The following is a 143,046-nucleotide window of genomic DNA, read 5'->3' as shown; positions in this document are numbered from 1 at the left end:
CTTGGGAGGATTTTTTTGGTGTTTGTGGGGATTGTTTTCCTCCCTCTTTCATTTTTCATGTGCAAGTTAAATGAATGTTTCTCCAACATCATATAAACTTCTTGGGGGATCTTAAAAAGGAAAAACACTTGAAGGAAAAGAGTTCAGTAATCCTCAACATTTCATGCATGCATGAAGCTCTGGAGCATTTTCAATGGCTTTTTTTTCAACTTAAGTCTCTAAAAGTCTCTAATTGGCCTCACCCTGAGATCATTCCCATCTATGAGTCTGATGCATTTCCCTCCGTGGCACTCCTAGTTTGCTCCTTGTTTGCAGAGCCGGCTGGCTTTGAGTGATTCCCAGCATGATGAAGTTCCTCTGACGTCCTGTAAAGAAGGAACCCTCTTGCTGCTATAGATCTATTTATTGAACAATCAGGAAGATGCCTTAAAAGCCTTTATTTCCTCTGGCTGCAGCTTCCACACAAGCCAGCAGGCTCATTAAATAACCATTTCAATGATATACACTTGGGGCTGTATTTCCCCTATGCTGCCAAGCCAAAGGGATTCTAAACATGCCTTAGTTTGATGTGGCTGGAGGTTGAAATGGGGAAAAAAGAAGGCAGGGTTTCCACTGGCTGTCAGCAAAGGAAGAGAGGGTGAGTGTTCTGAGAGCTCAGCAGAGCTTGAAAAAGCTGCAGCTAAAAGAGCACTGAGGTTCATCCAGTCCTCTCACATCCCAGTGCCTTGACCAGTCCTTGGGCCCAGGCAGAAACCCGGCTTGGTCTTACAGCCTGGTGCCTCTGAGACATGGTAACACTCACTAGAAATGGGATGTCCCAGTGTCCAGGGACCAGAATAATCTTTCCTTTTCCATAACTCATGTTGCCTTAGTGAAATCATGGAGACAGCTTTTTGCAGCCAGTTCCTGGGGCCCAAACCACTTGCTGCTTCTCCTGTGCCTATATGGTGACTTCATGTGCATGGTCCTTTAGCTGCACCCTGAATTCATCCCCTCCATTCAGCAGACCCCCATGCAGATTTCCAGTCAGATCTGAGGTATGTACAGGCTGTGTTGGATTTGCTTTCTGCTGTGCAATCTGTACTCCCTTCGCATGAACATTCCAATGAGACTGGGTGACATGGTGTAGAGGATCCAGGTTGTTGTTTCTTTGTCACTCAGGATTGACTTGTGCTGACTAATGCCTAAGAAATTACATGAACTTTTTACAAAGAAAAATGTGCCATATTGATGGAATTTTCAATCTTGTTCAAATGTCAGGCAATCTGCTTGCAGAAATTAACGTTCTCATTTCTTGACTCCTCGACCTTAATAACCAATGGAAATATTGAACCAACCTTTTAAAACTGAGATTACTCATTTAAATCCAATTGGAAAACATGGTGATGGTAAGGACAAAAATGTCAAGGAAGTTGGGGGGCTGAGTTATATTTGCCAGACATATTAAGCTTTGAAATCTGCTGATTTCCGGCCAATTACAGGTTTGGAGCTGTTTGTGGAGATCAGTTGTGCTGGCCTAGATGTTACAGGATATGAGCTTTTGTATTTCCTGTGAAATGTGCCATTAGGATGGAACATGTTGTGCTCCTCTGTTTCTGGTTGCTAAGTACCCATTCTTCACAGCTGTACCTTGAGGCAGAAATTTAATAACCCTGTGATGTTTACTGTCTTTCCTACAGAGCTGCAAGATTTCTAGTAATAGGAAGGAATACGGTCAAACAGTGCTTTAACCAGTTGGATAGTGGCATATTATGGACAGGTTTTCCATCTGGAGTGGTGTGTATGTATGGATATTAACTCATGTTTGCCAGTTTAGGTGCTGTTCTAGTATTAGTGTGACCCCTTGGGAAGTGCACTTTTGTAGACAAATACTGCACTGGAAGGAAAGGGTATGACAGAGGACAAAAAGTAATTTTAAATTCAAAATGGCTGTCTTCCCTGAACTAATACCTTATACCTCTGAAGATAACTTGCCTTGAAACTTAAGACCTAGGCAAATATCAACGCTGTTATGTAGCAATATTAAAAAAAAATAAAAATCAAAACAGTCATCTCTCTGAAAGGAAAAGTCATACCATAAAATGAATACAAGAGATCCATGCTATTGGAGCTGAGGAAAGCCTAAAAGCCAGCTACAATTTATGCTCTGTTTCCTTTTACGAATTCTGTTGACCACAGCTGTGGTGTTGTGGAATTTAGAGCTTTTACGTTGATGGGGATTTGGCACATCAGAGCAGAAGGTATCTGCTCGTTGCTTGGGGAGATGTAGAGAATATCTGTGTGCTAGACAAAACAGAAGCATGTCATTTATAAGGTTTGCTGGATGAAATCTTTGTCCTGCTCAATAAGATGCTGATGACTTTGATACCTTTTCCCATCCATGGCAGGGAGGTTGGAACAAGATGATTTTTAACCCAAATCATTCTATATTTCTATGATTCAGTGATTTCCTGGCTAGACAATTATAAAGGTTTTCCTCTCCTTTGGACCTTCATGCATTGCCCTTCTGTTTCTAGTGAGCTTAGCCAAGAAGCCCACTTGCAAATCTGTTGGAAATCCAGACATATCCACATCTGGAGCTGTCCAAGCACTTTCTAGTTTGAACCTGCCTTTCCCTAGATTCTCATGTGTGAAAAAGCTGCAGTTTATTTCTCCCCTACATATTTGCAGGAACGACTCTTGCTAATCTTCCAAATAAAATTAAATTAGAGCCAGTTTGCACATTTTGATTTGCCTCAAAATCAGCATGACAAAATAGCTCCCTAAAGGAAACAAGAAGGGTTTTTGTTTTGTTTCTTAAGATGAAACAAGGGAACAAAGGACTGTCTTGCAATGCAGGGATCTGTAAAGGAAGAAGCCCACATTGCCAGAAGGAAGGAGGAAAATGCAGTGCTCCAAAGAGAGTGAGACATTTGTGCTTGATAATCTGTGCATTAAACATGACTATCTTCAAGCAGAGTCAGAAACCATGTGTGATATTTGAATTTCAATAGAGTACTCTTTCACTGTTCACCTGTGTTTTGTTTTTCCTCTAAGACTCTGTTTTCCCTCTCATCTGAAGAGTCTGGGGTTTTTTTAAGGAATGAATTCCTATTCCAGTTGTTATTGAGCACCTCAGATTTGTGGGAAACTACATAGGAGCACTGTGTTTCTTCACTTTTTGTGGATAATTAACTGGCTCAGCTATATTTGGACTTCTTTCAAACAGCAGAATTGTTTACAAGAATGGTAGATGATCAGGTATTTTCAAAGCTTAGTGGTAATGTGCATCTACTGATAGCAACTAAATTCCTAATTTCCTGGCTGGGTTTGCTCCAGCAAATTTTGCTATCCAAAGTGCGATATTGTGGTGAGCCTGCAGCTTGTCATCAGCCCTTCATGGAGAGGCTGTGTTCAATACTCAATATATTTTCTAAAAACCCAATCCTAGGGAAGGTTTAAAAAAGGCTTATCAAAGCCTTTTGCAGCGCAGTCCCGTGTCTCAGAGGAGGGGAAATTCATGGCGTCTTTCCTCTCACTGAGCAAGTCCTTAATCTTAGGAAATCTTTGCAAGAATTTATGATAAATTGAAATGGTCCCACTTTGGGTGACTTGGTGAGATATTTTATATCTCAAAATAGGTAGAGCACCTCCTTTCCTCTGAAAACAGTGTCTAAACCTTAATTGGAAATGAGATTATAATTAAGGTCATCTTTCCTTCTCCAGCAATCAAAGCAGCTTTTCAAGCCCTTTTTTAAAGTACTGTCTATAAAGCTCTTAAAAATTCATAAACACATCAAAGAGTTAAAAATAACTGCTGTTGTTTCCCTATTGCATTGGATTGAATCTCTGGACTGAATCTCTGCTCACAAGCCCTTCCCACAAACACCCCTTGCACTCTGTTAAAAACACAATCTATGCTCTACCAACATATCCTCACACCTTGCTATATACAAGCTCATCTTCATTACAGTATCTTTAACTGGAATTTGCAACGGATCTTTGAGGCTTCCCAGTGGAATCAACGACTTTTTCCTATCAAAATAAATTATTTCCCAAAAGCTTCCTTCCTTTGTTGGGAATTCAATGCCACCAAAAGTGAAACTGATTTATTAATTAATTTCTTGGTCATTTTGTTTGTAGTTTTTTCCCAAGGTGATCTCTGTTGCTTAATTTACAGAATGCAAATGGCAAGCAGGGTGGGCCTATTGTTTATTCTCTGGGTGTGTAGTCTGCAGCTGGGAAGAATGAGCAGATGTGTGGGTGCTGAGAAACTCATGCTGCCTTAGGCCACATCTGATTTTCAGCATAGGTCTGGGCCAGGGGTTAGAAACTGGGAGAAAAGGAGAAGTCATTTCAGCTGAATAACTCTTTTATCTTCTCTCTATTTACCTAACTACTGCAAAAGCCAGGCAAATCTACCTTTATAATCCTCTCTTGAGAGAGATGCAAAGAATAAAGACGGGTGTCAGGTTGTGAAGAAAAAGAGCAGTGACTTGGAACAATCCAGCAGTGTTTACCCACTCTGAACAGCAGAGATAAGAACAGAGGTGATAAAGAAACCTAAATCCCACATCAACAGCACAATATTAGAAGGGTGATTAAGATTATGGGCCTAAGGGAATGTACATTGCAATAATGAAAGTGGAGTACCTGAGTTTCAGGTTACGTAGGAAAACAGGCAGGTTGGACTGACCTGTGCAGGCACTGATGAGGCAGAGGGGCACAGGCTGATCCCATCAGTGCTGGGATGCTGTGCTGGGGTCTGGGGCTGGAGCACAGGCTTGCCTGAGGGTAGCAGGGCAGCTCTGTGACAAGCAACAAAGCAACGGCAGCAAAAGGGTGCTGCTTTGGAGCCAAGTAAGTCTGGATTTAAATTTGGATCCTTGGTTTGTCTTTTCCCCTAAATTCAATGCCACATCTGCAGAGATGTTTGCATTTAATGAACCTGTGCAAATTCCAGTGCCAATTGCTGTTTGTCAGCTTCTTGGATCCTATATATAAATGTGCACATGCTGTGCCCTGGTCAGTCCTATTTATAACTGAACACTGCTGCTTTGTACTTTGATGCTCATATATGGCAGCCAACCACAATTAACTAATTCATTAATTAACCAGAGAATTTTTATGTCTGGTGACATACTTTAGTTTTGCTGTTCAAGAAAGGAGCAACAGAAAACTGGTCAGGTTTTTAAGGAGGCTGGAGTAAAACTGTTCTGAAAATCTACTTTCCAGCATTTACTATGCCCTTGAAGGATGAATTGAGGCCAGTTGGCAGGCTTTCCTGAACAGAGATGACAAAACTGATAACATTTTATAAGCTCCCACTCCATATTTCTGTTTCTTGTGACTATTCTTAGAAAGCAGAGTTTTTATGGGTGCTAATTATACCATTAAAATGCCAACTCTTCATGTCTTCTGTAAGAAAATTGCTGTAATACACACACTCGCTAACAGTTCTTTGGATCCCAGTGATGGGCTGGTGGGTAGGTGTGACCCACAGTGAGTGAACACTTGCAGGCTGTCTAAATTGAGCAGAGCTGACTGAAGCAAAGATGATGCAAGAAGCTTGGCACACCCTCTTCCCCCTCCCCTGACTGGGCAGGCTTGAGTAAATTCTCAAGACCAAGAGAACATTCCCTGAATGCCCAGTCATGTCCTACCATGGAAAGGTTGGAGGTCTCCTGTGCTACAGAGCATCTGTACATGCTAGGGCCACAGCTTGGATGGAAATACCAGGGTTTGTGCTTTTCTCTGTTTTGGAAGGAATTATGCCAGCAAATTTCTTGTTCTTTGCACCACCTCTAAAGTCTGGTGAAAAATATCTTTCCAGCATTATCAGAAAAGTAGGATGTGCTCTCAGTTCTCAGGATTGTCCCAAATAAGTCATGATATTTGGTGTTTCTAACCTAAATGGTGTTAGGTCCTCAATTAGAGTCAACTTGTACTCACCAATTCTTCAGTCCCTGACTTAGACTTGGCTGTTAAAAACTACAGATTTTCCTGCAGACCTGTCAAGTAAAATGGCTCTTGAAAAAATGTCAGATAAATAACTTAATATGAGCCTATGAGTCTATTTTGATAGGCTTGTGACTGAAGCCTTGATTTATAGCCCTGTTTGTGATACAAACATCCCCTTCAGATCTGTTTTTTTTTCCATTTCTTGTGTAGTTGTTACTGTGCCTGCAGATGGTCTCCCTTGTTTGAGGAATGGAAACACACATGCACAAGTGCTATGTAGTGATGTAATGAGGCTGCTCAGAACAAAGCTATCACCTTCACAACCTGGAGGATGATTTGGATTGAGACGATGGACCCAGACGTCTGTGAGATCCATCTTCCAGAACAAAGAGAAGTACAGACAAGGTCTCAGGAGCAAAGAGCCTGAAGGTAAGCCCATCACTGAGTACAGAGAGGGCACAAGGCCCCCAGCAAGGGGGCAGGGAGCAGCCTGGTAATGGCAGTATCTGTGTCTCTGGAGAGCGTTTGCCTTTTCTTCCTGAAACAGTCTTGAAATCATGAAGTACAAAAAAATCACAATTTGTACTATTAAACATGTGTGCATCATGCTTACAGGTACTTCATGGCCTGATGTCTCTTCCCACATCATGCCTAGAGCAAACAGCAGGTCACAGTGGCTGGAGAGGGGTGGAGGAGGACAAGTGTGCAGCCATTTGCTGGGTCAAAGTGGGAGTCAGGCTGTCCTGTGCCTGTCTGCTGGAACAGCAGCCAGCCTACCCTCCCAAACCTGGCTCTGCTTTACATCCAGCCTTCTTTGTGGTTCCTGCTGCAGTGGCAACTGTGTCTTGTATCAGGTGCAGGACACAGCATCTGCTGTGAGAGAAACATCGAGAAAGAGCAGCGTTTTGAAACTCTGGGTTGTTAAAAACTGCTCAGCTGCAATCCAGAAAGGTGCAAAGGGACCCTGTCCTTTAGGATGAAAAGCACAAGGCAACACAAGGCACAAGGGCAGCCTGGAGAGAAGAAATATTGTATTTCATTGACGTTTCTGGGTGAGTCATTCCCCCGGTCTGACTCAGCACCGAGAGCTGCCACACTCCCCAGAAGATCTCCCAGCTCACAGCAGCCACTGCCAAGGGGCAGAGCCCCTGCTGGGTCTGCAGGGCACCCTGGTGGCTCCGAGTGGTGGCTTGGCCAAGCAGCTGTGCCTGGGAGCGTGGGGCAGTGGCTCTGACCCTGACCTCCTTCTGCACCGAGCGCTTGGCAAAGTCTCGCTGACATCTGCCCAAAGCTCGGCTTTTCTAGAGTTTACTTGAAAAGCTTAACAGCAAAATGCCCAAATGAGGCAGGAAAACCTTTCTGTGGTGTGTAAATGTATTGCTGCTCATTCCAAGTGCTGATCTAGATCTTTCCCGTTTGCTGGGAGAGGCTGTCTGCAAACTTCTGCCCATCTCCCGAGCAGCAGGAGCGGCTCCAGCTCTTCGGCTCTGCCGTTGCCATGGCTTTGCCCCAGTGTAAATGAGATCACAGACTGGCTACCTGCCACTGCATATGGGTTTTTGTGAGAACTGAATTATGCTTGTCATTGTTTGCTTGGGTGTTTTTTCCCCAGCAAGCCTAAGAGTAGCACTGCTCAGATAATCCTCACCTTGAGGAAGAGGTGGCGTTGATGTTTCCTTTAAAAGGGAAAACGAAAGGAGCTAAAATGAATTAGAGAACCAAACAGTCCCTAAATGTGGACACCGTGTCTCAGGGTATATTTTCAGTGGTTTTGTCTTCAGTGACATGTCTAATAACTTTTGTTAGCACTTGGCTGAACAGAGGGCTGGGAGGCACAAGATCCAAAATCAGCTCTACAGATCTGCCACCAGTAGTCTGGATAGATGGGGAAAGTGGTTGAATGTTTTGATGCTGATGCTTCCCTTAAAAAAAACCAAAAACCAAAAAAACCCACAAACAACAAAAAAAGCCCTGTATGTAATTTTTCTATTTTGACTCTTTAGATGGTATTGATGAGGCCCTGATATGGCTCTGCAAGAGCCTTCTAGCAGGAACATCTTGGGCAAAAATCTGTCTGATATCTAAAGTGCTAAGGGTATGAGTGGAGGTAGGTAAAGGAGGTGTAGGCACAGTTGGAAGAGACATATTTGATGTGCAAAGAAATTTTTCTTTTCTGTTATCCTCCTGACATAGGTGGATGGGAATGTTTTTTTTTAAAAGGACTTTTTCTTTCCTTTTTTTTTTGTATAGCACGTATATACTGAATGCAGTACATATATATGCACAACATTCAGAACTTGTATGCTATGAACTAAACCATTGAACTGTCTGAACAAAAACAACTCCTTTTAAAATGTTGCAATGTGTTCTGAAAAAGTTAAAATTCAAACATATTCCTAAGTGTGGCACCTCAAGAATTCTTTATGTGAGGACGTGCCTTCCTGTAAGAGAGCTATTTTTTATTTTCACCATCCTTTTATGGAGGTCTAAATTATCTTGAGTTATTCAATAAAACCCACAAAATTGCTCTTTACACAATTACTCAGAGAGAGTGTTCCATTATGTGACAGTCACACAGCCACATAATATCCATTTCATCATAACTTTCTGCTGCTTTTTCCCACTAAGTGTCTGAGAAAGTAAGATAAGTTCAAAATATTCCAGTACTCGTGCTGGCCTGGGTGCTGCTGATGCCAAGGGAGAAGGTCTGGGCATTTCTGCATGGTCCAGAGAGGTCTATTTATTAGGATAAATAATGAGGATGTGCCTCACTGCCCTGACCAGGATTCTCTGATCTAACTTGCTTTCATAATTTCAGAGCATCTGATTTTCTTTCTATCCTGACCACTGACTTTGTGATGAGTGGTTTTTCCAGCATTCTCATATGAAAAGGTGAGGATGGTGATAATGCCAAGCATTTGGGACAGACTAAGGACTTGGTGGATTTTGAGGAACACTTACAGGTGTGAGCTTGAGGGACTCGGGTTTGTAGCCTAGACCTTATGGGTCCTGTAATTCTTGGATCAGGCTCTTTGGTGTCTCTATGTCTCAGTTTCCAGCCTACAAAAGGAAGAAATTGCAGTGGGGTGCTGCGAGTATAAATGTTGAAAATCATTAAGCACTCAAATTCTGTGGTAATGGAGGCTCTATAACAAGGATGGGCAGAGAGCAAGAAAGTTTTTTACATGGTTCAATTTAGTTTTTGGAATCTAACGAGATGGAGCCAAGTCCTTAAAGGTAAAACTCAGAAGTTTCACTGATTTGTTGAGAATCAGCCCGGTTGAAAATTTTGCAGATGTTTCTATGATTAGAGCTTCCTAGACATGAGAAGAAGACTTTTCATGTGTGAACATGTACACAGTGCACCAGTTGTGAGAGAATTTCAGAGCTGGTCTCCTCGTCCTGGATTCCTACTGTGCCTGGTCAATAAGGGCTCAGAGATTTATTAAGTCTTAAAAAGCCCACAGGAAGGAAAAAAAGGTTGAATGTGTATCTGCCTCTGAAAAAAATGGTATCTTATGATACATCAAAGTTTTCTTAATGGAAAATTATGTTTTTACTTTCTGTGTTTGCAGGCTGAATGCTTTTCAGCCTAAGATCCATTAAAGTGTGTGTTATGCTGATCTGGCTGAATGAATAGTTTAATGATAAACAGTCAAACATGGCAAGAAAATATGAAAAGGTGCAGGTCCCCCAGCAGGGCTCTTTGAAGTCAGACTCACTTTTGAAGTGCTGTTAAGGTTTTACTCTCACCTTCAGAAAGCCTCCTGGCTGGCAAGGAAGATTTTCTCTCTGAGAGCTGCTGGCAGCCTGGCAGGTGGGTGAGGGGGGGATCTGCTCTTCCCTACCTGCATCCATGATGTTTGCTTTCTGATTCTTTTCTGCTACTCAGGTTCCCCTGGAATCCCTGTTAAACTGTTTATTTGGTACTCAGGCTGTGGGGAAAGTGTGAACCACATGCATGGAAGCTGTAGGTTGCTGTGACTTTTTCTCACACTACTAAAGGAAATTCAGTGCTTGAACCCAGTTGTGAAAGCTAATTTGGCTTGATAATTTTGGCAGAAAAGAATGTGTTAAGAGAGCCAAGGTCATCCCGCCTTGTGATGAAGAAGTGTGTGAGGTCTGAAGAGGCAGTGGGGGATCTCTCCTGTCTTGCATGGTGACTTTCAGCCATCTGCTTGTGAGAGTTTGTCCTCTGCAGTGCTGCAACAGGGCACGGGCAAGAGGAATGGGAATGGAGAAAAACTCACCTTGTTCTCCTTGCCCTGAGAAGATACAGCTCCTCACAGCTGCAAACTGGGGCAGAAATGCCAGTGCTGATACCCTGGGGACCTGTAAACTTAGAGAACTTAATAGTGATGGAAATGGAAAAAACAACATAAAAGGAAAAGTTAGAACTCATAGAAGAGAAAATTATTTTCTCCTGAAAATTTACATGCAAAGCAGGAATTATTCCTTATTTGAACCAAAAATATGAGGAACGAAGTTGTAATGTGTTTTGCTTTTATCAGAACAGAAAATATTTCCAAACGCACCTATAAAGAATGACACTTTTATTTATTTATTTATGTTTCTTGGAAGAAAAAAAAGGCAAAACATTTTTGGGAGGCTGTGATCAGAATAAAGCACTAAGGGTAGGCTTTATGCTGGATCACATTTCCAGGTTTTTCCGTTCTGTAGCTAGGCCAGGTGTTTGGGCTTTTCCTGCCTGCAGAAAAGCAGCTCTCTGCTGTCTGTGCCCTGTGCTGCCCTTGCCTGACTCCCTGCACTGCCACACGTGGCTCTGCAGAGCTCCTTTCCTCTCCAGGAACAAAGGTCTGCTGGGGTTCCCTGCTCCACAAGGACCCAGAGGGGAAGCCAGGCTTGAAGGCAGCTCCTCTTTCTTGAATTACTTGCACCTGAATGGAGCTACCTGAGCATGTGCCAGTTCCTGGGAATTAGGCACTGCCCAGCCTTGGCACCTTACCCTTATTGTTTAGGTGGTGCCTGTTCCTTAGGAACAATGTTCACTTTTGGCTTTGTGTTGAGAGTGTTCCAAGTCTTGAAACTTTCTCTCTTTGATGGTGAAGGATATGTTACAGTTAGCTTTTAGTAAGTTTGATTTTTTTCCATGAACTTTTTATGTGTTATTACTCATAGCAGTGTGAGAATACTTGCATGTATAATTAAAGCCATTTGGCTCCTTTATTTAATTCAATAAGCATTCATCTAAGAATTAAGAATTTTGTCTCTGTATTTGAGAAACTGGCTTCATAAATAGCAGCCTTTGATATAATCATGTTTTCATATGTCTTCAAGATCAAACATATCAAATAAATCATGTAAGTCTGTATCTTGTTCCCCAATTGGCTGTTGAATGAATGTGCTTAATCTAAGCCCTCTCAGGGCCAGAGTTTTGGTCAGAGGCATAAACAAATGCTTTCTCATCTAAGAGCAGAAATGTTTGTCACTGGATAAAAGTTAGAAAATATTAAAATGTGAAACCAAACCAGCAAACAAAAACAGAAAAATGTTTTCCTGTATATGTAATTAGAGTTCTGCAGATCCTGGAACCCATCAAGATAAAAGTATTTGCTCCCACTGCATAGGACAGGCAGGACAAATCGGTTTTTCCCTATTCCCTGCAAGGCAGGCTTGTGAATTCAGGTCAGCTGCCTTGTGTTAATTGTGTCCTGTGCTGACAGGTGAGCAGGGGAAAGGGGTTTGGAGGTGCAGACCTCCTGGGCTCTCCCCAGAGATGATTGCCCCACAGGCAGCAGAGCAGATAATGAAAATCCTGGCAGGGAGGATTGAAGTGAGAGCGGTGCAGGTTTACCAGTGAGTCACGGTGTAATGCTGGGAGCAGCAGGGTGTTTGCCAGGATGAGTCAGAGAGTGGAAGAGGAAAGGTACAGGTTCCTGAGGCTGGAAGGGGTGGTTAGTGCCTGTCTCAGTACCTGGGACATGTCCTTGTGCTGGCTGTCCAGAGAGGAGGCAGCTGGGGAAGCTTTGCTTAGGGCACCTGGCCTCCAAGGTGGCTGGACAGCAGCAGGCTCCACAGCAGGAGTGGTGTCACTGGCTCTAGCTTGACCTGGACCTGGGCTGAGATGTTCCCCCTTGGTGAGATGTCACCACTTCAGACTTTGCAGCATGGGGAGAGCTGACTTGCTCCTGTCTGCAGAGCCAAAGTCAGCAGCTACTTCCCTGAAAGAAGAGGAAAATTCAGAGCAACATGCTGCATGCTTTATCTGCCTGCCAAAATAAAACTGTTGGGAACAGAAAGGCACAAGCTGGAGGAAGGATGATACAGAAGCAATAACAATGCTGTCTCTGATCCTTCACCACTTCTTTCACAGCCTGGATGCTGACTGATTAGGAATTTGAAGTGCTAGCTTTTCTTGCCCACGTTTCTCTTTGCTGTCTCTCCTGTGGTTGTACAGGGCTGAGGTGTTGCCCCTTGTCTCATGCAGCTCTGATTTTCTCTTTACAGCATGCCTTTCATCATAGAGGCACATACTGATTTTTGTAGCCAGTAAAAGAAATAGAAATCAAGTCAACATGCAGCAGAAATGTGTGTCAGGAAGAACCCTAGAACACCTCAGATCCCAGTACTCCCCAGAGGCTCAGATACACCAGAGACCATTGCCTGCTGGCCACTGAGGACCACCAATGATTGTGCAGGATGGGACAGGATTTTCTTTTCCATGGAGTTCTCAGAGCTGTTTTCAGTGCCCTGAGCTGCTCTACGTGTTCCACCTCAGCAGAGTGACTCCTGGGCCAGTACTGAGGTGCTCCAGCTCTCATCCCCTCCCCACTTTCCTCTGGGTTCCTCTTGTCAGCCCCTGTACCCGTGGCCACAAACATCAGAAATCATCTTTGTCACTCCAGTGGGTGCAGACTGTTTCCCTTGGCAGAGCTGGGTTCATAAACCAGGCCAAGGGAACTTAATCAAAGGTGATTTTGAAGTGGTCTCAAACAGATTCCCAATGCAGACATTTGCCTCCTGACACGCTCCCTGATCCTGCTGGAAAGGAAAGCTGGGGAGACAGGGCTGAGGTGGCACACAGAGGGTCCAGGGCTGCCTCATCAATGTCTCTGGCTGGAGCTGCTGCTGCTCTCCCTCCCTGTTGCTAAGGAAGGTTTCTATGGCAAAGGCCCACCAAGAAAGTGAGAATTAGAGAGAGTTAATGCTCAAAAAGGATGAGCTTGGTTTTATGGGCAGCTGGCTTCTACAGGGGAAATAATCTGCTGGAAAGGAAGAGCGGCTGTCTGGGGTGCTGTGCAGAGCAGGAGGTGCAGCTGGTGTGTTTGTCAGTTTGGCTCCTTTTAATGGTGGTAGCTTGTGGTAAATGCAAACTGTCAAATGAAATGCTGCTTGTGAGATATTCTCATTGCAGGAGTGTTCTGGTAGGATGACAAGCTGCAAGCTTCAGCCACACTTCAAAAACCTTTGCTGTCCTATAGGTGTGTCCCCATCAGCTGGAGCAGAGGCAAAAAGGACTTGAATCCCCTGAGTAAAAATGCTCCAGTCAAAGAGGAACTCTGACTGCACACAAAACATCAAAAAATCTTGGCATCCCTAAGGCTTGCCAATACCTCAGAGCATCTTCCTAGGTGGCCTGGAATAGTCCCAGAGTGGTGCTGGTGTGTCTTCTGTGTGTGCTGCAGAAGGATTATGTCTCATCCCTTGTCCTCTGGGGTGTCAGTGGTACCACCAGGGGTGCCACTGGGCACTGAGCCTGGTGTTTGGAGCACTGACTGCCAGGAGAGGCAGGTCACTGGGAAAAGGTTACAGAGAACAAAAGGACACTTGTCCTTGTCAGTGGTGGCATCACATTCACCAGGGGTTTGGTCCATCTGAGGCTGGACCTCTCTGCTGCAATGGTGACTCAGAGCAAGGACACGATGCTGATTGACAGATGGGGACATGTGCAGTGGCTGCGTGGGCCAGCAGGAGAGCAGCCTTGGTGCAGGAGGATCCTGCAGTGCTGCAGCCAGAGCTGCAAGTGAGGTCAGGGCCCAGGGAGCGGGGTGAGCCCCAGCAGTGTCAGCGTGCTGCACAGAGGGCCAGCAGAATGTCTGCTTATCAGATGTTATGGAAAATTAGCAGATCTGGGTTCAGAAACAGGGCTTCATCCAGCTGGATGGCCCTGTAGCTAGCCTTGTGTAAATGGACCATCACTTATGGTTGCTCACTGAAGTGGGGCTTCTGAGATTGAGGATTGCTTCTTGACAGAAGCAATGTGAAATCTCATGAAGTATGTGAAATCTCATGCTACTGAACACACTTTTCCTTCTTCAGCTATTTCTCAAGCTTTCAATTTGCTGGGGGAAAAAGGTATTATAAAATGGTATCTGCTATGTCCTGTGGCTGCTCTGATTGCCTGTAGCCTGCCTGCCCTTCCAGACGGCTCAGGATAAGCTGCCAGAAGTTCCTTTCTTTGGGTGGTACTGCTCTGATACTCTTTCCTTCTGCAAGCCTATGGATGGTGCTGCTAATTCACTGAAGACATTAACCTGGCCAGAGCCTGTCCCACTCCTTGCTCATGGAGGCAGAGTAAGAAGATTAAACTCTTGAGGTTAAATGAATGACCTGGCAGCTCTGCTCAGCATTGCTATCTTGCTCTGTGGTGAATAGATGGTGGCTGGCCTTTATGCAGCTGATTAGAAGAAAGTGATTAGAGAAAAAGCCTGCATTAAGGCCAGCTGCTATTTTTGGTCTGTGTGATGAGAGAAATACCAGCTTGGCCACTGTCCACCTCTCCCCAGCTGGAGGATTGGAGGGAGGCAGGGGCAAGCAGAGCCACAGTGGTTTTCCCACCCACCCCCAGGTTCTCTGTGATCAGAAATATCGCTGTGGCTGAGCCCCTGGTCCTGCTGCACTGTGCTGCTGTCCCTGCCCTGTGGTGCCAGGCTGCACATTTGGGTTTGGAAGCCTTGAATCCCTCTGGTGCTCTCAGCACCATCCTGCAGAGCCCACTCAGCCCCACATTGTGTGCTGGGGAAGCATCTCCTTGTCCCAGCTCTCTCTGGGCTGTGAGGGTTGCACTGCAGTGAGCAGTGGCTGGAGGCTGTCCCTGCCAGGGAGCCTCCATCCCCCTGAGCTCACAGGGGACAGGGGCTGGACCAGCACAAACCTGGCCAAAAGGAGGCACCTGCCTCTGCTCTTACTGAAATTTAGGGACAGATGTGCTGTAACTTTAACATTGGCTTTAGCAATGTAAGGGTTGCTTGCACTTTAACTTGAAAGCTAAATACACTTCAAAGCTAAACTGACTTTAGCACTCTTGCTGCTCAGAGGCTTTCTTTCACACACCTCTTGCACTGCTGCAGAAATAACCACACATTCATGAGCATGGTCTCAGGGACACAGACCAAGGGCGTCTTCTGTGCTGTGGGGTCAGGAAAGAGATGTCACACTCATCTCACATTGCCTCAAAGTTACCTTGCTACAAGAAAAATAAATCCTTGTAGAGGAAGTAATTTTCGTAAAGTTGCAAAAGACTTCCTTAAAGCGTGAATCCTACTGACTCCTCATGCTCTTTGATGCTCAGACTTGGAAAGCTTAACTCAAATTGAAGTGGAAAGCTTGTTGGCGGGAAGCACTTTGCAGTGTGTTGGTTTTAAGAGGTGCAATAAACCACTCTAATGGTGTGCCAATCCTCCAAACTGTTCCATGGTATGAGGACAGATACTGCATCCATGATCTAGGCTCTAATCTTTCTGACATCTTACCCAGACATGCTTACCACAACTAAGAGTTACGATTTTTTAATAGGCATTATTCTTAATTTGAAGCTGTAGCTTAAAGACATTACAGCCTGCTGCCAGAGCTGTGATGTATAATCTGCAGAGGTTTACCCCCCCATTAGATATTACTGCACAAGTGACTTAAACCTCCTCCCTCAGTTAAACAATTCTCTAAATGTCATCACTGTTTACAGTATTAGCAGAGCACTCAGCAACGATGATCTGTGCTCTGACAGCCTGGGAGCCCCTACAAGCAGCAGCAGATTTACACTTTGCTGAAAACTGGCTCATTATCTGCAGCAGCAAAACTCCTCTCATAAATAGTCTGGTGTGCTCAAGCTGCAAATGGAGTTTGTGCAGACTGTAATGAAATCCACTTCCTGAGCGCTCTCCCAGGTGTTTGAGCTCTGATTTGTTCTCCTTCCACACGGTGAGTGCTGCAGGGCCCAGGGGCAGCCAGGGGCACTGGTGTGTGCTGCAGTGGGATGGGCTCGAGGCCACTGGGTACAGCAGGAGTGTCACAGAGAAAAGGGCTCAGGGGTGCCACAGCAAAGCAGGGCCACTGGCCCTCTCCTTAATGGGTCTGCAGCAAACTGGGTGCTCCAGGACCTCCCAGCAGCTTGCTTTCAGCTGTTATGGCCAGGCTGCATTTCTAACTGGGTTTCTCCTAATCCTGACTGGCTTCAACTGGGATATGCCATGCTACAACATGTCCACACACAAACACGAGGTTGGTAACTGCTAAAGCTGCTATTCTCATTAAATTCTTGTTCAGATTTCACTATGTCCTTCTCTGGATGTCCATTCAGAGCACTGAGTTCTTTGGTCTGATTATCTATTAGATGAAACAGTTTTTCCTTCCATCAGCTCTGTGTTTGCTGTTTTTCATGTCATTGATTGCTCGTGTGCTCTGAGATGGGAAGGACAGGACCTCCTGATCTGCCTTCTCTGTTCTTCCTGACCTGCTGTGCTTCAAGTTTGTTCTTTCTCTTCTGTTGTTTGTCTTCCTGAGCTGGAAAAAAAAAGCAAGCAGCAGAAAATGCAAGAGGGGGAAGATCACTGCTGTTTACAAGAAGAGCTAAAGCCTGTCTAACATCAGCCACAGAGGGGTTTCCTGTGTAACTGAGGTAAGCACAATTTGTTTGGGAGGGTTTTTTTCCTTGAGATCCATTACTTCTGGTTAGACTTGGCCTCTTCCAGTCTTCAAATGCTGAAACACCCTCCAGTCCCTTCTGTCGTGGTGCTTGGGGATCTGCTGCCATGCCTTGTCCTGCAGGACAAAGAGGTGGCAGAAAGCACTGTAGGAGCAGCCCAAGATGTGCTGCAGAGGCAGGGATGTGTGGGGCAGTGGGGGGTGACAAGCCCTGTCTCCTGCCCTTCCTCCAAATGCCCACCAGACTCTCTGTTGGTGTTCCTCCCGCTCTGGTGCCAGGGACAATGCTTGGCTCCTGCTGTGTTGGTCAGTGCTCCTGCTGAGGGGTTTGTGTGTGGAGGAGAAGACACAGGTCCCAGCAATCGTGCCTGGCTGCCACAGGCAGGCCCAGAAGCTCTCAGAGAGCCCCAGGGTGGGAAACCTTTCATCCAAGCAATTCGGAGAGGCATGAGTGGCCTAAAAGACAGAGAGAAGTGAGAAATGCCTCTGTCTTTCCATTAACACCATGCAACACTCCCTGGTGGTTGCACAGCTCGGGTGCATCACAAATGAAGCTCCCTTTGGCTGGGGTGCAGGGCTGGGGAGAGCTGTGACCCCGAGCCCACCTCCCTGAAACAAAGCAGTGCTGCGCTGTGAATGACTGCAAATTTTTCCTTGTCCTTTTTTCCCGTGTGCTTGTGAGTGTATAGCACCAGAACCTTACAGCAGCTCTCATCCATTTACCAGCAAGGAGCTGCTGATAAAACCAGAATCCACGGAGCAACACTGGATATTTATGGAGAAGGGCTGGCCCTTGGCTCCATTGTTTGTAGCACAATGCTTTACATTCAACAAGGAAGGCACAAACCAGTTACAGTTCAGCTAATCTTACTGATCTTGTTTTAATTAATCCCTTTCAATGGGAGTTCATTTCTATTGGCACAATCAGCCTGGCAAAGGCAGATACTCCTGCAGGAAGAAATCACCCCAGAAAAATCACTCTTGAGATCAAGCCTGGGAGACATGAGACAAACAAGCAAACCAGATATACAGAGATAACAAAATAGGAAATTGAAGAACAGTTTATGCTGCTGTCTCTCCTAAGTTGACTGAGTTGTTTTGCATGTGTGACTAATGTTGCAGAGGCAGCTGGTGCTGCCAACAAGAGCCAGCATCTCATCAGGACTGATGCAGCACCAGCCTGGCTCTGCACATGCTGGAAAACAGCAGGAGATGGAGATGGCTGCTGGGAGCCTCTGAAGTGACCACAGAGGCTGGGTGCTTCCAGCTCTGTTCTTTCCAGTGAGCCTCCTTTGGGCTGTACCTCCTGCCTGGAGCTGCTCCTGGGACTGTGTTCTCTGATCAACTCCCACTGGGCAGATGTAAGTGTCCTGCAACAGCTACTAAAAACTTCAGCAATGTTTCTATTTTAAATATAGGAACATAACAAAATCCTTTCTAGGTTACTGGAAAGGGTTTGTAACTTAATGCCCAGTTACAGCAGATTTTAACACAAGGTTTAAAAGCTTAGAAACAGCATTAGAGAAAGGAGAGAGCTTTAGAGCTTTGCCTTAGGGATGGGACATATTTCATAGACATGGTCTCTAAAGACCCATACAAAGTCTGGGAGACATCTACTGATGGCACTGGTGGACTCCCACTGAGCTCAGAGCAGTCAGGTTTTTGCCATTAATTTCTCTGTAGGCATTAACAGAGCACAGCTAGCAATGTGATAATGGACTCTGCTACAGCTCTGCAAAAAGTGAAACCAGAGTGTAGTAAAATTTAATATTTCTCAATAACAGCAAATACTCTGAATTGTGAAGATGCTATAGATATTGCAGAAACATTTGGTAACTAATTGGCCAGAGTACTTGTGAATACTTTTAGCATTTCCTCTGCTAGAAATGGAACTGAAAAGGCCAAGGCTGATGCAGTTATAATCCCATTTCTGTATTTACTGTGTTATATGACCTCAGGCAAGAGCTGATCAACAAATTCCTGACTGTGTGTGCATTGCAGAGCATCTTCTCTCTCTCAGCCTGCACCTCTCAGACATCTCCTGGGGTCAGTGTGGGCTGCAGCACTGTGTTCAGGCAGACCAGCAACGGGCCTGTGTGCCTTCTGGACTGCTGTGGACCCTTGGCAGCAGCCCCCAGACTCCCAGATGCCATTTCCTGATTGCCAGCACAGGCAGACAGGTGCTGGTGGGATGCTGAAATGGGGAGCAGCACTGAGGGTCCCAAGATGTGAGTGAGAAGAGCTTTCACTCCTGGGGGACGTGGGGGAGTGTGGCTGGAAAAGCTGGCTTGGCAATGCAGAAAGCTCACCCCATGGGTTTGGGTTCATATTGGGTGTGGCAAAGAAATCAGAAGTGGAAAAACCTCCAGAAATTTCTGGAAAGCCTGCAGCTATTTGTCTTTAAAAGTAACAGAGCTTGTGTCCTCTTTGCTGGCTCATGTTTGCTGCACTGCAAACTTGGCATTCTCAAGGCAGGTGAGGAACATGGGGACCAGTAACTGGAGCAGCCTGACAGAGCAGGAACAGATGTAAAACTTCCCAGGTCAGGGCAGCCCTGGCAAACTTGACACCACACTGCTGGGTGCCCTGCTGCAGTGAGAGGGGATTCAGCTCTGGGCCTGCAGGAGCTGATGAAAAGCACCCAGGAAAGGGTGAACCCACCTGAAGGGATGAACACACCTAAGGGGTGAACTCACCTAAAGGGTGAACTCACCTAAAGTGGCCATGGGAAAGAGCAGAGAAGGGGAGGGTTGTGTTCCCCTTTGGTGGACCCAAAGCTCCAGCTGGATTCTCCTCTCCTGAGCATGCAGGAGATGTTTCACCAGAAAGTCCCTTGGGAATTGATTCATCTGACAGATACATGCACAAACACACACAGAGCTCCTGCAAGGGCTGTAACACCAGGTTAGACTCAAGAACATTCTTTGCAGATGCAGTAACTGACTCTGTGATTCATTTATCTCGTGACTCTGTGTTAGCATCAGAGCTGCAGCAATTTCAGATTTAAGGAAGATCCACCCTGTAAGTAAAAGAATAATTTACATTGAAGTAGCTAATTGGCACCTCAACACTTTAATATATCCACTTACAATTGCATTTGGTGTTAGAGAGTATTATGTGAGGTAGCTAATGACACTGTCTTCCTTCCCCTTTGAGCTTTTTGCAATGGGCAGAAAACCATCTGCAATAAGAGGCTGGTCTCTGTAAATGACTTGCTAAATTGAACTGGATTCTCAAAATTAACTTTAAAAGTCAGTTGAACTGCTCTCCCAGCACTGCAAAAGCTGAAAATTATATCAAATTCTAAATTACATGTGAAGAAAGCAAACTGGCTAGTTCTGGGGACCAGAACTATGGCTTTTATATGCTATTATCAGTAATGGCCCCTGACAGACTTCTCTTGAATAACAATACTTCCATGGGTGGGAGGATACCTTATTCTTGATACAGGATATTTTACATTAGGCTGTAGTTGTGTCTCAACATATTTATATGATATGTAATTCTCCACTAATTCTCTTGCCAGAAGGAATGCAGAAAGCCTCTTACAGATGATATTGGCCACAGAAATGCTGAAAAGAAGATCCTATTTTCTGCTTTCTAGCTTAAGAGAGGAGAATGATATTTTCTTTCCTTGAAACAAGATTTTTTATGCTGAAAAATGAAAGTCTCCTTTGAGTAAAGCAGTCTGCAGATTCCTGAACAGGTAAAAACCCCTAGAAGCTAAACAGAAAGGGAATTTTCAGAAGAGGATATATTTCATTTTATGTTCAGATGATTCTTACCTTCAATTTGTACTTCATTTTTATAGAAGAGCTTTAAGAACAACTTCAAGAGCTGTATAAAAATTTGTGTTGTGTGAAATGCAGTCTTTGGGTTTCCATAATGTTTGGATCTATGTAAGTGTTGCAAAAAATGTTGCAGGGATAGACTATAAGCATGTCTGTCCTTACGTGGCCCCAGCCACTACTCCCTGGGCTCCCAGGCTTGAGGATCAGGCTGATGAAGAAAAAACCTTCCAGAGCCTGCCCAAAGACAGTGTCCTGTGGCAGGGGAGGGCAGGGGAGCTGTGCCCAGCACAGCTGGGAGCAGCTCTGTCCCCTGGGAGGGCTCCCCAGCCAAGGGGCAGGCTGGTTCCGAGGTATCCCAGCTCCTGGGGGCTGCAGGGCACTGCAGGGTTGTGCCCTGCCCCTTTTCAGAGGTTATAAATGCTCACTGGGTGGGTTTCAGCATGTTCCTGTGGGGCACTGGGAATCAGTGCGGGCTCTTCACAGAGACTTGGACATTTTGTCCTTTGCTCTCCTCTTGGGCTGGGGAAGGTGGTGCTGTCACGGCTGTGCTCCCACACCCTGCCATCCTCTGCTGCCCTCTGGGCACAGGGCAGGCACTGGGGCTCTCCAGAGATCTGGCTGCACGTGGAGCTGTCACACACTCAAACAGGACATGGACAGGGGACATCGTTTGTCTCCATGTAATTATTGGTCTAGATGGCCAAACCTCGGTACTCAATGAAGGCAGCAGGGCTGCAGTAAGTTACCCCAGTACACAATGTGGCTATTTGTAAGGAAAAGCCAACCCCAGTGTTTTCTTAGCTTTGCCAAGGCACAGCAGCTTGGAAAGATGAGCTGTTTTAATGTAGATGCCCAGTTTTGGGCAGCCAAATTGTTTCACAGTTGCAAAAGTCATAATATTTTTAGGAGAACAGCATCCCTGGCTTTAGTTTCTTTTGCCAGAAAATGGATAAGTAACAGATGCACTGATGAGCCAAGGCTGGTGCCTTCCTTGTGAGAAAGTCAAGCTGAAAACCTGTCTCCAGCTGCCCCAGTCAGATCTGGTGGCACAAATGGTCCCTCACACCTCATTCCTAACCTGTGAATGTCAAGCAGGGTCTTGCCTGCTCTCCTTCCATATTTTCTCCTGTCTGCAGCAGAAGCTGCACTAAAGCACCTGCTGCTTTGTACATCTCAGTAGTCTTTGTCAAAAGGGGGGTAAATCACTGCAGTGCCTGTGCTCACCCAGCAAGGCTTTATAAAGCAGTGCACTCCTTCTTTGGCTCTCAAAAGATGTAAAGTAAAAAGGTCAAGGTATAAATCCAACTTTGTGCTCATAGGATATGTAGGAGGACAAATAATCATATCTTGTCAGGCTAATGACTCTTTAAATTATTTCCATCTCCACACATAGAAAGTCACAGCTACTGAAATGTACAGCTCGCTAGGTAAAATGTGCAGCTAGCCTAGAATTGCAGTACATCTATTTTCAGGTGCCACAAAACACATGTTCATCAAGAAGGCTATTAAAAAATTCATTTCCTAAAGACATCAGCACTAGGCTATCGAGGAGATCAAGTACTGGGTAATGAATTTCACAGGCAGCATAATGTGCACCATAAAAAGGTGAGCTATGAGGCAAAGTCATTTCCACAGGAAAAAGGTAAGTGTCTCAATGGTCTTGGCATAGGATAACTATATTCTACTTTATCTCTGCAGTTTGATATGTAAAGTATGTATTTTTAAAAGGTCACTTTCTTTTTATATTTATAGAACAGTCTGCTTTTGGCTGTTTCTTTGGAGAGGTGCTATAGGGCAGGAGTTAATTTAAAAAATACCCAAGCCAAAGGTGAAGTTCCACTTTTTTTCCACTCTGGATATTTAAGCTGTAGGAACTGGTCAGCAGGGACTTTATCCACAATAAAATAGATTCAGAATTCATAAAGAAGATGATTAAGGCAGGCTTACTGACTCATGCACTAAGATAAGTCAGGAGGATGGTAAATGGAAGAAAAGGAAATTACACAACCTGACTAACAAATGAGTTATCCAAGAAAGTAACCACTGAGGTGTCAGCTCAAAGACAGAAGGCTCCCAAAGCCTGAGGCTTCCCAGGGGAATGCTGATCTTCAGGCAGTCTCCAATCCCATTTCCTCAGGATGATTCCATTACTCTGCAGCAGGCCCAGGCTCCCAGTTGCCATTTATCTTCCCTGTGGCACATGGTGGTAGTGAGTGACAGGGGTGGGAGGCCTCCCCAGCCTCATTCATCACCTGGCTTTGGAGAGCACTTCAGCCAGCATCCAGTATTAAGTTACAAATGTAAATGTTTTCTTTAGCAGGGTTAATGAAACAAAGCTAATCACATTTTCTGGCTGCCTACTTGTGAATCAGATGGATGGGAAAAGGTGTTTGAGCAAGTATTGATTTTACTGAAATTTTCTTGGAAGGTTGTTGTCAAAATACTGCTCCTCAGGAACTTGACCTGCCTGCCACAATTTATCTTGGCATGTTTTTTAATATCCAAAAACATGGGGCTGCCAAGGCAGTGCCAGGCACTGCTCTGTCCATGGTGGAGGATTCTGGTTCCTGCTCCACATCTTCTCTGGGCTGGGAATGAGCTTCAGCTTAAAACCAGCCTCGTTACGTGGGATATCACACAATTTCCTGGCACGGAAACAAATAGCACCACGCAGCACAGAGCTGTGAGAAGCTGTTAGATCCACCTGCTTTGGGTCAGATATAAATAAGACTGATGCAAAAGGTGTTGCCTAAAGGAGAAGCAGGCAGCAGCTTTGAACTCCTGTTCAGCGTCAGAAGAGTGCAGTGTGCTGGCTCTAAAAGGAGCCAAGGAGAAACAGCATGAAATAAAACAAAATCAGTGTTTTTGTTATAAGTAAAAAAGTAGCAAGTGATAAAGTTTGAGGATTTGGCAGCTTTCCTTTTTTTCTGTTTTTTTACAGTTGCGTAATTTTCAACAGTAATTTTTCTTCTAGAATAAGAATATGCATAAACTTTTCCCTGCAGACAAAGATCCTATGGATGAAATTGCTCCTTTGTCACAGGGAGGAGGCTCAGGAGGGCAGAAGACAGAACATCTTGGCATTAGAGCAGCCACTGTGCCCCAGCTATTTGTAAAAGTTTGTGCTGCTGTGGTTGTGTTCAGACCATACACTCTGAGTGAGGAGAGGGCTAGGGTGCTGGAATTTTTAAAATAGAAATTAGAAAGTCAAAAATGCATTTAAACAAAGTTCAGCCTGACTAGTGCTTCTAGGAAAGCAAAGTCTGAGGCCACGGGTAAAAGATCATGAGTTTGCACAGTAACATTTCTATTGTCTAAATTACCCAGTAGAATATGTTGGTAGTTGCAGACTTACATAAAGAATAAAGTTTTCCAATCTAGTTTGTTGGGTTTTTTTTCCTTAGCCTCTTTCAGTGTGCTAGTTTCAAAAAGTTTCTACCTTGTTGCATTCATGTTTGTAAGAAAAAAAAATCAGTTGATAGTGTGCTGGATCTGAGTAAATTTACCCTGGCAGAAAACAGTTTTCCTGTCAGATTATATTTCCATTCCAAATTTTACTTGCAGGATTTAACATATCTCATGTTGTTATGCTAAATTAATATTAAGCAAGGAATGTTGGGATTTTCCCCTTTTAATGATTTATCTTTGTTTTTTACCTTTTTCTCTGTGTGTATATGCTGTTCCTGGCCTGGCTCTTACACATTGAATAGGGGAGTACAAGAAGATCTAAGTGGTTTGTTGTGATGCTATGACATTTATTAGCAGGTGGCAAAACATGTAGCCATGGTAAAAATGTGTTTCTTTGCAGAAATTATATGTTGCATTTCATCCAACAGTCTCACACCTTCTCTTAGGTCAAAGAGGAGAGAGAAAAGTGGGGATGGGGGGTTCCTTTTTGCGTTCAGGCTCAAGATATGTACAGTGTGAAACCAAATGGTATCTAAAATTTGAGCTAGAAAAAATGATCCACTTAAAGGAAGTATGATTTTGGAAAGAGTTTAATAGATGTTTCACCTGGAGAGCTCAGCAGACAGATGCTGTGCCCCTCCTTTCTGTGTGTTGGCATGAGCTTAGGGCAAGAGGAAAATAACCCAAAAAGGCTTTCCCAAGGTGACCCTGTGCAAAGTTCTGTCAGGGAAGACCCCACTGTCTCCAGCAGGTGAGGTGTCCCAATGGTGGTGACTGCAGAGCAGTAGGAAAACGCCCTGATGTGGGTGACCCCCTTGAAAAAGGTGTGCTCAGATTTGCATAAACACTTAGTTCTCATTAAGCATTTAAATGGAGTGGCACAAAATGCACCCCACAGCTACACCTGAATGGATTTATTCTAACTTAAGCAAGAAGCCAAACAAACCCAGTGGACCCAGACTTGCTGACAGAATCAGGGACACACAGAAGTGGTATAAAGCTCATAATTTCTTTTAGATCCTGTGTTGGGTCCTGCTCATCCAGCCCAGAGGACCTGGAGGCTTTGTGGCACTCCCACCAGGGCATTCCATGAGAGCCTGGCTTCTATGCCAGGATAAGGCATGGGGCTCTCCTTTCAGGGTGATGCCAGGGAGGGTTTTGGGAAGCATACCACTGAGCAGCAGTTGTAGGGGCTGGGCAGTTGCCAAACAATCCCTCTGCAAGATCTCCTTCCCCAGGTGTGTAGGATCTGCCTTGCTCATGGGCTGCAGGTTTTTGTATCTTGGCAGCTCTGCATGTTGTGCCATGCCATTACACAGCAGATCTGCTGAGTGGCTGGGAGGAACTTCTAAAATAATTGTGCCACAGTTATTCACCAGGGTACATTACATTTGGAATCAGAGGTCACTTTCCTTTCTTTACAAGGGAAAACATTGTGAGTGAACCTGTAATTTTGCATACACTAACTCCAAGATATTTGCAGATACCAAGTGGTTTCCTGGAATAACAGCCTCTCTCAAGAGAAACGTCAAATGCATTTAATCAGCCACATTTAGAGCTCTGCTACATCTACAAATGAATTATTAACGATCTCAAATGTTTTTGAATGATCCAAAAGTCAGGAATAACATGGCTCTTCAGCTAATCAGCTGTGATTCAGGGCTTCTCCTTTCCACTTTATGCACTAGAGGCTCTGCACCTGCCTGCTGCTGCTAACTGGAGCTCCTGTAGCTCACATTAACCTCTTTGGAGGCGCCTGGGTAGCAGAACAAACGCAGAGTGCAGCTGACATCCAGCTGTGTCTGTATGGATTTGTGCAGCGCGGAGTAAACAGCCGTGGAGCCGGAGGAAGGATGCTCCAGGGAATGCTGCAGTCACCCCTGCACACCCCCAGAGCTGCTCTGCTCCCGTGGTGCCATGTGTCACTGGCTAAGGGCTGATGGGCTGGCTCAGGTGTGTCTGGAGGTGCAGGTTTGGGTCATTAGTGCTCTCATTAGCAGCAGCAAGAGGGGCAGGGTGGAGCTGTGAGACAAAGCACAGCTCAGGCTGCCTGGGCTCCAGCCCTGGCTCCCCTTTGTCATGTTAAGAAAACCATGGCTTATGTCACTTCTCCTGCAGAACAAGTGTCTCGTAAAGTGCTTGGGGAAACAGTTACAACTGTCACATTACATGCAACTCAACCCCCTCCACTGCACCGTGGAAATACGCTTTTAGAAGGAAATAATTGCTACAATCTCATTTCTCCAGTCGAGGTAATTTGGTTACATTAATTTTTGAATCAACAAGTGTTCTCATTTAAGAGCTCCAGCTGACAAAATAATGGAATCATCAAGAGGCAGATGTAAACAAAGCACTTGCAGTAGCATATGAATTAATGAAAAAAACAAAACAGCATTTACTCTTATGGGTACTAATAAATGAATTCTAGGGTATGTACAAAGAAGAACTACCTCAGATCCTGAGGAACCTGTTCAGTAGCTTGATGTATTAGGATCAAATACAGAATTTCTGTTCAATCTGCTTGTTGGGGAGGACCTTAAATATGAGGAGACAATGAAGCAAGTTTTAGGAGGAAGATTTGAGCAGAAACATTTTCTTTGCTGGACAAAAGCCACTGACACACAGAGTATAAACCAGCTGCATCTGGGATGCTGTCAAATCATAACACAAAAAGGGAATTAAAAATCTGTTCCTCACTTTGCCCGAGTAAAAATTGCAGGGTGGTCACTTTATTTTGTATATAATTATAGTAATAAGCTTGATAGTGTATCTGTTATGGATTATGCATTCTGTGTGCATTATTAACAACATGACTGTTTGTCCCACTGCACCCATAAGGAAAACACAAACCACAGACAAATGAAAGCAGAAGCAGCCATGGCTATTAAGAACAATTAAGTACTACACAGCCTCTCTGCAGGGGGAGGCTCTGGAGTGGTTTAATGGAGCAGATCTCATGATGGGATGTACATTTGGATAATGCTGTCTTGCATATTCAGGTATAACTATTGCTCTGCTGCAGGAGCCCTGGTTGCATAGCAAGAGGCAGCTATAGCTACCAGGAGAGTGCTGCCTATTTAATATTTTCTCATTTCATATAATTCCAATAGAGAGTTGCAGATGAGTTTGTTAAAAATAAAGCTCTTCATAGGGAGATTAGTTGTCTGCTCTCTGTGGCTTGAAGAGGGAAAAGTACCGATGTAACTTCTTAACTTGAAATCAGGTTGACACTTCCACAAAGTTCTGTTATTTCAAGCACAACCCCCCTTTTGTTATTTGTGAAGATGAACCACAAAGTCCCCAATGGCTTCCACACACTGTGAGTGAGGTGTTCTTCTAAAAAGTGATGTAGTTACTCATGCCAAGATTAGCATTTTCTAAAGCTTGTTTCCTCTTCCACGCAGTGTCTGACAGCACCTGTCCTTTTATGCATAGGTTTGTACTACTGGTTTCTCAGATCCAAAGTCATTCTGGTATCCAAAAGTGTCATTGAGCTCTCCGTGAGCAGGAGCCTGGAGGCAGCCAAACAGCTCCCCAGGGCTTTGGTCAGCTCAGGAGCCTGGGTAGCCCAGGGCAAGGGAGTGCTGCAGGCTGTGCCAGGAGGGGAATGACGCTCAGGGACTCCCACCTGTCATGTGTCACCACGTGTGACATCTCTTCCAGGTCCTACACATCCCTGGAAAATCAGACATGTTGTTGTCTGGTGTGCATTCAAGGAGCAATGGCTGGGACAGGGGCTGAGCTCCCGTCTGCTGTGAATGCTCGGGGTAGTGGCGACACTGCAGATTAAGTTTTATTTCTGCAGCCTTTGTACTTCATTAGACATTGCCTTGCCAAAAATCATCCCCACCCCACTTAGCCCAAAATACCTGCAGAATACCACAGGGAAAACCACTTTTAAACTCTAATCCTGGAAATGAGCTGTCCCAGTGAAAACCGCCTCTGACTCACAGAGTTATGCAAGCACATTTCCTTCTGAAAAGAGCCAGAACCTTTCCAGAACACCTACTGCAGGTCATAACAGGAGCTCAAGGGACATTTCAAGTGTCCAGATAGTGTGCTGAATAGTAAAGATTTTCTGTGTATTTATGTGACATGTAATGGTCATTTCATGGAGAAGAAAATAATATTTGTATCAGACAAACCAACGCTGTTCCCCACAGGGGAGTTCCCTGCCTGCCTAGCCTTGGAGCCTGCCTCCTTCTTTGTGGTTGTCATCGTGAGAAATGGAGGGGGACTCATCTGCAGAGCTCCCCAGAGCTCACCTAGGAAGGTTCCATTTTGGTTTTTTTCAGAGCTTCATCATCAAGTCTGTCTCAGATCATTTGTGTTCCTCCTGCTGCCAATAGATACTGATATACCTCTTATTTATGTGAGGCCAAATTTTCTGTTGTAGGTAATGCAGTTATTACACTGATTGACTTCAGCAAGCTCTTTAGGTACCCCCAGTCCTTATGGGTAACACCAGTTGATGTTCTTTATGCTTACAACTTAATTTGTAGGAAAAATAATATATTTCAGAAGAGTCATCTCTAGAAGTAAAAATTTGTTTCCAATTAGTATGACTTTATCAACAGTCACAAAGAAACAAAGTCGATTGTCCAGAAATAATTTATTCATCAACAATAAAACACTGAATAGAAAAAGCCTTGTAAATAAAACTATATATATATATAATGCTTTATTTTTTATTTGATACTGCACAAAAACCACTACAGACAGTAACAAAATAATCCAATTAATCTTAAAAATTTCAAATTATAATTGTCACTCTTCATTTATCATGTTTTATTAACAATGCAAAGGTCATTTGTTTACATGTTATACTTTTACTTGATATAATTAAATTGTTTCTTAAAACACTTGAAGCAATTTGTTGTTTGCCCCATAATTTATAACATATATCAATAAACAATATAACAGCTCTGAGAAAGATATGCAGACTGTTCAATGGTAAATAGTCTACCATAGGTTGTTTAGTGTGAGAGCAGGAATAAATCACAACTGAATCGGGATAGAAGTCAACACATTGAAGAGAAATAATACTCGGGGAACAATTACATGTTTTCCATTGCTCGCTTGGTGATGTGATCTCTTTCAAGCTCTGATTTCTCCTGTTTTAGATACTCCAGCACCTTTGCCAGCATATCCTCATCCAGGTACTGCCTGCTCTGTGTGTCATCAGCCTCGCCGGCCATGGAGAGCCTTTTGCTGAGCGAAGCCAGCTTGGCAGCCTCCTGTGGTCCCAGCTGGTTTAGGTGCTCTCGGATGGCCTGCTCCAGGTGCTCCTCTTCCTGCAGGCTGCTCTCCGAGGCGGCAGCCGGGACTCGTTTCATCTGGTTGGTATTGATCACTTCGGGGTATTTTGCCAGCACCTTTGCCAAGTAATCAGCCAGCTCTTCGTCCTTCTCGTTCAGTTTCTCGTACTCCGTTTGTCGCCTTTCCAAGTCGTTCATCCAGGCAGCTTTAGGGAACAGGTGTCCTTTCAATCTTCTGGGAATGTAAGACAGTCTTGGCAAATCATTTTCTTGATTAAGACGATTTAGTAAGTAGGAGGGATTCTGATTAGCTAAGTTGTCATTTCCCAGAAGGCTGACAATATCTTCAATATTGAGGTCTTCAGGTAGATTTTCTGGAATAAGAGGCTGCTTCATGTACCCGTTTTTAGAGTTTATATTATTTTTAAATATATCACTCTGTCCTAGATTGGTTTCAGTTATCTCGTCAAGGTCTTCTGGGAATTCCATTTCCTGCTCAGCTTCCAACCTTTCGCTCTGAAGCTGCTTTTTTTCTCCAGCTTTCAACATGTCTATTAAATCCTCAGGAGGAATTTGCAAATTCCTTGAGATTTCTATCAGCTGAGCTATAGCCTGAGGATCAAGTTGTTTATCCAAAAACATGGATGCTCTTTTTTCCTCAAGTTCTCCTCCAGTCCTTAATTTCCTATTCCCAGCACTACCCATCAGCCTCTTCAGGTAGTAATTCATTAGTTTTGAAACATCCTCTGACACTTGATCTTTATTTTCTCTTCTTATTTCATCCTCAAGGTAGCTGAGTTTTCCTGATCTTTTCATTTCGTCGTCAATCTCCTCTTCGTGTTTATCAATTTCCTCTTTGCTGTCTTTTATCTCTTCCTGGGTTTGGCTTTCCACTTTCTCCTCTATGGGATTCCAATCTTCTCCTCCAACCACATCTTCATAGGCGATGTTATTCACTTTATACACATCATCTTCATCGTCTGTATACAATTTCTGGTCCTCATCCAGCCTTTCTTTCTTGTGGCTGCTGGGTCCTGCCATCTTGCCCAGCTCCTGGAACACGGACTCCAGCGTGGCAAGGCTCTGGGGGGTGTACTGCTCTTCCACGATTTCGTTGGTACGCTTGAAGGGACTGTCTCTTGAGCTGTCTTCATAGTGCCCCAGCGGCATCTTGAGGTACTTCTGCCACCTCTCAGGCCACTTGTAAGCCTCGTAATCATCAGTTACTCCAGCTGGGAAGTTGTTATCTGAACTCAGACCGTAAGGTTTATTCTCCTTTGGGCCAGCTTTTGACTCCTTCTCGGCTTGCCGCAAGGCTTCCAGCATTACCTTAACCCACTGGGACTCATCTTCAGTCAGAGAGTCCCGCACACCATCCGGGAGGTGAAGCTGGTCCTTGCTGTCTCTCTGTGGGAGGAGGAACGGGACACTTTGATAGGAGCTGTAGTCAGGGCTGCTTTCTCCCTTGTTGGTTTGCTTGCGAAGGTCCTCTATGTATTCCAGGGCCTTGATCATATCGGGGTTTGGGAGCCTTTGTAAGTTTTTCATTGCATAGTCTGGGTCTTTCTGAAGCAGCTGGTGCTGCTGGAAGGAGGCTGCATCAACCCAACAGATCAGGACAAAGAAAAAGCTGAGAGCACAGGCTGCTCCAGGCTGGAAGGCTTTAGTTTCTGCCATGTTTAAAATATTTCCTTTGAATAAAGAAGAAGAAAGAAAAAAAGAAGCTGTTAACACATGGCAACAGGCTTAGAAAACAGAGCTATGCAAGAAATTTCTTATCTCTATGCTCCATGTACTTTATGAACATTAATTGTCCAATGGCAGCACCAAAGTACAAAATGACAATCCTATATAACTCATGAAATACCCATAGACACACCTACATGTCATTTTGATCATGATAACAAAGCACCTAAATAACAAAATTGATGTATCCATACATTTAAATGCTGCTCAAAATACTAATATTAAAACTACAGACTTTGTGAGATTGCTCCATAGGGCATCTAATTTCATGCCAGGACAATACTGCTCAATGGTGCTAAACTGCAATAAAATTAATGTGATGAAGTGAACATGACATGTAAAATTACTTGCAAGTTTATTTATGTCAGCACTGATAGTACTGAGGCTATTATTTCCTTTGTTTTGATATTTCACTCAAAAAAATTATTTGTGTTACAAGGGAATATCAGTTAATGACTCTATGATTCATCTTCCTAGGGCAATGATCTCTTTTATGAGAGGAAAAATATAATTTATCCTAAAGGTATAAAATAATTTTACTGAATCCTTGAAAGCCCATCTTGGAAATGAGCTCAGGTAGGTAGGCTCTGAGTGGTGATTTCATTCATTTGCTTATTCATTCATTCCAGCAGAAATTGAATCAGGTCCCAGGACAGGCAGAAACATGACCACTGGCAAATTTGGTTAGAATAGATCAGTAGAAGCCCATGTCTGCCCCGCTTACACCAGACAAAAATAAACTCTGGAACAGAACTGGGGAAAATACACCCCTGACAGAATTAAGATGATTACAGCATCCCTGAGTATGAGGACACAGCAGCAAAAGCCCAACCTTGCAGGGAGCTGGGCACCCTCCACACGGCACAGGGGGAAATTGCCATCAGTCTTTCCTCAGGACACGCTCAGGCACTGGCACACTGGGGCCACAGGATAGATGAGACTTTCTGGCCCAGTTACATTAACAAATAAAGTACAATAATGAGAAAGGAATGATAAAGATATCAGCTGCTTTGATTAATCGACCTATTTTGGTTCCTTTGGTTTTTGGCTTGGTAAAAGCATCCTGTTGAGACTCTGGTGGTTCATGAGAGTCTGAAAGAGCTGTGTAAACCTGTGTTTACCCTCTGCTGGAAGCAGAAAGGGAGCATGAATACAACTCATTTCAGTTCACTTGTAGATCTTTCCACTCCATTTTTGTCCTTAATGTGACTTAACTAAATAATTAAAGCACTATCAGTTCAGAGAGCTGCTTATTTTCCCCCCTTCAGTATGCATGAGCAGGCTAACAGGCGTAATAGCAAACAATTTCCCCAAACATTTCTGACTTCAAGCCTGGATACATTTGAGCATTGATTTCACAAATGATTAGTTCAACAGCTAATTAGACAGTCCCACCCTCCGGATCTGAGTTTGCCCTGAGTCAAAGCCAACACATTGCTTCATTTTCTGTCACAGAAAAGGCACTAGCCCTGTACATAAATGTATAGATCCATTAAAAAAAAAAACAAACAAGAAAACCCCAAACAACCAAACATCACCTAATTTTCTATCTCTGTAGCAAATAAGTGAAATTAAGACTTTCTTTTTCAGCAGCGACTGGTTATTAACAGAGTTCTTTTGATCAGCTCATGAGAAAGTGTCCTTTCCAAGGGATGGGGGAAGGGAGAGTCATTCTATAATCATCTGCCAAGCACCTCCCACTCACAAAGACCAGGAACTCACCCTCCTTCGCTGCACACAATTTGGATTGTTACAGCCTTTGCAAGAGCTGTCAGCATCCCACAAGAATCAAAATGTGTGCACCCAGGCAAAGTTTAGTTTAGTGCTCCACAAGGATGTTGCTCAATTGGGTATTTCCTTTGCAGGGATAACAGACATTGGCTCCTTTCTCCATATTTTGTGTGCATTTGCCTCTAGGTCAATTTTTACTTCTAATTTATCGGTAGATGATATTTGAAAGCCTTGTCAAACAGATCTGGGAATGATTTCTTTTACAAGCTCTGAGTTCGGGTCATAAATCTTGTCAGTAAATATACTGCGCTATCCAAGGCAAGAGGATTCCTCCCCAATCTTTCAGACTTTGATTCCACGTTTGTTTTTAAACCAGGACATTTTAGCCTATCTTTAGGAAATATTGTAAACATTCTCTCCTGTGCCTCTCAAAGGACAATATGCTAAAACAGCTCTTTTGTCTCCAGATCGATAACTGTGAAGCCACTCTAGATGGAGAGCATATTTTCTCCTCTATTAGAACCTAACAAACAGGAAAATCATCTTTTAGCCAACAAATGAAGATGAAGAAGCTCCTCTTTACAAAATTAGGCAATCATGATCAAAATTTAACACATACAAAGGCAATACAGACTGAAAAAAGTTGTCTAAAAAACAGGCACAGAAAATATCTTCTTTCTGGGATGTTTCCATGGTAGCAGTAATTTTCTCTCTCATTCTCCTGGCAGTTGTTTCTGATGTGACTCTAATGTTTTCCAGTGAAATTAAGCTATGAAAGCCCATAGGTTTTTCCTATAGATGTGTCCCTGCTCTGACAGACTTAGGTGAAACATAAGAACAGTTTTCCATAGGGAAAAAAATATATCATGCACTCTTCCTCTCGTTTATTTTTTGCAATAAAATAACACTACTGCAGCAAATTTGCCTTGTTTAAAAGCATCTTTAAGCATCATTCCACCACCTTTACCCTGTGGAAGGTACAGAAAACACAAACAAAACAAGCAACGAAGGGTAAAAGCCCAAACCCACGGCAGTCCTAGTGCATGTAAGGACTGTTTGCGTGCGGATCCATCTGGGAAGTGGCTCGGGGGGGTGTTGGCATCGCAGGGAACGCCGAAGCGCGGTGCGGGCATGGCTCCGGGAGCGCTCCGCTCCGTCTGAGCCCGGCTGACAGCGCACGGCTGCGATGTCCGAGCACTCACACACGAACATACCTACATCTTTATGTGTATACTATATACATAGTGACAGGGGCGCATTTTACAGAGCTGCGCTCCCTTGCAAACCCCAGCCGCGGCACCGCCGCCTCCCGGTGCGACTTCCCCGCTCTGTCGGTGCCGGCTCCTCCTGCGCAGCCCTGGGGCTCCTCCGCGCTCCCTACATCCCAATCTGCATCCCTGTATCCCTACATCCCTGTATCCCAATCTACATCCCTGCGTCCCGACGGCCCTGCAGCCTACCTGCGCTGCCGCCGCTCCGCCGCTCCGCCGCCTTCAGCACCGGGACAGCGCCCGCTTATAGCGCCCGCTGGCCGCGGCCCGCCGCGCGTCACGGCCCCGCCCGGCACGGCCCCGCCCGGCACGGCCCCGCCCGGCACGGCCCGGCACGGCACGGCACGGCACGGCCCCGGCAGCGGGAAAGGGGGCAGAGAAAACGGGGAGACAAATACAGAGCGGGGGAAAAGGCACGAGGGTAACAGGGAGAGAAAAGCAAGGCAAGGAAGAAAGGAGGGGGAATGGGAAAAAAAAAAAAGGTTTAAAAATAAAAAAGAAAGAAAAAGGCAGGCGTGATACAGGCAGTGCCTTCTGCTTCTTAGGCTGGGAGGAAGGAGTTGATGAACCCGACCCGCACCTCGCACCAAACCAGCAGCAGGGCACACGCCCAGGGCTGCGCGGCTGGAGCGAAGCTGGGGGCACACGGGGCTGGAGGTGGGTGCCAGCCCAGCTGTGAGGGTGACTCTGCACCCCAGGGTCGGTGTGTGTGTGTGCCTGGCTGTGCCCATACCCTGGCAGGAGACAGCCTTTCAACAGCTATGGCCAGCAGGTTTTTTTTTTTATTTTCTCATTAGTTCATTGACCGAGCTATTGTGGCACATTTCTGGCACTGACACAGGGCAGGGATAATTCATGGCCTTGTCATCATGTGTAGGAGGCCCTGGAGCTCTGGATCAACTAAAGATGGGTGCTCCTGAGGCAGGGGGCTGAGGGGAAGGACACCCCTCCATTGTTTGTCTGAGGTAGATGGATAAACTGGAGCACGTTGGGGAAATACAAGGCAGGTTCCTCCTGCCCCAGCAGCCCCCATCCCAGGCTGTGTCCCTGGCTGTAGTGGCTGTGGCATGGAACAGGGGCCAGGCTGGCACTCCTCTGGATGGGGATGGAGCCACAGAGGGACCACCCATCCCTGGGGCACTGCCAGGCACTGCTGAAAAGGCCCTCATGGTTTCACCTCCATTCTCAGCACTCAAAAAGGGCAGCACTTGCACACCTGAATCAGTGAATACCACCATGCCACAAATCACAAAACACAAGGTGTAACACATGGCTTCAGCTGATAGGTCAGAGTTTTACCTTGTTCCTTCTGCTTCCTTTCTATTACAGAAAGGTTTTTTTGCTCTGGCTTTTAAATAAGGATTCCTTTTCCCCAAAAATAAATCTTTCCTGACAATTTTGACCTTTTACAGCACAAAATGAAAAAAAAAAACCCAAAAACCTAGGATGAATGTACCTTCCAAGCCAATAAACATTACAAAATTAAATTATTGTAAGAACAGTAAGCTAGAAATAATTGTAGCCATGAACAGGCAACAAGAAAATCCTGGCTGCATTTGCTGTAGCTGACATGGAGATCTGGAAACAGAGATCATGTTTCGCCTCACGCAGTTTTATGAGTAAAATACAGTACCAGTTTTTGTGCTGAAACTCTTCAGAAGCAGCTTTATTCTGGCCCCAGATTCCATCCAACACATGCACTTTCATTACCAGACCCAGGAAGAAAAGAGCCCAAAAAATACTGCATTAGTGCCCATGATAGCAGCCCTGAGGCAGGGAAACAAAGGCTTTGCTGCAGTCAGCAGAGGGCAAGGTCCAAGTGCCCTCTGAGCAGCTGGGAATGCATTGCTGACCACCACACCCCCTCCAGCAGGGCTCTGCATGCCCACAAAACACAGCTCTGCACACACTGCTGCCACTGATACACCTCAGTCCACGCACAGGATACTCAATGTAATCAAAGCCAACAAACAAAATAACAACAAAAAACACCCAGCAGAAAATTACTCGATTCAGACTTTCAGGAATTTTCTTGTGCTTCTGCAGGTGTTTCCAGCAGGCTCTTGTGCATTCTGTCACCAAATGACTGATACTTATGGAGCAAATCCTTTCCCATTAAATCATCCTGTTGAACCCCATCCATCTATCCCTGATCTTCTGCATTAGAGCACATTTCAGACAACCCAAATTATTTGGCACATCAGCAAGATTCCATCCTCCTTAACCACTCACCTCAGATTTACAGCATATAAAGTCAGCCAGACACTTGGCTTAGGTCTCTGCTGTGGCTATTCTGGGTTCAGTGGATAAAATTTTCCAAAGGCTCTCTAGAATCCATCTGTCAGTTTTACTCCATATCAAAAAGTGTTGCCTGGACTTTGTGCTTAGGATGGATTGCATCCACACAGCCCTGTAAGGAGGGCCTTACTGAATGTACTTTTTTTGGTCATGTTGAATGTACAGCATTCTTTTCCTCAGAATGAGTCATGCGGCTGAAAATTGGATCTGTTCTGTCATCAGAAGTTCCATGGCATTTTATACAAGAGTAAGATCACATCACAGCATCTCTCAATTTTAGGAAATTGCATTAGAATTAGCTCAATGTCAACTGCTTAAGCAAAGGAGCGGGGTAATCTTGTTTTTCCGAGTGAATTTTGACCATGGGCATCCTTTTGTGGATCCTGGGAACAGCCCAGCTCTATCTGCAGTGATTTCTCTGAACAGCTTGCCTTGTCACATGCTCTCCCTTACCTAGCCATGCATCATGAGAAGATAAAAGTTAATCAATCCACCCTTCACCTTGCAGCAAAAGGCTTTGCTTTCGTTTCATGCAAGAAAGAGGGCATGGGGTTGGGAGGGGAACTTCACTGCAGCAAACAGAGGCTGGAGGGCTCCAGCCCACTCTGTTTTGTCGTACCCCAGCTGGAATATCATCAGTGGGGAAAGAAAAGCAGGGAGCTTGTCTGGAGGAGGAAGCATGATCTGGCAAAGGGCCCTGGGGTCACTGTCCTGGTGCCCCAGGACACACCAGAGCCAGGGGGAGAGGGTGCCCAGAGCCACAGCCCTTCACGGGCTCCCTCCACACCTGCCCAGCTCCCAGCAGAGGGGGGAGTGATGATCTGCCTGGGATCACCCTCCCAGCACATTTCTCTGGGGCTGTGGCCCTTTTCTAAACACCAGAATGGTTTGCACTCCTGCAGCTCAAGCTCTCTCCTCCTCTAATTGGTGCCACCAAGATCAGCACTGCTTAAAAATAAAGCAGGGTTCTGTCAATATTGATTATTTCCCTCCCTTCTTCTGTTTCTAGTGGCAACTAAAAATAATTTACAATTCATTACAGACATGACATCTCCTGCAGAATACATGCCATTGTCACATTTAAAATTCAGTCCATATCTGACTTGAATATCTTCATTTACTCTGAATATAATGAGAAAGAGGAGGTTTTATTTCCTCAGAAAAGCTCATCTGCCATCATAGATACAGATTCTTTTAAATTATTTTAATTTTAAAATACTTGAGCTCTGCTTGTATCCAACATCAGACTCATCATTTTCTGCTCATTTTGCATGCTTGAAAGATCAATCACATTTGTATGCAAATATTTTTGGCCTCCCTAAATTTAGTGCACAATAAATGGCTCAAATTTCATTTCCAAAGCCATAAGGGGAGGGATAAATACAGCATTGTAAGGAAAAATAAGGGTTTTGCCGTTTTTAACCACAGTCCTTTAAAAGCAGGGATGTCAAGGCAAGCATCACTACATCAAGGCTGTAGATCACTGGGCTTTATTCAACACTGCAATGAGATTAGGCAGGTTTAACAGCAGCCTGCCCTACACACCTCCCTGAGGGGACATTTCAAGAGCAGGAAAAGCTAAGAAAAAACAAAAAAAAACCCAAATCTGGACTTTTATCCAACATTTACACGTTCAGGCTTTCAGGCTGCCTGCTTATTAAAAAAAAAAAAATAATAACAGCAGAGGAGCCTTGGGCAAGGCTTGGCTGCCCCCCTGCAGGTTGGGGTGTGCCATGGGAACCATCACCTCACCCCCTGTGCTCCAGGGCTGGGCTCAGCTGTGCCACGCCTGCTCAGAGCCCTTCCCCAGGGCTGTGCCACCCCTCCAGGGCCTCTCCAGTGGCTGCAGGAGGAGCCCAGCCCTGCTGCCTCTGCTGTCACCTGCCCACTGACCTGCAATTGCTATGGGATGCCTGAAGCTTGGGATAATCCAGCTCCACCCCACAGGAGAGACCCCCTGCTCATGGGGTCTGACAGCTCGGCCAGGGCCAGAGGGGCAGAGAGGTCTGGGCTGGAAGGAGCTGCAAAAGCAGCAAATGAATCAACAGGGAAAGAGTTTACTGCTATACTTGTTCCAGCACAGCAGCCTCCACTTTGAGTACCCTGCACAGGAATAGCAAAACACCAACGGATTAAGGAATATATGCCTTCTCATAGAAGCACAGAATTATTTTTAACTCCAGGCCTCCCACACACATACTCACATATTTTCTCCTGTGGAGTTTCAAGGCTTTTCACAAGCCTGTGACATCTGCTTACCAACATTTGGTGTAAAAATATCGATATCTGCTCTGCATAGCTGTTCTGAGCGCTACATTTACCAGCCAGTAAAGATCAAGAGTCTCCTGGGAGCTGGCTGGATCAAACTGTCATGATTTCAGCACTGCTTTGCGTCAGACAGCAGAATTTAAAGTCAAAACACAGATAGTTCAGGGAGGAAGACAATGTGAAGCCCTGAGTCATACCCTGCTGAGGGTGAGGAGAACAGATTAATAGACAGCAAACATGAATGAAACTGAAGGGCTCATTTAGTCATGCGGCTGCTTCTGAAACCCAAAATAGGATTTATTTTTAGTTGTCGGGCACGAAAAGAGGATTTCTTTGCACTTTGCCAAGGAGAAGTTGAGAAAAGAGTTTTAATTAGCATGGGGCAGGGTCCCCTTTGCCTTGACACCCCGAGGGGCTCAGCTGCAGGGCTGGCTGTGCTCAGGCAGGGCTGCTGCTCGCAGCCTGCTCCAACAACTCATCATCCAGGGGATGCTGCACTACCCAACAACTTTCAGCATCATTCAGACATGGAAGAGGAGCCTTCAGTCCAGCCCCAGCCAACTCTGCTAAAGCTGAGGCACAACAGTCTGCTTGTGGCCAGGGGGTTTTGTTTCTTTTTTTTGCTCTGCTCCCACTGCTGGCTCTTGGGGAAAGGACACAGAGCAGCCCTGCCATAGCAGTTGGAGAATCTGCACAGGTTGACCCCAAACCATTGGAGATTGCACAACTGAAACCCTCAGAGCAGCAGCAGCCAGCAAAACCAGTTTGCCTGTGCCTTCCCAGGGCATGCCAGCTGCTGGTGTCAAGATCCCCAGCTGGTGTGAGAGCCCAGCCTGGGGTGTTGGCCACCTTGGGTGTCTGGCTCAGCCAGGATTGCCCTTCAGTGATGCTTTCTCATGAAAGAACACAAAAGTTTTACATGGAAAGGGGAAAAGTTTGCACAACAGTGATCTGTACACACATTTATGTGAGTTTTCATTTTAAATAAACAGAGAGAAGTGCTTTCACAGCTCTGCACAAGATTAGGTCCATTATTTAGTCCTCTGCTAAATCATTCAGCAATTCTGCTCTGCAGAAACTTCATGGTCTTGGGGCTAAGTAATTTCTATTCCTTACTTACATTAAAGCCTCATTAATTTTTACATTAATCACTCATAAACATGAAGAAGCTCAGTGAATTTGGATCTCTGTGTCTCGGGCAGAAAATGTGCATTTTGTGATCTGCTGCCTCGTCTGACAACACAGAATTGGGGTTAGAGGAACAAAATTGCCACTCCAAATTAACACTTCTTTGCTTCCTCTTTTTTTTGAGAGTCCAACCATTCCCAAAGCATGAGCCAGCATGTTGGCATTACTGCACGTGGGCAAAGGTTCTTCCATGCTCAAGCCATGAGGGCAACAGGTGCTTCAGCAATGGAGCACGTGGAATTCATGTGCTAAAGCTAGGAGGGCAAAAAGCCCTGCTCTGCTCCCTGCCATAAAACATTATCACCATTTTCTCGTGCATTGTCCTTGTCAGGGTCATTTGTTTCCCTGGTTTCATTACAGCCCATTTCATGGCCATAGGTTTGTCCTTTGCTCTGTACATACGTGCATGAATTCCAACCCTATTGCTAGAGTAATTTATACAGATCTGGGTCAAAATAAAATCCAGTATTGGTCAAGAATGTGACAAAAATAGACAAAAGAAACTCAGTGCAAGGCACAGCACAGAGACAGTGTTATAGAATTCCCTTCTTCTAGAAGAAAAGAGCAAACAATTTGATTTGTTAGCTTGTGTGGACAAGGCAAAACCACTTCATGCCATGCCCTTTTAAAAAAATGTATATTAAATTAAAAGTTTAATCAAGATAATTATGAGTGATTGCATCAAAAAGAGAGCACAAATTCATGTCCTCCAACGTGGTTATGGCTATTAGCATTTGTCACATCAGCATCAAAGCAGAAATCTTGTTCTAGGGTTCAGCTGTGCTGACTTTGAATTTCAGGATATAGACCCAGGGAGAGCTGGCTGCCTTCAATGGCAGCTTCCCTACTCCAGTGGCTGTGGAACAAAGGCAAGTCCAGAGTCTCAGTGCAAAAAGCAGAGCAGGTGCAGGTTAATCATTCACCCCCACTGCTGCAGGCTGCACTCAGAGCCAGCACAGCCCACTGACCTACTGACACCCACTCCTGGCTGCTGAGGGCTCCATGCACCAAACACATGGGCAGGAGGCAGATTCTGGGCAGCAGGAGACAGAGAAATCAAACAGTGTGATCTGTGAGCTGCACAATTCCTCAGTGGAATTGAGGAATTGTGTACATGGAAAGGCACCCTGCTCCATCCAGCATGGGATGGGCTGGGAGCCAGAGGGTGGGTGCAGCTGGTACATGGCACAACATGGCATCCATCCACTGCAATATTAAGAGCTCTGTTAACATCTATAATTTGCTTTTTCTTATCACTCAGTCATGAAAAGGTCTCTTGAGGCAGGAAAAAACTGATAGGCAGGCTGCTCCCTTCTCTGGCAAAAGTCAAAATATAAGTGTGACATTGGAGCCTGTTTGGAGAAATAATCTAGAGGACAACTACTGCCATTTCTGCAAGCTGGGAAGAACGTTTGTTTGGATGTCCAAACTGTTTTAGATAGCAGTCTCACATCTCTCTCAGCTATAAGAGCCTTGACTGGCAAGTAAAATCCATATAATCAGGTGAAAATGCTGTGATTTTCCCCTAAGGTAAATACTTTCTGTCTTACATGCCTCGCTGGTAAGTGCCTGAGATGGGCTGAGTGCCCTTCCCAGCCCTGAGGCTCCTGCTTGGGAGGGTACATTTTTCACCAGACTTGTAGCTGGTGCCTTTATTTTGAAGCAGTTCTGCTGCTGTCACTTGCTGCAAAACATCATCCCAGGTTCATCCTGCCAGCAGCAGGGCTGCAAAACCCGAAAAACACAGCCCAGGAGCTGCTCACAGATGCAACTTACATTCCCAAGGACTCAAGGGCCATCTTCCAAAAAAACACCAGGTATCCTCTCATCTGCTCCTCCTGCGTTCAGCATGATGCTGCATCCCATAGAAGTGTTCTGCTCTCCCAAAATAAATGGTCTGAAATTCAAGGCAAAAGCAATTCACTGTAGCTGTTTAAAATCAGGTCAGGAAGCCCTCAATGAGCTGCTGTCAGCATCACCCCAGCGTGGCTCCCAGGTGCTCCTGTGTGGATGTGGGGTCACAGGGAGCTCTTTGGCTGCCTGTGGGTTTCCACAAGAGGACCTCAAAGATGGACCAAAAGGCCAGATGCTCTGCCTGGCACTGGAGATCTTGTCTGAAGAACTAAATGGATTACTTGTGCATGCCAGGAGGTTTTCACCATCTGCTGCAGATGTAATTTTGATGAGGTTCTCAACTGTACATAACCATTTCACAATGCTGTTGTATGAAAAGCACACAAACAAAACCAAACCCAGCCATTCCGGGTTGCTGATGCTTGCTTTGGGTCAGGGAGCCATGACCAATCTGTCTGCTGAGGTGGATTCTCCTGGTTTCCCCTGATGTGCTGGTGCCTGTTGTGCAGCTGTGTGTCCCCGTGGTGCCACGCTGTGCCTCTCTGACCAGGGCTGCAGAGACTTTGTGGGGCCCCTGCTGGCTGTTCTCACCCTGATGCACCCAGGTCCCTTTCTCACTCCTCATCCTCTCTTCTGCTGGGACCTGGCGCGTGGCATTCACATTCTATGAACAGAGAGAGACATAATTCTCTCTCTCAGGGTTTTTTCCTGGAGAAGCACAGAGAGAAGAAAGAGAAAACAATTCTTATCTCTACTTGCTGCTCCTGTCGTTTTTGCACACGTGGAATGTGTTAAGAAGATTGCTTATCTGAAGTGATTTGGCAATTAGATTCTGCTGAGGATTGTTTTGTTTCCTTGGCCAATGGGAAAAAGCTGTGTCCTGGCTGTCTGGAGACAGCCACAAGTTTTCTTTAGTATGTAATTTGGTATAGTATAGTATTAATGTAATACAGTTTTAATAAAGCAATTGTTCAGCATTCTGAATCAATGGAGTCAGATGTCAATCATTCCCTGTTGGGGCACCCTGTATGACTATACCTGGCAGGTACAGCCTTGGTCCTGTGCCCAAGCAGAGCCCCCCGAGCTCCTGGGAAGGACACCAACCCCACTTTATTATATTTTTCGAAGCACGGAGGTATTTTGTAGGACAGGAAGAAATGGGAAGGAAGAACTGTAACGTGAGGAGACACAGCAGGAGCTGGTAAGTGAAGGAGGCAGCCAGCTGCCAGGGGTGCAGCTGCAGTGCCTGAGCCAGCAGAGCAGAGACAGAGCTCCTCTGGAAACCACGGACACAGGCTGGAGCTGGGAAGAGCAGATGGCGCAGGAGCTGAGGCAGGAATGCTGAGTCTCTCTTTGAGAGTCAGTGCCAAGGAGGTGGGACCAAAGGGTAATTAGCCCGATGAGCAGTGATATTAAATGTATTAAATGAGGCTTAAATGTAAGAGAAATCTTAGGAAAAATTAGTTGAAGGGAGAAGCATAACAGAGTAAATCCCAGCACAATCAACCTGCAGGGAAGCAGAAACACAGAACCTGCTCCTAAAAGTAAATCCATATAAAAATTCCAGTTATGTTTCCTGATTTTTACCTACCAAGCACATATGTGAATTCCAGCCATTTATTTGCTTTTAAAAAGCAGCAAACCCACGGGATTCAAAATATATCCTTCCGTTGTAATGAGACCAAATATATTTGGAGTATGCACAAAATTAAAAACTTATCTAAGAGCTTTGAGCAGCAGTCAGTGTTTGCTGAATGAGAGCCCTTAACCATGATTTGTAAATAGCATTGACAAAAACTTTAATACTAAGTTCATGTGGTTACTCCTCACAGCTGCATAGACAGGCAGGGCTCAGAGACCATCTATCGACAGCAACACCCACTCAGCATTGACTTGGAAACCAAACACAACTGCAGAGGCTTCTCTGTGCCAGTGGCATCAGACAAAACCAAACCAAATCAAACCTGTTTTTGTAATTATTATAACCTAGCCCAACCAGTCCTTTTACAAAACAATGACACATCAGGAGAAGAGAGCCAAAAAAACACAAGCAAGCAAAAAAAATTTCAGGCAGACAGATAATAAAACAAGCATTCAAATGTGATTGCTCTGTTGATCATCAAAAGCAACACCTGCAAAGCTGCCTACAATCCACTGATAAATCTGGTATCTTCCCATGGCTATATTGCATATTAGCCTAAGACTACTCTGACCTACAGAGTAGCTGTTGGATTCACACTTTGCATTGTGCTGAAGTAAGTCTTAAATTCATAAAACAACATGAATTTTAATAATGCTGAGCAAGTCTTGCCTGACATATCAGCTGCCGTAGCTTAAAAAAGATGGATCACCAAAGACAATAGTATGCAACCACATGTGCAGAAAATTGTACACACCCCAAAGAGGTGGTTTGATCAGTTTTTTTAGGCAGAAAACAATGCAAAGCAAAGCAATTCAGGCTACACAGTTTTCTGAGTCCCTAAATCCTTACATAGCACAGACAAAAGTTCTGAGATGACCCTGTGCCTCAGTGAGGGCTCTAAGTACTTTGGGTGATGTGAATCCTTCCTCTCCAAAACTTACTTTCAATTGTCTTGTGAGTATAGAGGTCTTGTGAAGTAGTTGCCATTCCTATACATTTCTTTCTGCTTCATTTAGAGGCTACCAAGACACCTTAAAATAATCTGGAACAGCTGTGATGTACAAATAACTCCAGCTGCAAAACAGCATCCTAGAAAGAACCAGGAGTGCTCGTTTTGCTTGGAGACAGCAAGGATATCCACTCTTGCACAGACAGAGGAGGCAGACATGACTCTAAATGAGGGCAAGTGCAGCACTTGCAGGGGACAGAAGTGGAGGATGGTTAAATTAACCTTTCACAGACCACTAAAATGCTGACACGTTCTAACACATGTTTTTTTTTTCTGCAATCTTGCCTCTCCTTCATCACATTTCTGAGCATTCTCTACTGTTTCTAATCCAATGAAACCCTGGCTGGAACCAGCAGAATCTGCTATGAACAGTTTGTGAGGATTAAATCTCATTAATATCAGTCTGGGGGAACATAGAGCATTTTCTTCTCTCTAACTGGGTTGAGGTTAAAAAAACTTTACATGCAAGTAGGAATCTGTCCCTCTGTTTCTTTAATCCTGGTTTGCAGTATTTAACAGCATCCTACCACACTGGAGTGTAACTCCTCATACAGAACTGGCAGATAGGAAAAAAGCAGCTTCCACTGCACTTTTCTTACCAAGCTTTCCATAATCTTCCTGTAGACTTTCCTGTAGCAGTCCAGGGCAGTCTAAGCCTTGGTGGCCTTGCTGCTGAGTGACAGCAACCCTGTGACCATTCTATTAATGTCATACGAACAAAAGTTCTGTAAGACATTTGCCCACGTTTGTTATCTACAGGTATTTTGAACAGCCACCTTCACAGGAAGTCACATCACAGAGACAAGAATGTTTCCTTCACCAATTGTTTGCTATTCTCTGGTACAACCCTGAAATATTTTGAAGTGGTTTGCTTATGACTCAAGAAAGGAAAAAATAAGTAAATAAAAAAGGAAAGATCAGAATCAAAGATTTTGCAGTTGATGCAGTCAGCTGACATTCATGACCTCTTGTACTATTTAAAACTAGACTGAAGGTGCAGAAGGCAAAGGCAGAGTAGCAGCTAACTTGCAAGATTGATGAGGGAAAGAGAAGTTTCCAAAACTGCAGTGCACCCTTTTGCACTGTCGTAGTGGCAGCAGAGCATTACTCAGGCAGACAGAGAGCTTTCATCTAAAGCAGGAATATTAGCATGCAGAGCCTGACTGCATTTTCATTTGAAGCTGAGCAAGGCAGGCTCATTCTCTCCAGCAAGTCAGGCTGATGCATTCTCCCAAGAATCATGTCTTACAGAAAAATAACCATGAAATATTAATCATTTCCTATTTAGAGCTACAACTGTCACAAATGATGTAGCTCTCTCATGTACAACCTCTTGCTGAAAAGCTGCATATGGAACACAGCAAACGTCACCTGCTTCCTGGGCAGAGAGAAAGGCTGGACTGTGTGAGCAGGGGTAGTGCTGAGTCCTGTGGCCAAACCCAAGCCAGGTCATCCCCTGCCCACTGCCAGGCCACCCCAGCTCCCTGCACCACGAGTTTGGAGCCGAGGAAACGCTACCAGGACCTGCTCACAGAGTTGTGAACAAAGGGGCTCGGGATTGCCCCGCACACAGGGAGCACTGTGCATTGCCCTAGCCAGCAATGAACACAGCACAGGAACACGAGGAGAGCCCAGAAATCCATCTGTGTGAGGGTTTGTGCTCAGAGCACGCCGGTGGCACTGCTGAAGGATCATCCTGGAAGCTCCGTGTGAGCTGGGGAGCTGCTCACTCAGGGCTCAGCCTCAGTGACTGGCAAGGACTGCCATTCAGGCAAAACTGCAAACGATGAGAAATAATGTCTCTGCATAGCTGACAGGCAATCCAGAGCATGGAGCCATTTGCATAAAACAGTCATTGTCATTTCACACATGCAGATCTCTGGCAGTCAAAACCTCACAGCAGATCATTCGGGCATCGAGGGAGAGAAATTAAATCAGTTGTTTGCTACAAATAACTCATCCAGCTGTATCTGACATGGCACTGCCTCATCACTAGGTGCTGTCAGTGCTGCAAGGTGTGACCTGTGCCCAGGATCTCAGGGCAGCAGACCCTGTGTGACATCTGAATGCACACACTTGGCTGTTGCAGGCTGCTGCAAATGGGCCAGGAAGATCAAATTTTTCACATGGGTCAGGGGGAAAAAGCACTCCCAAAATGAAGGTGATGTCCACAGACAGAATTGGGTGATCTAGACCACAAGAAATTAATGTCTGTAATTGAATGTTTGTAACTGGGACATTTTTGGGTTTGATGATAATTTTTTTTCTATTATCAAATACACTTTCAGTCACATATTTAGTGGGTGTCTTCTGATCTTTCTCAATAACAATTACATTTTTATCTGAAATAGAGTTTCCCTTTCACCTTGAAACTATGTGATTCTGTAGCACTTTTCCCCTCCTGATACAATGGAAATTAGTTTTTAGACAGAATTAAAACATCCAACTATTACCTCTGTAACCAGGTACTTCTTGGAGACAGAGAGGGAAGCCATTTCAATGGAGCTGGCTTCAGTATCCACAAAAAGTTTCCCAACTTTCAGTTCCAGTACTGGTTGCAAAACACTTTCTTCAGCCATTGCAGTGTGATGCCATCCAAGTTTGGGCTAGAAAACCTTGAAACCCTTGCTAGGACAATTAGCAGTTGCTCTCTAATGCTGGAAGGCAAATCAGGATTGTTGTGCATCCACATTTACCCGCTCCCCAGCCAGGGGAGTGGGGCTGGATGGAGGTGATGAGCACCTTTCTGCCTGCTCACAGTGTCCCTGAGGGTGGGGTGTGTGTCAAACACCCACAGCCACCTTCTCCAGCTGTCTCATCTCACTGGAGGCTGCCACTTTGCTTTTGCTGTCTCCACTGACAATGGCAGCCTGCAGGAAGAGCTGGCAGAGAAAGCAGGTTCCTCTTCCTAACAGAGCTAGGACGATGTGTTTTCCCAGTCACTGAAAACAAAGCAGCTGATGAAGTTTTCCAGCCACAGCCATGGATCCAGGGTGAGGCAGAGGTGGGAATCCAGCTTGTGTGCCCTTCTGCTGGCTGTGTGCACCAGGCTGGCTGCAGGGACTCCATCCCTGAGCCTCCCTGCTCCCAGCTTCTCTCCCTGCAGAACAGACAGCTTTCCCTGCCCATCTCAGCTTGAACATTAAACATTCAAGACCGAGAGGCCCCTTTACTATTAAAAAAAAGGCATAAAATTTTCAGCAGGTTTTGAGGGGGGTATGAAGGCAAACAACTCACAGGATAGAAAACTGCTCAAAATAAACTACATGAAAAGAGCAATGTGACATAATAGCCCCTTGTACTGTGACTGAAATCAACTTTAGTTGATTTGATCTATGGCTTTGTACAGAAGTTACCTGCAAAAATTTCTGTGTTCTGCAGCATTGTGGCATTAGAGCAGGCTCTAGCTCTGAAGCACAATGAATTTAATACTATTTTAAAATATAGCTGTTTACAGCCTAACTAAAGAACTTTTACATTTTAAGCTATACCACTGAAATCCAGTGGTGAGAACAAAAAGGCCAGGTTCAGCTATTCAGAGCAGTGAATCTTTTTCTCCTGATGTGCCATACACTGAAAAGCATCAACACTGTAACAAATATTAAGAAATCTGTCACTTGCTATCATCCAGCTGGAAAGAACAAACTCCCCAGGGCTCACTGTTGACAGCGCTGAAAGAAAGAGCCTCACCTGGAATCACACTTTATTTCATCACAGGGAACGCTTCAGTGTGCAGCCCTTCCCCTACAGATATGGGCAACTGGCTATTTTCTGCACTAATTAAAGGATGTTAAAATGAAATCAGCCACTTCTTATTGCCTGTCTCACATTTTGTGTTCACAGGCGTGTTGAAGCACGGCTAGGGGTGGCTAAATATTAACCATGAACAACTGGAAAAAGAAAATCAATAATTTCTAGATTAGTTGCCTTTTATTTCCCCATTCTAGTGACTAGAATTTCATATGCCATTTACTTATTTATCATTCACCTGGCTGAAGCACCCCTGGAACTAGTGAATACCCACACATCCAGATCTCCCCCCTAAACTGAAGGATTGGTGGGAAATGGAGCCCTGGATCCCTGTGGGCAGGTACATGTGCATGTGCTGACAGCAAATCCATGCTGGAACGAGCAGAGCTGAGCAGGCTGAGCTGGGCTCCCCCCAGCAGGCTGCACAGGCAGGCAGGGCAGGCACAGCGTGTGCCAGGTGCCAGTGCCCCCCTCACTCACCCCCAGGGTGTTTGGGCTTTCTCTGCCACAGTGCTCCTTTCCTGGTGCAGCACGGAAGGGAGGGGACAGAGCTTTACAAACAGCCAGGCCCCAGTGCCAGCCTGGGCCCAGGTGCCCAGTGTGCTCACACACTCTGGGGGACACAGAGCCAAAAATCAAGGCTGCCCCAGCCCACAGAAACACCTCAGCCCCTGCCCCACCCTCACCCTGAGCCCCACAGAGCCCCAGCACACCCCATGTGCAGTGACATGTCACTGTCAAAGCACACCACAGCCTTTCCACAGACAAAGCCACACCAGACCTGAATCAATACAGGTACAAGAAGTGCCAAGAATTTCCCCAATGGCAACCAGATTCATCCACACCTTGCTTTGCTACGGCCCTACTGCCCACACAAAAGCCAGTTTAGGTTTGTTCCTCCCAGGAGCACAGAATGAAATCCCAGTGTCTCAGCTCTGTGACCCCCCAGGAGCAGAGGGGAGAGCACAGAGACATTTGGGGTGCAGCCAGGGCAGAGCCCAGGGGGTGAGCCCTCGCTGCCTGCTGTGTGCCAGCAGCACTGACAGTGCCAGGGGCAGGCAGGAGGGCACACAGGAGCAGAGAGAGCAGCACTGCCTCTCTCAGGGCTCAGCAGAGAGCTCAGGGCTCTGCTGCTCCAGCCCTGCCCCTGCCCAGCACCACCAGTGAAATTCCACCTGATTGGTGAGAGGAATGATGAGCAGGACTCCATGATATCAGAAGGCTAATTAGTTACTTTATTATACTATATTAATCTGTACTATATTACACTACATCTAAACTGAAACTGCACGAGCACTCAACTGAACACAATCTTGTGACTCTCTCCTGACTGAGTCTGGACACGCACTTGGCCCCGACAGGCGAAGGAAACAAAACCCCACCACTGTGGGTAAACCATCTCCACACTGCATTCTACTTTGGCACAACACAGGAGCAGCAAATGAGATAAGAATTGTTTTGATCATTCTCTTCTCTGCTTCTCTCAGGTTCAGAGAATGTGAACCCCACCCAGGAGAGCCCTGGCTGCGGGACCTCTGTGTCACAGCACTGATGGCAAGGTTTCCTCTGCTGGGAACAACTGGAAGCCCCAGTGCAGGATCACTTGCCCAGAAAACCAGCACAGCTGGCATGATTAAGGCCTGCCAGCGGAGGGACAGAGCAGGCTAATAATGCATGCTGTCCCCACTGTGTGACACGCCAGCCAGCACAGCACAAGACAGATGGCTGCTGCCTCTGACAGGCGCCACCAGAAATCGTATTACAGACAAGTCAAATCCATCCATTCTAGCAAAACACCAAAACATCCCAGCTCGGAAGCTCCATCTCCTTACTGACAACAGTGAAAGAAAACAGCTCAGATATCAGTCACACAAGTTTCTTTTTGCTGTTGGCAAGTTAAGAAAGCGCGTTCAAAACAACAGTAAATAATCTGCCTAACAATTCAGAAACATCTGCATTGTATTGCGCCTCTGTTACAGCATTAATCTCCCTGGAGATCCTCCAGTGGCATGGACTCACTCAAAAAGCAGTAGTGCAAAACCCCACATGGCACACAGTCAGCTTGTTTGTCACACGGGCTGCTCTCTGGAGCCCAAAGTCTGAAATGCATCAGGATAAGACAGGAAACAAGATCAGCAGCAGCCTCTGCATCTGCCTGATAGCAGCACAGAATGAGGACAAATTAAGAAACACAGGGCCTGCATTTGGCTATGTCACAGCAAAGGTTATCTCCGTGCCAACTTGTCACCTGGATTGATTCTAATGCCTCGTAAGTCTCTGCTAAGGGCACAGAGTTACCCATCTGCAAGCAAGAGGGAACACAATCCCAACATTACCAGGTACAAAATGTTTCTAGCTCAGGTGGTTTTCCCTGCTGATGAAGCTGAGTCACACGGGTGCTGGGGGTGCACACAGGCAGCTGCCCTCAGCCCCCTCCTCTCAAGTCACCAGAGCTGAGGGTCAATAGTTACAGAAACTTATTGCTGCTGCTGCTGGAGCTCCTGGGGGGGAGAGGTGAAACCAAGAGTGTTTCTTGCTCCAGGGGAATTCTTGCCTTTATTACCAACTCAAATTACAGAGAGTGACCACTGCAATTTAAAATCCTCTATCTATGCTTTGACCTCTGCTCCCATGGGGGGATTTCCCACCGCTGCACTGGAACACCATGGTGCTCTGCCTGTTGTTCAGCAGCACACTGAACACTGGGAAGCCATCCTTGTGAAGATGACACTCCCCAGGGCACTCTCCAGGCTGGGGTCCCTCTCTGGGGGCTGGAGTCAATGCTCTTTCCAGGCTGCTTCAAGCCCAGCCCAGCCAAGGGCAGTTTGAGAGGTGAGAATTCCTCGTCTTGCTCTGGCTGTCCACAGCTAAACTGACTCCACATCGAACATTAAGAGAGCTCAACCTGCATAAGGTGAGCACCACCCAAAGTGATCACGTTTTGAAAAAATCAGCCCAAGTCCTGGAACACATTAGTGACACTCTGTGGAAGATTTCTGCTCTGTAGGATCTGCAGAAGGTGACACCAGGCAAAACCCAGCCTGCCCACCACACCCACACATTCCTGCTTATCAGCTCATGCTGAATTTCAGACACCATTCAAACAAGACAACAGAATTTTTTCATCAACATCAAAGATTAACTATATTTTTAATTAAAAAGACTGCTTTCAGATTGAAATGGCCTTTATACTGTCTCTGTTGCACTGGAAATGGATGAGAGGTGAGGAACTTCCCTAACTGCTGCTGGTACCAAACTCTGCTTCAAGGTCTCCCATGCAAGAGTAATGTCAATGCATGGGCTCAGGCTTTAAATTCAGCTGAAATTTTAGAAGTACCTGAGTTCATAGGAAGAAATAGCAGCAGTGGCAATGACCACCATCAGTCCCAAAATAGTTTTAATCACTTTTTACTCCACCTTTACTGTAATTATATGAGCCCTCCTTTGCAATAATTACACGTCATACCATGGACAGATGGCTTTTGATTTAGTGATCTCCTTCAGTAACTAATGGTAAGATTAAGACAGTCCTTCATTAAACATTAATGATTAATACATCAATACATCTAATAGCTAAAGATATTAGAGTAGTTTCTTCATATTCAATTATTGTCCAGAATGATGGCTCAGGAGGGCTTCCATAGGAATATGGGGAGTTCTGGGAAAGGGTTAATTATCCTTCATGAGTCGCTAAGCAACAGTGTTCTGCTCCTGTGGCATGTTTTGCCAGCCAGAGCCTTGCAATGATGCAACCTCTCTGCATCTTATCCAGAGAGCTGGCTGAAAACTTGCCTGCCCAAATAGCAAACCCCTGGGCTGCTCACAGACTTAAATTTAGCTTCTGGTAGCTATTAGTTTTCAGATTGATTTATAGCATTTAATTTTCTGTTCCAAAGCATACTGTTTTTTAATATGAGTTAAGTGATGGAAAAGAGGTCTAACTAAAATGCAGCTGTAGAACTAAGAAGAAAGAAGCCCTCATATTCCTCAATATTCATATGCCACTAATAAGCCACTTCAAGAGACATGTCAAATATAACAAACAAAAGCAAACTTGAAAGACTGCAGAAATTCAGAAGCCAGGTTCAGGCTTCAGGAATGGTCTGTTCTCCCTCCCAGAGGGAAAAGAGAGGCACAAGGTAGGTACAGACAGTGTCAAGCAGCTGCACTGGAGGTGCAACCCAAACCACACCAAGAGTGCATCAATCATCAAGAATTACTGAGGGCTGGTAACTCATGAATCAGTCTTATTTATTTGTGTTCATCTGGCAACACATAGCTCATAAAGACTTAATCAGAGGGAAGGATGCCTCCTATAATGAGCAAGGCCAAAAAACCAGGGACCTGGGAAATACATTTCCAGCCTTTGAAAGTTAATTTTCAGGGACTCGCTTCTGCACAGACTTGGGGAACATTTAAATCCACACATGAAAATCAAGATTGTTTTGGGCACAGCACATATAAATCAAGCACTCCTTGCTCAGCCTCAGTCACTCACTATCAGCCAACCTCTGTGAAACAACACAAAATCTCTGTGCTGACAGCATTCACTAGCAAAAACTACTAATCAGATTTAATGGAGCCAGGTTTTGCTTTGTTTCCTGCTAATTTCCCCGCTGCCTTATACAATACAGTAAGACCTGCTTACAGTAATATTGTGCTCTGTGTTTGTTCCAGGGGATGTATCCTCACCGGGGCAAGGAAGCTCTCAGCTGCTGCCACGGGATCTGTGCAGGAGCCAGACACAACCACAGGGCTGGGAAGGCAGCCAGCAGCTCTGCAGGTGCTCTCACCCTCCTTTGGTCACTCCACTCATCACCAGGTCTTAGCAAAGCAAAAAACCCCAGAGCTGCTCTGGACTAACACCTGGGTTGATAGATGGAAGTATCTGGAGAGGGTCAACAGCTCTCATGAGCAGGAACACTTTTACTTGGGGGCAGAAAAGGTGTCTCTGCAGAGCAGGTCTCTGAACAGTGACTTTGCCTTCTGGAAGGTTGCTTCAAGCAGGCTGGGGGATCTCCTTTGGAAATACTGAAACTAAAGACAAGGTCTGTGTGAAGGAATGTTACACTATATTGCCTTGCTACATAATTAGTGCCTTAGGCAGCCAAATCACAAGAAAAAGAATGAAAACCTATGAATTTGTGGTGCTGGCTAGCCTAACTTGACTGAGAAATAAATGATGCATTTAGCTTTATTTCAGTCTCAATGCTGATGCGTGGTATTTGTTACCTACATTTTATAAGGACGTTTTAAAAAACGAGCATTTTTCTAAGAAAGCTGGGGTATAGTGTCTTAAATTAGTTTTCATCTAAATTTCTTAAAACAGGATAACTTCAATATTGATGCAGAACAAAAAACCTTTGCGTGAAGAAAGACAAAAAAATCCTTTAAATATACACAAATGCTTGTTTCAGATAATTCTCTATTTTGTAATGAGCTGGGTTTGCTTTTAAAATACCTTGATCTCTTGCCGTGTGTGGATGGATTATGTGAGGAGAGGCTGAACAGGCTCATGTCTGAGACCACAGCAGCTCCTGGACTTGCAGCTGGACCAGGGAGACTTGTGGGATGCAGTCACCCCAGGCACTGGGAAACCTGATTGGAAAGACAAAAGTGTGGGGAGCTGGCAGCATGTCTGGAAGCAGAACCAGCAGATGAAAAAAAGAGCTCAAAGAGCCAGAAGGAAACCCGGGAAGAGGAAAGCTGAGGTGGGGTGGAGGTGTTCCTGATGGTTTCCTCAGTAAATTAGTTCCTGAGGTTCCCCCCTGCTCAGACAGGAGCTCAAAGGCACACAAATAGGGCTGGGCACTCAGTCAAGTCCTTCCTTCACTGTACACTTGAGCTTGGTGCTTGACTTGCAAGGCTGATGATATCTCAAATCCTCATTGGAGTTTGTTTCTGCCCTTGAAACTTGCCCAAGCTGTGAAAGAGAAATGCAGCTCTAGCTCAGATGTGAGCCCCTTTGAAGTCCTCGTGGCTGTGTTTCAGTCCTTGCTCAGCCAGGACCTACCAGCCAAAGCAAACCTGCACAGTTTTGAGCCAGGCTTTCAAACACACTTGCTAAATTCCTGTAGTTCGTGGTGTTTCAGCTCCCCTGTCTTTGGGTGAACTCCCTCCAGTTCACTGAAGTCAGGTAGACTCCAAGTGCCCAGGAATGCAGTCAGACTCTTCCAGGTATTCCAGCAGCAGGGATGGACAGTGACTCAGTGCAGACAAGTGGAAATGAGTCATAAAGCAGCATTTCCCCTTACTGAGCCAGGGCCTCTGAACTCCAACGAGATTACATTAGATTTCTGCTGCTTTTTCTGAAAAAGCCAATGAGATAAAGCTGGAGAAGAGAGCTCTGAATGCCCCTCTTGGAAAGGCAGAGCTCCCCACGCCACCAAGGCCACTCTCACAGGAGTAAAACACCCTGCAGCAGGGACCTTCACTGCTGGGGCTGCCTGCTTTTTCAGCAATATGAAATGAGAGCTGGAATGGGCCTCTGAAGGCTCCCTCCTGCACAACAGTATTAGAAACAATTGATTAACATTATCTAAATTACTTTTATAGGCCCAGGAAATACATACAGACACCCTGAAAAACAGGAAATCTCAGGTAATGCTCGAATGCATGAATAAGGCATGCACTCCCCCTACCCCCCCACAGGCATGCTGCAATACAGTCAGACAAGAATCTGGGGCACAATTATTCCCTATATTTTGAAAAAAAACAACAAACAAAACTGACAGCAGCATGCATTTACTTGGAAACAGTAAGGTAGTCTTTCTGCGTGCCATTAATTCACCTGTACTTTTTCCAGCCTCATAACCCATGCTTTCCCATCAATCTCCTGTTTTAGTATCCAGATCAGGTCTGGTTTGGCTCACATCTCCACAGAACTCAACAAACCCTCACTCCACTGGGGCACATGGTTCAGAATATATCAAACTCTTCTCGTGCAGTTGCTCCCAGGCATCTTTCACTGAAAACCTTCCCCAGGGGGTACTGGGCTAACCTGTCACCTCTTATTTTAACTTGTTTTAAAGGATGACTATTGAAGATAAAGAAAACTAGTTAGTTATAATAAGTGCTGACCAATTTTTTGGGAAAAAATAATAATTTCTTCAGCAGCTCTAAATTCTCGTAACCCTACAATTCAATGCTATACTTATAGCTCCACATATAGCTCCATTTGATATTTATGTCTAGTCAGGCTCCATTTAGCCAGGGAAATGCCACTACATGGAAGGAAGCCATCTGTTCCAAAACAATCAGGTTGACCTTGTTTTCCAGCAGGCTGGATCTAAAAGAAGGGCATGTCTTTGTCTCTCTGAGGAGACAAGGTGCCACGCGCTCAAAATTCAGAGCAGCTTCACAGGGACACTCAGAATCCTGCCACAAAGTCCAGAAGGATGTGACGGGCAAGATCAGGCTGCTAGAGCAGGGGTGCAAGAGGCATTTCCATCTTCATGGGCAGGGGCTGAAGGCAGGATGGATCCTGAGCGTTCTGCTCGTGTCTCCTGGGAAGCAGGGAGCAGTCAATCCCTGCCCCAGAGCCTGAGCCACTCATCTGCCTTTGGTACCCATGAGAACAGCTCCTGGCTGATGCCCTGGAGTCATCTGATATGCTGGCTTCCCCGGGACAGAGCCCTCTGGAAATCCCACAGTGCCTGATCAAGGATGGAAGATGAAAGAGAAACTCATTCCTGACCTTAGAAGGAAAGAAACACATCCCCTCAGGCACGGGAGAATAGGCACCTCTGTAAAGTTTTAAACTCTTAAAATTTAACTTTTGAAGCTCTTCTTTTTATTATAAAAGAAACAAAGAGCAGAACTATCCCAATCCCATCTCTGAGTGCTCTGTCAATAATTAATGACGACACACCTAATGAAACCAGCTCTGGCATGACAAGAGCTCCCTAATGCTCTGCTGTGTGAGTGAGGCAGGTCCAGCAGCCTTGATCAGCTCTCCCAAGCACAAACTGAGAGGCCAGAAGTGAGCAAAGAAATCTGATAATTTGACCAGCAAAGAGTTGTGCCTTTTCCTGCACAACACTAATGAGCACCAAGGCAGGAGCAGCCAGGGCTGTGCTCAGATGAGAGGGCCTGAGGGAGGAACACCCACCCTGCAATGCCACGGGGCTTGGCTTGACACTGATTTATGCCAAAGACACTGATTTTTGCCAAAACCTGCTGGGCAATTTCTAGGTACTGTTGATTTGGACTGGGGAAAGATTCCCAAACCCATCCTTTAATCCCAGGGTTTTTTTGGTCCTTTGTGTTAATCTTTCTCCAATTATTATTTTTCCAGACAAATTCACATTTTTGCTGAGTACAGAGAGCAGAAGATTAAATGGCTGTCTGAATCAGTCATTAAAAAAAAACCCCAAAAGCCTACACTTGCTTTGCAATTAAGAGAAAAAAATGTGTCTGGAGAATAGGGAAAAATTTCAAACTTGTTTTTAAACCTTCCAGCCCTTCCCACAGAGAATGCTTCCAGTAATAGAAATGTCAGAGCAAAGGCCATCAGCCATCCTCATCCACAAGGCAAGGACTGCAGGGAGGGAGCTCAGAGGCTCCCAGCTGCCCAGGCTTACAAGGCAGACCCAGGCTTTGGTGTCCCAGAGGATTTCTTGTTGCTGATGGCTTCTCAGTGTTGTAATACACCACACATGGCCATTTTCGCTGGGTGGCTTTTAACAACCTCTTCAGAATCTTTTGCTTACTTGCATCCACATCTTTCCAGAAATCCTTCTCTATTTTTAATATGATATTTGACTACACAACACATCTGATTTCCCAGGGAACAGTAGCTCTTCAGGAGAACCCTTTTTAATGAACAACTAAAAAAAAGCATCTTCTGTAGAACCAACATTTGAGACGAAAAATATAAATTCTCAGAAATGGTCTTCAGTTTAGATTTTAACTGGTTTCCTCCTTTTGTTTTATTTCCACACTTAATAAATTCCTGTTTGATTTTCCCTATTTTCAATATTCCTCAATTTTTTCTGGCAGCTCTGGTGTGAGACCTTCATTATTATTGCATGTATGCTCTATCTGCAAGCAACACTCTGCTTTGCTGACACCTTTTCCCCTTCTGTACAAATAACCACCCTAAGCTCTGATATCCCAACTGGGCTCTATCCCACAAGATGCAGTGGGATATCTATCTAGGCTCAGCATCTTGTGATGCTGAAGAATCCAAATCTCACAATAACAGGAGTTATTAGCAAAGCCAGGTATACTTATAATGTCATTTACTTATTAGAATCACATTTTTCAATATGTAAGTCTCTCCAGGGCCTGAAATTAATAGGAATTTGAACATAGGAATCTCAAAGGCTCAGAAGGCAAACATGAAAAGTTCCAGAAGGGATGTGCCACAGGACCAAAGTTACAAATCACCCATCCTCAGACCCCTTTTTTCTCAGGGTTTTTATTCTGTGGGGCACACAGTCACTTGGTTCATGGTCTCCAGTTTCTTGTGACAGGGTATGTACAGAACCTCTCACTGCTGACATCTGTAAATTGAGCTCTACCAGTGCCACAATCAATGCAAACCTCATTTCCTTCTGATCACACCTTCCATGGGGGTTCGACAACGCTCGCCAGAGCACGGCAGCGATCTGGGAAGCTACAACCCTCATAACTAGAACTGCTCTCCCCATCCTTCTGGCTCTGGTTTCCCCACCCAGGGCAGTCAGCCTGGTGCTGGCATCCCATCCCAGATTTCACCATTCCAATGAAGCCCCCTGCTCCCCTCTGTAAGATTTCATGTATCATCTCTACTGGGCCTTTGCTGTTACCCCCAAATATCTAAATACCCACCCCAGCAGGAGGCCTGGCCCTGCTCAAGGAGCAAGGCCAGCTCTTCTGAAAGGGTCCAGACTGGCCATTGTACCTGTAGACTGAGAAGTGGGCTCTGGAAATCATCTCATTACAGAAATGGCAAATCATCAGCTCTTGCAGTTCCAGGACAGCTCTCTTCCACAGGGATGGTGTCTGGTTTCATCTGCCAGGATTTTTTTATCTATCAAGAATAACTCAGCCCATTGAATAAGCACCTTTTAGGAAGTTGACAGGAAGCTGTAGAAGTTGGGGCTAATGTGGGTATGGAGGAGCTGATAGGATCAGTTAAACTTTGCACGGATCAATTCCAGAAAGCAAACCCACAGTAAATTGGCCACAGTGCTGAAAGATGAAAAACATAGTTTTCAACAAATCATTTCAAAGTTTCTCTTTCAAGAGCTGTAGTTAATTAGGTTCTGCCTACATATCCCTGGGCTTTCAGAGGTCCATGAAAACAATGCCCCAAGATAGAAAGGTTCATCAGACTCAAATGGTTTTGTTGTGTTTTTGTCTCTCTTGTTATTTGTCTGACAGGCAGAGCAACAACTTCCTCATCACATTGTATAGATAATTAAAGTCAGGGTTTGTAAGCACTCCTACACTCCCCACAGTCCCAGCACACCACCTGTGTAGGCAAAGCTAAGCGTGGTATTTTGTCAAGACCAAGCATCATCCTTCTGTGATAAGGCAGCTTCAACTGGCCACCTAAGGTTTGGGATTGCTTTGGGAATAGAACTGCCCATCTTATTCCACCTCTGGTAAAAGGCAGCAGCTCTTGTCCAAGACATTTAAAACTAGAGAGGAAAAGTTCAGCAGAGAATAATTCAGTATTTAGGAATTAATCCAGTTTTGACATTGTCTGAAATAAAAGTCCTACTCACCCAAAACAGGATCTAATGAATTCTTTGATCATGGCATGTTGGCAGCTAAAGTTTAAAGCTCATCACAACGAGTGCAACTTCTCTTGTCATGATCCCAATTTAGCAGCAGCTCTAAATGATCCAGTCACCCCCAGAATATGTTTATGAACAGAAGAACTGTCAGTGAACAAACCTAGAACTATCAGTGAACAAGCCTGGACAACTCTGTCAGGGGATTTAATGTAAGAGAATAGAGACAGTGCAGAAGGCAATCTCACCCGTGAGGAGCTGCAGCTGTACTAATTACCAAAGATTAGGAACAGGCCTGCCCTTAATAGCCACAGCTGTGTCCAGTGAGGATGAGTGCTACAAAAGAGTGGGTTAGCTGGTTGAGGAGGGAGCTGGAGTTTGTTGGTTGTGCTGTGAGGAGCTGTCCATGAGAAATCACTGAGAAAGTATGGAGGATTTGTAATAACATGACAACACAACTCTGCTTTCTTTGAGAAGACACAGCTTCAGGCTATGAGATACATAGAGAAATCCAACCTTCCAGTAAAATCCATGTCTTGCCCTATCAAGGGCATTTGCTTCCCCAGCAACTCTCTTCTAGAAAACATAAATATGGTTGAAGTGGTTGTGGCAAGTGAGATGTAGATGATGGTCAGAACTGTATTACAGAAGCTTTACATGAAATTGTTAAGTCATGCCTATGCTTTACTGACACCAATGACTATCCAAAAGCTATTTACAGTGGTATCAAATCAGTGAGATCATTGTCTTCTTCCCTCACTTCCCAATACCTGGATTCTAGCAGATCCAGGTAAATCAACTGCGTCTTCATAATGAAAACAGAAATTTAATTATTCACAAGCATTCCCCTTGAGCTTTCTCTGGGCTTTTTGTGAATGATTAACAGAGCAGCTGCTGCAGACAGCACTCTCAATCCCTGCTTGCTGGCCTGTTAACAGCAGTGACTCATCAGCACATGACGTCAAAGCCTCCTCTCCTCTGAAATGGCAGGAAGGAGGTTTCATTAAAAAGATAAAAAAAGGTATCAACATAACAGCCTGAACTTCCTCCCAAACACGGGGATTTGGTCAGGGGTCATCTCTGCTGCTGCCTGAGCATGCACCACAGCACCTTCCAAGTGTAAACTTTTCTGTTGAGACCATAAACACTTCTTCAGGCACACTGATTTATCAGACACTGACTGAGAAATGAAAACCAAGCTCCCAGCCCTAGGCCTTCTGGTAAACCCTGCTTGTGCACCCCAGGAACCCCCCTGCTCAGCAGAGCTCTGCAGGGCACTGAGGGCACGCCCTGTCCTGGCCCTCCCCGTGCTCAGGGCAAGCTGGGAGGGCTCCAGGAGATGCTGGCACAACCCAAAGCTGTTCATCAGCCCTTGAAATGCCCCAGAGATGCTGCCCAGTAGCACCTGATGAGGGTGCCCAAACAGACAGGAAGAGCAGCATCAAGTCTGGTGCTGCAGACCTTCTGTCCTCTGTGCCTTGCTAAGGCCATGTGAAATGTGAAGACATGAAAAAAACATACACGAACACAGCCCTGAATTTGTGAAACAAACAAGGACTGAGAGCCATACAAGTTAAAAGCAGAAGTAACCTAGAAAGGGACTGTTTCGATGTAGTTAAAACTCAGGTTTTTACTTGAGGCTGCAAGTCCTGTTAGATGGACCATGGCATTTTACCCAGAAAACCTGCAAAGTGATGGTGAGGGGAACAAGCTGGGTAACTTGAGATTTAGCTCTTACATGGGATTAATTACTAACATCTGTGATATATATTTTCTCTGCTAGCTTCAGGCAGCACAGCCAAGCCCCAGGCTCCTGTGAGGCCAGGCAGCAGCTCTCACTCCCCAGCTGGGAAGGGCAGGGGATATATTTAGCTCCAATCCTGGCTGCCTGGAGGGCAGCATCACTTACAGCTCCCCAATCCCGACCTCCCCAGCACCGTGTTGGAAGCAGAAATACTGCTGTTAGCTCCATCTCTTCACCAAAGTCAGTCAATTGGGGAGCAAAGTGGAGGTTTGGGAAGGGCATGGGGCGATGTGGGGCTGTCCACACACAGGGCTTTGTGGCAGACATGGAAAGGCTGCTGGAGCACGGCTGTGCTCGCACCCGAGCTCCTTTCCCCCAGGCCTGCTCAGGCTACAGCCACAGTATGAAAGGCAAGCATGACTGAAATGGTAGACCATTTTAAGTTTCCTGCCATCCAGAAAAGCCCTGCCTGTTAGGGGTGAGCTCTTCTGCCGCTTCCCAGCTGGAAAATTACACGTGGGAACCTCACACCCACAGCCAGAACCTGTTAGAATTTAATCAATCTTCATTTCTCATTAATATTCTCTTAAAACATTACTCCAGACTTATAACAGTGAAAAGAACTCCCCTTTTCCTACACCTGGAAAGAAACAGCAGTTCCCTCAGTGCTGAGCCAGCCAGGCAGGGGGTAATTTAAACTCAAACGTGCAGGTACCTCTTTAAAGCAGTCTGAGCTTTCCACCGTGTTTGTGACAGGGTAGAAAGTATTTGCTGAATCCAGGCCTCATGCTCAGCTGTTTTGAGCAGTTAGAGTGTGAGAAAACAGGAGAAAGGAATGATGATCCTGCTTTTAACTGGTTTAGTTGCTATTTACACATTTCTGACCAGCTACTCATCACCACCACTGAATGCAGTTCATGAGAATCAAGGTTAAAACCACCCAACAGCCCATAGTGAAGGCACTGCCAGCCTTGAGCTTCCCTGAGCATCACCTGGGAGCTGGGCAGCAGAACAGAGAACCCCTTAAAGGGCGATGCAGGGAAATGGAATAGAGGCTTTTCTTTACCTCTGCTTGCTATCACAGGTTGTACTGGGCTTATGCTGCACCAAAGGGGCTGGCATTAGGAAAAGCATTTCATCTCAGAAGGGGAGTTTAGTTTCAGGGCCGATCCTTCAGGAATGTTCTGAAATGTCCACCACAGGATGATTTGAAGTTACAAAAACATCACTCAGAATTTAAGAGCAGCTGATCCTGCCTGGGACTGAAGGATGAACAAGATTTCTTGAGGTCTTAGGCTTGCCACTCTTGTGCCAGACTTAAGCATAAATACTGGAATATACATTAGGACATAACCTTTTTGACAATTAATTGTTTTTATCATCATTCAGACAGAACTGTCGTACTAAATGTTGATGCTTCCTCATGATATTAACCCAAGCAGAATGAATCAATGTTTTACTACTGTATTTTAAAATAACTTATGATATTTCATTGCTCTCTGCGGTACCTTTTTGCCAGCAGAACATTCTTGTCATTGCCAACATAACCCTGTGTCAGCCTTTGCCAAGCAATAACTCATTATCCAAGCCAGTTTTCCCTCTGAGAACAAGCAAGGACCACCTTGTCCTTGACAACAGAAAAAACCCTCCTTCACCCCAGTGTAGCTGTCAGTTTGCAAACCCAGCCAGCTCCTTGTTCATTTTCCCAGAATATTTCCTTCTTGCTACATTGTCAGATTGTGCCTTCAGAGCTGTTATCCAGCATAACACTCACCTAGAGCCCCACCTTAAGCCCTCTGGAGAAATAAAAAGATTCTTTCACCTGCAACTTCTGTGAAGATGTTCCCCTGTGACTTGTCATTGCTGGCTCAGCCCAGCTAAGGCTGACTCCTCACTGTGAGCTTGGAGGAGGGCCCTGAAGTGTGATCTCCACAAGGCAGGGAGACTTAGAGCAGCTGGTAATTTATTCATGCAAGGTCCTAGTCCAGAGGGCAGCTGAAATTCACAGCAAGCTGTAATGAATTTGTCACCCTGTGTAAACCAGAGATTCTACATTCAGCACTGTTTTTTACAAAAGACACACAAATTCATCTCTGCAGGAGAAAAACATCCTATTCCCCATGGCAGAATTTGGTGTGTAATGATACAAATTGGGTTTGGAGCAGGGACTCCAGAAAAAAGAAGCCTGAGTGGGAATTCTAAAAGGAGATGGGAGAAGGGTGACACCAACCTTAAAACACTTTTTTTACGTTCCCCTTGCCATTTCCTTTCAGCATTGGAGAATAGCAATCTTACTACACCAATACACAGGAGTAACCAGATTTCTCCAAATGGCTAAGTCCACAGAAGTGTTCCCTACCTCATATTCCTGAACTCTCCGAAACCTACAACTATAGTCAAAAGGCAAAAATCCTCAGCTAAACTGCTACTGTCCCCTGGCATTCCAGCCACAAGTTTGTCTTCAGTGTGCTTTCCACAAAAGTTGAACAAATTTTGTAGTGTACTGGGAGTGCAAGCAACATGCTAGTTCTTTCTAGTCAGCCAAAGGATTAGCTGTAAACTACTTTCTTTGCACAAAAACGGGTCATAAGAGCTGTTGAATAAATAAATTAAAAGACAAGGTTAAGTGAACTAGACAACAGAATTTGAAATAACTAAAATTCATAGTATTGTATACTGCTAGGGGTTTGCTGAACACTAATTTCAAGAATAGCTTCTTCCTTTCCCTTAGCCTGTGTCATTAATCATGTTCCAAGGCAACAGGTTTCCATGACAGCAAACATTAACTCTCTTGCAGCACAGCCTGTTATTTCTGCTACAAACACAAAGCTTTCACTAGTACCCTGTAACCCAGCCCAGCTACCTTCATGAAAAAAGATCCCTGAAATATGCTAAGAGACATTTAAATCAACAGCTCTATTTCCTTTGTACTGTGATCCTGCCAAGGAACACTCACACTACTAATGCAGCAGGAATGCTGTCAGCTCCCCAGAAGGACACTGTTACCTGCTCTGAGCTCACAGTTCTGCCAACTAAACCTGAAATGCAGTGATGCAGGAGGATGATGCAGACTCCATGCTCGTAAAGACACTGGATAAAGGTAATGAAACCCCCCACCACAGGGATCAGCTGCAGAACTGAGACCTTTGGGTTTAGTCATCTCAGGCAGGGTGAGAGCAACACCCCCCTGACAGGAGCTGACAGAAATACCTGCACACGCACTTCAGTGCAACACAGCGTCACGGGCAGGCAGGGATGGCAGCTCTCCCTCCCTCTCGGTGAACTGCCCTGTTATTTTGAGGGGACTGTGGACTGAACGCCTCTGGGTACCTTTGAAACCCCCACTCGCACTCTGATCTTCCCTTACAAGCCAGCCCCACCCAACACCTGATGTATTCATTCTGCATGCTCCATTACTCCAATGCAGAGGAATAAAAAATATGTTCTCTATTGAAAGGACTGTGAAATAAAGGAAAAAAAAAAAGTAATTCACTCTTTTGTAAGTACATTATTCTGTCCAAGGAAAATTCAGATGCAGAAGCACACCTGAACTTTACCTTGAGTTTCCCACTGGGGTTTCTGAAAGCACAGGTAGGTTGCAGGAGCAGCTGGGGAAGGCATTGAAGACTTTCAGTGGTTCTTGGTTAAACAAAAGCTGATAGGAGGTAACCTAAATGTCAGCTTTCTTAAATTATTTTAAAGAACTGACACCTTTTAATGAATACTCAGAAATTCACAATGAAAAAAGAAACAAAAATTATAAAAATTCATGAATCCTGTGTGATCCTGCTACTCTTGCCTCTCTCTCACGATGATTTGTCACATTTCTATTACTTTTGACATTATTACACTTATTTTTATCCCAGTCTAATGTTTGCCTCTTCTGCCATGGTGTGTTCAGAGGTGTCTCAACGTGTGTTGCAAATAGTTGCACGACAGAGAAGCAGCTCTGTCCCAGCCAGTGAGCAACAAGATCACACTAAAGAATCCTCCAGGCAGAGATGCTCACATGAAAATTAAGCAGCTTTTTGTTACATGCAGCTGGAGAGAGCAAGAAGGGAATCTAGGCTAGCACCATGACTCTGATTAATGGTTATTTTAGTAAATGCAATTTTGCAAACTAGGACGTGTGCTGGAAGCTTGTCAGCAAGGTTAGAGTTTAGGTAACAGCAAAAGATTATGAGATGGGAATATTTAAGGAGCTTGATAATAGTTTTTTGGTTAATAATTTCATAAAGTTTCTCAGAAAACTTTATATTGAGCATTACACAGGATAGTCAGGCAAGTTGGAAAGAGAAACATCAACAGCAAATATTGATGGCAATGCTTCAGAGATTAGTGAATATGTACAAGATATATGCACCTACCTCCTGCTCCAAGAAAAATCATGGAACTAAGACATCAGGAGACACAAATCTTCTGATGAGCTATGCACTGCAGTGCACTAATCTGTGTAGGGTTCTGTTAGTGGCAATGAAGTTCACAAAGTTCAACACATGCAGTCTGACAGCAACCTAAAAGTGACCCAGCAACACCTGGGTTTCATTTGGGCTTCCTCCCTTTGGAGAAAGACCTGAGGTGAACTGAATTCCATTGCAACATTACTTACCTGAGTGATCCCTTTCTCACTGATGGTTGTAAGAAGTTTAAATACAAGTTTTATGTTTCAAACCCATCTGTTTTTAAGTATGCAGGCAAAAGCCACATCAGCTAAGGCTCACCTGCCTGCTTTGTGCAGCTCTCCTACATGCAAAAGCAGCAGGAGTCTGTAGATGTTTCCTGAAGCATGAACATAATTCAGCAGTTCTTTTAGAGTACTTAACATGCTTTCCATTCATCTTTGTAGCACAGAGGCAGGTGGCACAACAGGCATACCATATTCCAATGAATTTTTGCACTAGGGTAAGGAAACCAGACTAACTCCTTCACACTTACCCGACTAATTCCTTCACACTTCTCAAGCTGACACTGGATACACCAGTTTGGCAATGCTATTTATTTCAGATGCTACACTGATATGGCTGGTATAAGTACCTCCACCCAGTCCATTATTTTCTCCCATCAGGAATTGTCTTCAACTTGAAATGATGGAGAAAGAAGCCTTCTGCCTCTTCTTAAATGACTGAAAAGACAGGCTTTTGTACCAAGAAATCTTTTTGGTACTCTTATTTTGATCTAATTCAGAATTTAACCAACATGACAGTTTTAAGAGTCAGAGAATCACAGCATGGCTCCAAAAGAGAGTAAAATCAAACTACTGATGATTTCAGTCAGTAGAAGTCACTTATAAAGGCAAAGAGTGGGAGGACCCTCTTTGCACATTCTGAAGTGATTTCTTAATGATTTCTTAATCAATTAAACACTGTACTTTAAAAAACTTAATTTCAAACCACAAGAAAATAATATACAAATCATACAATTTCATTAATTTACTATTAAATTGGATGTCTTCAGAACTACTAAAGGCTCTTCAGCAATTTTCACTGTCTTTTCCAGGCTGAAAGTATGCCTTTGACATCAATACAGAGAAAACAGATGGATAAAGTAATTTAAAAAAAGAGCAACATGATGCTATGAACCAGTTTGTCACAGTTTTACTAACAGACTGGAAAGCACAGGCAGAATAGTGGGCTGACAATCAGCAAAGTTGTGTTGTGTGAAAGTGCCCCCACTCTCCAAAAAACCCCAGCGTCCCTTCTGTAGGAATATACAAACTGATGAGGAAGGAAGGAGCAGTGACAAAATCAGAATAAGCATTGAGGACATTTAAAGATTAGAAAGAGCTCTGAAAGAAAATATTGATTGCACATGCCAGAAATCAAGGGGAATGTACATACTGAAGGGAAAGGCAACAATGTTTGGATCATTGTGGCATATTTGTCTGGTAACTTCCCTAATTTTTGTGTAATTTCATGACTGGACAGAAACAAAACATCTAGCTGAGTTACGGCTTCAGATAAATAGAATTTCTCTGAGCTTTGGATTCTGTTAAAGGAGGACAATCTCTCTAAGGGACCCAGTTCAATCAGTTTATAGACTCTAAATGGCAGTGAAAGGCAAGTTAGCACACCTGGCTCCACACACACTCTGCTCAATGGTTTGTAACACACAGGGGGTCACACAGCCCAGCTGACTCCTCTACTTTATCCTTTTCACAGCTTGCAAAGTTATAAAAAGCTGACTAAGTTGCTCAACCTTCAAAAAACAGGGCAACTTCAACTACTATAAAGCTGATCATCCCAACAGGCACATGAATTTGAGACTGGAAAATTCTACTGGGAAATACAGGTTTGGGATACCAAAAGATAGACAAGATTATCTTCCAAAGTCTGATTTTTTTCTCTTCAGATTTTCTCCTGCACTCATGCAGCACAATATCAAAGTTTGGAGCCTTTGGAGAGGTCCAAAGGGATCTAGGAAGGGGATAGGAAAATGAGGAGGAAGACAGAAACAGGCCATCTGCATGCAGCAGCAAAAAGAGGATTCATTAAACTTAGGAGAAGCCTACCTTCACAAACAGTGTTCCAGATTAAAAGGAGGCAGGGAGTGTGCTCTAGGAGCAGCTGGAGCAGTCTTATTAGCAGACTAGAGCAGAAAAGAGAAGGAAGACAGTGAAAGAAAGGAACTGCCCCAAAGAGACGTGTATTTCCTCATATAATTCAACAGTTAATCTTGACACAACAAGTTTGTGAAATCAGGGCCCACAACAATTTGGCTTTTAGAAAAAAATTATTATTACAGCAGAATAACCATTACATTCAAAATAATGGACACTTGTACAAAAGTAGAGTCATACAGTCAGCAGTGAACAAAACTAGTAAAAATAACTCTTCAAAGTATTGTCAGAGGAGCCTCTTGTGATGACAAAACCCGTAGCTAAAAGACATGGTACAAAACAAGAGCTGAGTCCAGCAACGAGAAGAGAAACTAGACTGGGGCAATAACAACTCTGAGAAACTCATGTACAGAGTAATGCAAAGCATGGAATTGTTAAACCCTTTGCTACATTAGCTGACCTTCATCTTCACCATTATACAAACAAACCCCTTCAGTTATTGGTTTTTGGTATTCCTCTGAGTATCTGGCACATTGGGAAGAATTTCAGGAAGTGCACTTGAGAGGTGCATACAGCAGTTTTCTCTCCAGGTAGTTTAACATTAAAATGCAGGCTTGTTCATGTATTCTTCCACTGTCTAGAAACAAAAACAAAGAAACAACTGATGCATTATGGAGTGGTACAGTAATATTCATAGAAATCCTCTTGTCCTCTTTGAGGACAGCTGTAGTTTTGCAGGAAATTATATAAAGTTTATTAAAGTGTAGAAAAAACTCTGCTTTAAAAACATGTAACAGAGTGGTTTAAAATCTGACATTTAAATCATGCCATAGCACAGCTGTGGCTAAACTCATCATGCCAGTGGCCTTTGCACACAGTGGCTGAGTTCCACGTGCACAGCTGAAACCTGCTCAGCTCCCACAGCAGGGCCCCAGTCAGTTCTACCACTATGGTGCTCCCTTCAGGATTGTGATGGATTCTTCACTACCAAGGAAAAATAATGAATGAAACCCATCACATGCAACTGGTTTTTGCCATTCCTGGCTCATTGTATGTTACTTGGAATACTCATTACATATAACTTGGAATGTTACTCATTACATTCCAAGTTACAAGAGAATTCCTGCAGGGTTCTGAATAAGGTTACATATCTGTGCCCTGCAGAAAAACTACTACATTCTTCTGAATGAAAGAAGTTTGCCAGCAAATACTCTTTCCAATTTTAAATGTTAACAGTAGGTCATGTTTCCAATGCTATTAGTGAAATAGAAGAGATTTTTCTGTATTTACATATACATATGCATACATAAAATATAACCTTAGATTACGTTCTTATATTAAAGAAATACCTTAGATACATCTTAAACTATTTATTAATAAACTCTAGCAGCTAAACTGTAAGAGAGCAACAGCTTTATATAAAGGCCCTCCAGATGATACCCAAAGGGTTGAATGGAAAGCTTATGTAACTGCACTGCTGTACCTGATGAAACTGAATGTAAGACACACTTGGATAATTAAGTACCAGAAGAGCTTAGCTGTGTTTTCATCTCCTGTCAAACAAGGAAGATTAGGAAGATGAGGTGTTTGCCTTCTATACTCCTCTGCCTTACCTCCTGCAACATGTCAGAATCTTCTATGGCTTTCACTGCAGTCTTCTTTGAAGTCTCTTGTACTTCTCCACCAATTATAAATTCATCAAGAATAAAATAAGCTTTTTCAAAATTGAAGATAATATCCAGCTCGCACACCTGCCAGAGCAAGAGGTCACAACCACATTTAAACCATTTTACAGTATTGTAAGCACTACTAGGCCAAAAGCTGTTGTGATGATCAAATATCCTCAGCATGAGCACCCCTGAGCAGGTAGCAGGGAAGAAACAAACTGCATGTTATGTAATATTGAAGCTTCTGCACATGTTCTCTCCACACATACAGACTCAGAGCAAAGATATTCCACTCATTATTAAGTTCATTCTGGCTGTCAAGAGATCCAAGCTGACTTCCTGGCCCACAAACCTCATCACAGGTCCTACACAGCCCTTGGAGTATGGGTTACCTAGGTTCAGTTTCACAGAGCAAGAAAATTCCCTGTCCAGCAACAGCCACCAACTGCTTTTTAGCTTTGAAGCAGTAGACAGGTCATAGCACACTGATTTAACTAAGACATGAATTAAGGTAGGCAGGATAATTTCAAAAACATTCAGAGAAAAGAGTCTCTAAAGACTTACTGAAAGACTTACTTGGACCTTCTCTAAAGTCTTTCCTTTATAAACACACTGATTTTATCTTTTGCCTCTATGTCCTTAATTGTTACCACAGTATTATGAGACAAACAAAACCAGTAAATCTGAAGATGTCAGGAGAGAGAATTAAAACAAACAAATCAAACAAAATTAAAACAAAGCAAATCAAAACCAAACCTGTTCTGAGTTTTTTCCCTGAAGTTTTCCCTTATAATTCTATACCAAGACAGACATACAAAGCATCAAGGTTAATTCTGGGCGAGTGGAAGAAGGATGGGAAAACAATCTTATGACCATTTCAGCACTGCTTTATAAAATACTCTAATAATTAATTTCGTTCTGGATTGACAGCTCCTGCAGGGCAAGTGCAGCAGATGGAACACAAAGCAAATCAGCTCCACATAATTTTGTTTATCAGACAGACAGGAATGAGTTCATGGGAGAAAGTGAAACCTACGTTTCCAAAGTATCTGTCCAGGAGCTCCACATAGCGATGAACGACCTCTAGTGTCAGCAGCTCGTTATCCTGGTCTTCTATTGCACAGCAGAAATACAAACTAGCATACCTGGGGAGACACAGCAAAAACATGGCAGTGAACAGCTGGGACCCCAGTGCTCTGCTCACCTCTTACAGGTCATTCATGACAGTTAATTCTCATCTAGTCTCTAAAATAAACATTTTCTTTCACTCTTAAGAGTGTCCCAGAGAACACTTCTGAAGATCAGATGATTTAAACAAATTATTCTTTTAGTTAGAAGAACCAACTCCACCCTTGGTAATGTGAGACACCTGTAACACTGAAACAGGCAATAAATCAGTAGTAAGCAGTTCCTTCAGGTCTCCTCCTCCTGCTGCAATAGCACTACAGTAAGTGGGGCTAATTAGACTGCAGGAGAAGCTACTCCTTCTAATTAAAAAAATAAAAATAAGGTAAAGGTGAAAAAAGCTGCATCTCAGCAAGCCTGCTGGCTGTCAAATGACAGTGTTTTACAGAGGGCCAGAATGCATGAAGCTCCTTAGACCAAAGAAGCTTTGTAACTAACTTGCACCAAAATTTTATGTTTAAACCAACCCAAGATCTATTCAGCTTGCTGATGCTGTGGCTGGAGGCTAACTTGTCACAGCTTCTGATCACATGTTTATATCCCTCCCATCACAGCATGGAACTCAGTTTCTGCTAAATGGGAGATGATTAATTTACCCAGTGTACTACACATTAAGGCTACATTTGTTTGCTACAACTTTAGGAGAACAAGTAGGCAGTTAACATTAGGAATTGTGCGACTGGGGACCAGTGATTTCTTTGGAAAAGAAAATGGGAATTAACACTTTCCTGAGCAACAAATATTTCAAATACAAAATTTGACAGAATTATGAAAGTGCCTTGGAACATTTCCTCCAATCTCCACAGCTGATAAAAACCTAGCACACCCATCTCAGCCAGGCTACCCTGGGGAATTTGAAGGGGCAGTCAGGTCTAACACCTTCTAAACACCAATATCTATTAGGTTACTCCTGTTTTTCTAATTTGACAGACTGTACAAGTATTTTGCACCCCACAATTACCCTGCTGGTTTGTCCAGGGACACTGCCTTGTTATACCCAGATTGCCAGTGGCAGGTTCCTAACTCAGCCCAGCACTATGAGTGTTGTTTGCTGCTTTTCCTTAGGTGAGCCTTTCTTTTTCCTCTTCTAGCATGTGTTATTCATATGAATAGTGATTATATGTTCTTACAAAATTACTCACACCTTTTGTAAACAAGCTTGAGGTCTTTCCAGTCAACAAAACTACTTGTTTTTTGATTGCGAGACAAAATAATCTGAATAATTTCTCGAATGATCTTTTTCTTCTCTTTATCAGGTAGCGTCGTGTACCATTTCTGAAGCCTTAACTTCCCCTGCCGACTGAACAGCAGTATAAAGTGTATCTAGAGTAAACAAAGCAACATGGTTAACACCAGGGCCATGGCCAGGGAAGAGCATTCCTCTGCCTGGCACCAGAAATCCGAGTCCTGGCCACACACCTCCAGCCCTGGCAGGATGGTTGGACACGGTGTCAGTGAGGTCTGGGGGAGGCTCAGCATGGGAAAAGATCTCTCCTCTCTCCTGTTTCTTTCCCAGGCAGCTCTCCCCTCCCCCCTGTGGCACATTTCCCTAGGTAAACCCTTTACATCCTCTCCTACCCATCCTCCTTACCTTGTGCAAACAGCAGCTTTGCTTCCTTTCTGCCCCTGCCCTGGGGAACAGGAGGAGCCTCACCACTCTGCAGTGGTGAGAACAGGGAACCACTCCCTCCTCCAGCAAAATCAGATACCTCAGTGGAGGAATAAAGACATCCACAACAGCAGTAGGGAAATCAGGATCAGTGTGGCAGAAAGCTAGAAATATGACTGAGACAGTAATCATAATCACTAACAACTCTGATATTCCACTATTTCAGATCACAGAACAGCAGGTTCCTAGAAGAGGGAGTAAGGGGCAAAAGAAACCTACTTTGCAAAGGAAGCATGACTGGTTTTACTGAAGAAATCAGGACATTACAAAGCTCAGACAACTACAATGATGAAGGACAGACCTCAATGAGTGATACTGTATTAAATACAGTATCCATACTGTTCAAAAATTTCCACTTTAAAGCTAGTCATAACTTTACAAGGTTTGATCTATAATTGTTTTATGCTTGGCATAATCTGTATTACTGAAATACACAAGAGCCAGCTTTGAAATGCCAGTGGGGCTTTGGGAGAAAAGTATCAATTCACACTTATATAAACAGTACTATTAGCAGGTTAAAATAACTGACCATAGTGTATATTAGCAGTACAGTATCCCATTCACCCAGAGCATGAAAATGGCTTTATGAATGCAGGACATGAATTTGAGCACAACATCCTTCTCCAATAGGACATCTCCTGCTAAATGGAAAAAAAACCCCAAACCTACAAACCCACCTGGGAGGTGTGGATGAGATAGAGATGTGTTTAATGGCTGAAGACACCTGAACTGCCCTGCTCCTGCCAGGCATCCTGAGTGCTGTTCTCACCAGAACCAGCACCAGGGCCCAGGGTCTGCAGGAAGGGCAGCTGTAGCTGCACCCACGTGTGTGACAGGTACACTGCCAACTGCCCACACAGGGACTCGTGGCTTCCCCTCATCCTGGGGGGACCAGGGAGAAGCACAGGAGCCTCACTTTCCTCACTTGCTCCCAATCCTTGCAAAGCCCTGATCCAGCAGGTCTCTTACCACATCCCTCAGCATCAGCCTAACCTTATCCTTCTCTAGAAGTTTTCCAATCTCTACCCTAATCCCTTCTGCTCCTTACTTCCTGTTCCAGTTTATTGCTGCACCTATACTTCATCACATTTCCAAGTGAGGATTACAAAGTTAATGCTCACAATCACTATCAAGATTACAATGCAGATTTCTGTGAAGATACAATCATTCCACACTATGGCAAAGTCTGAGCAGGGAAGTCAGAGAAGTTTCTACACAAAAGAAAAAAAAAGGAAAAGCTACTGGATTTTAAACAAAGCCTTCATTCATAATTCAGAACCATTCTCCAACTATTGAGTTGCATAGTTGTTGAGTAATCTGGAGATAAGAGTTCTGACTATACTGAGAAAGACTTCAATGTGGGATCATTTTAGGGAAAGAAGGAAAGTTTTAGTCATGTGTATCTTTGGCAGGATCTACTGCTGGATATAAAGCTCTTGCCACTGTTAGTCTAATGTGCTTGACAAAATTACAAGGATTTTGTAGCTGCATTCTGTTGAGTCCTATAATACTCTCCAGACAAGCCTGCTAAATAAAAACAAGTATGCTGCTGGCAGGATACATGGTCTGATTACAGCGAAGAGCAAAGCACCATGGTTCTGCCTTTCTCTGTTCATATTACCAGCTGGGTTTGAACATGGGAATCTTCCAGCTGCCAGGGTTATCCCTTCCCAGGTGATGCAGGGACAGCACTCACTGTCCACACATTGCACACTGAGAGGAGCTGGCTGAATGAAAGGCTGTTTTGCTTGCTGCACAGCACATTAACTCCAAAGCCCTTGCAAAGATGAGGGTGTTTTGAAAACAGAGCCTAAGTTCCACAGATAAGAGCAGCAGGTCAGCAGGAGTCCATCTATAAGCCATTGGGTAGAGTAGCAGCTATCTGATAAACAAATTTCTATAAATGTGGTGAATCATCAGATAGGAGAGGATGATCAGATTTGACTGAAAATGCAGGGAATGAGTCAATGAATATCAAAAGCTGACAGCATGTTCAGCATAAGACTGTGAGCTTTGATGACTGCAAACATCCTTTGCCTGCAGTGTTTCAACAGGAAAAGAAAATTAAAAGGTATTCTGGTTTAGGGTCAGCTGTTGGACCCAAGAGACCTTAACCTGGAGTGCCTGCATGTAATACACATATATATCTGCAGAACTGCAACCTTATGCCTCTCAAAGGTTAAATACCAACAAACCAGGGAATCACTGTGAATGTTACCACCACTTTCTGCCAATTAGTTAACTGTAAGATGTTATGCTTCACCCATAGGAAAGTGAGCTGCTCTCCACTTAAAACTGCTTTGAGAACTCCACTGTTTCTTCTACACATGCAGGTGATGTCTCTTCGCCACTTTTAAGAGCTGAGGCAATGTTCTTTGCAATCAGAAAATATCCATTAATGCTCTTAAATGCATAAATATTCATACACAAGCTCCAAAAATCTCACTGTTTGGGTCTCCTGTTTTATATGCAGACTATAACTGTGTACGTCACATGACAATTTTATTATTACACTAATATATGCAGTTAGAAAATAGAGCCTTTCCTGTAGCACAATTCTAAATTTGTAGTCTGCAGCAAAATAGTTCACCCTCAAGCCCAGGTACATATCACTGGCCAGCTAAGAATTACTGAACAAAACAACTTATTAGAAAGCTGCAGGTACTTAGAAGCAAAAATATAGTGTGTGGGGTTTCTCCTCTTTTGGTTCTTCTTCCTTTTCTTAATTTCTGAAGCCCCTTCAATTTGGGGAACTCTTAGGAAGTAAATAATACATTCTTAAAAGGTTAAATGGCTTTCAGCACTTTCAATTTCAACGTCCAGTGCTGTTCCATTCAGTTCAGCTTTGCTCTGCCCTGCCCCACTGTTGTGTCATGTTGTCACGACACAACACATTCCTCACTCTCACTGCTCTGTTCATTACATCCCACTGGAAAGACTCTGATGCATCAATAAACCTAATAATATTGAAGAACTGCACAAACACAAATCTAACAACTCATCTGTTCCTTGCTCCTTGACTGTGAAAACATATTTGCTTTCCTGTAGTGCTGACGACAAGACAGATATTTATTAAGAAATTTTTGGTTTGTTTTCAGCAGCCAAGCTGCAGAGAGAAGTAGATTATCCTGCAATGCTTTACTCATCTTTAAAAGTTCTAATTCCAGTGGAAAACAAAGGTAAATTACTTGCTACAAGTAGAACACCTTAGAAAGCAGGGTGCTTGGTTCCCTTTCTTACCATCCCGGGCATGCTGGCTGTGACTAACAATCACCAGACCCAGGGTGATGCCAGAGGGAATTTTTAGGTCCAAGACTGAGTGGGTTGGGATGAAGAGTACAGTTCCTAAGAGAGCACTGGCTTCCTTCACTTGTGGAGTCTGTGGAGACAAGCTTTGGTCTGGGAGCTGAGACTAATTTTATTAGCTTATTTTACTGAATCAGACCAAACCACCCACAGCACTGTGCAAAATGATCTCCATAAACGTCAGCAAGTAATCCAAATGACTGCATTTTTTATTTCTGGGCTATTGGAAAAATAGTTTGTTGGGGTATTTTTTATATCAAACATTTAAACCATGGAACTCTAGTCCCTTCTCATCTATGAATCAATTGCAGCAGTAAGTCACTAAACAGACTGGAAAGTTATGGCACTGTGTTCTATCAAGATTTACACAACTGTACCAGGATAAAAACCAATACACTTAGTTTCAAGGCTACAAAAAGAAAATCAAATGCTAGACTTTGACATGAAATAATTTACCAATAAATAGACATCCAAAATGCAAAATACAGAAGGTTTGCATATTCATGAACAACAAATACAAGAGAGACAAATGAAACTAACACACACTGTCATTTCTTTCAACCTTCCTGGGGAGACCTTTCCCTCCTTAAACTAATGGGCTGTAATAATCTGATAAGCAGCTCACCCAAGCTTGTCTTCTGGACTGCTCCCTGCCAGGACTGCAGCTCCCCTTTGGAGCAGCCTTTCCCACTGTTTGGCCATTACACACTTCAGACTTACCAAACACATTACAACTGGCTCAGTAGGTTCAAACTTGGATCATTTTTGCCTTTACAGAGGGTTTAAAATTTAACCTAATCTGCAACAATTAGTACAACTGTCTAAAGGGCTGCATTTCATAACATACACAACAAACCACCAGCAGGGGTAGCAGACAAAACTGAATACATGGGAAAGGGGCTTTCCTAGCTTTCCTTTCCTACAGTAATTTCTCCAGTTCACTGTTTAACAGCACAAACATGTAAAAGATGCCCCATTTCTTCCTGCAACGTGATCTCCATGGGGTGTGCAAGAGGCTCTAACTCATCACACTGTGAGAAAGAAGAATGTGCACTAGAACTGCTTCTCCTCTTCCTGTAATTCAACCTGAACAACACTTACTGACTGGTTCCAAACCTGTTCTGTGGCATCTGGCTTCTCCATGTCCCTGGGGGAGGAGAGGAGGACAGACATGGGAACTCATCAAGAAGCCTCAGGGGAGGGGAGGCAGAAGAGGAAGACTGCAAAAAAAAGAACAAGAATCCTCTTTCCCTGTCTGGGTGTCTGGCTGGGCAAGGATTTGCTTGGTGAGGCAGCTCTGTCACTTCAACAGCTCTGGGCTTACACTCTGCTTCAGCTGTAAGCTCTCCAAATTTGCTTAAGTGGTCTCCAAAATCAAAACCACCTTTATAAACCAGACACCTGAAATTCACATGGAAGTAAAATCTGCAAATTAGGAATTGCTATCCTTAAACAGACATCTTGGCAGAGTGAGGAAACTTTCAGCTTTCCTTAAAAGCTTTCTGTAGGGCAACAGACCATACAAGACATGCTAATCAATGAAAATTCCCAGACCACATAAATGGGAAGTGGGATGAAAATCCAGAACTTAGCTGTGAGCAGAAGCCCAGGGAAAACCAGCCTGACTGGTGGAGAGGAAGTGACTTGCTGTGTGAAAGTTCTTTTTTAACTTATTCTGATTCCCCTGAAGTCTGCTTGAGCTACTGACACTGTTTTAGTCTAACAAGAGCTCATATGCTGCTTCTCTTTTACTATTTTTCATTCTTTCATCTGATATGAAAGAATCTATTTCCCAACACAGACAACTGTCCAGATGTTTCTATCAGTATTTACTTTTACATCACAACTGAAAATGAACAAAACTTATTTTCATTACATTTTCTCTTTTAAAAAAAAAGTGAACATTCACAATATTCCTGTCATTAGCTTTTTTTTTTTAAATCTCCAAAACATTTCAAGAATAAAATATTCATTTTAGTTTCTGCTTTGTTTAGTGAGGTTTTTTTGTTTTGTTTTGGAGTGGGGAGAAGTAAATACTGAAATTTTTTAAAAAAATTGTGAACATACAATTGGTTTGGAACGCCAGGTTTTTTGGGTGAAATGAGAAACATGCACTGAACTGACTTACTGACCTACTAACAATCCACCCACATCAGGACAAGACAGAATACCAACACACTGAAGTACAGGTATTTTGGTATTCTGCTGTTATATGAAATCCCACCTGGCTACTGGCCTTTAATACACACTCTGGGGTTTCAGACACTTCTAAAACAAATATGTAAAATTCAAAACAGACTGCTTTATTAAAAATATTAATTTCCTTACTTGTTTGCTCTGTCACTAAAACGTTTATTCACAGCAGCACAGGAGCTGACAGATGTTTGTTAAAAATTGTTGGCTCTCAGCTTTAAAATTTCAAACACATACTTAGTCTGCATGATGTAAGCAAATAAGAAAAAAGAAAATATTCACAAACCCAGCAACACAGAAATCCTGAAGCAGTGTATTGCTGCCTACCTGGCACAGGATTCTTCCTCACTTAATCTCCATTAGGAACATTTCTGAGCAATTTCCCCTGAACAATACATCCAAAGTCCATGCAATAAAAGCTGTGCCAGATCATTACAAGCACACGTGACCATAGTTACACATTGATTTTATGCTTTTCATGATGCAGCAGTCACCCTTATCTTATTACTGAAGATTTTAAATGGACCAGCACACCAGCATTTTAAGGATATTTATAACATATGGTATCGATCCAGACAGCAACAATCTTCTTGATAGCCTCACTTGAGTTAAATAAAACTATAATCAAAACAGTATAGCTGAGCTCAAGCTGCTCCCTCCTGATCCCTAACTAAGGACCAGAAAACGAAGCTCAAGGAGATTTCTAAGTGCCCAAGCTCCCTCTAGCTCTGCTCCAGCTTGTCTCTACATCCAGCGGGTTGAGTCCTCCCCTTGGTTCAGCCCCCATAAACTGGTGGCATTCCTACCCAGTGTCCTCCCTACAGCACAGCATGCACTGGTGACATTCCTGCCCACTGTCCTCCTACAGCACAGCATGGACTGCTGGCATTCCTGCCTGTGTCCTCCCTACAGCACAGCCATGCCTGTGCCTCCTCCTCACAGGCTGGGCTGTCCCACCAACAGCCTGGATTTCCTGCACTGCTCTGGAGAGCAGAGGCAGCAGAGCTTTCCAAAGCAGCTCCAAAGGGGTGGATGCAGGCAACAGCATCCAGTTCTTACAGATAATTACTCTTAATTTTCTTAAATTTTTATTCCTGCAAGTGGAATTACTCCAGTTTTCAGGTAATAAGCAAGCAGAGACCCAGACTGGAGTTTGCCTCAGGCTCTGCCATAGGAGAGCAGGCCAGGGAAGCAGCCACACCACTGTCCCTTCAGTGCCACCACGGGACACACACAGCAGGGATGAAGCTGGCGGAGCTCACAGAAAGCAGCAGTTTGAAGAGATTTGAAGCAATTATTAACTAGGTAATCACATCCCTTCTGCCTCCTAGGCTGGGCTCTTAGAGGTGTTTTTATTTGCTTACATGTTTTTGGGAGCAGAGGACCCCTGCATTAGGCTACTACAAGGAGGAAGGGACCAGGGGAGAGGCTGAACAAGCTGCCAAGAGCCACCTCTAATTCACTACAACCCCAGTGCACTTTATAGGTGCAAGAAGCTATTTTTCCAGCCTGTTCCTTGAACTCCAAGTGAAGAAACAGAGCTAAAATTTCACCCAGTGGATTCCAGCAAAAGGTGCAGCTCTTTTAGTTTCATTTCCACTTTGCCTTATCAGTTATTTGCAAAGCCCTGCTACATGAAGGCACTGCAGTGCCCTTCCCTTGCCTCTGACCTCTCTAGCAGCAAAGTTGAAAACCTTTGCTCTGGGACAGGGCAGGCACACCCAGATGGTGACAAGCTAACCTGGCTCCTCAGGCAGCTGACAGACACTGCTCCAGCCTGGTGACTCCCAGGTGTGGTGGAGCAGGAACAGTGCAGACTGGCAGCAGCCTCACACCCGCTCCTCCAGCTCCCAGCAAAGATGCTCACAGAAAACCTGAGCTCCAAAAGGACTAAAGATACATGTGAGTTCAGATCATAACTCTGAAAGAGCACAGAATAATATTTTGGAAACACTGAAGCATTTAACTTAGGCATTTTCAATTGAGAAATTCTCCATTTTCCCTTTTAAAATGGCATTTTTTTTCGTTAAGGTAAAAACCAACATGGATTTAACCTAAGCATAAACATAAAAGAAGCAACCACTGTTCACAGAAGGAAGGGCCAGAGCAGTGAATCCTCCAAAATGCTTTATATGTTGGCCCAATATTTAGCCTGTAGAATGAGAAAGGATCAAAAATTCCAAGTTCTGTCATGAGACTTCAAAGAAAGGAAATGCCTGAGGTACTACTGCCTCTTTCCCATCCCGTCCCAGAGCCCAGAGGCTGCTGAGTTTCATGCAGCACTTCCCACAGCTTCTCTAGAGCTCAGAGCACACAGGCACTCACCCAACACTTCACCTGCTCTCCTTCCAGCACACAGCCCTGCACAACAAAGGCACAACATGGTACATTTCTGCATCTTACTCAAACAACAGTGAGTCTGTTCTCATTCCTTTGTAGTTTGTGCCCATCACTTACCCCAGGGGGCTAAGAGGAGGATGGTGACCACAGAGCTCCTGTGCTGGTCTGAGAACTGCTTGAATGTCTGAGCAAAACTATCCCCAAGCTCCAAAGGCAAGCAGCAAGGCAACAACAGGAATTTACTGCTTAGTGAAGAGGGACTTTAATGCCCTCCCTAAGAGAGGAGAGCAGATGGACATCCTACATAAACTCAGCAAGCTAGAGAAAAAAACCACTGGTGAATGGAGTATCTGAGGTTATGTCTGTAATACTGAGAAACACACATCAGGACATTCCAGAACAGACAGGCAGGTCTGGCCAGAAAGGCATGCCAAGCTTGCCTTCAAATACACAAATGCAAATTGCACCTTCCCATCCTACCCCGATGCCTTTGCATGCTGTACTCCTGCTCCCAAATGAAGTGCCATGCTTGCAGGACTGGATCTTGCAACTCCCTCTCTACATTGCAACATCTGCAGAAATGCAGAGGCCCAGGGGTGGCCACTCAAGAAAACACAGAGCCAGTGCAGTCAAGAAAATGCAGATGACAGCCTGCAGGAACAGGACAGCAGGAAATGAAAGGACAGGGATGGAAACCAGTATCTGAGCACATGTGATACAGACAGAACCCTTTTCACATGAGCAGTGTTGTTTTATTTAGGCATCACTAGCAAGAGCATGACTGGCTCACAGAAATGCCTAAAGTGGATGCCAAAGCATAAATCTTGCAGGTACTTGAGGGAGGGGCAGCTCTATCTGCCCTCCCTGACACCAGTTTCCTCAGTACTTTCATCACATTGTCCTTCTGCAGCTCTTGCAGGTAACTGATGGCTTCAGAAGGTCCATGGGATCATTTATAAGCATGGGATTTTGAAGTAACTAAAGACATGGAAAAGCAGCAAAACCAGCCATTTTCTTGCCTCAAGACAGACCCAGCTGCCCATTATCCCTCCAGCCTTCTTCCTGCATTTGCCCACCCTAAATGCCATGGCTTTCTCTAGGCATCCCATATCCTAGTAACTCCTGGCTCTGACATGCCTGTAGTTTCCTTATTTCTGAACAAAAAATATATGTATTTTCAAAACCAAAAATTATTACATTGCTGATTATTAAGAAAATAATCAGCAGATGATCTACCATGACATTTATTTTGCTTTCCAGGAATGAACTTAATATCCAGGGACAGTAAAGCATGAATGGGAATTCCTGCATGGCCTGAGTGGGCTCCAGTATTAAACAGTGACAATCTGTAATGGTCGTGGTCACTTGGAGAAGGAACATCCAAAACTGGCAAGTCAGAGATTACACGCTTCCAAAGAACTGTAAAAACATTTTTCCTCACAAATCCCACAAAATGCTATTCTAAACTCCGACTGAACGACAGGGTATAAGAGAATGCCAGATTATGGATCAACCCCTGAGCTTTACTCTGACCTAAGCAGCTTCCAGAAGGGCACAAGCATAAGGAACAGGGCATGTGTACAACCACCTGGTAGTCCCACCACCAGGAATCACAGGTTTAGGAATCATGGGACAGAAACTGCATGCCAACAACCCACCTGTGGCCCCACCCTCTAGGAAGTGCCTAACTACTGGGACATTCACAGCACACTCAGCAGCGGATTGAAAACAGTCATCTACACTGTGTGAAAAAGTATTCCCATTTATTTTTTATACATTTAGTGCCTAAAAATTTCACAGGATGTACCCTGATTATTTGTGTAGCAACCAATCTTTCTAGTGTTCATGATTTCATGTGTTTCTATCACTTCCCCTGCAGTCACCTCTTTGTAAGCAGGAAGTCTACAAACTCAGGATCTTCTCAACAGGATGCCATTCCACTGCCATTAGGAACTACCACAGTAAAATTTCACTACAAGACAAATTAACAAAGAAATACCACATGAACTTTTTTTTTTGTCATCTAGCATAAGAACTGCTGCCTTCAACAACACACTAATTTATTTGTCATTTTCTCTCCTCTCATCTGTTCTAATCTGTTGCCCCCCTTGCCCTTCAGAGGGAAATGCCTAGAGGCAAAGTTCTTTGTCCTCCAGAGGCCAATACAGGTGTATCATGAGTGGAAAATAAGCAGTCATTCTTAGAACTGTAAATAGTAAGTTCTGTGCAGCACTGCAAACATCTTTTGCAGATCTACGTCCATTTTCACAATTAAGGGCACTGAGAGTGTTGATGAGATCAATATTCAGAAGAGCTGAGAGTTCATTTCCAAACACCAGGGAGGTGTCAGCAGCTGCAGTCACAGCAACTGATATTTCCACCCCAGCTTCTAGATCAGTGACTGGTTATCAAATGTCTTGCTAAGTGGAAACAGTGCTTGCCAACTCCTTTTCTATTCAGGCCAAGTACATTTTTAGAGCAACTGTGCTCAATGGGATTCTTTTGATCTTTCCCCAGGGTTTCAGATCATGCCCACAAGTACTAATTTGTCTCCCTGTAGTGATGAGTAGCACAGGTAGGAGGGAATCAGACCCTTTACTATACAGGCACCAATTCTGCATGCAGAGCCCTGTATTTATTCACAAAAGTAATCCTGATAACACTGAGACAGCAGTAGGATCGAGGTGTTGCAACACTTACAGGTACAAGAGACTAACAGCAACACACGTCCTTGGGGAGACTTATCTTTTTCTCCTCTGTGCTCTCTCCCCACTCTCTGACTTTGTTGAGACAGCAATCCTTCATGACATGTATCTCTGCTGCACCCACATAGGAGAGGAAGCAGAATTTAGTCTTCCTAACAAGTAATTTTTTTAAAAAAACTGTCACAAAGCATAAGCAGGGCATAAAAACTGTGTTTCTCAGCTGGATATGAAGTCAGCTTTGCTAAACAGACTCTTCCCTGAAACTTACATGGAAATCTGCAAACAACTGGAACAACCCTCTTGCTAAGACATGGTACCATCTGCACGAGCACCTTTAATTCCACCTCAAAACACAGTTGTGGCAAGCACAACTCATTCCAAAATTTCAAAACGGAGGAACCAGTTTATCGAAAGTTAAAATTACCTGTGTAAAGTTCATCACTCATGAGCCTGGATAAGCCTTACTCTTGGTTTGTAAGCCAGCAAACTCTTTTTTCTTGACTTATAACCAAGTGTTAACCACCCCTTTCCAGACACCAGATGACAGAGAAATTTAAAGCTAGAGCTCCCTGACAAACAGGGTAAGGCTGACAGCACTAATATAATGCAGGAACACCAGCAAGTGTTTGTCCTATGGCCTCAAAAAGAGGAAAAATAAAATTCTTACTTGTAAGAATGCACACTCACCTTGTAAAATTCTAACCATCAGTACAGCAGCCAGGCTCCAGATCGTCAATAGCAGCACTACTGTAAAAGCAGTGCTCCCCTGGGACTATTGTGAGTGCTTTGAAAACTGGCATTTGTGAAGTACCCACATAAAGGAGAGTTCTGAGATCAGATTCCCTGAAATCAGCTCCCATATTTACTGACCTTCAACGGCAAAATAGGAACTCCAGTTGTTTACATAAGCTTTACCAGAGGGAACTGGGTATGTAGGGCTGTCTCGGGGTGTAACCAGAAAAGTTACATCTCTACTGGGACTTAAGGTGTGGAGACTGCACTGCCATCTGTAAACTCATTACTGTGCATATTCTATTTGCAAATATAATGAGAGGTACACCTTTCTAAATGCAGGAGACTAACACATATTTAGCATTCTGGCTAAACCACTGAAGAGAAACAACACAGCTCTGCCTTTGAGGATAGAGACAAGCAACAGCACTTGGCCTCCACTGAAGGAGTTGAGAGGCTTCTGTTCAGCTGCACCGCCAGTAACTGGTATTACAGGTGCACACAATGGGCAAATTGTGCAAGACATGCTCGGGGCATGCCCGCAGAACCTGCCTCAAGCCTGAATTATCAAGCAGTGAGATGGTTTCTCTATTAAAAGGCATCACTGACCATCTCACTACTTGGGAGCCTGCAGTCCCCCCCATCGCTGTCTGGATGCTGGCCATCATTCTTAACAAAAGGCAGCATCCACAGCAACCTTTTCTGATCTCAGCAAACCAACACCAAGCGCAGCACTGGAGAGGCGAAGGTCTCCCTTCCCGGATCCTGGAAGGGAGACCCTGTAACCCGAAGGGCTGCTGCCCCTTCCAAGCTCAATCACGGCCCTGCCAGCCCTGGAGCCGGGCCGCACAGTGAGACTGTGACCGACAGGAGGTTCAGAACCAGAGCCTTCCCCTGCAGCTGATGAAAGGCGCGGCCAAAGCCCAACGAGCCCCGTCAGACGCGGCAGTGGGGCAGAGGCAGCCGGGCTGCAGGCAACGCTGCAGTGCAGGCACTTACCTGACAACAGGGAACACACCTGGGGAAAAGCTCTTCCCAAAGATCCCGTCACAGGAAAACCCACCGCCCAACAGCGAGCCGCTGTGCCCCCAGTCACCGAAAGAGAGACAGATCCATAGGAAACCTCACTCGATCCTTCTCCAGGCATTGGAGCCGACCTGCACCTCAGCTCCTCGAGTTACAGGAAGACTTCATAAAGGCTCTCTGTAACAGCCTTGTTTCCCTCACTGTCTGAGAAGGGCTCTCGGTGTGACCCGAGCTCATCCCGACGGTCGGAAAACAAAGCGGAAAAGAAGAGAACTTTCATTTCCCCCGAGCAGGTGCAAACCTCGTCCGAGCCCGCCTGGGAACGGCTTTCAGCGTGCCGGTGCCGAGGGGCAGCCCCGCTGCGCCCGGCCTCGCTCCGCGCCCTGACAACGCGCCCGTCGAGGGGCTCGGCGGCTCCGGCCCGGCCCCGCTCACTCACCATGGTGCGGCGGCTGGCTGGGAGCCGGCCCAGCCCGGCCCGGCCGCCTCCGTCCCGCCCGCCCCGCTCAGGTGAGGCCGGGCCGCATCGCCTTCCCACAATGCCCCGAAAGGAACTGCCGGCGCTCCTCCCGCCGCTCCGGGCAGCGCCGCGGGGCACGGCAGGGCCGGGGCAGGGCAGGGCTCCGCAGAGCAGGGTGCGGGCAGGCCGCGTGTGCCCGCACGGCGTGACCGCACCTGCTGCCCCGTGCGAGCGTGAGCCGCCCAAAGGGCGCCCGCGCCACCCCGGCATTCCCGACATCAATAACTACAGTCCTTGCCATCCGCTGGCTCCCGCTACTCCCCCGTCAAGCATTCATGCCCTAAAGCCACGGTAGATCTACAGGCATGATTGCTGTGCTGCCCATCTCCATCAAAATGGAGCTCTGATAGTTTAAATGCCTTCAGTCCCTGGGCTTGGCTCAGCGGTGCTTTGTGATGCAGCTGGATGAGAGGCCAAGGCATCAGCAAATCCCTGTAACCTGTGGCAGGGATTTGCTGATAAGCAGCTGGTGCCAAAAGAATGTGTAACATCCACAGACTCAGCACTTGAATCAAAGGATCTAAATCCAGGCCTAAGGCTTCTCAAAATTGTACTAGGAGTCTGATCCAGATGCAAACTACCACTCCAGCATAAAGGGAGAAGACTTAGCACACTGAAGTCCCATGTCTGTAGTCTAAAGGAGAGGCATCTCCCAGAGCACAGCCTGCATCAGTTCAGGATACGGATCCCAGCTGGTCAGGCAGGGAACAACTGTGCCCTGCTCCTGGGTGGAGTGGTACATGTGAGCCATCAGTGAGAAAGGGAAAGAAATCCATAGGGACTTGGAGACTTCAGGGGTCCCTGTGGTGTCAGCGACAACCCCTCTGCAGCCTCTGGCTTCAGGGAAGGGAGACACATCCCTGGCCAAAAGCAATTGTTGCATGTGCAACCGAGAGGGCAGTTGGGTTGAAACCTGCTCCCAGTTGGAAATGCAAATTTGCAAGAGCAGAGTGCAAATGCAGGTGTGTGCTCCTGCACACACCTTATGCTCATTCAACAGCGTGGAGATAATTTCCACATTTCCCTAACTGTGCATGACCGTACTCCCCTCAGCCCTCCCTGAGTTTTGGGTTGGTCAATATGCACACACTGCTCCTGCTTGCTGGGCTCTGGATCACTGTGCCGTGATGCTGCCAGCTGCCCAGTGCTCTGCTTTCACTTCTGGTGTGCACCACACACAAAGTACAAGGCCCAGCTGCCCCACAGACCTCAGAGATTCTTCACTGCTCACTTGCCCCTGGTCCCTGCCCTTCCTGAGTACACATCCCAGGCCCATAAAGCAGCACTATCTCCAGAGGGCAGGAACATCTCACCCTTCGTGCTGTGGGGTGCAGCACACACCGTGCCGTGCTGCCAGACAGCACTGGCCTCACTGGTTTTACTGGGGCACCACCTTGCCCTCACTGAGCCTGCCAAATACATACTTAGTACAATCTGAATCTATTAAAGCAGACCAAAACCTTTTACCAGACTGAAAGACCCACACAAAGTGCCACAGTACCCACACTGCCTCTCCCAGGAGATAAAGGTCTGCCTTGCTCACAACCGTGTTCATGGCCCTTGCACCCCCCAGCTGTACCTGCTGTGGCCTATGCAGAAAACAGAGGGCTGACTCTGCATTTAAACCCCAAACACTCCCTTGCTCAATGGGGAGTGTTCACTGATAGCACTGCAGCTCTGGAAAGCCAGGTCTCAGAGAACACTCAAAACTGGATTTGCCTAACACACAAGAATGTGGACACCACAGTGCAGCTGTACTACAGATGTGGGGCATCAATACTTTCATCTCCAAAAGGAATTTAAAATTAAGGGATGAACATACCCCTCATTGCCTACCTGTCTAATTTACTCAGGTGATGGACAATAATATTTTTTTGCTTAACAACTTTCCCCAATAGTTTTACTTTTCTATGCAAAGACCTTACCTAATTAGGCCATAAACTCAAGAGAACCAGCCTGCTGCTTGTGTGTTTTTGCAAGTAATCAGAAAAAAGTGGCAGCAGCAGCAGCAAACACAACATGCATAGAGTGAACATGAAGAGCAGTGGCCAAAGCCAGCCTATTATGGCCGGTCTTGGAAGCTGGCAAAGAGAAGCCCTACAGAAACAAGCCTGCAGATACAGGATCATGCCTAAATTAGATGCTTTCCAGCTCAGAAAACCAGGCTGCACTTAATGACTGCCTAACTAACCATGGTAAGGACTTGGAATTCTCCCCTCCCCTCTGCCACTAGCACTGTGTAGCTGTATAATTTTCTGATAAAGAAGATAACCATCAGTAGTTCCTAGCTGGGAAGTTTGAGCTATTAGTGTCACTCAGCAGGGGGAGGCAGCTGGGGCACACAGTTGTGCCAGGTGAACCAATGGGGTGAACTTATATCAGTTAAATCCCACAACATGAACTCCTTCCACCGCTTCCCTTAGGCTTGGTTAGTTAACTTGAACACGAATGTTTGCAAAGTAATGCATATTTATTTCTCTAACTCAAAACTGCTGCAAAAAGCAGTTTTGAGACCCTTCTTTTTTGGCTTCCTTTTCTGCATGGAAGGAGTAGAAACTTTTTCTTTCTTAAGGGTTCTTTGAAACAGGCTTTCAAGAGAGGCAAGGAGCTTTTTACTGCTGTGGCATATTTTATCCTCTTTGCTTATATTCCACTCTCCTAGAAGCCTGTCATATTCAGAAGTAGAAAACATTCACACCAAGAGTTGCAGTGGATTCAGTGAGCCTTGAGTGCCTACACCTGATGAAAAACCTTCCCTAGCTCCTAAGCAGCAGTTTTGGTGGGTCTGGGCATTATTTATGTGAAAAGAAGTCATTGCTAAAATGCCAGATGCCTAAATTTGCAACAGGCTTTGTCTTGGGTCCTCCTAATCTCTGCAAGCTTTGTGCACTTCAGAAGCTAATCCTGAACCATATAAGTAAAGCTACATATTCCGCAAGGATTTACAATTAATTAGGAAGTTATTTTCCTGTGCATTTTAAGAGAAACAAATCCTGTCAGCTTCAATTAAGAGACACAAACTACTCTCTAAAGAACAGTAAGGAATAAACAAAACCTAACATTCTCACTTCCTTCTAAACAAAACTGCACAAGCTTTCCTTCTGAAAAAAACCCCAAACCACCCTTTTATTGCAGGAAGAAGCCTTTTCACTGACACTGAGTACCACAACAAATGAGACAGAGCACTGAACACTTATTCTGATTCTAGCCAGCAGATGCTTTGGTGTTGTTTTTCAGTCCCTGAACTGAGCTCACAGACTCCTTCAGGTAAGTTGCCCTGTGCCAACCAAGGAGTTGAGGCTGATGAACACTCCACTTGGTGATTTTATAGGAGACTTGCTGTGCAGGTTTTTAACCACTTGGTACTAAGTCTGTGTGGGAAAGAAAAAAAACTTTTAAAGCCCAATTTAAATTCAGCTGCAGGAGGTAGCTTTTAATTGCACTTCTGATCAATAGAGAAGCAACCTAACACTTGCACTTGGTTGCTAGGTACGGCTTGTACTTTTCCAGACTCCTTTTCCTATGTTCTCTTTTCCTTATTTGCTCACAGAATCTGGATTCTCCACAATTTAAGTGCAGAACAAAGCATTCATATCACTAGAACACATACCAAATCATGTACCTGTGCCTCAGATGTTGGTACCTTATCAGCAGCAACATATGCAGTAAGTAGTCCCAACATTTGTAAAGTATTAGAAAAGTGTTAAAAATAGCAATCCAAATAATTATAGTCTGTACTGAAGTGACAGGTGTACACAAGCACTTAAACGGTGTTAAGTAGAATTCTACTTCATTTCCTAGCTGTATAAAATTAAAAGCAGGCCAAAAAGTAAACAGGCATTACCAAAGCTCCATCAAGAACTTTTTCAATCTGGAGAAAACTTGTTCCTGTAGCCCTCTTGTGTTCAGCTGGATTAACAGCTATTACAGCCACAACACCCTTCCTTATCTCCCCAAAATCACAGCTCTGCATGCCTTAACCACACTGCCAGTCATTTCTTTGTCCTGTACACCCACATTTATTTCATTGTTTTCCTCTTTCCATACTGGTTTTAAAATCAAAATCTATTCCGGCTCCTATGCTCCTGAAACAGCAGAGTGCTCAGTTGGTATATTCACACCATAAACAGGGAACCACTGCTTTGGAGTAGGTAAAACACCCCTCACTGCCTGCGAGCATGCTGATATTCCCAGCATTTCTTCTCCATACAAGGACTGTAATGAACACAATTTACAGCCATGTTTCTCTCTTTCAGTTAATACCTGTGAGTTCAATTTTTAAATTGAGTGTCCCAAACAAACACCATTTAGACACGTGCAATTCTCTACCCTTGCAGAAATCACCCTGACATTCTCCACACTCTGACTATTGACAGTTCTGTTTATTCCACACCTTCCCTGCCAATCATCAAGGAATGGCTGCACGGCTATGGGTGGCTAATGGGATGGAGCCCTGTAACTGAGGATGAGGAAGTGGGTTGTTTCCTAAACCACACTCACCTTCCATGTTTGCTGCCTCAGCCATGCTTCATTCAACCACTGCAGGAGAGATCAGCAGGCTCAGGCGAGCAGGGCAGTTCAAGAGCTGCTATTGCCTGTCTCAGGGAGCCAAACTCCAACATGGATGTGCTGCTGTGGAGGAAACCTGGAGAAGGAGCCGTATACTATGGAAGAAAGAAAGAGAAATGAATGAGAACAGAGAAAAGACCAAGGACAGCAGGAGAACTGACAGCCAGCCATGGCTTAGCAGCAATGCCATCAAGGAGTACAGGCAAGCAGTGCCCACTCTTGATCAGCTGCACAGGTGTATTGAGCTCATGAAAACTTGAGTTTTGACAGATATACACATATAGATTTTGAGAGCAGCTGAAAACAGGCTTCAGAAAGAAGACTCAGTATAGGTAGAGCAAGGCATAGTATCTTGTTTACTTGAAAGACAGCTAGATAGCAAAGCCAGGAGCAATTTAAACCCTAATGTGTATTTCTCTATGAACAAGGGAAAGAGGAGAAAAACATGTACCTCCACAACCCATAATATCTTTGTGATACAAAGCAATTTAGGAATGAATGTACCAAATTTTCTGCAGACAAACCAGTCAATCCCACCAAAATTAATATAATTCATCAAGAGTAATTCAAAGAATATGCTTCTACTTCTTTGTGTGATCAGATTATACACTAAAACTTGTCAGAGACCCTGGGTACAAATGTGAGTCAGACAGCAGGTGGTTACAACAGCTCAGAGCTGCTGATATGTTGGGGGAAAAGGGTCATGCATAGAAGCAGAAATTTCTAATGACCCCATATATTTCACTTTATTAATTTTATTTTTAAAATTGTATAGATTTTATTACTGATATAATTTTGATATTTCCATTGCCAGAGTAATAAAACAAGTAATGCTGTCTTCGAATCTGTTCAACAATTAGCTTTTGTATATTAAAAGCTGAGCAGACTACACCGCTGCCTAGAGCCCATGCCCTTACATCTTCCAAAGGGACAAGAAGCTTTATAGGATCGCTTGATAGCAGTCACTTAAGAGATCCTTGATCCTTGCCTTTTGTGAATGAGAGGCCACATTGAAACTCCCTGTAAGATGGTTGATGACAAAATCAGTTTTTAAACGTTAGGCTGGCAGAAATTCATCATTTTCTGTAGCATTTGATCATAGCATTTCACAGTCAGGCTATTCATCACTGAGGACTTGGTCAACAGAGACAAAAAACAAAGAGCCTTCCTTCTGAACTGTAGTAGTGAATCTCATCAACACAAAAATCTGTCCCTTTCCTCCATCTAATGTATTCTAAATCTCCTCAATGAGTAAAATCAACACTGCAGCTATCTGGCACAGCTATCTGAAACTTAAATCAAGTTTTCAATATCAGGAATTTGAGAAGTGATCAACTGTGCATTCTCAGTTAAAAAACAAATACATCAATTTTTGTGCTTTCACTACAAGTACACCATTTGCAATTCTCCAGCATCTTCAACTTTAACTAGAGTTCATATGCCTTATTCAGAACATAAGATGGTCTATGTAAACATCTAAATAGGCTCTTCTGACTATAGATCAACAACAGCTTCATTTTTTCCAGTCAGTTTTCACTGGAATTTGCCTCGGGAAATGTGAGAAGTTTAAGCAGTTCAAAATGAGATATATCATGTTAAAAAAAAAAAAAAACGACCTACAAAAATTATTAAATATCACACAGGCTCTTCAGCCCTCATTCAAGGGGTGGCAAGTTTGTCAAGCTTTTCCAGATTCCCTCTCTGGCTCCCAGATACTCCAAGGAAGCAGTGAGCCACACAACATACTGATCAACCAGCATTCAGACATTCCAAGTGTTACAGAGGCAGCCAGTGCTGTATTTGAGCCTGTGAAGGCTGTCAGCAACTGTGAGGGATAAAGATGCTTTCCAGTCTGTCTCCGTCCTTTCCCTGTGAGAAACTATCATGAAACAAGTGCAACCACCTTGTGTGGCTGCAGTTTGTGTCCTCTGTGTATATTACATTGTAGACTGTGCTCACCCCATCCACCAAAATTAGCATTTCTTTGGCACCTCAGCCAGGTCCAAGGCATCTCAGGAAAGGATCCTGTGGTACCCTGTAGATAAGAACCTCTGCAGAGCTCTGAAGGGCAGCCAGATGAACCAGAGGAGATGTCTGGCAAGCAGAACACAGCACAAGGTTACACATCCCTAACTGGGATCATACAGCAATTGCTCATGTCTCAGCTCACTGGTTCTTTGTGGGCCTTTGACCTGCTGCAGCTCACTCAGTTCCAATACAACACACCCAACAAGCTCTCCCAGAACCTACAATTTGTATAGGGGGCACGCAAAGGAAGAGCCAGAGCACAAAATGCAGATTGTGCTTTCACAGGATGGAAAAAAAAGATGGATCATCCAAATAGACTAAGTGAATATCAAGAAATATTTTATTGTACATGTAATCAAAATTTAAAAAACAGACAAGGAGGAGCAAAGAACAGATTTACCTAGATTCTCTTAACTATGTAGGGTACAGAAATACAACTAGGAAAGAATTAACACATATTAGTACCCTTTGCTCCCCTTCCCTGCCCCAATGGAAGAGGTTACACAAGCGAGATCTGTAATGCTTCAAATCAAGGCTTCTCAGTAATTGCACACTTGAGCTGACATAGCTAAGTATGTTCAGTTTGATGAGAGAATGAGTGCCTTCAAAATAGTTGTTTATAAACAAAACTACTCTCTCTTTAGTGGTTTGTGAGCATTACTCATTCAACACCAAGAGTATACTTAAAAGACTAATGATTTAGTGGCCATAACTGTCATTATATCTGAACTGACACAATCTTTAAGTATATCAATTATAGAAAATAGATTCCTTAGGCAGTAGAGAATATATTATCTAGTGGCAAAAACATAATGTAAAGAAGCACAGGAAGTATTCACAGGGAGGGGAGGGGGGAGCTGCGTGCTAAGCAGGGGCACATTGAGTAATCAGAACTAAAAAAGTTGAGTTCTGGAGAGCTAACTGAAAAGGAGTCACACCTCAGCATCAGGAGTATAGGTTTCAGAATGTCTAGGTTTAAAAATATGGTACTCATTGCACACCTACATCAATCTCCCACCTGAACTCACACCCTAGATCCTCCTAACCTATTACAGTGGGACATTAAACAATTCTAGCACTGCAATTCATGTTCTGCCTTACATGCTGTGAGGAAGAAGGCATCTGTTCTCTTCCAGAACCAGACAGGATGTAGTCTGAAAGTGAATGCAGAGACTTCCCAGAGCTTATGCACCCCACAACACTTTCCTCCCTAGTTTAGAAGGGTGAAGGCCTTCAGAGCATAAAGCTGCAACTGTTCTTCCACTGTAAGCTGATTTTCTCTCAACATCTTGGAAATAAGCCTTCCCAAAAAACCTAAGCTATACAGCATGTAGGCAGAGTTGAATCAAATGGGTGTGACAAGCGTTAAATCCTGGACTGAAGGCAAGACAAGTTTTGGGATCCCCACAAAAGATGGTTTTGTTTATTCTTCAGTGGCCTAATAAGGCCAACAAATAAAAACTCTTCACAAAACTTCCAGAGAAGGCCCATGGAAAAGCAGACAAAGTAACAGTAACTATCATATTTTGTATTCTAATGCCCTTTGGAGACTATCAGATTTTTGGCTTAAAATGCAAGTGAATCACGATGCATTAATGATCTTAATCTATTTCAGCCTACAGCATGGTCCAATGCAGATTATTAGTGTCAAGTTACACACCTAGGACTTGAATTCACCAACACTCATAGCACCACTTGATTGTTGCTGTAAGTAAAGACAGTCTAACCCTTAACTCTTCTGCCAGAAAGAGTGTATTAGCTTTGAAACTGTGAAACACCACCTATTCCAGGCCAGCTGACCTACCTTTTTTTGTCCTCACACATATTGCATGTCTTCAGAAAAATCTTAACAGCTCCAAGCTTAAACTCTGCGACATATCACCTTAGCTTCCAAAGTTACAAAATAAATTCTTCTTTACAGTTGTTAAATGTAGGAGATTTACTCAACTGACAAACCAGTTTACTGACAGTAACTCTCAATAGTTATTTCCCTTATGTGCCAACTGCACAGTCATAAAAACCTCACAGCTCTTTTTCATATTTCTCAGCTTTGAAACAGGAAAGGATCAATACAGATATCTCAGGATAACACTCCTAGGTGCAGGGGAAAAAGCAGCTGTTCTGTACCTCAGTAATTATTGCTCAGTATTTATCTGTTTTAAGCAACAACAAGACAGTATTTGAATTTATGCTGTACTTTAGCAGAGACAGATTCCCTAACATTAAAGAACATCAGCCTTTCCACAGAAAAAAAAATCTCTAAAATTTAGCTGGCCATTTCTTCTTAAACATTCCTTGTAACAAGTCAGATTTGTTTAGGTTTCCATTCTAACAACATTACAGCTGTCAGAGTACATGGCTCATACCTGTGACCAGTCTTTAGGGTAGGTGGGCTGCACGTTTTCATAACTATAGAAGTTTATCAGCTATGCTAAAACACTACATAAAAAGCCTGGGATTGTTTGCAGACTCACCAGCTACCTACACAGAACAGCTGTTCCACAAAAGTGATTTCACTAACAATTGAACTTGAAGACAAACACTACAAGAAAGCCAATAAAAGATCTTGTGTGATCAAAGGTTCTCTTACTATCTCATCTGAAAGAAGTTAACTTCCACTTTAAACTATCTCATCCTTCCATAGGAATAACCAAGATACCTTTTGGAGGCAATTAAGACAGTGACTGCTCAAAAACATTTCAACAGAACTGCTTTTTGGATGAGAAAATAAGTTATTTTACTGTTTGCACAAATTGAATTTACTACACTTGTTTTACTCTGGTAATATTTTAGCTACAAGGTATCTGTACAAGATATATCAGCAGAGATAGCACATTGTTAACACTACATATGTAAACTGAGAGACAACAGGTCCTTCCACCCAGGTGTCATATTGCAGATAAACTGTTTATGTCAGTCCGAGAGGCTGCGGAACCGCACTTCAGCACCACGGAGATTCCCGGGGAGCCCAACAGAAAAGCTGTGCTCTACAAGGGTGACTGTCCATCCTGGAACAGCAGCAAGAGGAGAATCAAGCAACCAGTGTTTGCAGTAATATTCTTGAGGAGGGTTCCATTCATTCGGTGCATATTGCTGTACATAAGGTGCATAAACCTGCCACGGAGGAGATCAGCGGGAAGAGAATCCAGTGGCAAGGCTGCAACCAACTACTGGTGTCATGTCCCAGATCTGGAGGAGAATTGTGGAGAATTACACAGCATTAGTGTCAGGCTCACAGGTCTTTCTGCAAGAGCCATAGAAGCAAACACAGATATCCCCGGACACAACGTAACAATTCCTTTTTAACTATGCTTGAGGAAAATCTCATGAAGAGTTACTGCAGCATTACAAACCAAAAGCCAAATTTGGAGCTCAAGAGTCTTGAACTTCTGTGTAGGTCTGTTTTAAGAAGTGCTATGCAGTTTGTCACAAACTGCAAATGCTTAGAGCCAAACAAGAACAGGATGGCACAGTCTCAGTTCTGACACGCATGGTGAATGTAGAGCACAGGCACAGCAAGGGCTGTCTCAGTCTGAGCTCCATGTCACTGTCTCATAACAAGGGCTTGCAGTGGCCATGCTCCAAGCCATGGAACCTGCACATTTCCTCAGGTCTGTGTCTTTAAGGCTGCTGGCAGATTCTCCTGCTGCCCATGCCTCTATGTTTGTTCAGAGACACAACAGCTGCACTCCATACAGTGGAGTTACAAGTCATTTCCTCATTCAGCTGCAGAAGAACAGGTTAGCAAATACAATCCCTTCCTCACACAATAGACAGCTTGTAGCAATAGTTGTCAGAAAGAAAGGAAGAATATGCAAAAATGAACTTTCTATTAAATATCTCCTAGAAATGCAGGAAAGAGATGCAGCAATACCTTCACAATCCGGTCGCTCCCACAAGTCACCATGAGCCCTCTGGAGATGTCCATGGACATGTGTGAAATGTTGTGCTTGCCTTCATGAAAGGTTGCCAGGGAAGTACGGCTGCACAAAAACAATTGAAATGAAAGCCAGCCATCAGATGAAGCTTCATGGCATCATTATAGCAGTGCAAAATAAACTGAAAAGAAAATTAGGTTGTTCAAGTACTAATAAATCTATTCCAAGAGTTGCAGTGCCGTATTAAAGGGGACAGAATTAAATTAGCTAAGACATGCTAAGGCACTGCTTGTGGAGTTGTACAGGTGTGACATTTCCTGGCTTCTGCAGCCTGACTGTTAATAATACTAGAGCAGAAGTGGGACACTGAATTAGCAAATATTTCTACTCCTGGTTCACAAAGTCAAGTTCAGGTATATTTTTCCCCTGCTGGCTACAGAAGCCAACTATGGCACAGCATCCTACTTTTCACAAAAGACCCAACCCCAAGCAAACAAAAAGTCCCAACAATGAAAAACCCAATAGCAACAAAAAATCCCAAACACTCCCAAAATTTTCACATCTGATTACTCTGTTCATACCAAGAGAGAATGGGTTCCTTCACTTCTAAGAAAAGTTTAATGAGAGAAAATAATGTTGTTTAAATAGGGAAAATAATGTTGAGCTCTGAAGAATATTCCCAATGTTTTAAAAAGTGTACATGAACTAATGCATATACATCCTGGCAGCTGTAATGCATTGTCTGGCACCCACTTAGCAATGTTAAGTGCAATCAATAGCTTTTAACTAAACTGAAATGTTGAGACAAGTGTATCTCAAGTCTAGATCTGGGCTCCTGGAAAAGAAGAACTAGAAAGGGGTAAAAAAGTTGTAATTCCATATCTGATCCAAATGCACTTGCAGAGGCAGATGGGGGATCTCTGCCATCACAGTGCTTTCAGTTCCCAAGGCCTAATAGCAGAGAGCCAGCTCAGTGTGTTCTGTAGCACTGTGTGTGGATGTGGAGCAAGCCCAAGGGTTTCTGCACAGCAGCAGTGTTAGTACAGTTTATTACTCCCTAATACTCACTCTTCATCCTTGATCGACTCAAAACAGGAATCACAGACACGGACCTGGAACTCAAACCCCATGATTGGGTAGCTCGACCGTTTGGTGCTGCACTTGCCACACACTGCTTGCCCACATTTTCTGCAATGATGCTTCATGGAGGAAGAAGAAAATAAAAAGTCACTATACTGTGACACCATACAAGTGTCCACTGCACAACAAAAACAACAACACTTCTGTTTGCAGCCTGTTAGAAAGCAACCTGCTAGGAAACACCCTGTTTCTTCAACCAAAGACCAACGTCTCTGGAGTTCTGAACAGTGGTTTGGATCGTTAATGGATTTATCACCATATTCTGTGTATATCCTCTTCTCTGGCAAGCTCCTTCTGGGAAAAGGGGAAAAAGAGGCTTAAACAAGCAACCAGTTAAAAACATTCTGGTGCATTAAGAACAGGGCCATTAGTGCTTCACTAGATGCTCACTGGAGAGAGCATCTACATTCTCTGCTATGGAGAACCATTTGCCATTTTACACAACACTTGAGGATTAGCTGTCCATAGTCCAAAGCATGGGAACATTCAGAGAAATCCAACAGAGGATTCCTAGCACAGCCTGCTTTGGCCTGTGGCAGAAGTTTGATGCAACACTTTCACAGAATTTGTCTGTGAAATGTCTTAGCAGTGCTAGAAGCCGTAACTTCTCAATGTACTTCACTTCAAAGCAGCAAAAATACCAAGAGATTAAAAGATCTACCAGCCTTAGTGGACTTCTATTTACATTTTGCTGAAGTACAGCTAAGCACTGAAACCAGCCATCTCACCTGTCTCAACCCTATCGTCTTTGTGTCCCACATTTGCTTTATATTCCAGAAGAAAGGTTGCTCACACTTCTGACAGGAATCACTTTCTAGCCACTGAGGAGCCTACAAAAGAACAGGAAATGTAAGCAATCAGAATTGTTTTCCCCTTACGCAACAGTCAAGGAAGTTTAAGAACCCAAAGTAAAGTCTTACTTGGAAAGATGCCCTGGTTCAGTTCTGGAAATTACAACAATAAATTGCCTAAAGCACAGTACAAAAAAAGTTTAGCACAAAAAGCTCAAACCCAAGAACACAGTTATTGGTTACCTACACACCTCCTACACTTTCTAAGCCTACAGGAATATGTTATATTACTGCCTTAATAAGAAAACTCATTCAAACACCTACTAAACCTGCTGCAGGCATTCAAAGACTGCTGCTCTGGTTGTCTGGATGGCTTTTAAGGACCAGTGCAGTCCAAACTGCAGAAGCTATGAGGCAGTAATCCCTTTAAGAATGGGGGTGTCCAGAAGTAAATTCTGTGAGTAATTATCTTTTCTACTTTCATGGGATTGCAGTTTGAAAAAATTAGGAATTCATCTGCATTTTCCATCCTGCCCCCTTTGTCAAGCATCCCTTCTCACACCCACACACTTTTTCTGCCATAAATGGACTGGGCCAAATGAAAATAGAGCTTTTACACATTTCAGCTCTCTCAGATACTTTAACTGAACATCCCTCTAAGAGATAGAGAGGCACAATATTTTTAGTACATGGACTTGAATTTGAACATGTATATTCTATACAAATTTATACATCTCATGAGGGAGTCTGCCTGCAACTTGACAGGAGGACAGCTGGAACAACAAAGAATTTTTTCTTTTCAATTCACTTACATTGCTGACAATAAGAAAACAAGAGCATTCTCACTTGTACCACCATGAATATGAACTGATGCAGAAAGAAAGTGTATGGCTGGGTCAATTGCTGTGTACTGAGATCTTTAAAATAAAAGTTGCCTGGGGACTGAACCTCTGCCTTCTGAACTGCATCTCAAAATCTGCCTCTCACTTCTTTACCTGCTTTGACGCAAGCTGAGAACTTATTTCAAGATTATCGAGGCACAGTCCTTTGGTTTCTTTACTGCAAGAGTTTGACTGGTTTAGATTGTTCCAGAAGCAAAGGCCACAGCCATTCCAGTGAACCTGTTGTCTCTGAGATAAAACTCTAAGCAGTCCCAAGCATCTCCTGCACTTTTCCTGTCCTGGGAACCCATTTACTACAATGCAGCATGGACAGCCATTAGAACAGAACAGGCTTCAATAATATCATTCAGCTTTAAAGTGTCAGACAACGTGAGGAAAGCAGCCTGCAGAACTGACCAAGGAAAGTCACATTAGTCTCTGAAAAGGAGAAAAAACATCTTTGAGCTATGCCATGAAGTTACCTCTTCTCGGCTGATATCCATGTTCCAAACAGCAATTCCCCCATCAGCTGAACAAGACACCAGCTGCCGTGTCAGCTGGAGGTAGCAGATAGCCTGCACCTTGTCACTGCAGACAAAGCACACACTAGTTAACCACAAGTACTCAAACAAAGCTTTCTCAGCAAACCCCGAGTTATACTTGTAAATAAAGCTACTGAGGAAGCCCCAAACTGATTTTCAGTTTGCTAAGTCCACTGAGTAGAGCTCTGAGGATGAGTGAACAGATGCTGTCACCTGAGCACTACCTTGGCATCAGGATGTTGCTGAGAGTGTTCTTACAGGCCTGACCAGAATACCAGAGGTACAGTTCCATGTTAACATTTGCTGGCAGAAAGCCCTGATGGTAACTGAGTGTCAACTGACTCAGAGTGCGTGTGCAAATACTCTCCTGTGTTGGCAAGGAGAGCCACTTGTCAAAACAGAAACAAGTGGGTAAATAAAGAGAAATATTTGTTTCAGGATGCAACTAAGCAGAGAGAGGTTCCACTTTTGCTAACAAATCACAGTAAGGCAGGTTGTAGCTGCAAAGCAAAGTATGCCTTCCCCAATAAGACAATTTAATCCTACAGAAAATCATGTCAAAACAAAAATCTGCCTTAAAAATTTAAACAAAGAATCTGACTAGTATCAGACTGCTTTGCAGCAACTAAATTGAATTAAAAAGTCATTCTGCTTCTCAGAAGAACTTACTTTCCCATTCAGTACAAAGAGAACCTAACTTTACAAGTCTTCACCGGGACACATGAGGCAGCAGTAACAGCAGTATAAAGTCCTCCAGTCACTGACTTCAGTTACTTTTTTTTTACCAAGGCTCTATTTTTAATTCTTTAGCTATAAGACTAAACTCTCAAGATTTAACAGGAGTTCTAGAGCTAAGGCTATCTGTCTTGATCAAGATAGATGGAAGCATCTATGGAACTAGACAAGAGGGGAACACATTATACAAATATCTTTAAATATAAACAATCTCTACTACCAGTGCATTTCTAAGTAGAATATATCTTCAGTGGTGAACTGCCTGTCAAATTGAATTAGAGCCCTCCATTTAAAAATGACAGCTAGTGTTGGGTCTCTAAAAATTAAGAGTTGATTGTTACAACTACCTCAGCTTCAGAAGAGGGGAAACATGACACTTTCTGAAGTTGAGAGACTACCCCTGTAATTTAACCAATCAGTTATCACTGATAGAAAGACAGAGAGAACAGGAACGTATTGAAGCTTATTTTATATGCATACATGAATATGCTTATACATGAAGGTTCTAGCCCTCCTCTCACAGGTAACTCAGTGCAGCATTTACAATACAGACACATGCAATTTTTACATAAAGGCGAAACCAGATTATTTAGGTTTTTTACCCACCTCTTTCTATAAACTACTTCTGTGTTACTTCTAAACCATGGTAATACTAACGTATTAAACATGAAAAAGAAAAAAGATTTATCAGTAAGGTCTTCCTAGTACCGTTTATCCTTCTTTCCCTTCAAAGTACCCAGGGTTCTGCAAAGAGTAATTTTCTCCATTATTCACAATGATTCAAATATCTTGCCACGCTATTCAGTCTGCCTGGGACTGTGTGTTCATTACAGGATGTGTATGAAAAATAGGACTGCATTACATACTGATGTCCCTGGAGCAGCAGCGTTCGCCCCTTCCTTCCACCAATGTCCCACATGATAATGCTGTGGTCAGAGGCACCTGAGAAGAGCAGTCGCTGGACAGGATCCCACCACAGGGAAGTAATACTCCCTAGGAAAGAACATTCTGCAGTTAGATGTAAGGGACTGGCTCCCCAACACAGTGATACCCTCCTGGAGCATTAAAGTGAAACCTGAGGTACTGCCTTACTCCACTAACATATTGGAAGCCTTAAGGCAAAGGAAGCATCCAACAGCAAAGTGCAGTCCTGACAGAGGCAAGGAGTACTGGACAATAGAACAGATGTCCCTAAGAAAACAGACACAGCATAAGCCAGAAAGTCTGAGTTCTGCCCCTTGTATTTAGGTAGGTGACTTTAAGAGTTGCCAGGCTGCTATATGAGCTTTGGAAAATAGAAGCACCAACACTTGCCAAGCAGAAACCAGTATCTACAACACAGTGAGGTGCTTGGTCAGTGGTTGCAGCACAGCTCACAGTGTTCTCAGCTAAAGCAACTCCCTCATGTAACCATTTAAAACCTTAAAATAGCTGGACTAAGAAACAAAGTGAGAACTTCACTGCTGTTAGCAAATCTGCCACTACTCACTAAATTACAAAACTAGATTTCAGAAGGCTCAGTGTGACTGTGAATTAGGGATAGAAAGAAATGAGTCATCTGACAGTAGCAGCCTTATACTAACCCACAGCCATGGTAACATAGCCAGTACACTAAAGGAGTAATTTTGTTACTCATGCCACCTAAAGTTGTGAAGTTGGGACATTTTATTTCCTTGCAGAAATCCTTCCCTTTAGAGAATCCTTCCATGGCTCAGTTGTCATCAAAAGCCTTGTTAGTCCAAAACCAAGATGATGAATGGTAATTAGAGCCCATATCTGTTCTTTCCAATGCTCTGAAGAAAGACTTTTTTGCCTCCTTTAGGGCTATGCTGTTTTCAGACTGACCCATTGGGAAATAGCATGTGCTCCAAAAAGGCATTAACACTTTGAGTATTATCTCAGCATTACACAGAGCAGGCTGTTACACATGGTGAATTCTGGAAGCTGAGAACAAACTCTGAAAGCATTTAAACTGCAAAGCAACTGCTGGCTTATGAAGTCACACTTTGCAAGAGCTAGAAAGCAAACAAGATGAAATCAGACTTTTCAAGTCTGTCAAACACAACTGCACTCAAAGGAGAATTGGTGCCATTTAAGTCTAGAGTTAGTAGATCTTGAGCATATTGCACAAATATGGTGGAGAAAAAAAGTCACACGTAATATGATCGGCTTTAAAAAAAAAGAAATAAAGGAAAGAAGTTGAATTAACTAGTACAATACCAGCTGAAGAAAAATCTGTTTCTGCCCCTGAAATAATTTTTTATGGTAGCTTAGTTCTTGTTTTAAGGATCACAGTCCCCATATGGAAATATATGAGCCAAAGATGGCTGCTGTGTGGACAGCACTGCTGAAGCTGGTGCTTGGAAACCACCACAACTCAAGTGACAGAACACACACTACAAGAAAGTACCACAGAGACATTCTGCTTTCAGACCAACTGTAACATCTACCAAGAAGTTGCATTTGAATACAGACCAGTGCAAAAGAGAAGCAAAGGAGTCTCTAGGGCCAAGAGAATTATTTTATTCTAAACTGAAACAAACTGAAATTCTCCTTGAAAGCAGAAAAGACATTTATCACTTGAAAATCTCAACTTGCCTCCTGCATTCAAAACCAACTGTATCATTTTACAATCATCTGTAGATCAGGAGTCTACCCAGCTTTAACAAAGCCTACTCTATACTTCCAGCTGTTAAACAAGGCAGCCTTTTCCAGTGGGTCAGAGACTTATGATCCAGCAGTTCATCCCTACCCACATGCAAACTGTCAGCTGATTTGAAAGTTGCAAGTACAACATGGGACAAGGCATTCTCTTGTTTATTTTTCTCAGCACATTATTAAGTTACACATTATTTTGTGATTTGAGTTCTTGCCTTACTCATTGCAGCAGACAGTGAGTGGCTCTGTATCATGTTATGGACCACCTGATTCTTCATCTGATATAAGGACTTCAGCTGTGCTGTAGAGGATGAGACATTTGCCTTAGACTAGGCAGTTTCTCCAATGTTGAAACTAAAGCTTTTAAAGGTGGCCATCTAGTGGATAACTTATGTTTAACTGAATGCATGTGTTTACTTTTATTTTTCATCTATAAAAAAAATACCTGTAAGTATTTATAAGGCTAAGATTTCCCTAGAGCAAGAAAGTGTTTGCTCTTTAACAGAAGTCAAGTACAGCTTTCAACAGCTTATGACAACCACTAACTTGGACTGTTTTTTCACTCAGTATCTACCCCTAAGAGGCAACTGAGCATCTCAACTTCCAAAGAGATACCATGTCTGGGACAAGTGGCTTTAAGACAAAAAGTTCCTTTACCTTCATGTCCTTTAAGGGTTGTGATAACTGAACAGGTATTCTGCTCCAGCTTCAGAAGAGTGATCTGTCCAGAATAATCACCAACAAATGCATGTTGAGTTTCATGATCATATCTGAACACCAGTCAAGGAGAAGCTTCATTTGTTCAAAGAGTATTTTACATGACTGAAACAATCAGCTATAGAGTAAAAAAAAATTGGAAAAGAACATTTTAATATGCCAGATAAATTTACATAATTACTTTTAAAGTGGTTGGAGACTGTAGTAAACCTTTTTGATTCCTTCCTTCTCATCACACTCCCCTACATGTGCAAGTAAAACTGTACAGAAAATAAGAGAAGAGTTTTAGACAGCCACTGGAGAAAGCCATGCCCTAGCTTAAGGCAAGCCAAGTAGCTTCAGGCCATTTCCAGCAGCTGTTTACAGAACACACTCATGGGTGTCTACAAGATGCCAAAACTCATCAAGCTACTTGTGGCAGTGCAGAGCTCTCTGCAACCATTAGGAGCACCTCACTGGACACTGGGCTGCATTCAGTCTTACCTAGTATCTTCTCCAATAAACCCTTCATCTCCTAGCATGTTTGTAGTTGATATCCCCAGGAGAGGGAAACCAAGATACAAGGATGCTGACTCTCCACAAGAAGTTCACCTTACAGTGGAAGTACAGCCACAATGTTCTAGCTGTTGTCAAGGTGAGACTGTCCAATTTCTTGTCCTGTTCTCTGGACTTCCCAGTTTACCAATGCAGCTCCTTGAGTGTGGTATTGAAAACTGACCTAATTTCAGAAGGGATTCTGTCAGTTAGCACTGAGATAAAAGCCACACCACATGCTAACATGGGATCCATTACCAAGGTGACACATTGGGAAAAGCATTACACCTCATAACAGCTCTGACGCTCTGTTTTTGCCACCATGCAACTATGAACTCCAGAAACCAGAGCATGACAAGCCAATGGAACTAGGTAAATTGCTGCTTTTAGAAGACTTTTGTTATTCAGAATATAAGCAAGAGCTATGAAAGACCCATGCAGCTGACACCACATAACCCAAGAGCTGTGTATAAACTTACTTAGGTGTCCTCCTTGAACCACACAAAAACACAAGCAGCAGATAGAAAAGTAGCCTCTGCTATCCAACAGAAGTTAACTTTAAGAAGTCTACCAAAAAGCCCACCACCCTGAGTGAAAATGCAGAGGCTCTGCCATCTGATGACAATCCAAAATCTCTTAAGCCTTCAGGATCATGAGATAAACAATTTGCTTTCAAATCCTCTAACTCCCTGAACATGTGATCCTTTCTTCATCTTGAAGTTCAGGCTTGCCTTATCCCCACTAATCCAGTAAAGAATAGGCACTCTGCTGTGTTTTTCAGAAGCTTACACACAGGATCATTAACAATGTTCTAAGGAACCTCCTGATAGGGAGGCCAAGCACCTAGTACACACACCAGCAAGCTGGTTCTTCCAAACACAAATCCAAAGGCAGATAAATTAAAATGGATTTTCAAATGTCAAGTTCTTCAGTGGAAATTTATTTTTATATTGATACAAAAGGTCATATTCTTTTCTCCCTTTTAATAGTAAACTCTGACATTATTTGCAATAGCATTAGCTGTAGAAGCCACTGAATTCACTGAGGCTCAGACTGCTCACCAGTCTGCAATACACACACCAGCTTTAACCTGTTCTGTGCTGTATTCAGCTGAGATGAGCTGCACATGGAATGTTTTGTGGGACACAACTCCCCTGGACTGTAAAAAAGAGCAGCAGTACAATAGTACAAACCTGACAGTTCTTCAGTCAGTAAGGCAGGGTCTGCAGAGATGGGAGACCTCAGGACAGACATCAGCTGGCAACTGAGTTTTCCTCCCAGCTTCTTACCAGGACACAGGTAAACAGCCACTCTAGAGAAGGCTTCATGTTTTCAAGAGATGATGTTGACCTGTTTAGTTTTTCAATCTTGCTACTTCTAAAATATTATTGCCATCAAACCTCATACAGCAACCAATACCTTCAGTTACTGTCTGGCCACATCTAAACTGCCACAATTAACAAGTGGTAAAAAAATAGGTTTGGTTTAGTTTAGTTTGCTTTCAAAAACTTTGATATGTGAACTGCCTTTCAAGCTACTGGGTTTGTAAGTCTTTTACATAGGGCAAAGAATGCCCTGAAGTACTTACAGCTGAATAGACAGAGTATCTAAGCTGCAAATGCTGCAGTTAAACATAGTTTGCAGAAAACAAATTGTACACAGACAAAATACTACTGGTGAATAAAGTTTCAATATACCTGGTAGCTTAAAGATAGAAAAGATTAACTTGAGCAAAGACAGAAAAATTAAAGCAGTCCAAAGGGGTTTCATGATGTTTTATGCTCTGGAAGGACTCAAAGGCACATTGGCATCTGTTGAACAAAGTGACTTGCCCAGGAAGTCTGTGGGCCAGGCTATAGATACTGTCACTGCCACAAGATGCTACAGACACCTCAAAATTAGGAACCAGTACAGACTGGGATTTCTGCAGCTCAAGGGGTCTTCTGCTATCTAATAACCACTAACAGAAATAAAGGTATTAAACTTCTAATGAGAATAAGGGTTAGCAGACATGCAAGAAATGTCACTCTAGTTTTTATGCATGAAAAGTTGGGAATAAACTGAGGTAAAGGAACAAAGTACTCTTCCGTTTTCAGAGTAGCAAGCATTTTTTAAAGGATACTGTAGACACGAGGCCCAAGAGGTGAAGTAATGTCTGCCCAGCATGCTCCCACTCCTGGTGCACATCCAGCTGATGCACTTGTCATGACCTGTGCTGATAAGCCACTCTGATGCCAGGCAGAAAGTAATAGCAGACACTCGATTCTGGTGAGCTGTGACAAGAAAAAGATTCTGGCTATTTTTCCCCAAAAATCAAAGTGCTGTATACTTCCATTCCAATTCAGACAGACAGAGGTTGAAGATGATACCTAGGCAATGCCCCAGGGAGATCTTTCACCATTATATTGTACTTGCATCTTGGCTGAATGAAAAGGTCCCCATAGTTCTGTTTAGGATTTGCCTCCTGAGTGAACCAAACCCATCACTCAGCTGATGCAGACCTTTCCCCAGAGAGAAGCTGAGTTCAGCCCAGATACACAAGATTAAGGAACAGACAAACCCTCAGCTTCCTCTAGCTAGCTCAGGACTTCTGGGGAGTAATGCAACACATCTAAAAACTTGAATTGCTTTACTAAACCCATCTTTTCCCAATCCCAGAGATCTATGCTCATATTGTAAGCACCTGAAAGGATATCTAGTCCATGGCATTCAAACTGCTTCCTGTGACAGCAACCAAATCCCACCCAGCTTTGTTGAGAATGCTGCCAATACACAAGAAGTTACACATGCTTTAAAAAGAAGCCTCCCCTGCCCCCCAAGATGCAAGTACTTCCCTTGACTGAATTGTCAAATCATCTCCCTTAGGATAAAGGGAGGTTTTGTTGCTTTAAGAACAAGGTCTTTTTCTCCCAAGCAAGAACATTGCTTCTATCAGTGTCAGGGAGTCACAAGACAAACTGCACTTTGTTTTGCTACATAATCTGCAGTCTTTAAGAGCTTCCTTCAGGCCTTATACCTTAATATTCCAACTTTAACTAACAACTGAGTTTTGTATTTCTCTAAAGGATGTGTGTAGACAAATGCTGAAATTAGTATCTCTATAAATATTAGAACAATCCCACAAACCCTGTTTCCCACATACTGGAAAAATGAGCTGTTTTTCATCCCTGTTGCTTTCCTAGGATGACAGAGAAGGTATGGACTCTTACCTTGAGCTAGGAGTAACCAAGCACATTGATTACAAGAAGTAAGGACACAAATTGCAAATACCAAAATCACCTTTAGGAAGTTCTTACACCAACACTCATGTTGTACAACTACCCCAGCTGAAGAGCAAAATCCAAGCTCACTAGTTCTGGCTCATTACACTGCAGCCTAATGATGGAGTGAACTTGATGATAATGACTACAACTTGGACTCAGCTGTCTGACAGAACATTTTTCTTATGGCAGTTATCCCCCAGCTAAGTGACAACTGTAAGGTCAGTCAGAATTAAAGCATATTTGGATTTGATTGATCTGTGACTGTGTCCAGTTTCCCAAGCACTGCAGATACCTTCCCTTTACACAAATGTTAGTGTAGATAGTGGTTAACTGTTTACCTGGATAGGTCTTCACAAAGTTCATCTTATTAAAGTCCTCAGAAATATGAAACTCCTAAAACCAAAGAGAAATTGTAAGAAGATACCACAGTGGCTTAAGCAACATTGATACCCAAAAAGAAGCAGCAACCTCAAAGACCAAAATATATTGTGGGATATACTGCACAGCAGCTGTATATCCCACAAAAAACAGGCAACTTCTCAGCCTGGAGCAAAGCCCACTGAAATACCAACTGTGAATTAAGGTTTTAAGTGAACTGAATTTTCAGCAGGAAACATCCTTTCAGAACTGAGTTTACTGAAGGGAGATTATAGGAAGAAGTAAGATCTCATTTGTCCCAAGCAGGAGCTAACAAAACTATCTTGTAGTACTTAAGATTTGCGTGTTTGTGACTTTACAATGGACAGGTTTAAGTGACAGTGTTCTCTATTTGATCCACTAGACTTAATAAAATTTAAAAGTCTCAACTGGAAATTTCCAGTAGCTATCATTAGGATTCTATGCAGCTCTTTGTAGGCTATTCATAGCAGTTATCTGTAGAATCACTTTTCATGACACTCATGCAGTACCCTGGCTCCTTATGGGGCACTTATTATTTTGACCTTATTTTCACAGAGAAAGGAAAGCATTAAAGCATCTGAGAGTCACAAGATTTCCCTCCTTTACCAAGGGGGCAAGAATAAAACCCAGTTTCTGTTCTGCCAAGTGTATGCTCTCCAAGACAGGGACAGCAACTACAGCAAGAACACACAAAGAGAGAAGAATTCCCAGCAAGACAAGAGATGAACCCAGCCTCTTATAATTTTAGAGCTAGTGTTGAAATTTCTACATCATAAAAATATCTGCAGCAAGCAAATTCAGAGATGTGTGCATGGCAGGATAGAGACAGATTCATGCTCCTGGCCAGGGGCAAACCAACTGTAGTTCACAACCCCTGTCAGAGCACCACCATGGCACTCTGCCCAGCTTACTGTACTGCCCTCAAAACATCTCCCTGGCCAAGTGTAATTGTTTGGGAGCACTGCTGTACTAATAGCTCAAGGGCTTCTTGAGACTACCTGGCTCACATCTAGCCAGAAGAACCTTTGCTTTGCAGTCCTCCCACATACATCCCAGCTGAACTGCCAAGAGCTCAGCCATTTAGCAGTAGCTGCATTCCAAAGAAAAAAGGAAAGAAAACAGACTATCAGCTGCCAGCAACACATGGACAATCTGAGCAATTCTAACCTACATTCAGAAGAAAAGTCACAACAACTTACCATGATAGCTCCATTATCCTGGCCAACAAATATCCGTCTGCTGTCATGATGATAAGCCATGGCAGAACATGGTGCTGTCAAAAAAAGCAAGTACATTACAGTATTTAAATAGAGGTATTAGGATACACACGACTTTAATAAAAGTCAATTCTTTCACTCAGGACAAAAACTGTTTAAGTAGTTGGATAGAAACTAGTCTGCCTAGTTAACATCCCTTGGAATGACAGTTCAATTCCCACGTGTGAAGCTGAGGACAGCAACATGACTACTGTAACTCAGATATACCAACAGGAACCATATGCAAACATGATTTCCTGCCACAAGGTGCAACTCAGCAAGAGGAATTTTATACAGAAAAAGCTGAAAAGCTGAGCTAACAGCAACAGCTGGTTACACTTAAGAACTTGAGCTCACTAAAATTATCTCAAATGCAGCCCTGAAAGAAAAAAATGCACACCTTGGAAAGCTGAGAGTATTCTTACATCTCAACTTTCAGCCAGTGGTTAGAAAAGCTCACTTAACTGGCAGACAAATTATCTGCCATCATCTGAGGCACCTCCAGCTGCACATCCACAATGATTTACCTGGTGAAGGATGTGGTTCTGACTGAACACTGCCACAGATCTCACCCACCATGCAGCTAGTTTCAAATCAAAGTCTGAGCTAGATTTGCTGCAAAGCTCCCAAAAATCAAGATCATTGAGGGAATCCAGCCCTTGGGGAGATGAGGAGGTATTCCTACACACAGCACAGGTACAAAACCCATACTAACCACTTACCACATCCATACTGTACTTACATGCCATGGTGTGATAGATGCTGGGCCAGTACTGCCCACTGTCTCTCTTCAGCCATACCCGGATTGTCCTGTGCCATGGGAAGAGCAGGGAGAAGCCAGCTGTAAGTGCATCACTCCCCACATCTGAATCACTTCATTACTTATGGATCAGCTCCACTGCCCTTAGCTTTTGTGCTGCTCAAATATAATAAAGGAACGACATAACAGAAATAACAGCACTCAAATACTGCTCTAACATAACAAGAATACTGGCACTAAAAATAGGCACCCTTGGATTTGGAAAAGTTTTCTTTAAAACTATTTATACATGAAGTTTCAGTAGTATGAAATGTAAATACTATTTCAGCTCACCTCAGAAATTGTTACAAATTGCATCCCTTCACTCCCTTCTTGGCTCTGGCTGATATTAAGTCAAATTGCAGAAACTTCCTATCTTTGGCAGAGCCAAACCACAGTTTGTTTATAGCAGATTAAGTGTCTGGTACATCAAAAAAAAATGCAAATAATTTCTTAGGGAAGTCCAAACTTTTAAATTTTTACAGCATCTCTGTGTAACTCACCCTTCAGCAAGCCAGATACTGAATATTAATAACAGAAGCACTTCATTTTCTAGACCAGCACATTACTGACATGTCCATCCCCAAATATGAAGAATCCATAGAGGACAGCATATCTAACTCAGTATTATTTCCTCTGAGCCATGCCTCTAATCCCTCATGTAGGAATGCAAAGGACAGGCAACATTAGTTGCTGTTGGTTTGCACGGCTTCTCTGCCCTAAGTATGATCAGGATTGATGAGCCAGCCTAATGTTAACTGAAAAGCTGACAAGATTACTTGGACAGCATGCTAAGATTCTTTATAAAATTTGCTTTAGTTTGCAATCTTCCAGAATCACCTCTTGGAAGGAAAGGATAAGTGGTCTTGTGAACATTTAGCATTACACTACTCTGATGACTGTCAAATCCTGGGAGGAGGATGTAAGAGTATCAGCAAGGAAGTGGAAGTTATTGTCAAAGCATTTCTACAACAGACACATTGAAGAGACTCTACATCAAGAAGTTAAGAGCACACATGTAGACAGTGTTAAGGTTAAGTCCTCTTGAAATTTCATCTCCAAATCATTGTTTGCCTTTTTGTTACTGTTTAAATCCAACTTCCTCATTCCTAAATGATCTGTAAATATATGTCCCTGGAAACACTGTCTAGAGGCTTCACTGAGATGTGCTGTTCTATTTACTGTTAGCTAATAAAAGTTCTGGTATTTAGAATTCTCTAGAAAAATACTAGGGGACTGATCAGTCAGACATCATGTAGGATCAACAGTAAAAAGTTTAACAAAAAGAGCACAGAAGGGACCCAGTGTCTTGCATCACAAACAGAATTTCTCAGAAGTTTTACTGCTCAAAATACAACAGCAGCATTCTAATTTTGCAATCCATTTAAAGGCTTTTCTTTAAAAGACCATTCAAATATAAAGCAGACAATGCCCACCCTTAATGTACTACTTTTTGAAAACTTGAAAGCAATACAGGTGAGCATACGCTGCCCCAAAACAACGATTTTCAGCTTTTAAATCAAGTTACTTTTTTACCAGTTTAAGGCACTAATATTTTGCATTAAGACTGTCTCTCAAAAGCCATCACTTCCTCCTTACAATAATCAACAGCCTACCTTATGTCAGTGAGTCACCACTTCAGAGGAGCAGTTGCTATTTCTTGGTAACACAGAACATGGGAAAAACAATATTTTCAAGTCATTGTAATGATGCCTAATAGCACAGGTTGGCACCTATGCACCTTTACCAGCTTTTAAACGTGCTTTTTAAAGCAGCTCCACCATACTCAAACTGTTCTGAACATCTCAGATGGTGACTTCCACACTTACTAATTCAACTCTTCACTTCTAGGCAAAGTTATGTAATTATCTTTTATTTTAAAGAATTACATGATAAATTATCATGGTGATCAAAATCACGCATTGCTGATTTTTCAAAAGCAGACTTAGCTTCCTCTCATTACTGTGGTTAATTGTACTGAGCTAGAATAAAGGAAGCAAAGATCCATTTTTTCTAAGAAATTATTTAATGGGAGTATAACTTCTGTGCTGATCATCAATGGTACAGCACCTCAGTGAAGTTGAGAGCCTAAGCAAATAGCTGCAAGAGTTAGCAAAATTAACTTCTGAAAGCTTCTTATTTTGGTTTAAGTAAGATTTAGACTCTGCTCGCCTCATGCTTGCAAAGATAAGCTGTCAGACTGCTTTATATCTAATTATATAAAGCTCTGACTGAGCAAAATTTGAAGAGATCATTCCACAGCAGTCAGCAAGTGACCTCTGCCAAAATGCCACTTCTCCCTGGTTCTCCCTCCTACAGACCTGTTTTTGTGATGCATCTCCTTATCTTGGGATAAATTAATTTGTAAAATACTAGTTCTTAAAGCACTAGAGAAGACCTCTGGTAATGCTGCTCCCACAATCTCCTTCAACCACTCAACTGCCTTAGAGTCTTTAGCACTTTCCTCAAAACTTTATTTAATGAAGAATCCTGGGCTCAGTACCTGAGAAGAGCTGGCTACCACTCACCTCTCCTTAAGCATTCCCTACCAAGGGCCTGGAAAGACACAGGTTTGTTTGACAGCAGTCTCAGTAAGGATATAAAAATGCTGGAATTCATTCAGAGATACAGACTTAAAAAATTCTAGACTCATATCTCTGAGAGTAGCAGAAGGAAGCAAAACATTTAAAAAAAATTAGAAATTGCCTCCAAACTTCCCTAACATTCAGTACTGAACCAGAAGATGCTTTCAGCTGGGCAGCATGCACATTTATACAAGACAATTCAAAGGGGTTTTGGCATAGGATTTTTTAATGTAATATAAAGAAAGACACTCAAAAGCCATCTTCAAACAATACTGACTGTGGCCTTACCAATTTCTAATAGTTTTTATTGTTCTCAATCACTGTTTCATTTACAGAGTGAGTAAGCACCCAAGAGTGTTGGAGAAAAACAAAAACCTGGGGTTTGAGAGCAGAGACAATGCTGTGCTCCCACAGTGTCTGTGCTCCTGCTACACCAGCTGCCCTCTGAAAGCCACCAGGTGCCACAGAGGGAGAAGTGATGACAGACCTGCAGCCAAATCCCAGCCTGTTACAATACCAGCACTGCTGCAGGTCCTACACAATGCATCAGCCCTGCTCCCAGCACTGCATCTCCTAACTCCTTCAAAACACCAACAACTGCTTTCCTACCCAAAATCAACCACTGGCAGTTGTTTTCCTAGCAAGGACAGAATACTGCCTCTTTCTGGTAGCTTATATCAAAAACATTTATACTGTTATCAACCTTGTTCCCAAAACAGCATTAGGAATCTGGTTTAATCACAGAGCAATGGAAGCTCAAAGACACAGCTGATAGTTTTTATCAAATTTCTGCTAAAACCAAACCATGTTTTTGACCAATAAATAAGTTTCATAAGCAAAAAACCAACAAAAGCTAATACTGTACTTTAAGCAGCTACTGATGGTCACCAAACAGCAGCATTGAAATGTGTCAGTGACTCCAGACTCCTGCAGTAAATACATGACTTTCATCTTGCATTTAGGGTCTTGTACACAGCTGATCATCCCTCAGCATTCCCAGCTGCAGCTGGCAAACACTCCTCCTGCCTTAGCTATTTGTCTGCTGAGGGACACACTGCAACAATTCCCAACATTGTCTTGCAGCCAGGGTCAGACAAGATGCCAAGAGGGACACAGAGTTAATCATCCTTTCTAGAAGTTCTGAGAAAGCTTCACAGATGGCAAGTGTCCTGCTGAAAAATCCGATTGGGAAAATTAACTCTTGGTCTCCTGCAGGTATTCTTGTTTCTTTTTTCCTCTTTAAAAGTGAAAAAAAAATCATAGAAATTCACAGATCTACTACGGAATTTTTTGTATCCTCTGAAAAAATAAAACCATTACTTTTCATTCTAGGAAATATAATTTAAAATAGGAAGAACTACAATGAGTAGCTGTAATAAGAGAATAATCTGCAACATTCCCAGGGAATGTTTGTGCACCAATGTTTTCCTCACTACCCAACTTGTAAACACATTCCTCTGACTGGTTATTATGAAATACTTGACAGCCTTAGCTGCATTAAGATGCAATAAAAAATACTTGAGCCCTGCTCTTAGTACACAGAGCAGCTCTTGTGCTCCTTGTATTCTGCACTTTGCTGCCAGGAGCACAAGCAGTTACGCAGCATTAACACCTACACCCCACTTGTAGAGAGCAAACAGGGGAGCTCTGTTTGACAACATGCTCAACTGTAGGTGAAAGCTTTGATGTACTGGAGGAGGTATCCCAGATTAGAGGTAATACAGGTTTCTGAAAGTTTATTAAGATTTCATTTCTCACAGTAAGGTGAGAAATGAAATCTTAAGGTGGGTGACACAAATTTAGCCACAAGTCCACAGACTCACTTGTAATTACACACCCCAAAGGTGGGTGGTGGCCTCTCTCTCCTTGCACAGGTCTGTATCTGACATCAAAACTTGCCCAGATAAAGATGCAGCTCCATCCTTGGCTCTTATCAGCAGTCTAAGCATGCAGACTGCTTAACCTTCAGCATTAAGACCTTGAGTTTAAACACTGGCACTGTCTGCCCACAGGCAAGCCTCTGCAAGCCTGTATCATGAAACTGTGAATGCTAAACCCTGATATGGAGTTTTAAACATCATTATTTCCTCTTCTCTCCTTCAGGAAGCCTATCAAACTAAACACAAACAATAACACCTAAGTGACTGGAATGAAAGGAAGCTGCCCATTCCCATCCAAAAGCTGTTATCCAAAATGTACTGCACAAAGCCATCTCCCATAGAAAGGGAGGACACAAACCAACTAGACACCTGATCTGTTTGCGCTTTTTGACCTAAAAATAAATTCCAGAAAACCCATTTCAGATAACACCGTTGCTCTGCTGATTTTCAGCACTCATATCCTCCTATTTCTCACAAGGTCAAGCTTTTCAAACAAAAATTCATGTAAATACTAATGCAAATTTAGTTTTACAAGTTTTATAGTATAACAGTAAAATTATCCCCACACCAAGCTACACCTCCAAGAATGCACTTTTGTACTTTTTAAAGCACACTGAAAAGCACACCGTTGCTTCTTTTATGGAGTCACAGTTTCTTAAGAAGCATCTCCCATTCCTCTTCACCTTTAAGTGTCACTTTCCACATGGCACAGGTGAAATCCCATCTCTCCCTACACCCTGCAGATTCCTCACTACTCTCCTGGCCACAACCCTCTGCACTACCTGCTTCCTCATTCCCACTTTCCTTCCATCCGAGTAACTGTTTAACAACATTAGCTCCTGTGGCAGACGAGCCAGCGCCGAGAAGCAGGGTCAGACTCTGAAGACACCTTCTCTTCCAAGCAGAAAGCGCCGTGCACAGCAGCTCATCGCCCCCTCTCCCCTCAGATCTGCCAACTCACTCCGTGAGCGGCTTCGGCCAGAGGGAAGCGGGTTTGGGACCTGCACACCGAGCCATGAGGATGGGTTCGTTCCACGGGCGCAGCTCGGGAAGCTCCAACTCTCCCGACGGGCACGGGAAGCAGTGACACACTGCAAGTGCAAGAGCGGAAGGCCGAGGGAAACACACTCCCTGACTCCTGGTTCTGCTCATAAGCCCTGCAGGACCCATTCAGAGACAGGACGAGCTGTGCTGTTCCCGGGGCTCCGCAGCGGCAGGACAGTGCGCACGGAGCACCGCAGCTTCCCCCGCCGCTGGGAAAGGGCCAGCCCCGCGTCCCGCACCGGGCGGGCCGAGCCAACCCTCCCTCAGCTGACGGCATCTTCCTGCCTGGGACCGCGGCTCCGCCGATCTCCTCACGGCCGCGGAGTCCCCGCGCCTCCCGGCAAAGGCCCAGCGCACAGCCGGATCTCCCTCAGCAGCCCCGCTGCCCCGGCTCCCGCCCCAGCCCCGCGGCCCGGCCCTGCCCGCCGGGGAGCGGGCCCCGGGTCACCTGTCCTCGCCGGCCGTGATGACGCCGTCCTCCTTGGGGATGAGCAGCGCGGCGCTCACGGCGTCCTGGTGCCCCTCGACCTTGCTGAGCAGGACGGGCCGGCGGCTCTGCGGCCGCGAGTGGATCTCGGCGGCCATGGCCCGTCAGGCTGCGGGCAGCGGCGCCGCCCCGCCGGGCCGAGCTGTCCCGAGCAGCGGCGCAGCCCCGCCGCGCGCCGCTGCCGTCACGGGCGGGGCGGGCCGCGCCAGCCGAACTCACCGGAATAGAAGGGCCGCGGGCCGTACTTCATAGAAGAGCGGGGAAACCCACCGGAGGGGCGGGCTGCGGTGTCCCCTCCGGTGTCCCCTCCGGTGTCCCCCGGCTCAGCAAGGTTTTCTGTGGCCTCGGCCGCGCGGCTGGCTGTGCTCTCCCGTGCGCTCTGTCCAGGAAAAGCCGCCGTGACCCCGGCTGAAGGAGCCCGGTCACTGCCCGTCCCCGCTGGCATGGGGCCACCGCCAGGCAGCAAAGGAAAGGCTGTTCCCCCTGGAGTAATTAACGGAGGGATATGGGCTGAGGCAGGATGTGTAGTCACAGGAAATACATTAGCTCCCTTCTGTCTGTTGAAGCAGCTGTAATCCTTCATCCTATAAGTTCTTAAGCAGCTGGATTGTGCTGTTATTTTCTCTGTGTTCACTGCACGGGAATGTTGGCCACATAGCTGGGTAACCAGCAGCAGAATTCCTCCCCTCGGTGCTTGGTTTTTGGTCTTATATCTGAATTCCAGCTTTTGGATGTAGCAAACATACACTGGGCTTAAATGAAAATGCTCAGACAGAGCTGAGCCCAAAGAGATGAGCTCTAGGTGAGGTGCAGACAAACCTCCTGGAGCAGGGTGCTGGGGATTGCATCATTTGATAAGCTGTCACAGCCCATAGCCCATATCACACACCTGGGAGGGTGAATGGGGCTTCCCCAGGATCCTGGGGGAGGGCAGCAGACAGCAATTATCTTTCCCCTGCCCTGTCCCAAGAGAGGAATTTTGCAGCTGAGAAAAAGGGAGATTGGATATACAGCAAAGGAAACAGACACAGCAAGAATGGGTACAGCTTCAAAGATACATGTGGTTAAATACTCTTTGTTTTGCCCAGTTTTCCCCTGCTTCCTTATTTTTTCTCTGTATTTCCAGAGTGACTTGGTCACTGAGGACAAGATTATTACTCCAGGTCTGGCCTAACAAATCATCCCAGTCAAAACAACAGGCAATGACCACTTAAGCAAAATACCTGGATCTAAAATCCTTCAAACACAGTATTTCAGGCCTTGGCTCTGTTTGCTGTGGAAGGTTTCCCTGTGCTTGTGAACAGCAATGCAGTGCTTGGCCCAGTGGGCATATCTGTAGTCAGAATGATAATTTGTGATCCAAGCAGACACCAAAAGGCACCTTGCCCAACGTTCTGGTTATTATTCAGTGTTCTACACACCTATTCCTCTGCTTTTTAAGCCTGACCTGCTTAGCTGCTGCCGGTTGTCTCTGCCTGAAGAGGGGAAGACAGCATTCTCCACACACAGAGGCTTCACAGCAGGGATTCTGAACGAATGTGCAGCTCTAGGATGGCATATCCACAGGGAAGTGATTTCAAGAACTACTATCCAAACCCTTTTTTTGATGACTAGTGGTTATGAGCTGTTTTTAACCTTCCTTTCTTATCACATGAGACATTCCCTGTGGCCCCATCGTCTGCTACTCATCACCCTGCTGACCTTGGCTAGGAACGCGCGGTGGTGTTTCGGCTTGGAGGTACATCCTTCCACCGGCTCCTCCGTCTCCTGGGTGGGGACCCCCGTCCCGCAGGAGCGGGGGATGTGCTGATTCCCGGTGTTTTCCTGCTCCCGCACCAGGGCCCCGCCTGAGGGACCGGCACCGGCACCGGGCTGCGCCGTGCGCGCGGGGCCGCCAGGGGGCGCTGCGGCCGCGCCGGGCCCGCGCCTGAGGGACGGATCGGCCGGAACACGGGCAGAGGGGATAGGGGGATATGGGGACAGCGGGATACAGGGATAGAGGGACATGAGGACAGGAGGATGTGGGGAAAGGGGTACAGGGGAAATGGGGATGCAGACAGGAAGGTATGGGGAAGGGGGAGAGGGGGAGAGAGGGACAAGTAGATACAGGGAGATGAGGACCGGGACAGAAGGATATGGGCATATGGGAAGATGGGGACAGAGAAGAGCGTGACAAGGACAGTGGGATGTGGAAAACAGGGGATATGAGGATAGGGGGACAGCGGGATATGGGGACAAGGACAGGAAGATATGGGGCAAGGAGAGCAGGACAAGAAGATACAGGGTGATGGGGACAGGGGTATGGGGACAGCAGGATGTGGTGACAGGGGATCTGGGGAGAGGGGAACAGGGAGGCAGGAGGATATGAGGACAGGGGGAGAAGGGAACATGGGGAAGTAGGACAGGGAACAGGGGGATATGGGGACAGGAGGACACGAGGAACCTCCTGCTGAGGTTCATGAGGAATCTCACTGCCTCGCTCGGGGGCCAGCCAGGCAGGGAAGTCACCTGTTCGGCCCCTCTGCTTGGCCCTGCTGCTTAGAGGACACTGTTAAGAACTGCCAACAGGAAAAAAACACCCCAAGACCAGAAAAAAACTGTTCAAATGCGATCATTTTGCCTCAGAATGGATTTAGAGGGGTTTGAGGGGGCTTTTCTTTGGGTGATGGTTTTGTTATTGTGTTGTTTTGGTTTGGGGGCTTTTCTAAGCCCAAAGTGGAGCATGAAGGGTGGCAGTGCTTCTCAGAGGGACTGACAGTGCCCTGTCCCCCCAGAGCCCCACTGCTGCTGGGGACAGCCAGCGGCCAGCCCGGCCCAGGGGCAAGAAGGGACACAGGTGACACAGGGCTGTGCTTCCCATGGGCACACAGCTGCCAGCAGAGCCTTGAACAGGCCAACTGCTGTGTCCTCACCTCAACCATTTCAGGAAATGAGAATAGCCCAGGTTGGTCAGATACAGAAAAAGATACATCCCTGCCTTCCCCCTTCTCCACCACCTGTTCTGATCCCAAACCAGCCGGCACGCATTAGTCTGGACGTGAAACAAATGCTGCCTGTGGTCCAAGGAGACAAACCCAGCCCTTCTGTCTAGGACAGGGTGGCTCACAGCCAGTGTAATTAACTGATGGCCACAGGCTCCAGGTGCTCAGTGCCCCAAAGAAAAATCATCTGATTCACTCCCTCTATTGCACAAGCGCCCTTCAGGAGCTTACACACTTAATTACAGGGAACATGGTGCATTAGGAGCCCAGATCCAACATTCAGGGGAGATGCCATGGACTAAGCAATCCAAAAAGGCTTGGGGAACATAATCCTTGGATCAGAGTTGATTGTGCATTGGCAGCACATTGGAATGGAAATTACACTGTGTTAATGTACAATGCGTGGCACATGCATCCCAGACAGGGCCCAATATTTCTTCCAGTCTGTGCGCATTATCCTCACCACGATCTTGAAAGCAAAAATTAGCATCCTTTGAGCAGGATCTGAAGAAAAGAGAGGACAGCAGAGCACTGAGCTGGCCGTCCTGCTGTGAGCTGGCAATACACAGCCATCACTGCTGCAGCAGCAGCACAGCAAAGTGCCATCTAGTGAATGAACAGTGCCCACCTGGCCATAGCAGCGAGCCCAGAAACAAGAGCAAGGAGAATGCACCCCGGCACCAGCACCACCCTCTTGGGGAGGAGGGCAACTGCAGCTTCTACCTTTGGGCTCCCCTACAGCCTTTGATAGGAGCTGATCTCCTCCTGGCTGTCACATCCAATACAAGAACATCACAGCTTCCTGGCACCACAGTAATAATGGAAATTATTAGTGTTAGACAAGTTTCAACCACTGCAGGTATTGGTATTATTATTACTAATAAATGCACACAGTTTAAACTGGTGGGGCTAAGCTCTTTAGCTTTTAGTTTCCTTGAAGTATGAGGGAGAGTTTTTAAAATGTTGCTTACAAAAGAGATATTTCAACTTCTTGCTCTTTTTCATCTTTATTATGCCATGCTGCTGCTGGGAGGCAATGCAGCCATGTTTTTAAGTTGCTGTCAGAAGAAGGCTGCCAGCAGGGAATGTGCTGTGATGCCAAAGGGTGAACGGTAGTTGTCCCTCTACACATGCTGAGGAACTGGCCCTTCCCTACACTCTCCACTCTGTCCAGCAAACAGGATTTGAAATCAACAATGTAAATGAAATGTGGAAGTTGTAAAAGAAAACCAGCTTTTTTAAAGCTCTCTGAAGTTAGAAAAACAAAGTTAAGACATGGTTTGGCAGATTAATAACCTGCTATTTTACCTGTTAATTACTTCATGACTAACTACTTTCTTCATTATGTACCTGGCTCAGGAAACGTATGGCAAGGTTTTCCAAACTCTTTCTCCCTACTTATTCTCTAGGCTAAAGCAACTGTAATCACAAGTATTTTCCACAGTCATTTCCTGCCCAGGGTTTCAGTCTCAGTCTGAAGAGCAATCAGTCTCTCAGGGCTTTCTACCTCAGAAAAGTTTACAAAAAAAGGATCTGTGCTTTTAAAGACTGAGAAACTGAGGTGTCTGTAGAGAGCAGCCAGGAACAGCAGACAATGAGACCATCTGAGCAGCAATCCTGCAATTCCTGCTTGAAATTACCCATCCATTACTACAATAAGTTAAGCTTCCCACATTCATGGTCTCTGTTCTTCCTTGAGGATGGTCCCTTCCCAGCCCTCCTACCCTCAAACATGGAAGGGCTCAGGGGCCCAAAACCATCTCAGCTTTGCCAGGATGACAAAGTTCAACTGTGAAGCAGTTTGGAGTAAAGGAGGAATAGGCTGAACCAAGCAGTGTGAGCATTCACCTAAAATCTGACAGTCCTAGAGACAAAGAAGACTTTGAAAAAAATTATCATGCCACCTCTACTGACTGCATCAGATTCCCCAAAGCCTTCCAAGAGCAGCTAACAGACTGCTACACTAAGGGTTAATGGACTACACTAAACACTGCCTTAATGCAAAAACATTACTCTGTCAAGCAGGACTGGAAATGTGATATTAATCAGCTCCCAGGATGGAACAGCAGTGTTTTTACAGCACTACTGAAGAGGAAGATTTTAGCAGCTAACCTGACCCCCACCTTCCATGGCTTTTAACTCATTTCCCTTCACCCCAAGCTCCTCTACCCAGTTTACAGGCAAATACCACCAGCATCTTTGTTCAAATCTGCATTTCCAGCACCAAAAAAAAAGAAAAAGTGCTGCCCTAGGAGTAGCAGAGCTGAGCTCCCCTTTTTCTGAGTGGTGACATATTTCACCCTTGTACTGCAGAAGATTGAAGCTCACCAGGAGTAGCTGTGACGTGTAGCATTCCCCCTCAGTTTGCTCAGAGCTCAGCTTGGGCAGGTAGTCCTGGCTCCAGCAGACTAAATAATCCTGTTCACCTTTGCCAAGCCACCCTCTTCACTGTCCACTTTTGGGGGAAAAAAAAATACCCAGTTACTCACTGTTGATGTTCTAAAGCAATCATCTTATTTTACAAGTTATTTCAGAACTAACAGAAGGGACTGAAGTTGTTTACACAGAAACTGTGCTAAGGCAAACCTGAAAGCTTATGTCACTGCATTTCTTTCTTGCCCAAACCTAATCCCAAACCTGCTTGCTGCCCAGAGCAGACACTGCTGCTGTGTGCAACTCCTGTGGGAGCTCAGTTTCAATGCCAACCCCAAAATATTTGAATTCTTAACACAAACATTAAATAGAAGCAACTGGAAAATTAATTCTCATATTTCCATTTTATTTTGATATTAAAACAGCAGCTGTTACTCTGAAATACAATCCCACACTGCTTGAGAGCCCGAAGATGACGTCTTGCACCCCACTAGTCAAAAAAACAAGTGTGTGTAAATTAATTAAGTCCATCTCAGGTCCTGGCTCTGTAGTTTCTGTGAGGCAACTTTTCTCTATTCTTGCAGGACAAACCATATCCAACCATATCCATGCAAGACAAACCAATGCAAACATCACTGTAATTGTTTACAGCCCAGTAACTACTCTGTTGTTACTTGTGCTCCTTACCTCCATGAGATGCAAGGAACTGAAGGCAGGTGTGGTTGAGTTACAGCCAGGAGAGGTCTCCTCCTCAGCACTGGAATTTTCAGTTACATGATCCCCATACTTATTTCTGGTTGTTGCTTTTGAGAGTATCTTGTTTTCGTTCCCCACCTGCAGGGTTCACTTTCTCTTCGACAAGACAGGAAGACAACAAGGACATGCTAGTTTCTCCATTCACCTATTGCAGACCTAGCCCTCAGCAGCAGGAGCATCCCTTCCCCAGCTTACTTGGAGTGGGTGCTAGGCAGTTAATACATCCCATAAATCACCTACAGATTTATTCTTCTTGATGACTGCAGTGTTCAACTCCAGCAGGAAAAGAGAGGCTAGTAGATTCGTTCAATATCTGGCAGCATATTATGAGCTCTCAGCCTGGGGTTTGGACTGGGTTAAGGCTGGCCATGCACAACACATTCAGGTATTTTCAGCTGGAAGCATTTTCTCTTCATCTTTTCTTACCTGACCAAGAGGATCAACACTCCACTTAGAGACATACTACAGTCACCTACTTCCACCAGGGCTGAGTCTCCAGGAATTTCTCCCGACACCAGCAGCCTCTTCTCCCTGAGTGTGCCCTTCAGAGCTGCCTAAGATTTCCCTTACCCACCCCAATCCCTCGGTTGCCACAGAAGCAGTACAACAAAGAACCATCTGTGACAAGCCAAAGGGATTTACTGCTTATCTCTGGGAAAGAGTTTTGCACTCAGCAGAGTCCTGCAAAGGGCATGAAGAGGTGCCCACATGCATATAAACTGCACCACAGGGAAGAGGAGGAAAGGCCCCAAAGGTGCAGAGACCTCCTCCTGGGGCAGTTTTCAGCAGTAACTTGGGCATACCAAAATAGAGTTTTCTTCAGATGCCAAACCTATGGATAATTCATCACAGCAGAACAACTTCAAAAAAGGTAATCAGAAGGAGGGACTAAAACAAACAAGCAAAAAATCCAAACAACCAAACAAACCTCACCACAAAAAAAAAAAAAAAAGAAACAACAACACCCCCCTACACACAACAAAAAGGTCTCACAAAATATCTCTCTCCTTTCACTCTTCTTAAATCTCAAACAATTACACAGGGCTCTGGACCCCAATATCCTTCAGCACATCCACGATCCACAACACTGACTGTTCATAATGCCGCTTTATTTTTTTTCCTTTGTACAAAAACAAATATAAAATTTAAATCCAATAGAAAGTGTATACTAGCAATGACAAGTTTACATTACAATGAGACAGGACAATGCGATGTGTATTGAACACCACATTAGTTTTAAAACTCTCAGTGATACATGCACTATATAAAAACTGCTAGAACTTTTATTCTATTTCTACCAAGAATATCCAGGTACCAAGATACTCAAGAACCAAAAGTAATCTTGATAGGTGGTATCTACAAAATTAGACCTTTTCCACACACAAGAAGAAACCAAACATTAATAGAAACATTTATCATTCTTTGTTAAAATCCTCTCACAAAAAGCCATACATAAAATTCTTAGTAGATACAGAAAAAGCTCAGAAGCTGCTAGCATAGGTAACCATTCAGTAGTTTAGAGAATCTTTTAGACATTTTGAAGAGAGACTGTAGTTTTCAATCTGTATTTTCCCCACAAAGCCAGAACTATGTCGACTCCTGTTTCAAAACCTAGTCAGTGGTTAAAACTAGTTCTTGAAGTCAAAGAGTAGTGTACAAAATATTTAACAGAACAGGGGTGTGCCTGTTTACTTCTTGAAGAAAGTCTTTTCCACATTCAAGGTTTGTTTATTTGTCCCATAAACAAGATTGTACCTGAGGGATGAAACAAAAACAAGGGTTTCCATCATCTGTAAATAGAGTTAAACTTTTCCATGAAAGCATTAAGTCCACAGAGCACAGCCAAGCCACCTTGCCAGTCTTGTCCAGCCTCCCTGAGGTCTGTGAGCCCAGGGAAGTGCATGTTTGGATAGGTGGCCAGCTCCTATTTCCAGAGACACACAGCCCTGTTGATGCTCTGTGGAGCCTGGGGATGGGGCCTGCTGCCAGCAGCCTGCTCTTCCCCCAGTGCTGGCAGCAGCACCTTGTTCCTCACTAAATGACATATTGATCCTGCAGGTCACTGCAAGGAGGGCAATTCTGCTCTGAGAGAGGCAGCCCACACTGCAAAGAAGCTGTGAGCATTATATTGGAACACTCACTTATGTTCAGGGCAGGCTGGAGCAGCACCCTGGACCCCCAACCCCCTATTCTGCCTTGGCCCTCACTGACTGTCCGGAAAGCTGCGTCCTGTTCAGCAGTTCACTACCAGTAAAGAGCTGTTTCCTCTGCACTCAGGGGAACTATGACTATTAAAGACTCTTCTTTTATACCCACAAACCTGCCATGCTTGTTTCTGTTACCTTGACAACCAAAAAAGTATTTTTTTCCCTGCTCCAAGTTGTATTCCCAATAAAATAATATAAAATTAAGGGAAAAAAAAAAACCAAACTCCTGCAAGTGCATTTTTATAATAGTTATTCAGTAGCTCCAGATTCTTTTGTCACTATAACATAGCTGATACTCAACTTCTAAGCCAAAAAGTATTTACAGATGCTGCTTACCTGTAGGATTGTGCCGGATGAAAAATACAAATGGTCTGTCTACTATGAACCAAGGAGGGGACGACCTGGCTATTAAAATTGCAGCTTGCAAAAAAACAAAAAAAAGTCTGGAGTGAGACAAATCAAGCACCATAATGCAGTTTATACTATACCAAAGTAAAGTTTCCTTGTAGATATATATAATGTGTATGTATATATATCTATAGGCTTGAACAGGTGTAGACAAATGCCTAAAACCTACTAACTTGGACATTTAAAGCCACACAGGTCACATGATATTCTTACAGGAAGCATTTAAAAGACATAAGACCCACAGAGAACTGAAAGTCTTAGGTTGTCACCCAAAGGCTGTAGTAGCTTACTTCTTTTTGTAACTTGGATAGTCAGAATGTGCCATCAGTGGTCTGATATAAAGCCTAAGCTATGGGAAGACACTTCTCTAGGTAAGCCTGTCAATATTTCTTACAGTGATCAACACTGGCAATTTGAGATTTGACTGAGAAATCACATAAAACCCATCAACCGATCTGAGTCTGAGATCACTGCATACTGCTGCAGTGATCTCCAAGTGGGCTATCTTTGCCTAGTGCCAAAGCCTTCTAATGGAGTTTTCCCAAGTCTGACAGTTATCAGTACAACTGCTTACTTGTTGCTGCAGAAGCTTTGGTTCCATCTTCACTGACTTCAATTTTTGTCTTTTGCAGAACGTTGGATACATGAAGACCTTCTGTTCCTGAAAGACCCAAGGAGAACAGCACCTTCAGTAAAACTCACTGAGAGAGTCCTGAAGTACTGTGTAGCTAAGCATGGCTCAGAATACTAAAAGCTGCTACAATCCTGCTGGAATCCCAAAGCTGCAGTGCAGAACAATACCTTTGAATACAGTCACTAAGTGAGATTATTCTCCATTTTTGTAATTACTGTCTTACTCCTTGTTCCTCCCCATGTCCTAAGTTTGCTTAGTTTAAGTTAGAAGTGCCCACATGCATTTTTAGTTTTAATTTTAAAAAACGTGAACATCTTTTGCTATCTGAATTTAAGTTACACTCCCATGTGTCTCAATGTCAGGGGGAAAAAGCACTTAGCAACATACCTTGCTTTCAATAAAACACAGGTGTTTGTTTTCAAATTAAGCCAGCACAAGCTTTTTTGTTAGACAGTTCTATAGAAGCTAATCAGGATTTTAATAAAAGCAGAGAAGAGAAATAAGATATTTTACAGCCATGAGTTCAAAAGTATTTACACGCCATTTTCAGACACTAATATTTACAGCTCTGAGTTGGTTCAGTTCCTTAAATTGCGAATGTTTTTCATACATGCTTTCTTACAGCTCAAGTCACTAAACACATACAAGGTTACACACTGCAGTTGCAGTATTTGCTACAGACTAAGATATGGTATTGTTTAAGTCCTGCCAAAGATTTCAGACAATGCTTGAGACCCTCAGTTGCAATATCAAATCTTAAAAAGCTGACCAGCATGATTTACTGCTGTAATGTAAGATGAGGGAGGAAAAAAGCCACTGCAATGTTGAACAGAAGCAAGCAGTCATGCCTGGCTGGCTACAACATAAAACCAGCTCCAATGTCATGGCAACATTTAGCCAAGAGAAAGCAGACAACTGCTCTGGTAAAGCAGCACTTTATTCAGAGCTAGGAACTATGAAGGACCACCGTGAATTAAAACAAAAAAAAAAACCTTACTTGTTATTTTTGCAAAGTTTGCCTTTGACTGGTCAAACATATCTGTAATACCAAGTGCTTGCAGAGGTTCCTTTAAGTCTGTTTCTGCTTCTGCTGTAAATCTGGTTGGAACAAAAAAAAAGAATGTATCAGTAGTATTATGCAGCAAAGTCACCTGAAGTACTCCTCCTCCTGTATCAGATGAGATACATATAAATAACCCCCCAAACACTCCCTGAAGAAGGAATGGATTGTATAAGTACTTACTTTGGTAAAATAACCTGCACTCTTTTTGCTACCATGGTTGTCATCCAGCTTCCTATTGTTTTTGTGCTGATGTGGGGGATGATAGCAGAGAGCGGCGTTGTGCTTTCGGTGGGCAGTGCAATCAACATGCTGATCATTTCCCCGTGGTATGGCAGCTCAATGATGTTGTACCACAGCTCATTTGGGGTACTTGTAGTGCCTAAAATAATAGAAACAAGCAAACCCAAACAAACTAGTGAGCCATAGCCATTATAGCCTTAAATCTCTACCTTAGCAAACCTACTGCTAGAAGAGCCTGTCAGGAAAGCTTTGCCCACATCTCAAAACCAACTCTAAAAGTCCCACAGATCCTGATGGACCTTCAAAAGGCATGGGCTCTGTATGGATACTAGTATGACAGAAAACACAGGATGACACCACGGAGTAGATACCCATTTAGCATACATACTGTTTCCCAGACCAGCCCAGAGCAGCAAGCCAGCTATGCTAGAAGTGACCAGGTCTGTGAATTATCTGGATTTCTGCTCCAGATCTCAGCTGTACCAGAACTAGCTGTGAACTGAGAAAAACAAAGCAAGGAATAGCAGCAGACTATCTTTCCAAACTGAAGAGATTTTGCAGACAAGCTTCTTGCTCCAAGAGTTATTGCAAGACCTCCTAGTTCCTGTCTGAAGTAGTCTGTTGCATTTGCTTAATTTTCTTGCTTAATAAGGATCTGATTAGGAAGCAATCTGAAGTCTCTCAAGATAGTGGAAAGCAGCCACTTTGAGGCAGTGTGAGAGGCCAATTAGATGAGATGGAGGGAGATAACACATCCAAGTTACAGCAAGACTGTCTTTGAGCAGCCCCCTCCTCCTCCAAGCTCCCTTTGCTTACTGTGGGATTTCTGGCATGTGGCTGGGAAGCAAATGCTTTTTATAGCAGTTTCAAGTTAAAATTTGTCAGTTTGACTACAGACAGTATTTCAGGCAAGGTTTTAGGATAGTAACAAGATCTTATTGTCTTTCCCCCTTCCTCATCTAAATCTGTACTTGACAGTCCAAGCTGAAAATCAACAGCTTCATTACAAATTTAATCTTGTTGCCAGCACCATGAAAGCTGCTCTAAACTCATATTGCTACAAAACTGGCAGTATTGCACCTCTGTTTTGCAAGAATCATGTCAAAACTGGCAGTTTCACTATTCCTTTTATTATGGCAGTGGTTCTCAGGCTGGATCCTACACATCTAACACTGGTTGCAGAAGTCAGCTCCAGGACAGACACACAAGGCAAACTGTCCAACAGGTAAGTGCTGCTCTCCTGATTTGCCATGTGCTGCTATCATTACTGAGGCAAACTGAACAGGAGGGGAGCTCAGCTTCAGTCAGTTGATGGGACTGAAGATACTCAAGATATTTTAACTTTTAAAGATCCCATTCCAAGCATGGATAAAATAGAAGCCCTGTGTTAGGATATCCAGAGATAAAATGCCTCATTTGAGTCCTCAGGAAATTAGTAACTCAGCAATATTTCTTTTGTTCCTTTTTAGCCTTAATAGTTTCTCTACATTAAATACAGGCCAACATAATGGATACTATAACCAGCATCAGAGGTCAAAAGCCTTCAAGGTAATAGTCTTGCTAAACCCCACCTTAAGTTATGAACTCATTTGAAACTCCAAAATTAGTATATACTGCAGTATATAGTCACATTTTCAGCAGTTAAAGTATTACAACACGTCTGCTCTAATATACAGGATTGGGACAGAGTCACAGCTGTTTACTTAACATAAAGTCTACTAATATTGGTTGAGCACTACTGACAGTACAAGTAGGCATTTAAAAGCACAGTATCTTGCTTTTAGATTTGTAGCAAACTGTATTCTCAGGCCTACTTCTCAGAGTGCATTTAGCACACATGGAAGTAAGTTCCAGGCAGCACTTCTTAGAAGGATGCAACACAAGTTTTTAATCAGAGCATCCATCTTACTTTGACCACTAAAATCCCCATAAGGCTGCAAACTGGAGCTCTGAAGTACATTGTCAGTCACATCAAGCTGCTGGTGTCAGCTCTGAGACTCTCTGATGGAAGTCTGGCAGAACCTGCTCAACTTCTTTTCACTTGTGACTCAATCTGAAGAGCAGTTTCACACCTCGGGAGATACAGCCAACATTCTAACCCAGCTCCTCTGGCTCCCATAGGACTGGAGACTGTGGCAGTGCCATTTCTCTATCTGCAGTAAAATACAAACGGAAACTCCAATCTTTCCCTCATACACAGCTCACCACCAGGTAAACCTCTACCATTCTGCCATTCTGCTTTCCTTTATTCTCAACCCTTATAAACATGTACTTTTCTTTCTTACAGCGAAGCTTAACCAACATGCAAATTTTGCAATTTGGATACTTCAGACTTTCCCTTTTGAAGGCAAAGGATAAGGCAGTATTTGATAGAGCATCCAACCTTAAGGCAACTGTTAAGTACCTTGTCCATGCCTCAGCAGCAGAAGACACTCCTATAACACTACCCACCTATATCAGCTACAAGAAGCAACACCATTAAACACCACATACACAGCAAGCTCCTGGAAAGAGCAAACTCTACACCCTTTGTTGGTGGTAGTGGGAGTCTGAGCTTACCACAGCGAAAGATGGACAGCTGGGACAGCATAGGAACTTGGTAGGTCTTCCCATCAGCTCCATAAAATGGGCGTTTCTTGGTATTTTCAGGTCGAAATCGTGATTTCCATAAGCCCTTGAAATACACAGCATTCACTAACACCAGTCTGGTCAAAGTGCCTTCAATATCATCTGGAGCTACAACCTGATCAATCATACCTAGAAGAAATAAAGGAATTCTTGAGTATTTGCTGTTGTAACACTGGCCAACTGTTTTTAAAGAACCTGACACACATTACTTTAAAGCCCTTGACCCGAGAGTGTGCCAGCTCCTCATGCAACAATATATTTTAAATTCAGTCAATGGTATTCTTTGTCAAAAAGTAAACTTCTGGAATAAACATATCTTGCTAACTGACAGCCTGATGTTTTAACAGCTAACAAGGCTCTACCCTTTCCAGCAGCAAGCAGATCTAACTACATGGAATAGTTTCAGCTGAAACACCTCCCCATTCACACACTGCTTGCAACATTGCTATGCAAAACTGGTGATGTGGTCGAGAAAGAATTTAACAGCCTCATTTGACAAATACCACATTCAACATCGTTAACACACTCCTCACATCCAGGAGAGGCTTGTTTTAGCTCCAGAAGGTACCAAAAACATAATTGCCCTGGACTGGGAACACACTGCAAAACGTGATCTCTGGCTTTAGTGTATGTAAGCTTTACAACTGGTTCAAGAGGCTTGAAGCATGAGGAGTTCTGCCAAGGCAGCCACCAAATGTGAGTTCTAAGAACAGGGTCATGTCTTAGGACAGTTTAGAGCAGTCAGAGCAAAAGCTGAACTGCCCTTCAGCTTCCTGTGAGTCTGATTTACTGAGTAAAACATCTGAGTTGCCTGAAAGCCTCTACGTTTGAGAGAAAGCATGGACCCAAGATAATTGTACTTGGATTTCTCACATGAATGCAAAGAAGAATAAAAGCTGATCTGATCCCATGGATGGATGGGATGGACACACACCCCAAACACATCCCTCCAGGCTACCACACAGGCACATCTGCTGGGGCAACAAGATTGCTGGTTCCTAACCCATCAGTTCTAAAGCATCACACTAATGCCAGCCAAAAGACAGTTCTGAGCTGCAGAACAGAGCTTTCTCTACCTCCCTGTATCTTTCTCCAATATTTCCATCTAAATTGGTGGTCTCAGACACCACCATGCCTTGGACAAAGGCACTCCCCAGTACTCACCCCTTGTTTCATTTTTCACCCATTGGTTGATGGAATCACATGCTGCATTTGGGTCCTCGAAGTCCACACTCTTGACACTGCACTGAAACACCTCTTTGTTCCTTGTAACAAAAGGCACTTCCATTTTAAAGCCATTCTTTGCAAACACTGCATTAGCAATTGTTACAATGTCTTTATTCTTTTTTGAGACTATCAGCCTGTTTATCTTCTTTAAGGCTTTACCCACTCCTAGTTGGAAAAAACAGCAAGTTTAATTTAGAATAGCATGATAAATCAACAGTTAATCTATATGCAACCATTAATGACATGAAAAAGCCAGACATTAAGTGTTGGACTAGAAAAGGAAGACCAAAGCAAGCATTCTGAAGGCACTTCCAAAATACTCATTTCTGATGCCTCATCTGCATAACACTACTGATTCCCAGCAAAAACATGAATCTCCACTATGATGCCTGCTGCACCTCCAGCTGTCTGCTCAGTGTTACAGGCAGTGCTTGGGATTACACTGAGGTTCAAATATTACTGTAGAGCTACAAATCATGCTCTTCCACAGAACAAACTGTTCCAAAAATACTTCATATCATATAAGCCAGGTCAATTGTCAGTTCTGTGACAATGACAAAGCAAGTCAAAGGGTGAGCCTACTCACTCAGAGTTCTGCAGGATTTGCATAACAAATGGTCTTGAGTCTCAGAATGTAAAGCAAAAATTGTTTTCTTTACTTCCTTTCCATTTGCTGGAGAATAAAGGAAGCTGTCAAGAGTTTTATAATAAACTTCCAAGTTGAGTCTTAGTTTCCTTAAAGACTAAGTCCTGGCTTAAATCAGCTACAAGCAAGAATTAATCTCTTAACACATGAGCTTGCCTCTAAAAAAGGAAAAGGGAAAATAGTAGGTTCCAGTGCTTAGTTAAGATCCTTAGGACCTGAAAGCAGATTGTACCAAGTGCTTGCTAGCTCCTTCACTGCGTGTGAGGGAAAGCATATGGCAGCACAGAAGAACTGCAATGTTCACCAGACCCAGCTCTCCTGTGCTACGCCTCACCAATGAGTGCCTGTCTACATAGGGAAGGCTCTGCCAGGCAGGCAACTTCATGTTCAACCACTGCATCAAACAGCATCCTTGGGCAGCTGTTATTAAAGGGTTCCCTCTGCTTCCCAATACAATTTAGGCAGAAACATTTCCTGACTACTTTCTTATACAGACAAAGAAGAGATATGACAGGAATAAATTAGTTCAGAGTTATTCTCTTAGCTGCATGTAAGAAAAAAACCTCAGATGGCTTTGCTGTTTCATGTGTCATAAATGCTTTAAAAGCACCACTGGTATGAATTTCTACGTGTTCACTCTCCAATACTAGGGGCAAATTCTTTTGGAGAACATACCATAACAGAGGTTCTCAAACTGTATTCTGTGGACCACTGGTGGCCCACGGAGCACTTGCTGGTGGTCCGGGGAGAGCTGGCTGGTCTCATGATGCTGGCTCTCCTCTTTGCTTCCAGCTGCTAAATTGCATTAAAAGACAGCTAAAGACAAATTAAAAACTTTCCAACTAAAACCTTTCCAAAGAAGCAGTTGCTACAGTTGCCAAAGGACTTTAAGGTAGTCATGAAAAAGAGCAGGGGAAACCTGTGCAAGGACAGAGGTAGCACCATAACAGGCCTCTAACCAGGCAGTGGCTACCTTCTAAGGTGTTTGAGAACCTCTGTGTCTCACAGTTGGGATTAGGAAGTCTGAAGGCCAAACAAAACCAGTTGATATAATACTTCAACATTTTTGCAAGTGCTTAGCTTTTAAGCATTCAAATATTCCTAGAGCTGATCATCCCATGAAGAGATTTCAATCGGTATCATTTAGATGTTAAGGTGTCAAATAATTTTATTGTACTTCAAATCCAGGACCAAAACAGCAAAGCAAATGAAGACAGGACAACATGTTATATGACAACATGTTATATGACAATACTGCTCAAGATTTAAATGTGCACTTACCTCCTGGAGGGTTTTCTATTCTTGGAAGTAAGGCAGAATGCTGGCACTAAGATGTTAAGTCTTGCTGGCAAACACTCACAAAAATAGCATGCAAATTAAAGCAGTAAGAATCTTCAGCCTACTCCCTCTGGAGGGGCAGACATTGGCAGAGGAATATGAACACAGATGCATGCAGTGTCAGGCACAGGCAAGCAGAAATGGCTGTTTCAAGAAGAGGGCACTACAAGAACTACACATACAGGGGTTCTGACAGCAGAAACAGGTGAACAAAACCGCAGAGCAACATGAAAGTACCAATTGTATGGTTAGTTTGCACTGCTTTCAGTGAGGTGCCAAGAGATATCCTCTTGCCCTGTTATCTAAGGAGTGGCACATTAAAAGTCGTTCAGCACAGCCTGAAATGGAGTACTGCCACCTTCCTGCTCAGAGCTAGCACTGGACCACCATCCACCCTGTTCTGGAATACCAATTTGGCAAGGACAAAGGCAGGTCTAGCTAGGGCCCTGAAGGCAGTAACCAAGCTACTTATAAGCCAGTTTGGGTATATGTACATGCCCATGCTCAAATTGCCAATTAACTTCAAGCATGTCCATTCTGTGCTTTTGTAAACAGAGTTAATTGGTGCATGATGCAATCTACCACACTTTGAAAGCCATCTCACACATCATGAAGAGTCTGAAAAACACACCCAAAACCACCTTAGGATCACTGACCATTTACACTGTATCTCATCATAGTTGTCAGCTGCTTCTTTGTCTTGCCATCAGCTCCCAGCTGCAACACCCCCAGGACAGATGCAATCCCGTGAGGAGAAACAACAACATTGTCCTGAGGCTTAGCTTTCACTATTTGATTGAAGACCTGGATTCCAACATCGGAGCTAAGCTCCTCCAGAGGATAAAAACTGAACTGGGAACATACAGACATTAAAGTCCCAAGAACAAAGAGGAGCGAAAAGTGCCAGTTCATGATTCCTGGTTGGAGATACCTGTAAGAAAACAAGAGGGGGAAGTTAAGTCAGCTTTCACAAGTATAGCATTTTAAACATAAATTCTTATAACCTACCACTACCAGGATTTTAGGTGTAGGGGTTTCCAGATGCACTGATAATCATAATACAGCTACATATCAGTGAATATATAAAGGACAAAAGCCACCAAGTTAGGAGACTACATCCCACAACACCCTAGTTCAGACAGATTTGTGTTTCAGGTAAATGAGCCTTGGCATTCTATTTAGACTGCCCTTTATGGTAAATGAGTGCTGAAAAGTGTGGTATGGTCCTCACCCACTAGTATGTGATGCACAGTACACCTCATAGATCATTTTCTGCAGTGAACAGAAGCAGATCTACATATGCAAATGGACCTTCTGGTGTGGGAATTTACACCTGCCTAGAACAATAAGAGTTAGCTGCATAATTGGCATTCTCAGTAACAGGAACGTAGAATAAAATTTTAGATTTTAAAATGCAAACACTGAACTTTGATTTCAACCTGTACCCTTTCATTAAAGAAAACAGAGCACCTAATGAATACAGAATGAAGTTAATATTCAAAATGGGTGTATCTTCATCTGCAGGTCTAACACCTGACAGAACTCACTGTTATTATCCATGAGCTCCAAAGAACTGAAGCACAAGCAGCACCAACATTTTGTTCAAGACCTATCAGCAACTGATTTTAGACAGCCAAGCCCAAATGTCAAACACTGAGCACTCTAACTACTGTGCTGTATTTCCTCCTCATGAAATTGCATTCAACCCTTTTTGTTAGGGCTAAGAGATACTTAGAGTAACATGCAATAATCTCCAATTTCCTTAAATTATGTTCCCTGTTCACAACATTTTTAAGACGTTTCATTTACGCAGTTCACAGCCCTGACTTCCATTTCCAGGCCAGCCAGGAGCCAGTTCCCTCACCGACTTCAGAAGAAAGGCTGCAGAAGGTGAAGCGTTATTGGCATAACAAATGCAAAACCAGGTCTCTGCTGCCCTGGAGCCCCCTGTGCAGCAAGCTGGCACACTTGCTCTTGTAGGTGCAGCACCCCAGGGCGCTGGGGCCCAGCAGAGGCACAGCCTTGTCATTCCCAGCCTCCTCCCACACACCCCAAGGAGCTGTGCCATCGCCAGCCTACCTACGCTGCGACTTCAAACCATGCTGGAGCACTTGACTACCAGAAAACCAGCTGGTGTTTGTACAGATTTGTTTAATCATCTTTTAATAGCATGTACTTTAACTGTGCCGAAACACTTGAAAGCGACAAATACAGCATTTCCACTTTCTTCTACACCATTTGAGGGGACGAAGTTGGCTTTGTCGCAGTTTGTCGTTGCAGAATAAACCAAATGCTGAAAATGCAGTAATGCAGGAGTTTAGACGTCCTTCTCCCCCAAACCCAACTTTAGCATACTTCTGAGCAGAAGAACGTGCTGATTTAAGCTATGCAAGCAAAAGTGAAAAGGCTGTCCTACAAAGTGGGATAACAGCCCACCCAATAATTAAGTCCTCTCCACAAACCTACTAATCCCCCAAGCAGTTCTGAGGTCACTTAAGCACAATTCCTTCCAAAGGAGCTTAGTATCAGCCATCCACTGCAACTACTTGAGCTTAGCCCAAAATTTAGACTGGACTGGGCTAGCTGCAGCTGAGACCAGCAGAACAAAACCCAAGAAGAAGGGATTGGGTTTGCAGCCCCCTGAGGCAGGTTACATGAGTCACTCCCACATTTGTCTTGCACCCCTCATCATCAGCTACAGCAAGAAAATGTCATGGGGGAGAGCCAACAGCTTGACAGTAAAAGTAAACTTGCACTTTTCAAAATAAATTACAATTGTTAAGGAACATTCTTCTGTGTTCTTTTGATACTAACACAAACCACCTGAAACCTCTAGTTTTGCTCTTAAGGGCAAGGATTCCTTCTCTCACAGGCAGCAGCTCCACACTGATGGCGCTGCTGCCTTGCAGGAGGCACTCCAAGAAAAGCCACTCTTAGGGCTAGCTTTTGGGGTTTTCTTTGGTGGTTTGGTGGCCAACTCTTCTGCCAAGCCTGGAAACCCAAGGTGTAGTTTAAATAAATTCTTAATCCCAATATTAAGCAGACTCATAACTCTACCTAGTATCTTGGCAAAAAGAAACTTCCAAGTCTTACTGGATGCACTTTGAAGCAAGGAACAGTGCATGTTGGTGCAAGACAGCCTGTCCCACATAGTGATGGACAGGGACAGTACCAGATCACAATCACAGAGCACAGTTTGAGCTGCAATCTGAAAACCAGACTTTTGACCAAGGGAGCTTCACCTGATCCTGACAGCAAACCACAGGAAATTGGGCTATTTTGAGGGCAATCTACCCTTGATACATTGTATGGCAAGAAGCATACTATGAGAGCAGAGACAGGAGTGACACTTTGAAATCAAATAAAACAATTTTCATTGTCATTTAGGTGCTTCATCTGCACAAGCCTAACTGAAGGCAGACACTTCTTTTCTTGCCTTTCCCACAATATATTGCAAGTCTCCAAGTTTTCTACTTCACTGGTGACAGTCCCTGACAGACTCAGGGTGACAGCCTTGTATTTTCCACAGAACATGTGAATCCTTGTCAAAAAAACCCAACTCTGCTCCCAAGGCCACTGCTGCAGAATTTTGTTTGGTTTTTTTCTGTTTCAATCAATTACCTCCCGCACCTGGTTTCCCCAGTATTCTCCACATTTGCCTAACCTCTCCCTCCTCACACACCATTAAGATGGGCTGGTCTCTGTTTTGGAGCACAACCTCTAGCAAATAGTTATTCAATAAGTGAAAGGAAGTTGTGCAGTGCTCAGAGCATGGAAAAAGACTAAAACCACTTTTGATCACAAGTTACAGAGCAGTCGCTTCTTGGCCTGGCCCTGCTCTGGCCACTGTGTAACTTAACCAGGTAACTGGGGAGACAATTGGATCTTTGAGAAGAAGTGGCACCCCTGCAATAGAAGTTTCCATTGTGGATTTCAGTAAAATCAACTTCTATGCAGTCCAGTATCAAGAAGTGCATTTGCATATCCTGCAAGAAACAGCTTAAGCACAGTGCTGGGAGAAGAAATCCAAAAGGATGTATGATGTGTAGGATGGAAAACAGCTGACCTGCTATACAGAATATCAACAAGCTTTCAACAAGCTTTCATAACACTGAAGCAAAAAAACTCAGTGATAGTTAAATCTGAATCTAATGCTTCAGAAAACCAAACAAAAATACAGGCTAGGCATTTCTTTGCCTATGACCTTTATATTTTTTACAAAGTTAAACTGAGAAGGAGGAAAGTGTATAGGCGAATTCATTTACATAAATGTGGGCTTTTGAAAGATTCTGGATCAAAAAAAAAGTCCCTCTGTAGGGTAGGCTGCCCACTTCTTAGACTGAGCACTTACAGGAAGGGCAACATCCACAATTTAAGCTTCTCAACACGCAATGGAAATACTGTCACTAACCCAAAGAAACATAGCCAGTGTTATCATACATTGCAATTTGTTATGCAAATCCAGTTCTTAACCCTATGCTAGAGTTTCTGAGCAAAACACATCAGTGTCACATCCCTCTATATGAGAGATGCCATCTCCACAGCAAGCACACCAAGAACTCAACTCCCCCTGCCTCACAGAGCAGCACCACCCCAAGTCCTGTACATCACACTGAGGTACCAGCTATAACTAACTGCATTTTTAGACAACTGTTCCAGTCAGGCACAGAGCTCTGGGGAAGGCAGAGGAGGAAAACAGCAGCATGTCCCCTGTGCACTGATGGTTCTGTGCTGTTTCATGATGGAAAGTCTTCAGGCTCCCAAGCTTGGGATGAGCTCAGCTTCGTGCTGGTGTTACAAACACTGACTCTCAGATGTACTGGGCAGGATACTCTACTCTCACTAGTCTCAACTATTCAGATCACCAAAGTACCCAGTTTAAATTTTTTTGATGAAATTATTATGGAAGTAGTTATATCAACAAAGAGGATGGGATGCTTTCAGCCTGCATTTACAGAATGCTGTTACAAAAGCAAAGTTATATTAATACAGGCTGTTTAATCTGTGTCTAGAAAAGCATTTGGTGGAGGAGGGAAAAGTTACATCTTCAGCCCCAGGCACAAAATACTGCTAAACAATGAAGATCCTCCTACAGCAGAAAACAAGCTTAGGAAGGACTTAATTTTCAGAGAGCCAAACCAATCTGCTGCAATCTTCCCAAGAGGAAGAACAGAAATTAGTTTGGTTCAAGATCAGAAGCAAAAACATGATCTGAAAAAATGCCAATATTTAATATCCAAGTTGGAGAAAAGGCCTGTCCCAGAGAGGCTGAAGTACACTTTGCAGTGGATTGAGGATGAAATAATCAACTGTACATAGATTTTTAGATATCTGTAATGACTGCACTATGAGACACCTCCAAGTGTTTATTTTGAAGCCTGACTTCAATAGCAATAATATATAATCCAAAAGGCTCATTCTTGCAGTTGCAAGATTGATTCTGTAATTTCTTTAAAGATACATCAAGCACAAGGAAGTTTAGAGACCAGACTGCACCTCTGTGAACAGCTGCAATGAAACAGCAGCAAACACAGCTGAAGGCACAAACTGAAGAGCAGTCCCACAGCACTGCTGGTCTCACTGTATTAAGCCCAAAAACCTCAGATCCCCTGAGCCCACACGGCAGGCCTGTGACCACAGAAAGCCAGCCTGCAACAAACATTCAGGGACCTCTCCAAGTCTGTGATGCTGATGTTTCCATGCCACTGTCATCTGGGCTACTAATTTAAAAGTCTTATTTCAATTGACATATGAGCTGAAAGCAGCTTCACTTCAGGCATTTAACCAACTCTTCAGCAGGACTGAATAAACACTCAACCAAACTTGTTAACAGTCATTAAAGGAGCTGGCTGAACACACAGCAATTGTTTTTCCCAGGCAAGGAGACCACTCTGGTTGCAGTGGGAAGGTCACATGCTGGGTCTTGTTTCTCAGCTGATGCCCACAGCAGCAGGTAAAACACTCCAGCCTCTTGTTCCTTGTGCTTCCCTGCATCTCACAGGTGTTCCTGACTCCCCTTCTGCCTAAGCCTCTTACAAACCAGAGCCTCAGCTTCAATATCCTCTCCTCATCCTGAACCTGAGTGCAGCCTGCTGAAGTTCTGGCTTCTTCCACATGACAGATCTGGGAAATGTTTCACCCTCCTTCCCCATTTTCTGGTCCATCCTGAATGTTGGCTCTTCCTTTTCATCTAGCAACTCCTTCTATTATTACTCAATACCTGGAAGGTTCAGTATAAGCAGAGCATTTCAAATAAAGGATGATTGCTAGGTTTTAAACAGCTCAGTACTCACACTGCTCTGAAGAGGAGTAAGTTACTGTCAACAAGATATAAACATAAGTTGTACACAGAGATAAGCTGAAAGTGATGGGTTTTTTAAAGAAACAATTTTATATTTTAAGACATTGGTCTGACTTCAGGCACAACAGCCAGCACTGCACATGAGTGCAAAAAGCATGGTATTGGTTCTGAAGATTTCCTCCCAACCTTTATCTTTTCTCTGCTATTCCTATTTCTCTCAGGTTTTTAGTGCATTCTGGAAAGCCTCTTCAGCTGTGTCCAACCAGCCTCCCCTGCCAAGTGGGAATTTCCCTGCAGAGCACCAGCTTGTAAAACCAGCTGGTCCCACAGAGGAACCATCTCTTTGTGCAAGCACTGCTCCCACATGAGCAGAAGCTGGAGTTCAGTGCTTCTTCATGAAGAGTCCTGACCATCACTGTTTGCTGGGGCTTTCTGTTAAGCATGAAGTGCAGAGAGACAAGTTCCATTTCAAACTGTCTGTAGCCTCATGACCAGGGTCTCCAGCTCACAAGCCAGACTAATTTTTCTCACCAGTATCCATCTATCTTGTACAGCACTTGCTGGTGGTTCATGGTAGTCAATTACAAAGATCAATTTCACATCATGCAAAGCTGACCAGAGTTTTTTTACTTCACCACTGAGTTGTGACTGTACAACAACTACAGAGGCATTATTCAGTTTCAAGAACATAGATAGGCTTTTATGTATCATTTGCTTTTACTTCCATCCCTCATTTATACATTATTTAAAAAGCCAAATTTAGCTCTGCTTCAGTTGACAGGGCAGGGGGCTTATAGAGACTTTTATGGTACTGCACAATTCTATCAACATTCTCAAATTCTATGTGTTATGTTATGTTCTCTTGTTACTGTAGACTCAACTAGAATTGCTAAAGTTTCTAGGTATTATTTATTCCTGTATTTAAAGTAGTTTCCACAGAATTCTCCAGTATCAAGTCTTACAGTATCAGAAAGATTAAAGAGAATTATGTTTTTAATTTACTGGTGTCCCTTTATTAAAGAAGTGGTTTGGGTGATCTTAAGTTCTTTATGCAATGTGGGTATTTTAACATAATGAAGAAACAAGCATGGGATAGTCAGCTCATCGAGACCAACGCTGCAGAACCAGTTTTCCCAAAAGAGGGAGCAGAGCAGTGTTCCACAGCACGGTGGGGAGGCTGTACCCTCTTCTCTGGGCTCACCCCAGTAGAGGGAACAGGGGTTCAACAATCATAGGCTTTGCCTAAACCCAAGCCCCACTTTTAGTTTTTTAGTGCAAGAAAGGCCTCATGGAACCACAGTTGCCACATTTATTGTACATGAATAATGCTCGCTATGCAACCACAGGCTCGTCAGGAGCCAAAGGCAAGCCTGCAGCACTGCAAGCTCCCATTAATGAGGTACAGGGTATTAATTCTCTGGCAATGGGCTGTGTAAGCACAGATTTATGACAGAAATAGTCCACAAGGTGCTGGACTAACAATGGCTGGTGTCTTATCAGGTACCTCACACCACCTTCACCCTAAGTCCCACCTCTGCTTTAGGATTTTACCATCTTTTCTTCCTTAAAAAATATTAAAGGGAAGCCCAGTGCCCTTATTAATTTTCACTCGGGGCAGGTATCTTGGTGTCACCTGTAAGCAAGACTCTCACACCACTACATCCCTGCAGAGCAAACAAATCTGCTTCTCCTTTCCTCAAGTAAATTTTCACCTGCTGGCCAGTGACACATGCCCTCCCTGCCTCTTGCACCGGCCAGGCTGGGAGAGTAGAAACAGCCTTGTGGAGATGGCTCCATGGCCACCTGGGAACTGTGCTTGGAGAAGAATGAGTGCCAAGACCTTACATCCTTCTTCAAAAGGGTTAAGACACACCAATTTCTCTAATACTTGGGCTCAAAGAACTGTCAAGCAAAGGAAAAAAAAAACTGTGTAAGAAATAAAGAAAACTAAAGGTATAGAATTGAGTCCTCAAGCCAATCGTATTTCAGAGCTTTGAAAAGGCATGTGAGGTGCTGCAGAGTAGAAGAGATATGACTGTTGGCCTTCAGATTCTACAGCTTTTAGGTTTAGGTTACTCTACAAAAGAGGTACTTACATTTCCTACTAAACAGTGCTACAAAGCCCCATTCCCATCACTCCACACTCTATGGTTCAGTCAGAGTTCACAGCAAAACTGAAAATTAGCCTTTCTCTGCAACCATACTACTGTTCATTATTTACATTTTTATTACACCTGGGAAGCTAAGAGAGGTGGCAGGATCTATCAGCCATACAACACCTAACTAAAGCCAGCTGGGTTTAGGATGCCCCACTGGCAACAGAAGATTAAAAGAGTCTCCCAAGAGAACTTGAAGAAATCTCACTTTAAAAATGCAAGTACTATTAAATTACTTGCATTATTTTAAGTTTTTACTTATCCCTCCTCCTTCAAGAGGAAAGACTATGGCAGTAACAGTGTTGGCAGTTACTCTAAAGGTACATACAGTCATTTCACTATAAAAATGGATTGGAACTCCAGTATTCCCTGTTCATAACAATGAAATTCAAAAAAACTTGCACTTACACAAGCTCATTGACAGCCAAAACCTGATACTTTAAGCATTTGTACATAGGGAATGCTACCAAATGAGAAATTACTTGGAGATATCAGGAATGCTGTTCTAACCATTTACTGCACTTGTGGCTGGAGATCTGCAGAGTAATGGGTGACCAGCCTTTTATTTATTTATTAATCACACTGTACAACATTAGCAATCAACCACTTCCTATTTGCAAGCTAATTTAGAAACCTTATCTGAAAAGCTAGATAACAAACATAACCCTTAAAGTGTAATGTTGCCAAGTTATTAACATTTAAGATGAAAAATGTATATTGATTTTCTGTATCCAGGACAGCATCACTGAAACGGACCTAATCTCACAGGAACACGAGATACTAGTTTTTAGTGGCCTCTTCTCAGCCATTCCAGCCCTAGCTTGAAGGTTCCCCAAAAAGGATAAGGACATTCACATTTCTCTTTACAGCACACACATTTAGTTATATTCATCTTTTGCCCCCAGAAAGCTGCAGAAGCAGAACTAGCCAGCCACAGGAGCATCAGAAGTCCCAGGTGCTGTAGGGATGCAGGAATGAAGCCTTGGGCTGGGAGCCTCATCCATATGCTCAGGTAGACACCTCCTCAGTCGTCTGCAACATTACTTACATCAACCAGTTAATAAGAGAGTTACCAGCTATTTAAAGACCTGCATTTAAGAAAACACTCTTTTTGTTAAACTGACCTCACTTCTGACTGATCCCACTGGCTTTACTAAAGGTTTCTGGGAAGACAAGACTTAAATTTCCATAGTAAAAAAAGGGACAACTGAGTATGAACTATGCACAAGAATTCTCCAAGAGCAGGTCGTGACCTGGTATATTAAACTGTCTGATTCAGTTCAGCCTGAGAGTTTGTAGGCTGAGTTGTGAGCTGTGTTGGCTGAGCCTCCAGGAGTCCATCACTATTTCTGTAAGGCAGATGACGAACCTCTGCAGAGGAAGTAGGCAATTAGCTGGGAAAGCAACCTCTTCAACCCAGCTGCCAGAGCAGCTGGAGCCTCAGCTTGTTTAATGCTGAGAAAGCCACATGAACAACTCCTGCAAGAGGAGGGTGCATAGCAAGATGGAGACACGGAGGTAACAGACAATGCACCAACTTCTACATGGCATTTCTTAGATTGCTTAGGGATGTAAAGTTACAGGATAACAGAATGGAAAAATTTGTCATGTTCAGTTCTCCTCTTGGTTTTGTACCTGTAACCTGTCAGAGCCAATGGGAAACTGTCCCTCTCCTAGTCAAACAAAAAACCTCAAACCTTGTTCAGCTGTGGGCAAGCAGAAGCTTACAGCTCACACCAGATGACAGAACCATCTCAGAAGAAGTGAGAAATGCCACTAAATACCTCAACATGTCCTTCTGCAAGAACAGAGGCTTAAAGAGAGAGCTGTTCAATAATACAGAAAGCATTTAAGTAAAAAACCAGGCTTGGTCAAAGCAACATAGCTGATGTACATAAATTCATATCCCCTGTATACATCAGCCAAACTAAAGGAGGTAGAATGTTCCAGCATTTGTCACTAGTGCTTCTGGAGACTCCAGGGGGACTTACTCCTGTAGAAATACGAGTTACCAAAAGACTGTAAGCTAACAAACCAACCTACCTGCACGCCAAGGCCACCACATCTACACAGCCTTGAACAGGCTTCTTCAGTTCAGCACTCACAGGCCATCAGTCTTGATCCCTTCCACAACTGCTTTCATGGCCCCTTAACACTGAAGAGAATTTCAGGCTGCTGTTTCCAAGGGATGCCAAGAGAAGACTGCCTGAAGCCCACACTTTGCACCACAGGGCTGAGCATGGTCAGCAAAACTGACATTTTCTCCATGGGGAGATAATTCCACAAGATGAATATGCTTTCATACTTAAATTGCTTTGTGGCATAATTACTGGAGCCCAGCATAAGGTACCTTCTGATTTCAGCATGAAAATAAGGGAAAAAAACATCTTTCTGGCCATTACAGGTGAACACCAGACCACAGAAAAGACACAGCAGCTGCCAAAATGCATGTTTTTCCACAGACACTGCCCAAGGAGAGGTGCTAATGGATTTAGAAAGCATTTCAGTTAGCATTTGAGTGTATTTCAAGGCCATGATAAACAGCTCAAGAACCTATGACTTATACTAGCACTGCCACTAAAATTGCCCCATACTTTTCCATTCCCTGATTACTGGCTCTCACTTCAGCAGAGACCTCAGCTCTCCTTACAGAAATCACGTATGAACTAGAGTCTGTCCCTAAAGAGACAGGAACAAGCTGAACACAGGACAGCTTTTTTCCCCCCAAAGCATGCCAGCCTAAACGTTTGTGCAGCTCCAGCTGTAGAACGTTACCACCTCTTATTGCTTTCCTCCCACCACTTTAACCATCGCAGAGGAGACACCTGAACACATACACAATTGCACATATTCAGCTTTCTAGTTTTTACACAAAGAAGCTATCTACTTTAATAATAATAAAAATGAACTTCTTATATTTTCATAGATCCCTAAACTTACACTGAATCTTTACATTTACACTAAATCTTTAAATTCATACATAGGTGATTTACTATTCCGTGCTACCACTACCAAAAAGAGGCAATTCCTTATATCACTACACTTATTCAAAAGATGTTTATGGCTAACAGAGGTGCACTGAATTACATGGTTCTGACAGGCCAGCACTTTGCTGTAAAACTTGATTCATTAGCCATGTCACAGGTGACTGGGAAGATGCTCAGAGGCACGTAAAGATGACTGTATCTAGCAACACTTTGCAGATTAGTGATGATTATCCATCTTTTCCCTGTCTTCTCATGTATAAAACCTTGGACCCTAGAGAATCACAGAATTCAGTTAACAAACCAAGTTGACTGGAAATGTTTGGATGATTAGAATTCATTTCCCCATAATTAGTATTACAAAAGCATGCTCTTTCATGCGTGCTTGTGATTAAGCAATTCAAGCAGCCCAGACAACCCTAACCCCAGCTCCCAAGAAAACCCTTCCACCGAGGCTCAGCTTTTTCAAGAATGAGCACAGTAGTTCCTATCAAGAATCAAAAGCCACCACCAGCT

The 143,046-nt window shown here is 43.9% G+C and overlaps 4 protein-coding genes and 3 long non-coding RNA genes across 15 annotated transcripts; 2 read left to right on the top strand and 5 right to left on the bottom strand.

Annotated features, from left to right (window-relative positions):
- The first annotated feature begins 16,401 nt into the window (after positions 1-16,401).
- LOC135278584 (uncharacterized) lies at positions 16,402-20,538 on the top strand. Its single transcript, XR_010346033.1, has 3 exons — positions 16,402-16,795; positions 17,548-18,182; positions 20,348-20,538. It is a non-coding gene; the product is annotated as an uncharacterized LOC135278584 (long non-coding RNA).
- Positions 20,539-28,686: 8,148 nt separating this feature from the next.
- SCG2 (secretogranin II) lies at positions 28,687-34,350 on the bottom strand. The gene is made up of 2 exons (XM_064385988.1): positions 34,216-34,350; positions 28,687-30,969 (listed from the first exon to the last, which is right to left on the bottom strand). The coding sequence occupies exon 2, from the start codon at positions 30,953-30,955 to the stop codon at positions 29,078-29,080; it is 1,878 nt and encodes a 625-aa protein (XP_064242058.1). The 5' UTR covers positions 30,956-30,969; positions 34,216-34,350; the 3' UTR covers positions 28,687-29,077.
- Positions 34,351-51,438: 17,088 nt separating this feature from the next.
- Positions 51,439-59,003, bottom strand: LOC135278423 (uncharacterized). 2 transcript variants are annotated; one of them, XR_010345937.1, is made up of 4 exons: positions 58,751-59,003; positions 57,922-58,211; positions 53,497-55,690; positions 51,439-53,072 (listed from the first exon to the last, which is right to left on the bottom strand). It is a non-coding gene; the product is annotated as an uncharacterized LOC135278423 (long non-coding RNA). The 2 variants fall into 2 exon arrangements; XR_010345936.1 differs by having other exon boundaries at positions 51,439-55,690.
- Positions 59,004-67,213: 8,210 nt separating this feature from the next.
- AP1S3 (adaptor related protein complex 1 subunit sigma 3) lies at positions 67,214-84,418 on the bottom strand. 3 transcript variants are annotated; one of them, XM_064385987.1, is made up of 5 exons: positions 84,322-84,418; positions 71,056-71,234; positions 69,763-69,871; positions 68,673-68,810; positions 67,214-67,696 (listed from the first exon to the last, which is right to left on the bottom strand). In XM_064385987.1, the coding sequence occupies exons 1-5, from the start codon at positions 84,322-84,324 to the stop codon at positions 67,661-67,663; spliced, it is 465 nt and encodes a 154-aa protein (XP_064242057.1). In that variant the 5' UTR covers positions 84,325-84,418; the 3' UTR covers positions 67,214-67,660. The 3 variants fall into 3 exon arrangements, with proteins under 3 accessions (XP_064242057.1, XP_064242056.1, XP_064242055.1); XM_064385986.1 differs by lacking the exon at positions 84,322-84,418 and adding an exon at positions 83,980-84,018; XM_064385985.1 differs by lacking the exon at positions 84,322-84,418 and adding an exon at positions 71,503-72,212.
- Positions 84,419-91,321: 6,903 nt separating this feature from the next.
- Positions 91,322-114,765, bottom strand: WDFY1 (WD repeat and FYVE domain containing 1). Of its 3 annotated transcripts, none has more exons than XM_064385983.1 (12): positions 114,550-114,765; positions 108,536-108,603; positions 107,737-107,810; positions 106,477-106,531; positions 104,998-105,148; positions 102,282-102,394; positions 99,833-99,959; positions 98,172-98,277; positions 96,746-96,847; positions 95,946-96,076; positions 94,874-94,982; positions 91,322-94,188 (listed from the first exon to the last, which is right to left on the bottom strand). In XM_064385983.1, exons 1-12 carry the CDS (start codon positions 114,684-114,686, stop codon positions 94,129-94,131), a joined length of 1,233 nt encoding a protein of 410 aa, XP_064242053.1. In that variant the 5' UTR covers positions 114,687-114,765; the 3' UTR covers positions 91,322-94,128. The 3 variants fall into 3 exon arrangements, with proteins under 3 accessions (XP_064242053.1, XP_064242052.1, XP_064242054.1); XM_064385982.1 differs by lacking the exon at positions 114,550-114,765 and adding an exon at positions 114,059-114,393; XM_064385984.1 differs by lacking the exon at positions 114,550-114,765 and adding an exon at positions 112,043-112,143.
- A 7,021-nt stretch (positions 114,766-121,786) lies between these two features.
- Positions 121,787-132,001, bottom strand: SERPINE2 (serpin family E member 2). 3 transcript variants are annotated; one of them, XM_064385979.1, is made up of 9 exons: positions 131,746-132,001; positions 130,427-130,546; positions 129,043-129,270; positions 127,810-128,007; positions 125,191-125,389; positions 124,945-125,045; positions 123,888-123,974; positions 123,242-123,325; positions 121,787-122,453 (listed from the first exon to the last, which is right to left on the bottom strand). In XM_064385979.1, the coding sequence occupies exons 1-9, from the start codon at positions 131,999-132,001 to the stop codon at positions 122,416-122,418; spliced, it is 1,311 nt and encodes a 436-aa protein (XP_064242049.1). In that variant the 3' UTR covers positions 121,787-122,415. The 3 variants fall into 3 exon arrangements, with proteins under 3 accessions (XP_064242049.1, XP_064242050.1, XP_064242051.1); XM_064385980.1 differs by having other exon boundaries at positions 130,427-130,543; XM_064385981.1 differs by lacking the exon at positions 130,427-130,546.
- Positions 122,450-131,992, top strand: LOC135278980 (uncharacterized). Of its 2 annotated transcripts, XR_010346351.1 has the most exons (5): positions 122,450-124,133; positions 126,391-126,475; positions 126,720-126,798; positions 127,372-127,461; positions 127,538-131,992. It is a non-coding gene; the product is annotated as an uncharacterized LOC135278980 (long non-coding RNA). The 2 variants fall into 2 exon arrangements; XR_010346350.1 differs by lacking the exon at positions 126,720-126,798.
- Positions 132,002-143,046: the final 11,045 nt, after the last annotated feature.

This window comes from Passer domesticus, chromosome 11 (assembly GCF_036417665.1).
Source record: "Passer domesticus isolate bPasDom1 chromosome 11, bPasDom1.hap1, whole genome shotgun sequence".
Lineage (NCBI taxonomy): Eukaryota > Metazoa > Chordata > Aves > Passeriformes > Passeridae > Passer > Passer domesticus.
This window is presented reverse-complemented; position numbering and strand designations above follow the sequence as displayed.

Bases quoted from the DNA above. Each gene is read 5' to 3' on its own strand.
- SCG2 (XM_064385988.1), bottom strand. From the start codon at position 30,955: ATGGCAGAAACTAAAGCCTTCCAGCCTGGAGCAGCCTGTGCTCTCAGC.
- SERPINE2 (XM_064385979.1), bottom strand. From the start codon at position 132,001: ATGAACTGGCACTTTTCGCTCCTCTTTGTTCTTGGGACTTTAATGTCT. The intron at 125,390-127,809 runs GTAAGCTCAGAC...CTATTATTTTAG, and splicing joins GCTGTCCATCTTTCGCTGTG to GCACTACAAGTACCCCAAAT. The intron at 123,326-123,887 runs GTAAGCAGTTGT...TTTTTTTGCAAG, and splicing joins CAAAGCTTCTGCAGCAACAA to CTGCAATTTTAATAGCCAGG.
- AP1S3 (XM_064385985.1), bottom strand. From the start codon at position 71,712: ATGATTACTGTCTCAGTCATATTTCTAGCTTTCTGCCACACTGATCCT. The intron at 71,235-71,502 runs GTAAGGAGGATG...TGTTTACTCTAG, and splicing joins AAAGCTGCTGTTTGCACAAG to ATACACTTTATACTGCTGTT. The intron at 67,697-68,672 runs GTAAGGCAGAGG...TTTTGTTTCTAG, and splicing joins ATTCTGACATGTTGCAGGAG to ACAGTGGAAGAATACATGAA.
- WDFY1 (XM_064385982.1), bottom strand. From the start codon at position 114,378: ATGCCGTCAGCTGAGGGAGGGTTGGCTCGGCCCGCCCGGTGCGGGACG. The intron at 108,604-114,058 runs GTCCCAAACCCG...CCCATGGCACAG, and splicing joins CCTCATGGCTCGGTGTGCAG to GACAATCCGGGTATGGCTGA. The intron at 94,189-94,873 runs GTATTGCTGCAT...ATTCTCCTCCAG, and splicing joins GGAGCGACCGGATTGTGAAG to ATCTGGGACATGACACCAGT.